The following is a 144,179-nucleotide window of genomic DNA, read 5'->3' as shown; positions in this document are numbered from 1 at the left end:
CCAAGGATAAAAAACCCTTCACTTACACCCCCGGAGGCATCGACCTGTCGGAAGTGAGGTCGCCCCGCATGCAAAGGCGGATAGAGCGCAACGCTAATTTAGCAGGCGCTGGAGATATCCCCAAACCCCAACTTCCTCCACCCCAGAACCTAGCCAACCTTCCTCCCTCAGTGCAAGTCGCCATGCGTCCTCAACCCCAGGTACAAGTCTTTCCCTCAGGACCACCGCCTCCACCACCCATGTCAAGGGGTGGAGCTCCTCCCCCACCACCGCCTTTTAACGCTCCCCCTCCACCACCACCTCCGTCCGGTCCCTTGCCCACGCAGAAGGTGATGACAGCGGATAACCAGGTCTTGGAGAGGCCGGATATGACGAAGATTATACCCGACAACCCTATGGCCATGTTGAGGAAGACAGGTGGTCCGGCGCCGAGGAAGAGCATAGTGGATGAGCTATTCTCCCAGGAAGGAAAAGCCGCACCTGTCCCCGGCACGCCACCTTCAGGGCAGAGGTCCCAACCACAATACGAGCAGCAGCAACAAAGGTAAGTAGATTACATTCTCCTTCTCAAAAGCATATCTAAAGATACAATACTAACTTTTCACCAGGTATCAACCGCCAGTAGTCGAACGGGGTGCTCCAATCTCACCTGTACCACAACAATATCAACCACCGCCACCTCAGCCGCAGCAGTACCAACAGCCTAGGCAGCAATACCAACCCCCACAACCCCAACAACAGTACCAACCACCACCGTCTCAACAGCGATCCCCAGAAGCCACGAAAGAATCGCCTAGGTACCAACCACCAGTGATAGAAAGGCAGCCAACCATACCACGGCAAAATAACGCCCAACCGGAGGTAAAGACGAGCACAGCCCACTTAGGGTCACTGTATATCCCTCCGACCAATCAACAAGCCCAAGCCCAGCCGCAAAAACGCGTGGTCTCACCTCCAAGTCCACCTGAGAGGAGTACGGATAGCCCAGGGTTACAAACACCGCCTCTTAAGGAGGCACCTAGACCTTGGCAAGCCAAAAAGCCTCAACAAGAGGAGATTCCTCCATGGGCCAAGAGGAACGAGGAAAGACCGATTACTCAGGTGATACAAAATACAAAATAATGCAATGGTATTTAATTTAATAAAATGTATGTAATTGTGTAGGAAGTACAACAGACTCAACCTCCACCCACTCAACAACAGCAACAGAGATGGCCTCAGCAACGTCAACAACAACAGCCCCCTCAACAATTTAACCAGCAACCGCAATACAATCAACAGCCTCAATACAACCAACAACCACAACAAATTCAGCAACCAGCGGGAGTACCAGTCCGCATAATAATTCGCACAAACACTGGCGGTCCTGCACCATACCAACAGCCGCCGCAACAGCAAGAACCAGAAGCGAAGACGGAAGCTGTCTATATAACACAACCGGTTGTACTGCAACATCCTGGGCCGAGAGCGCCTCCCCAGCAACAAGAGCAGCAGCAACAGTGGCAGCAACAGATAGCACCACCATACAAGGTTGATAATCAAGGAGCTAGGGTAATACCTATAGCTGTAGAGGGGACAAACCAAGGATCCCAGAGTCCCCCAACACCAGGCGGTAACAGGTAAATTAAGCTGGTTGTTGTCATTACCTACTAAACAATAAATCGTTAACTCGTAGATCCTTAAATAGACAACAAAGTTGGAGCAATAATCCTACACAGTCGAATTCGTTCAAAATCATCCAGAAGATAACTCAGACCGATGACGACGAGGAAGACGAGAATGCTCCGATCACAGAACATGGACCTAGGTATCCTCAAAACTTCCAACAACCACCTGCTGATCAAATTAGGAGAATGAAATTGAACGAGGGTGATCAGAATCTGATGAATAAGTTTAAGCAAGGTAAGAACTAAAATCCTTTACCAAACCAAAAAAAAATAGGTCATAGATGTTCTTAGCCAAAATGCTTTTATGTTTTACTATTTTAGAAATTCATTACCATGACGAAGAAAACCCGAGATACAGAGGTGGTCATATTCCTTCTAAAGTTTTTAGAATATTAGACGAGAGTGGTATATATTTTTTTGTATATTTTTGGTGGAGGGAAACCTTTTCTTTACCTTGACTTGTCTTCATTTCTTCCGATTAATATCGATATAACGCAATATCACTTTATATTTATCCACCACACTCTAACATGGCAACATTAAACTATTTCAATCATTTTTCCTTAGACCGTACTTTCAGTATTGCAGAGTTTGTCATCATTTCCCTTCATACAGATTTGCGATAACAGTGGTAGTTTTCTTGCCATATTGTGGAAACGTTTAGACAAAATTAACGTTTTCTTTCTGTTGCGACTAGCCGCAGACGACGATAACAATCAGAGAGAAGTTGATCCTAGATATCGTGGCGCAGCTATTCCATCAAAGGCGTTTAAATTGTTGCAAAATATGACAGAAGGGTCGCCTGGCCCCGATCAATGCGCTAAGCAAACCGGTACGAAACGTTTTTGTGAAGCATCGTTTTTAGTAGACAACTTGCATCAGAACTATAATAGCGTTTTGTTTTCCATTTGTCCTATAAGCGAAATTATTCTAATAACACTATTCTTCTTAATACTAACAAACTGGTTCGAAAAACGATTGAAAATCCAATGTCCTACATATTTTTTGTTTTGTTTTTTTAGTACCAAGCGGTCCGCAACCACAAAGAAAGGGACCCCAGGTTAGGACCATACCGGTACAAATAGAAAGTAAGTAGCAACGTGATCACTTGGTTGAACTTACATTAATGTTTCGTTTGTTTTAGATGATGATCCACCACAACCATATGTCCACCCTAGCGAACAAGTAGTGCCAGAACCTAAGAAGTACACTGGAAGTTCAATACCCAGTAGATCCTTCAAAATGTTGCAAGCTATGACTGCACCAGATAATTGTGGTATGTCTATCAGCAACTTCAGAGAGTACATTCCGACAAATTTTTGAACAAATATACTCAGTTTACCTTCCCATTATTTTTCAAAATTGAATAATATTGAGTGGTCGCATGATCATACCCGTCCATACATTCAGAACTAACTACTTATGACTTCTCCATTATATTCGTTCATATTTTACCCTTAAAATGTTTAATAAACGACAAACCAATCCAGCCTACCTATTTTTTATTCAATGAAATCATCTTAAAATCGAAATTGTTAATTCTGTTATAGCCAACACCGACGAGCAATACGAAGCTACCCCTTACGAGCAATGGGGCTATGACCCTAACTACCCCCCCTATCCTCCTCCCCCCTATTGGCACGACTATTACCAGTACTATTACCAAGAACCCCAAACAGGGCTTTCCAAGGACGATTCCACAGACACAAGCGCCAGAACGACTCCCAGACAAACACCAACTCCTACTCCAAGACACACTCCGGTGCCTTTTTGGAACTACATGCCACCGTACCCCTATCCCCCACCCAGGCGCGCGTCCACAACAGAAGGCGAAAGCGATGCTGAAACTGCCACTAATCCAAGATCTACCCCTCTACCTTTTTGGGGAGAAGAAGCTCAAGGATACCCTCAATATCCTCCTTACTATGACCCGTACTACTACTCTTACTATTACGCTTATCCCCCGATGTACCCACCTTATCCATACTATGGACCAAATAGTGACACAGACGATTTTGCTGGATACTCGTCCACAGATGAAATGAGTTACTATAATAGCCAAAGAAGCAGAAGAAGAAATAGTTTCAGTGGTAGTTTACGAGCAGCCACCCCAAAAATAGTCGTTACGCCAACTCTTAATGTTAAGGAGACAGTAGTAAACAAAAAAGTAGAGGTAGAAAATCCAAAACCAGAACCTGAAGTAGAAGTGGATGATACATCTGAATCCGATTCCGATACAGAAACAGAGGAGGATAATAACAGAAATAACGCAAGCAACCCTCTGAAGTCGATTAGGTCTGTGAATAATATCCTGTTGTACGCAGATGAAGATGACTCTCACTGTTCGGACGAGGAAGTAGGCATTGAAGAGTTCACTGAAGATGGAAACGAAGAAATAGATGAAGAGAATTCAGTATACATCGTCGACGATGATTCCTATCCACATCAACTTAGCGTTATTTATGAAGAAAGCGAAAGGACTGATTCCAGAATGAGATCTGCTAGTGCTATGAGCGATTCCACCACTATAGCGGAAAGAAGTGACGACGAGGACACAAGCCCAAACATCATGAATGCAAATAAACCATTCAAATTTTGCGTTAGCGTCACCGAGGAAGAAAAAGAAGAAATCAAAGCTGTGGTCAGCATCGGCGACAGAGAAATCAAAACATTCGAGGAAAACTTGAAGAAAGGGGAACCAGTTGGGATTACTATTGAAGAATATGAAGAAGATGATATTGAAGATCCAGTTGCTCAACGTCATTACCATGACGAAGAAGAAGGTAAAGAAAGTGATGAAAGTGAGGATTGGTGGGGTATTATAGGCAAAGAAGACGATCTGCCAGCACCTAAACCTATTATATTGAAAAAAGGAAATACTGCAAATGAACACGTTCCATGCCATAACTTAGAAGATATTAAACCTGTCAAATCTCCTAGAAGTGAAAGTGATACAGGAAAAACTGGCAAAGCAGATGAGAAAAAAGAAAAATTACAAACTGTTACTTCCTCGACAGAACAAGAACCTACTGCTTCCCAAAAACTTGAGGAAGAGATAAAACCAAAAAATAATTATGCCAAAGCAAAAAGTGTTTATGATAAAATTGATGAATTTGAAGAGGAAGTAAATACAGGCAAACTAATAGAAATGGAAAGTTTTGTTGCCAGATTAGAACAGATACAAAAAGAATCTGGTCTCTGGAATATCCATTTACCTAGAAAAGTTGTAGACAATAATAAATCTACAAATGGAAATCAAAAGGCTAGCAGTAAAGGAAAAGTTTCTAATATTAATCCCAAAACTGACGACCGCCCAATGAATAAAGAAGCATCTAAATCAAATAACGAAGATAAAACAACGAAAACTGCTATAAATAATTCTGCGGAAAGTAATGCAGATTTCTGGGGTACACTGAAAAGTGAAGATAATGAAGTTGTACCTAGATCTAAAAAGAATAGTTCTGCTAGCTATAACAATTATAGCTATAGTAAGAGCTGGTCTGAAGAAAGTGAAAGAAAAGAAACTGCGTCAGTGAACCAAGACACTTCATCTATAGAAGCAACTAATATAGAAACAGAAGAAGACTCTGATACTCCAGAATTAAGTAAATCAACAGAAGAAAGTTACACCAACAAAGAAGCCGAAGAAAGCGAGGATTCTTCCGAAGAGACAGATTCGTCAGAAGATGAAAGCGAAGATCACGAACAAAAGGAAAACGACTTAAACAATAATCAAGAAATAGAGGCACAAAAAAAAGCTATTCAGCAACGTATTCAGGCTTTGAAGGAAACAATCAGACAAAAACAAAGTAAACTGCAACAGCAGCAAGAGCAAGAAATGAAAGCTTCAGTCAAAGACAAAATAACAGCCATTGAGACTACTAGCCAAAACCGTAGCAAGACCACGTCCACGAAGAGCAGCCTGAAATCCTTCGAGGAATACAGTGAGGAGGAAGAAGGAGATTCAGGGGTGACGTCCGATATGAGTAGACACATATCCGACACCGAAGAATTTCCAGAACTCAAAAAACTGACGAGATACCAACGCGCGGCTACACACTCTAGGTTATTCAAATTATTACAAGACGAATGCGAAAACGAAGAAGACGAGGAGGAGGACGAGGAGGAAGAACAAAAAGAAGAAGAAACTGCTACGAATTCAAGCAGTGACAAATTTAATAATCTGACTATACGCAAGAATGGCACACCAAATACGGAACCTCCTAGAAGAGACAAGCTGAGCCTGCCGTTAAACACAAACGAAACGGACAGTTTGTGTTCCAGTGGCATAACTTCACCAGGTTCGCCGGTTAACGAGAAGCTGGTCAACGAACTGGTCCAAAGTTTACTAAAGCGCAAGAAGGGGCAAATGTTCAGGAACATGCCCAAAGAGAAATTATTCGCAGCCGCAGCTAGAATCCTTCAGGAGGACCTGGAGGGATTCGACGGCTCCTCGGAGGACTGCAGCAGCTTTTTATCGCCTCTGAGGGAGAGCACCGGGAGTTCGACGGCCGCGCAGACGCCTCAGGAGTTCAACGGGAACTACGACGAGTACAAGCAGTACTACGAGACTTGGAGCGAGGCAGAGCGGATCTACGACGAAAACTACGACATATTGCCGTCGAAAGCATTCAAACTTCTGCAAGAGCATTCGAGTCTAAGTAAGACGGGAACTATCGCGGGGCTGTTGGCGAAGTGTCCTAGGGTGTTATCGTCGAAGAACATCCATAAAAAATTACTAAAACTCCTGGAAAGCTCTGACGCCTCCTCCCCCACTCCCGAGAATCCCCTAGAATCGAATGAAGTCACGAGCGCCTCTTGAAACGAACCAACGAGAGAAATTTGCGAAAATTGTTTAATTTATCGGATCCCGGTTATCATTTGAGGTACAATTATTGGAATTGATTCACTGCTCTGAAATTGATCACGTTTTGTAGCGTTTTTTTTTGTATTTTTTTCTTTTTTTTTGGTAGGCTTTAAACCACGTTGGCTGTTATACCATCTATGGATACTATCCTTGGTTCTATAAAAACCGAATAAACCAGAAAAACTGTAATGAATTTAATAAACAATTACTTATTTGTAGTTTTTTCTTACAATGTATTTATGTATCATAGACTGTAATATACATTTTGTATAATTTCATGGTAAACTATTATCAATAATGAGCATTTCATCTGAAATGTGTTGCAAAAATATTCATAGATGTATATAATCCAGCTAATATATAAATCTGGTCTCTTTTGGAGCAAAACTCCACCTTGAAAACAATCTTCCAAATCATTATCATCAAAAGTCGTTCCTAGCGGCACGCATAATAATAATATGCCTTCCCCACTCCCATACAAGGGCCAATCTGCCGTTACAGCGGAGGGTAGACATATTATTGTTATTACAACTACCGTTTTATTTGCATTTGGCAATAAAGTCACTATCGTTGGTCCGGTTTCATTGACAACATAACCTATATCTCGCCTAGATGTCCGGTACATTAATGAGAATTAACAATGTCCTTAACGACCGCTTTGTTTTTGTTTTATAGTGACTTACTCGTTCTTAACAAATTAATTCTAAATTGTCTAATGAAAGGTGTAGTTTGCTACTCAAGAGATTTTTTTAACAACATTGGTGTGACAACTAATACAAGTTTTCTCATTAATACACGTAGGAACGTTTGAATGTCGCATGGCGTGGTTTTCTCCCTCTCTCTCCATTTTAACACAGTAACTGGTTTTTTGAGTAATTCTAGTTGTCGTTGGCGAGTGACTTTATCAAGAATGCAAATAGAACTCTTTTTGCCACCACCACAGCTCAAACATGTTATTGTCATTGTCGTGTGTAGGCTGTGCTGTTGGTCTATATACTCGACATTTACCTGTTTTCATGTATCATTTTGTTTTAAATTAGTTTCATAGGAATATATAATTTTAAATTTATTTCCAAAGGGCAACTAGAGGAAAAAATCCCTGTCTTTCTAGTCCAAACCACTATTGTGACGTCATACTTTCTGTACTATGGCCTTATATCAAATTCTGTAGCGGTTTAAAGACTTTGCAAGTTTCGTTTTAATTTTATAGGGGATGTTTCGAATTGCACAATCCAAAGTTTACCTGGTGAAACAACGCCTCAAAATATAAAAAATGTTTTTGAAAGTATAGGTCAAGAAATGCATAATGTCATAATGTCTCTACTGGAATAATTTTCTCTGTGCATTTCTCGACCCATATTTAAGTGGACTTTCTTTTATTTTGAGTTGAATCACCAGAAAAGTTCGGCTTATGCAATTCGGGACACCCTGTGTATTTCGAATACCGCCGCGAAAATAAACAAACAGTCTTTAGTGAGTTTTTATTTTTCTGAATTAATTTCTTCTCTGGTTCTTTTAGGTCCAGATCATACTGATTTCTAGAAGCCTCGAATCAACTGGGACTGTACTGAAGAACCTAGAGCCTAGTAGCCGTTTTTTTGGTATTTCGATGGATGTTTTCAATAATCAATAAAAAAAAAAATGTCCTCCGGCATGTTTCGGAGGGAGCAATGTGTGATTGTTTCGGATTTCGCTTAATGAAGACGCATTTTTTGGGTTTAGTTGATGGATTTTTTATCAAGAAATAATTTTGTAAATATATTTGTTTTTTTCTTTTGTAAAAATCGTATAACGTGTATCTATCTTTCTCATCTACTCACACACGCTGGTTAACCGCAAGGATTGTTAGTTTTGTTTTCGGGAATAATACCTTTCATCTTTGTAGATTATAATATATATATATAAAAAAATATGTATAATTTTAATGTAAATAATAAACGTTATTGTAATTTTAATGTAAAAATATGAACTTGAGATGCTGATGTCAGTTTTATGTAAGTACCTATTGTATTTTTCAATAAATGTTTTAAAAATTCGTGGTTTTTTAGTACACATATACAGTGTGTCTGCAATAAAATGGGTTCAAGGTTGTAAAACTTATATTGTTTGAGATAAGTATTTCAAAAATTATTTTTTTATTACAAAAAGATAAAAAGTAATAAACACTGCATTTCTGATTTTTATACACCCGAAATTTGAGAAAAGTTAATGTTTTTTTTAGAAAGTTTGATAAAAAATAAAAATTTAAGCATAAAAAGAATAAATTATATTTTGTTGCTGTTTAATTTGGCAAGACTGTCACAACGTTTAAAAAAAAACTGTGAATATCAAATAAAATAAGAATTCTACAGTATCTTTGTTTCGAGAGAAAATGACCAAATAAAAACAAAATATGCATACACATTGGGTAAATTAAAAAATAAAAATTATTAAATGACACACTACGATCTACATAGCATTTGAAGAGAGAGAGGAACGAAAAAATTGGTTGACAAATATTTGCATAAGTTATTTTGCAAACAAATGTGTGGTTGTTACAGAGAGAAATAATATCAATACTGAGTAATTGGGTCTGTAGAATAATTGTTTATAAACAAAGTATGTACCAATATTACATCAAAAATGCCCGGTAAGCAAAAGCATTATGTTCTAAAAAGTCAAATGTATACTCATTAATTTTTTCAGTGCCACACTAAAAAGACTTTAATTTTAGTTGTAGTTATTGTGGAATTTAGAATGGTAAGTGGAAGAATTATTTTGTAATATGAAGAAATGCGGCAAAATTTCGCTTAATACACTCACCGACTTAAAATTCGATACAAGCAAAATTCCGAGTAAATTTATTGAGCGACATATTTTTCTGTTGCCTGACCGACGATTTTTTTACAAGTTGTAGATAAAATTCTCAGCTTTTAAGTCCAGGCTTTGGGTCTTATAAATGAATTTACAACTATTTACTTGGGAAAGAAGTGTTCCTATTTCTGTTCCGTGTTAAAGCACATTGTAGAATTATTATTTGGTATTTACTTTGTTAAATATAGGTACTTTTTTAATCACAATATTCAATTTTAAGAATAAATTCAGTCATTTTAATGAAGGTTGTCTTTTAAAGTTCAGAAAAAAATGGAAACATTTATTTCTTCTGGTATTACAAGTTCTTTTTACAAGATTCAAAGGCAGAAATTTTGCATGGACTGAAATTTTAGTTGGTGATTGTAGTCATAAAATCTTTGAGTTATTTTTTGGTACGAATTAAATTATTTGTCCTATAAACAACATACTTTCTATAAAAATTGCAATTTTATCAAATAGCAAAACGAAAACTATTAAAAAAACATCAAGTCTCTGAGCTTATTCGGAAAAAAATGGCATCACATATACACATAATACAAATATATAGACATATATGTATATCGTAGTTTTATAAGTAGAGCTCCTCCTAAATATTACCCTTTTCGTATATTGAAGGTCAAATAAGTCGTTGATATCTTAATGTACGAACATCTGTTCAATATTTAATCTTATTAGTTACACAAATAAAGAGACGTTGACTTATACTTATTTGATAAAAAAATACTGCAGCATATAATTTCGTCTCTTATGCATACAAAACCAATCGGCTTCTTTCAATTTATACGAAACAAGTTGACATTTTCTGATACCGTATTACTCCAATCGAATTAGATTATAATCGGAATATTAGTTATTTTATGTTGTAGGTAATTAAATTACCTACAATTTAAGATACCTAGAGTCATTTTTCACTAATTTGTTAACTGTAAAATAAAGGTCGAGCGCGGAAATATCAGTTTTCGAAAATTGCGCATTATTATTGCAAAAAGCGATGGATAGTGATGAAATTTATGGAAAAGACGGCCAATCCAATGGCCTACATGTGTGCCAAACGCCGATTCAATAACCGTGAAATTGTTGCTCCAGTTATTTATTAATTAATTTCGTTTAAAGTTAATATAGCAGATATAGGTTCTAATTGATCCAAAGAAAGGTATCGAAGAAACATTTCGAAAAGTTGAAATTAAGTTGTCCTTTACAACTAAGAAATTAGGACGCGCACAACAGCGTTATAAATAAATTGTCCCAGGGTCAGGCAAAAGCCGCTCGGGAATTCGCTCTTTTTACTTATTTTACGGTAATTAAAAAATATATATAAATCGCCTACGCCTCTTTGTTTCCAAGATAACTTTTTTATATAATAGCTGTACTTGTTTTATCACTTGGTTGTTTAGCTTGGTCAAATTGACCAAACTAGAAGTGACAGTGATTTGAACTAACTTTAGGTTAAACAAAATACACATCTACTCCATTTTAAATTTTGACTTTTAACGTCGGTTCAATTTCAGTTTAATTAGGTTGTTGTTGTCAATCATACTATGCCCGACATACTTACAATCAACATATCTTCTTCGGATAAATCCATATCCATTATCAACGGCCAACGGCTTATTTTTATTATTTAGATTTATGATTATTATGTTTTGTTCGATTATCTTGTTCACTTACTAACCACGATAGTATTAGGCTAGGTTAGATCGGAAAGAGGAAAATGATTTTGGTCATATTTTGGTTTGTTCACTTGTTTAAAAAAACGAACTTGATCGGAACTCTACTGAAAGTAAATTAACCAAAGTGACCAAGTGTGTAAAACAAATACAGCTATTGTTAATTGTTAATTAACTATTGGTCGTATCGGACCGGGATTTTAGAGGCAATTAAAGAAATAAAATATAAATTTCTTAAACCTATGGGTAACCCACAAAATTAAAAACGTTTTTCATTCCCCGTATATAAAATTGGTGCGTTACATATACAGGGTGATCCATTAACGGTATCGAGCGGCTGTATATAGGAAACTAGACGTGCTACAATTATGGGGTAAAAAATCTATTAACAAATACGACCAAAAGAAATTGATTTAAAATATTTTCAAGTTTGTAACTTAACCGCTAGGGGGCGCAACTGCTATAGTGTTACAGAAAATTGTCGGTTTTTCGAAATTTTGCTTATTTAACCTAAGTTGAAAATACATTTTTTAGATACACTGTTAAACCCTTCACAAGTTTTGTTTGAACTTTTTTTTTGTTATTAGCACGCTATCCTGAAATTTTTAAATTGTCATAACTTCTAAATGCCTTAATCGATTTCAATAAACGATGGCTCATTTTATAGAACTATTAACAAAATTTATTTTTATGATATAGGAATAAAAATATTATTTTCCTGTGCAACGGTAGACGTTAATGAGGAAAGTTTTGTAATTGTCTCCGTTTACTAAAAAAATTAAATGCAACGATGTAGGTTTTTTATCATGGCTTGATAGACCATTCATTATGGAAAACAAATACACAAACCGGAGGTCGATATCTTTTTTCGTTTTCAAGTTATTGCTAAAATAGTGAGGTTTGCTAGAACATCCTCCTTTATTTAGTTCTCTAAATAACATCGACATAATCCAAGCCAAAATTAAATTGTAAAACTATACCAATATTGTCCTTAAAAAGAATTATTGCTTTATTTTGAATTTTTTTTTGATAATTGCAATGTTTAATTTTTTTATTAATTCCAAATATCTGAGTAGTAATAAACATTATTGTTATTTGGAGAAAAAAATATAATGTATTAATTTTCAAAAGTAAATAAAATATTTTATTAAAAATTTTAAATCTAATATTTTCTTAGCCTAAGAATATGTTTGTACTTTTTTCGAATTTTTAGGAGAGGGGCAGCTGCTAGAATGTGACGCCCTTGTACCGGACAGATATGTCCAATAGTTAATTAACAAATAACGTTATAAAAAAAACTTCTTGGTAACAAAGATACGTAGGTGATTTCTCTGTTTTCAAAAAATTACCGTAAAAATAAGCTCTATTTAAAGTAATTAGAGCGAATTCCCGAGCGGCTTTTGCCTGACCCTGAGACAATTTGTTTATAATGCTGTTTTGCACGTCCTACTTCGTTAGTTGTAAAGGGCTACTTTATTTCAACTTTTTGAAATTTCTTTTTTTCGATACGTTCCTTTAGATCAGTTAGAACCTAAATCTACGATATTATATTCTAAAATTAACGTTTAGTAACTAAACAAATTGTTGCAAAAAATTTGCAATTGAATCGGCCTTTGGCACACATGTTGGTCTTTGGATTAACCGTCTTTTCTCTAAATTTCATCAACATCCATCGCTTTTTGCAATGAAGGGTGTCCGCGTTTTTTGTAGCAGGACTTTCACAACTTGTACTAAAAGTCCTTTAAAAAAAAATATGTAAACATATATGTATAGATGCGTCGTTTTCGATTTACAGAGTGTTCAAGTTTAAAATGAGAATTGATTTTTTATTCGTAAAACGAAACCCCCTTTTTAGACTTTGTTGAATCTTGGCAACTTTGTTTGTAATAATACGTAATACTCATTTTCTCACATAATTTAATTTGTCCTATTTTCTCCAGTGGCGTCACAACAAGATACCAGCTTGATAAAAATAGAAAAAAATATGGTACAAAGTCTAAAAAGGGGTTTTCGTTTTACGAATAAACAATCAATTCTCATTTTAAACATGAACACTCTGTAAATCGAAAACGACGGATCTATACATATATGTTTACATGAACTTTTTTTTTAAATGAATTTTAGTACAAGTTGTGAAAGTCCTGCTACAAAAAACGCAGACACACTGTATAATGCGCAATTTTTGAAAACTGATGTTTCCGCGTTCAACCTTTATTTTACAGTTAACAAATTGGTGAAATATGACTTTATATACCTTAAATTGTAGATAATTTAATTGCCTACATCATAAAATGACTAATTTTGCGAAAGGTCGTCTAGATTTTCATGGAAAGTAAAAAAAGTGAAAAAGCAAGTAAATTTGCCACTTATTTGCAATTTGTCAACTTAGCGTCATTTCTTTCGAGTTACTTTTTTGATATTATTCTACGTAGGTCAGAGGCGGATTGGCTATGCGGGAACTCGGGAGGTTTCCCGATGGGCCGCGGTCATTTTGGGCCGGTCCGCGCTGTAGAAGGATGAAATATATTTTTGAAATAAAAATTATAAAACAAAATTGAAAAAAAATATGAAAAAAATTGAAAAACAAAAATTGGAAAAAATTTTGAGCAAAAAATTTGGAAAGAAATGAAAAAAGTATATATTACACACCTAGGGCAGTAAAATAAGAAATGTCGACTTCACCTTGGCCGACAATTACATGTGATCTGAGGCTTAAAAGCTCCAGGTTTTAACAAACTGTGTGAGAAATGGGTCATATATGAATCAGAAATAACTCCTCAAAAACTAAGAGATGAATTAACAAGTTTAGCACACCAGTGGAAAAAACTTGTACAAACTCCATTGGACGAGTATGAAACACGTCAATGTGATGAAAGTGAAAGTGAAGAAATAGACTAGGCGGTATCTGATTTGGTTTGGGTGAGTCGTATATCCACAGAGATTTTTGGCTGTTTGGCTTTCAAATATCACTGGAAACGAACATTTTTCTATGCGCATAAAAAAAACATGGGCTTAACTTTTAGCAGCACAATATGTTTAAAAAATTCGAAAAATGTCATATTTTTCTTCCTATTTAATAATGTATCTTTTCAAGAGTTGACTTTAGGCGAAAATGGAAGAGGAAAAAAATGTTTGTAATTAATTTTTTTACAAAACAGGACTAGTTACAAATCGAATGAATCATGATTATTATGGTAAAAATCGAAAAAATCGCAAAAATGGGGTTAAAAAACAATGCTTTTTAGGGAATTTTTTTGGGGTATTTAAATTGGGCCAAGAAAACTTCATGTTACGTAGAATTATCACACCAAATTTCATCAAAATCGGTTCGATAGATTTTGCATAATAATTTTGCAATCCAGATTTTGAAAAAAAATTTGCAAATTTTCAAAATTTTGCACAGCAAAAACCAAGGCCCTTAGATACTTGAAAATTTAATCACATATAGAAGGGCTCTCAAGCTTTCAAACTTTTTTTGAAAAATTCGAATCCGTCAATTAGGAGAGCTCTGGCGCTTGTTTAAACATTGGTCGAATTTTTGTACTTATAAACAATTAGAACTTTGTGAATATTCAATCAAATCAAATTTTTTAAAGCAGGTTTTAAAAGTTCTTGGAAAGACGCTTCTTTAAAAAAAAAAAAAGGAACGATTGATCAATTAGTTACGTAGTTATAGCCGATTCAATTTCGAGCAGGCCGAAGCGGCCGCGCTCTCTGCTTCCCCCACCACCACCACCCGTACGATTTTATTGAATTTCTCGCTTGCATAAATAACTTTAAACACGTTTTAAAGTAGGTTGCCAATGAAGAAAAGTATTGTAATCTTAGACCTGGTAAGTACTCGGAATACCAAAGGTATTTTTCGAAAAATTAGCCCGGATGTCCCAGTACATTTAGTGTAAATGACGGCTATAACTACGTAACTAATTGATCAATCGATCTGTTTTTTTTTAAAGAAGCGTCTTTCCAAGAACTTTTAAAACCTGCTTTAAAAAATTTGATTTGATTGAATATTCACAAAGTTCTAATTGTTTATAAGTACAAAAATTCGACCAATGTTTAAACAAGCGCCAGAGCTCTCCTAATTGACGGATTCGAATTTTTCAAAAAAAGTTTGAAAGCTTGAGAGCCCTTCTATATGTGATTAAATTTTCAAGTATCTAAGGGCCTTGGTTTTTGCTGTGCAAAATTTTGAAAATTTGCAATTTTTTTTTCAAAATCTGGATTGCAAAATTATTATGCAAAATCTATCGAACCGATTTTGATGAAATTTGGTGTGATGATTCTACATAACATGAAGTTTTCTTGAGCCAAGTATAAAGGTCCTACACCCAATTTAAATACACCAAAAAAATTCCCTAAAAAGTATTGTTTTTTAACCCCATTTTTGTGATTTTTTCGATTTTTACCATAATAATCATGATTCATTCGATTTGTAACTAGTCATGTTTTGTAAAAAATTTAATTACAAACATTTTTTTCCTCTTCCATTTTCGCCTAAAATCAACTCTTGAAAAGATACATAATTAAATAGGAAGAAAAATATGACATTTTTCGAATTTTTTTAACATATTGTGCCGCCAAAAGTTAAGCCCACGTTTTTTTTATGCGCATAGAAAAATTTTCATTTCTAGTGATATTTGAAAGCCAAAAAGCCAAAAATCTCCGTGGATATACGATTCACCCAAATATGGCTTTTTGAAACAGATACCGTCTGGACTAAAATCACAGAAGATGAAACTGATGAAACTCAGCAGAAATATAAAGGAAAAAATAAAAAGAAACATGAGCCATGTAAAAACTGCATCATATGTTGTTACAGGATTTTAAATAGATACAATCTATTGACAAACGTATTTCTCTTTGCATCAGTAGCATATAAATACGTATTATCTCTATCGTTTACACAAGTAGCTTGTGAGAGATCGTTTAGCACTTTGAAGTTTTTAAAAAATCGTTTGAGAAGTTCGCTGACTCAGGAAAAACTAGAGACTTTTATGTTAATGGCATTAAATGTAGACATTTTAAATAGTTTGTCATTAGATGATATAATTAATGAATTAGTTTTAAAAAGTACACTTTTAAAAAATCTCCTTTTATATTAAATTGGAATTTTTAGATTATACTTAGCTCTACAACACAATATTTTCGATTGATACAAAATATATATTTTAATGATTATTTATTTATTAAAAAGAATAATGCTTTAACTTCTTATACCTTCCAACTACCACTTATCCATTTTAAAAAAAATCTAAATTATTTTAATTTAAGATTTTAATTTTTATCTACAAACAAATTGTGAGATTAATTATTTTTAAAACAATATCAAATTATCTATGGCTAACTTTTTTCAAATATTTCAAATAAATCATTCACGAAGAGCCTATTTAAAATAAAATAAATTGTGAAACTTTCAAAAAACGGGCCGCTTGATGGATGTTTCCCGGGCCTGTTCATCTAGCCAGTCCGCCTCTGACGTAGGTACCCTTCCCCGTCATAAAATGCAATAAAATGTCTACTAATATTTTTTTTACGTTCAAATTCTAATTCGACTCGAGAACTAACGACCATTAACACCACTCTCCCACATTTCAAGTTGTTCATCGGCGCTATCATCACCAGCATCCTGGCCATCCAAACCATGCAGACCGCTATCTCCCCTGCGGCCCTAAAGGCCATGGCCAGCCTCCAAGCCCACAGGGCAAAGGCCATCGCGAACGTTCTAAGGGCGCGCGCCCACTACAAGGCCTTAATGGCCAGATCGAACCTAGGTCTTCTCGACCACCGCGTCATACGCAATTCAGACGATCAGTTTGCCGAAGACCCCGACTTTGAGATCGATGAAGAAAATTTTCCCTTTCCCGACGATGACTACGAAGAAATAAATCTACCGGACATAGATGAAAATATCGCCAGGTTCTTACCGGTTGATTTTACTCTACAGAGAGATCAGAACGGTGTGGAAGATTTAGTGGGCGGTAATGTGGACTTTGCGGGGACGGAAGGGAAAATGGATAGTCCAGGTCCGGATATACCTTGCGCGTACAGTGACTTCAGCGAAAATTCCAGTCCGGATGACTTGAATATGATTCAAGCTCCTTTACACATTGGCAATATTGATCAATTACGTGAGATAAATATGGACTATGGAACCATGTCTGATAGTCAAATTGTACAGCAAAGACGTCAGACAACACCTCTAGGATGCCAAAGGTTAGTATTTAAACGATTTACTGAGTTCGATTACCATGTTCAAATTTTATATCGTACGAAAATTCTAGGTTATACAAATTTTTTTTTGGTAATAATTTTTGAACCACTTTTGAGACTTAATTTATTCTTAATATGTGCCATAGACCATCTAAATCCCAACAACAACGGACTAAAATCCTAAGGAAAGCTTTCACTTTTTCCAGTCAGAAACATAGATATAACGTATAATGAATGAAACTACCGTTAAGATCTCCTGTCTTTGTCACTCCTTTTGCGTACTCTCTTCTTGATATGCGCAGATGAGTGTACATTATTACGTTTAAAATGAGGAAAATGTAAGCATAATTATTATGGTACTTCTCATGAAACTGGAACCAAACTTAAAGTTAATAATTTATTACTAAATCTTCTATTTATGTCACAAAAATCAATAGTAGTAACATATGTATTTTTAAGAGATTAATACGAAGGGAATACCGATTATTGATTTATTAACATTTTTAGTGGTATACAGGGTTATAACTTTTTAATTGTCCAATACTGGTATTTTTCTTATTTTAAGAGATACAGAAATGGTTAAATGAACAAAAGTGTGTAGAATTTTATGGCGATCACTGATTCGTTTATAAATTTAGAAAATTCCGTATTGTTCCGAAGATATTCGAAGGAAACCAATTTTATGCTATTTTTAGTTGGACCTATTTCAATTTTTTTTCAACATTTTAGGTACATATCTCTAAAAACGTATGCTAAGTTAACTTTTGTTTTTGTTATGGACGCCATATTGAATTTTTGTCTCATTAGAAGAAAAGGGACATTCTCTTTACAACGATGTATAATTTAAGGGGCTTTCATAAATAAATAACCAAAATATCGAATATAATAATAATTTTAATAAAAAAATCGGGTAGTCAAGTGAAACATTTGAATTTTTTCTATAAATTAATTTAATATTTCTTATACTCGGCACACATTGTTAGAGATATGTTTATTAGATAGATTTTAAACCTAAACTCGGTACGCCACTTTACCAGGGACCGCGCCATTATTCCATGGCTAGAAATTGGCCTCAATGATTTGGGATCGAGGGGGATTATCCCTCTTTATCCTGCCTCATCTCGTGTAGGCCTGGACAGCCTTCGTAGGTGGGCCCCATCCGTCGTCTACCCCGACCGCAAATGCGGCCGGTGTAGGCGCTTTGTGGGACCTCCTTTTGTCCTGGCTGGGCCCCGCCGGCTAGGGCCCTTTCTTCTGGCGCTCTTCTTGCTTCGCCGGCTCGTCTGTGTAAACCCCGGGGGTAGTGTCATGTTTATGTGTGGTATGGTTGGGTAGGGTAGTGCGGCTATGCAGCCTGGGATGCGCTTTGCTAAGGTGGCCCTTAGGCTAGCGCGGGAGGGGAGGGTTAAGGAGGGTATGGGGGGTGTGTGTGTGTGTGTGTGTGTGTGTCGTTGTCTTCGTTTCTTGATCCTGGCTGTCTCTGAAACAGAAAAGGTTAGCGGGGAGGGGGGGGGTCATTGGGGTGGTCACCCAGGGTCAAAAAGTTGGTGTCTAGGTCTTTTGTGTTTGTCGGTCACGTCGGGTACGTAGTCAACGGCTTGCCTGAGGAGGGGATTGTCATGTCTAGCGGCTACGTCAAATCGTTTCTCCGCGTTTTGTCTTATTGTCTGTGTAGCGTTTGTGTATTGTAAGTCTCGTAATATGTCAGTGTTTCTTACGTACCAGGGCGCGTCGGTGGCCGTGCGGAGGGCTATGTTTTCCACAGCCTGTAATGACTTTAAGTGGCTTTTTGCCGCGTGACCCCACGCCGTGGAGGCGTAGGTTAGCTGCGGTTGAAGTACCACCTTGATAAGCGTTCGCTTATTCCTTAAACTGAGGGTGTTTCCACCTTTGAGTAAGGGATAGAGCCTAGCCCTGGTGGTCTTCGCTCGCGCCACCGTCTCCACGATGTGCGGTTTCCACGTGAGACGCTGGTCCATCGTCACGCCCAGGTATCGTGTTTGTCGATTCCAGGAGATAGGTTCCTGGGATAGTGTCAGTCTGTCGAGGTTTTGTGGGATTTTTCGTTTGGTAAAAAGGATAGCCGAACTTTTGTTGGGATTAATTTTGACTTTCCACCTGTTGCACCAGGTTTCAAGTTGGTCTAAGGAGTTTTGGAGGAGGGAGACGGAATATCTAGGATCTACGGATTGGGATGTGATTGTCAGGTCGTCGGCGTATAGAGATACGTTAATACTGACAGTAAAAATCATTTCCTCACATCCTTTAATATCAGACTACACATTTTTGTCCTAAAATTTTGAAAAACAAGTGAAATACGACTAAAAAAGGAAATATCATAAAATCGGCTTCCTTCGAATATCTTCGGAACCATTCGGAATTTTCAAAATTTAAAAACAAATCTGAACAAATCAAAGATTCTGCGTATTTTTGCTCGTTTAACCATTTCTGTATCTCTTAAAATAAGAAAGATACATGTATCGGACAATTAAAAAGTTGTAACCCTGTATAACAAGAAGTAAATATACAGGGTGACATAAAAGTATGGGAATCCCAAAAAATCTCGTGAGATATACATTTTTCGGAAGAACCAAATATAGGGAAAGTTAGGAGTTTTCCCTGGCTATTCAATGGTGACCATGACATGACCACTGACCACTGACCACGGAAAATGGAGAGCGGAAAATTTTACTTTCAAATATGGCCTTCACCATTTCAAAAATTTACAAATGGCGGCGAAATCAATATGGTAGACGATATTTTTGAAAGTTAACCGATTGTCACTAAATTTTGTATAGGGAGGTTTTCGAGGTCGCTAATCACGAATCGGATTTAAAAAATCAAGATGGCGGATCCAATATGGCGGACGAATTTCTCGAAAATCAACCGATTTGCACCAAACGTTTATACGGGGGTTTTTGTGGTCGCTGATCACGAATCCGAGGTTGCAAAATTCAAGATGACGGATTCAAGATGGCGGACGAATCAGTCGATTTGCATTCGATGGTATACGGCCGTTTTTGGATTGCTGATCACAAATGTGGGGTCAGTGGCCCCCAAAACTCCCTAATCAAATTTGGTCCCCATTGATTAAATTTAAAAAACCCCATCCACCATCTTCAATTTTGAAAATCTGACCTTGGATTTGTGATCAGCGACTTCGACCTCCGTATACAAAATTTGGTGACAATCAGTTAACTTAGGGGGGTTCCCATTTAAAAAAAATCGTCTTGACCCCATAATGACCACGTGGTCAATGGTCAGTGGTAGTTTAAAATAAAATTCAGTACACATTTGCTATTTTTCACTGATTGAGAAAAGTTATTCGCAGTTAAACGATGTTAATAAATTTTAATTCTGATCAACCTTATGAATTTTTTTGATATACAAAAAAAGAACTTTATCTACAAAGAAAATATTTTTTTTATTCCTGTTAAGACCTATTTAATTGTTTATAAATTATTATACAGATATACATTACAGATTATTTTTTAACCAAGTTTCCCAAAATATCAAATTTCTGCTTAAAAACGTTCTGTCTGTCATCATTGTACATGCTAAATGTTGAAAAATAATGAACTATTTATGAGTTTTTTAATTACCATGCTACTGACTTCCACGAATAAAATTAACTATTATATTTCTAATCATTTCTTAGTAAAGTATATTCGCCCACTTAAAATTACAATTTTTTTACACAAGCACAATTTTTTAATGAGAATTACTTTTTTTCTTAAAATCACTAGTATGATTTTATCACCAGTTCATGTTTTGTCAATATGCTTTATAAAATACATAACAAAAACATATAATGGATGAACTTTTCTGTGGCCACAAAAAATGTGATTTTCTCAATAGCATCCTTAAAGTTTGTTTGCATGAACTTAGCCTTTAGTGGTACATTGTTTGTTGTGTATACCACAAACAAATTAACTTCTACAAATGGCTCAAAGGCTATAGTTAAAATAAGTTTTAATGAAAACTTACCCAGATCTCCTTATGAAACACTCTGTATACAGGATGTAAGTGGGGGTCAGTTTTTAGGGGTAATAGTCGAACTATAATTAGTTTTTTAAAATACACTTTAATACTTGTGTACGCTGCCACTGTAATATTTGTGTATTACAAATACATGAATTGTAGGCAATCTACAGTGCATGTGAAGGGAGATAGTTGTTGTCCCGCAATTGGAGACAGTATCAGTAAAATTGAATGTTTTTGCGACGGATGTTGAAAAAATAAACTAAAGGTCAATGGAAGCCTCTGTATAAATATACCCCCCCCCCCCACTTAAAGTTACGCCCGTATATATCCTTATAAATGAGATTACAATACTATTAACATGGATATCTTATTTTAAAGGCCTTTTGACCAAACAACTGGTCTACTGGAAAATACACCACCTAAAGCCGATCCAACCGTAGGAATGCAGGCACCTTTCCCAGCCTATGCAACTGGTCAACCACAGTTCGGTCAACAAGTACCCTTTTTCCCCTGGCAGTTTATGCCACAAGGTATTCCAGCAATGCAAATGGTACCGCAGATGAACCCCTACACAAACTTTCCCCTTCAACCAATGCCGACGCTTCAACCTGGTCCACCAATGATTTTCCTCCGTCAAGCCTCTACCCACGAGGAGGACAAAAGTAAAGCTCACGTGCCCGAAAAGTCAAGGTAACAACGATTAGTATAGAGACAGAGACATATTTATGACACCATGTTTACAGCTTAGATCTAACTGTCAGTTCCAGTAAACAGACGTCTCCAGATGTGGGTACTTCCAAGCACACTCATACTCATACACACACTCACACCCTCTTTAAAGAGCCACAAAGCAGCGATCTTATACCAAACACACATATAGTTACACCAAGTCTTAATTTACGTGTGGTTCAGAACCAGAATTCAGTGGTAGCACCACAACAGATTCCTTCAGCCACCATACAACCAGGATTTAATCCGACTCGAGGAAAATTTATTCCCGGGGGCAATGTATACAGTTCAAACCCTACTCCTAGTGGTTATGGAATGAGTCAGTCTCAAGTTTTTCAGATCAATGCTAACGGGCAGCGCCTTATTATGCCAAGTATAGGAGGATCCTATTTTACCCACTCGTCGCAAGAAATACCGAGGGGTTATGGTACTGTAGGGCCAGGTATGAGTACTGCGCAGTCTCAATTTATTCTCACCAATGCACCCAATAACAAGCAATATGTACTTATGCCTAATACAGGCACAAACTTTACCCACTCACAAGAAATGCTTCAAGATGGAAGCCCTACGATCCGCATGGAATTCGAGTATTTACCATACTCAAAATTAGATAAAAATTATGAACAGGTATAGTATATTCTATAAACGTCCAAAGATAAAATAGACCAATCGAGTATTGTAGGTTGGAACTGTACTAACAGATTCCAGAATGAGAGCACCGGAATCTCCAGAATATTTCAATCCCAGTAGACCACAAAATCTTCAACCAGTCGTTAACTATATTGAACGACAGCAAGGAAATATGAAAAAACTGGTGCAGTCAATTGAAAGTAACGAAAACTTATGTCACCATTTTGAAACTCCTTTAGACTTTAACAGTGAATTCGGATATGTTAGGTCTCCAAATCGTTATGAAGGGACAGAAAATATTCAACATGAAAACGTAAGTACAAAATAATTCTTCCTCACGGAGTCTTACATTTTTTTTACAGCTGGGTATATTTCCTTTGGAGAACATTCAAATAAACCCTCCTCCAACTTTACCGGAAAACTTTCTTCAGTTAAACTCCGAAGAACGACAAGAAGCCATGGACAGATACTTGCAGGAAGAACAGGCGAATGTTAAGAACTTTTTGGAACAGGTTGATGAAAATAACAGACGTTCATTTGATAGGTTATCAAGATTGGTAGACGTAGACCCTCCATTCGTAGCTAACCCCGGAGATTTTCCAAAGAATTCAAATATCAAAGAAAATCCAAACGATTTCCAATCAAAAATGACAGGAAATTGGCAGTATAACACGGATCCAGAAGTTGTAAATTCCCCAGTGATTGAAAACGGTCCTGGACATCAACAAATGCCAAATGATGTATCTTCTGATATAAACCCAAATTTGGGACATATAATTGAAGTGCCGGACAAACGCGAATCGGAATGGTATCAACGCCTTGTGAGATCCCTAAATAAAACGACTGACGATAAGTTAGACAACCTTCTGCTAACACAAAAAGATATTGTAAAAGAGTTAAAAAAAGATGCTAAGCACGACGAAGACTTAATGATGATTGGATACGTTGGTGAGAACATGATAAATGACTTGGAAAAGAGGAAAAACGAAACTAACAGACCTAAAAGAAGTATCGGAGGAAGACCGTACGATTTACCGTTGAACAGGTAAACCTTTTATATTTAAAGTACTTTTAGTATTTTCAATTCTACAATTTTCCTACAGGTTAATTGCAGATCCAAGAGCAGCATTAGACATTCCACGAACTCTAGATAATCTCGGTGTGGCTGTGAAAAATACATTTGAGCAAGAAAATGCACCTTTATATCACGTAAGAAATATGGTGGGATCAGCTCAGGATGCTGTACTGGCCACTATGAAAATCCCCACGAAAAATTTCCTTATTCCGTCACAGTATGACATTGTAAGCAGACAAGGGAATAATGCCATTCTAGGAGACATCAACCCCAATCTATTTTCGGACAAATATTCCCAAAACGAAGTTCATCCGGATAATATAGCTAACACATTCCAAAAGGTACAATGACTACATAAGTAAAAACAAAAAATATTGTCGACTTTTTTAGGTTGGATCTGCTGTTAGAGGTGGCATTTTGTCTAGTCAAGAGGCACTATCTCATGTGGGTCAGGTGGCTAACCATGGTAAAAGTGCTATCCACAGTACTAGGTATGCAACACCTAGGTTACTGTTAAAACAAATACCAACTGTAACAAGGCAACCGATCAGAAAGGCAGTTTTGATAACACCAAGGATTCTTGACGTTACCAATGAAGGTGAACAAATTGGAAACGTACTAGGTAAGATGACTCAAACTGATTAAACAGTTAAAAATGTGAAAGGATTTAATGTTATTCTAGATAATTCTCATGGGCAGTTTGTGAAAGTTGGACACATATTAGACGCTATTGGTGTTTCTAATCCAAACTATAACGACTTACGTTTTGAAAAAATAATAGTTGAACCTAGAAGGACAGTTTCAATGATACACACCCAAGATAAATCACAACCATCTCAGATGCTAGCAAATCTGTTGCAAAACGTGCGGGTCGAGGAATTCAAGGAAGACCAAGATACCAAGTTTCTAAGAGACACTATGAGTACTTTAAACAAATTGAAAGAGTCACTTGGGGTAGACAATTTGAAGGAATTATTCAATAAAGTAAATACAGTTTTGGGGAACATTGTTCCAAAGGAACATGTGAGAATCATTGGTAAAATAAAACTACGATCAAATTCTTTGTACAAAATTAATTTTACTTTTCCTTTTCAGAACCTGCAGCAATGCATCAAAATTCCGAAACTAATAATCCTAGTATCATAAATCGAGTAGGGCAGCAAGTAAACAATCACGTACACAGCTTTACGACAGGAAACCAAGTAGATCAAAATCAGGAAGTCGTGCAGGCGAGCATGATTCCAGAAAGTTTAACGCACCCCTTCATCGGTCATTTTCCTCGAAACGAAGCAAACGATCAACAAATTTTAAACGAAAATGAGAGAAATAAACAGTTGACACAAATTTTGGGAGCGATCAACCCGGTAATGTTCGAGAAATTTTTCAACGAATCGCTTAAGATTGAAAACAATTCTGAAATGCTTCAATCAATCGCCGACGAAGAAGTTCGTGAAAAGGAAAGTAACGGTGAAGAAGTGGGAACGAACATGCAGTTTTCCGAAGCCATGCTGAGACCCTTCATGGGTCAGGCTAGCAGCAAAGTGAAACACGATTTTTTCCACAAATATTCACCAGACGCAGCAAGAGCTGAAGACGAGTCCAGTGAACAGGAAAAATTGACTGAAAAGCCGCAATGGATGGAAGTGGATTTTAACCAAGGAAATGGATTGAAACATGAAGAATAAAAATTTAAATTACATTGTTTTTATTTTTTCTAATAAAATATATCAAGTTAAATCTGTTTTAAATTCCACATTTAACGCTTTAAAAGAGAAACCACAATGTTTTTAAAAATATGAAGCAAATTTTTTTTTTTAAACAAATGTTTTTGCACATCAAATATATCACATACACGTGGGAAATCACTGTGATTGCTTTTCATAAATAAAAAATTATTTACCTAATTTAGCTAATTTCATTATATTCTGAGCTTGCTTCATGGTAGGCATATCGATCATGCTTCCCCTGTACGTAAATGCGCCCTAGAATAATAAACACTAGATAATTAAATACCGTTCACATAAATACATTTTTGTACCTTTCCAGATTTCTGATGTTCTTCAAATGACTTCAAAAGCCCTTCGGCCCAATTCACTTGGGATTTGGTGGGTAAAAATGCTTCGTGTACAACCGGAACCTGCCCAGGGTGAATCACTTGCTTCCCTGTGTATCCCATCCTCATTCCTTCCTCGCACTGCTTTTTCAGGCCGTCTAAATCTGATAAAAAAATATTTTACTACAAAATAGAGACGGACATTTGAGAAATACCTTTGTAATTAATATACACCATATCTATCGCTTGTAAATCAAATGCCTTCGCTGTGAGCACTAACTTCTGCCTGGCATACAAAATTTCTTTCGAATCCTCAGTTCTTATCGCCCCTAAAAAAATATTTACAACACAGCGCTAGGTACAATAATATAATGGTAAAACTTACCTAAATTTGCTAGTAAATCGTCGCTACCCAGTACCAATGCAACAAGTTCAAAACTAAACCGTTTCGACAATTGTTTAGCAGTCTTACATATATCACCCAAGTTAATAAATGCTAGTGCAGATTCTATGTATATTATTAAATTTATTCTGTCCTCAGCTTTAATTAGGTGGCTTATTTCATCTGCAAACTTTACGGTTGTACATAAAGTCATTAAGGAATACAAAATTATCAATTGTTATACCCAAAGCACATGTTCGCTGCTTTCAACTTTTGGTAAAAGAACTGTATCGGGTAAAAAACTGCCACCAAGGCAAGACACCAAGTCTTCATGGCAAAGTCCGCTATCGATAGAATTCACCCTAACGCCTAAATCGAACTTAGTTGGACCCTTGGGCTTTCCTTTATCCAAGAATTCACGAATAGTTGCTCTAGCTTCCACCTACATACAAGATAATTGGATAGGATATTCAATTACATTCTTTCAATTGCTACCTTTCGATTTAATGCAACACCATCTTCACAATCTAAAGCTATGCAATCTACGTCTAAGCCCAAGGCTTTATCAATTTTTTTCCTGTCATCGCCTGGTACGTACAACAAGGCCCTTCTAGGAATATAATTACGTACTGAAATCTATAAATAATCTACTTTAATTGAAATACAGGTTAAGAATAAACTTACCTTCGACTTGGTAGGCATCTTTCCTAACAAAAACTTTAAAGGATATGTTCGAAACATTATTAAAAATGCAGCTAAACTATTGAAAACTATGTTTTGACTGCCTGGAGTGCCTGGGAGCTCGGAGTTTTGAGGTTGAAGTTGACATTTTTAATAAAAATAAAATTAGAAAATACGTGTAGGCAACACACAATTAGACAGTCCGAGTATCTATTGTAAATATGGCTGCCTATAAACGTCACGTTTTCGTACTTGGTTTAAATTGTAGAAAAGGAAAAAATAAATCTGACGCTTACTATTGGTCGATTTTGGCTTATATTTTTATTTATAACCAATGTCTTGGTAGGTCGAGACTGAATGGAATATTCGAACCTTCACCGTCTCTTTTCACAAGATAAGTATAAATGAGTTTCTCAAACATAAATATATACCTGAGAAATTATAAAGTAGATGGCACATTCGTCGTTCGATAAAAATTCAAAAACAAAACTAAACTGACACTGACATTTAAGTAGGCCACCATCTTGTTAATGGCGTAGAATAGTCTCAAGTCCAAACGGATATCGTATTTTATATCTAATTTGTAAGTAATTAATTTGTGCAATGAGGACATTAGGAAAGTGTCGATTATTTTACGCTGTATATCCGTGTTAAGTTTATAAACCGTGTAAAATCTTTACGGTGTGAATGAGTCATGTTTACAATTTTGACAATTGCATACTTATGTAAAAAATGATGCTATTTTTTCCATATGATAGCTTTTTCGTGTGAAAAAGAATGTGTTCCACATTATTTATTTAGTTCCAGGATATGCCATTGTTGGTTGGACGATAACAAACTCGATCAAGATGAATAAAGGGGACTCGCCACAGTTTAGTGATAAAGATGAGGAAATCCAATATTGGAAGAGCCTAGCAGAGGAATATCTTCAAGAGTAAGTTAGATATTTATGCTAAAAGTAATTAATTGATTAACTATCATTTGCCTTGTAGTGCTGAACGGATACAAAAAGAATCTGATGAGTTTATAACAGAATCTCAGCAACTAGATAAGGAATACGAAGCTACAATCGACCAGAACGAGAAAAAAATCAAAGAACTGACGTTAGCTAATAATAGAGCTCAAAATGAAATAGATTCACTAAGAGTAAGTCAATTATATACTGTTTGGTGTTAATTATTACGAAATGTTATTTCAGGTAAAATTGGATCAGTGCAATAAAGAGAACGTCAATTTGGAGACTGAAATATTAGAGTTAAAAAAAGAAAAAACTCAAATGGCCCAGTACATTCGTGATTTAGAACAGAAGAATGATGACTTGGAGAGATCACGCCGGATAATTGAAGAAAGTATCGCCGGAATTGAAACGGCTTTTCATTCGGCTATTGAGAGGAATGCCATCCTGGAGTCTGAGGTGGACGAAAAAGAGAGCCTGAAGGAAAAATTGCAACGGTTAGCTGATGAAACAAGAGGTTTGTTTTTTAGTATAAAATATTCGACACAAGTTTGAGTCTGTTTTTTATTTCTAGATTTGAAGCAAGAACTGCTGGTCCGGGAGAAGGAGAAAGGGCCAGACAACGAACGAATTATGAACGGATTTAAGAATCCTATAGTGGACTCGAACCGACTCAAGGAGAACGAGACACAAACAACACCGATGAAACGTAAGATCAATAAAGCTTTTAAGTCGTTTTCTGCTTTCTGTGGCAAAAACAAGAAAAACAAATAACAACATTAACTCTCTCTTTGACCCCTAGCGCTATATGACTGTCGCTATTACTATTAATTACTTAGCTTAAGTATATTTTCACTCGATTCAATTAATAAGTGCACTTATTTAGGCCGATTTTTTTACTTGTATCTTCGATCTCCCAACCGAGCATTGTTTGATTATTTGTGATACATATGAGGTTAGGGTTCTTGTATTTCGTGGCTCACCGATATTTGCCAGTGTGTAATTTTGAATATTCCGTTTTGTGATATTTTCTCGTAGTTCCTACGAAAGCCTAAGCTTGTATTAATTATATTTAGAGCATGTGTTCGTGTGTCTCTTTGTTTTGTTGCTAATTGTATTCATTTCTAATCCTAACTCAATTCGATTGGTAACAAGACTCAAAAAAAAGACTCGAAATTGCCCACATTAACAGTATTAAAGGTAATATTAACTGCAGTTTTGTTAGCGATTTTGTGATTGACATCATATCAAATGTACTTTAATTTTGTAACTTGTGTATGTTGATGTTGAATAAATTATTTTCACCAATAAAATCATTGTTTTCATTTGTTCGCAATTGAGTCTTGTTGCAAATGGCTGCATGTCTCCTGTCGTATGTTCTCTTTAGACGGGTCTATCTGTGTTGTGTGGAATTCTTACCCTTTTCCTTAACTGAGCAAATTTCAGTCGTAATATATTTTTTTCTAGACAAATCCAATTTACCTTCCCTTGACCATTTATTTTACTAATAATTGTAACGAGAATAATTTACTTTTAGTCTTTTTCATTAAACGATAAAGAATCCTTAATATTAATCTGACCCAAACAGTGTTGCTTATACGAGAGTTGACTTTTACATTTCGGGAATGAACGATCCTGGTGCTGCCATCCGAGAACCAATGCCCCTATCGAAAGGTTCAACTTTTTTCGTTATACTTACTCGGAACGTTTTGACATACAGGCACTATTCAGTGATTTGAAAAATTCATATCGGCCAAAAAATGGAATTAAGTGCACAGTGCATCGATAAGCACCATCAAAAACCGCTGTATATCGGTGGTACATGGAATTCAATCGTAGTACAACCACTGTTACCTCGAATTTTTTTCACTGACTGCGTGGTATAAAAGTACAGTGAAAATCGGTTATAACGACTTTCAAGGGACCGGTTGTTATAACCGATAGACGTAATAAGCAATTACATATATTTTATTTAAAATTTTTATAGAAAAAATTAGAAATTTACAGTACAAGTCTTTTGAGTATGTACATTAGGGTGGCCCAAAAGAAACAAATTTTTTTTTCGTATTGAAAATATGTTAGTTTATCATGTTTTAAGATCCCCCTCAAAAATTCAGCTCAAAAAAAATTTTTTTAGAGGTCGCTCAAGAATTTTTAAAATTTCCAAAATCAAAAATTTATTTTTTTTTTAACTTTTTTTTCTCGTTATTTTATCATTTTCTAGGTTGAATCAAAAATTTCGATTCTGAAAATTTCAAATCGATATTTTAATTTCTAAAGGTCACTCATAATTATTTTAACTTTCAAAGTAGTGTACCTAAAATGTTTTCGAGCGACCTAAAAATAAATATCAACGAACTAATAAATTTTTTTATTGAATTTGATGAACAAAAGAATAGAAATAAATCACGAGGCACTTAAATTTTAAAAAATTATAAATATTTGCTCACAGTGAGGTAGTAAATTTTGCCTCGAGAAATTTTTTAAGTGTCTCGTGATTTATTTCTATTCTTTTGTTCATCAAATTCAATAAAAAAATTTATTAGTTCTTTGATAGATTAGAAAATATCTTAAGAGGAAAGCGTTTTAAATTTTGATGAGTTCCTTGCTGACCAGTTTTTAGATATTTAATGTATGTTCGTAATATTCACTTTTTTATGCTGTTTACGTTATATTTATTTGAACGTGTTTTTTTTTTAGCTTTAGTGTAGTATTGCTTATATGTTGTATCTTTCGAGTTTTCTTTCATTGACTTGTGTAAATATTTTAATGTATAGACACCAATAAATGATTTGATTTGATTTGATATTTATTTTTAGATCGCTAGAAAACATTTTAGGTAAACTACTTTGAAAGTTAAAATAATTATGAGTGATCTTTAGAAATTAAAATATTGATTTGAAATTTTCAGAATCGAGATTTTTTCAACCTAGGAAATGGTAAAATAACGAGAAAAAAAATTTTTTAAAAATTCAATCTATTTTGGAAATTTTTTAAAATCTTTAGCGACCTCTAAAAACATTTTTTTTTTAACTGATTTTATGGGGGGTTCTCTTAAAACATGATAAACTAACATATTTTCACAAGAGACACGAAAAAAAATATTCGTTATTTTTGGGCCACCCTAATATACATGTATTGCTTTGTGTTCAAAAAATCTCGAGCTCTTCATTTTCAATGAATTGTTTAAAAATAGAGACTACTTTATTTTTATCCTTCCAAATTGTTGAAATGGTTGTGTGACATGCCACATTCTTTTGCTTGCTTGCATTAGTTTCTCCGTACTTTAATCTCTACATTATATGTGATTTTTCTTCTTTATTAAACACTTTTCTCTTCGACATCGTGACAGAAAACAGTAATTAATTCATATAATATAACCGTATGCGTAAATAAGTCGTAATTTGTCCCAAACGTAATAACTGGTGTCGAAAGCGTGGATGTCGGTAGGGCAGGTGGAAGAGCGGTGCATTGGTTGGACAGGTTCTATGGTAAATGTATATAAAAACGCGTCGCTAAATCCGAAATATCGTAAACGGTATCGTAGTAAACGATATTTTTAATATGGTATTTCTATAGGGTTACATCGGGGCTTCCAAATTCCGTCGTTATATCCAATATGTCGTACAAAGCGATGCCGTTATATCCAATTTTCACTGTATATGGGAGCAAAAATGTTCAAAAACTTTTTTACCCTAAATTTTATTATTTTTTTTAGTGAAATTTGAATTTTTGCAATTTTTAGATGCATTTCTTTTATAAAATGAACTGCACAGCACAACTTAGAGGAAACTTTGGGTACATCACTGACTGTTTTTTTATTCCTGCACATCAAAAATAAATTATGAGGTCAACATTTTTCGCCTAAAGAAGCGTTTATGCATTCAAAATGCATGTTTTGGAGGTACCTCAATCGAAATAGAAAAAGTACTTCAAAAATTATTACAAGCGCATGTAAAAATGTATTGCTCTTCATGAACAATATTTTGAAAAACAATAAAGTCGTAAAAGTTGATTAATTTCTTCTTCCGATCTCTATCCCCGAAATATAAAAGGCAACCCTCGTAAGATACCACATACTGTACCATCACCTTCGTGTTTTGTGTAAATTTACATCCATCTAAATCACTTTAACATCCCCATAGTGATTCTCTGCTATTGAAGAATTATGGCTTAAACTCGCATGCTTATATCAAGTCTAAATGTGTGTTTTCCTAAAAATAACTGCCTAAATAGGCTACACCTGCAGTTGATGTGATTTCAGATGATTTCCAAACTCCGATTTCGCCAGCCTCCAGGGTCATGGCCTTAAATATAGTCAGCGACCTGATCAGGAAAGTCGGAGTAAGTACCAGGCACGTTTTTATGTGTGGGCTATTGGATTTTCGGTTGATATATTTATTTTTTTAATTCCACCCTTTTATGTTGACACCTAGGCGAGTTCAAACAGTATAGTCCATTCACGATTACAAAACCTCGTTCCGTTATTCAAATTCAGTAATTATTGATGGATGAAAACTTTTATTATTGCTCAGTTGAGTCACGATTTTAATTAAATAACATTTATAAAGTTGAAAACAGATTTCAAATATGTCGATTGGCGGTGTAAGGCATGAATGGTTTATATTGTTAATATAAAAAAATTTAAAAAATATTTTTCTATACCTATCATTAAAATTTTCAGATCACATACATAGTATTTAGCTATCATTTTTAATGGTTTTTATTTTTTCTAAGTACTAAATTTTATTGAAATATATTATTTTATTGAAATATCTTAAAAAGTCCAGGTATCTTAAAAAAACTAATTAAAAGTTTTTTAAAGCTCCTATCTTAAGTCCGATTCTCACTTACGGGTTTCACCCCGGGGTTTAACCCTGCAACAAAACCCCAGGGCTTTTCAGAACACATTTGCGTGTTATGAGTCTTATAAAGAAACTCTGGGTGTTCACCCTTGAAATTAGAACATATTCTATTTTTCTGTTGTGGATGACGAGTTTTTCGTGAAAATTCACTACATTTGTGAGTTGGTAGCGTGCATTTGACAAGTGCTAAGGATTTGTTTGTTTTGTTGGCGTTACTTACGACACTACAATTTTTATGTTTATGTGTTTATAATGTAGGGATATGGTTGTTTATTGTTATTTATAGGGTGATAGTTGTAGAATAAAAATTTTAATTTCGTGGTTTACGAGTGAGAACTAATGTGGTCCTTTACCTTTTTACCTTTACCTTTTTCCCTTAAAAAGCAATAAAAATGAGTGAAACCTGTGAAACAGCAGCAAATGGAAGATTGGAGGGAAGATTTATTTGGGGGAGGGAGGCTGTTATGGCTTTAATAGAATTGTACCAAAATTAACCTATTTTATACAATCTAGAACACGTAGAGTATAGAAATAAAGTAAAAAGAGAGGCTGTAATACGGTCCATTAAAGATGAGTTATTAAACTTGCCTTCGTTCAGGCATTATTGTGCTTGCTGCCCTACAGATTACTGTAGCTAGGCAATATTACTTCGTCTGGTTCCATAACAAGTTTTTTAATATTGTTATATTTATGTTATATTTAATAAGAAAACAAACTAAACTTTCCCGCTCAGCGTCAGCAACTGTCAATGCCTACCAACATAGAACATAAAAACAACTAAAAAACCCTGCTAAAAACTCCTAAGTAAGAATCGGCCTTTAAGGAGTCAAAATTATACAGAGGTAACTTGATCCAGTTCTATTTATTTTAATTTAAGGAAACTATGAAGATATGGACCTTCATTTTCTCATACCGTATATGTTTAGTGTATCCAAAAACTGTGTATAAAAAAAAAATAAACATTTTTTTGAAAATGGAAATGATGTGGTTTTATGAAAAATATTATGGTTAAAAAAATTTTAATGTGAGAAAATATACATATTTTGTAAATTTTCTAGACGATTTCTTTTATTTCCGTCTTGAAATTTAGATGGGTAAAATTGCGATTAAAAAAAACTCAAACGAAATTGTGTAAATTAAGTTTTTATATTAAATTACAATCTAAAATTCAAAGACAACAGCAGTAGTTGTAGTGGTGCCCCTTTAGTTTCCGTAGGCCCGTAGCCGTTTAGTTTTGCATGGTTTTTGTGCATGTTGTTGCTTCTAGTTGTCGAGGTGGCTGTGTTCCGAGTGTGGACAAGTTAAGTGCACCGCGTGCCTACCCAAAAACGCAAAAAACAACACCCTCACCCACAGCTTGTCGAGGTGCGTCCACACATTTATTACAAATTACGGAAAGACGGTATACGTATAGAATTTGCATGTCTGTTTGGTTTTAGCGGTGGAGTAATTTTGCCCTACCAAAACCTGTTAGATTTCTGTTTTATGGAGAAATAATTTAACCTATAATTGGTTAACGAGGCAGTTGTTTAAATTTTTTTTACTGAATTGGGCCGAGTTGTCAAAAACAATTTTTACGAGTTACAAATTTGAAGCCATTTAACTGATTCTCCATGGTAAAAATCTGGCACGAAATGTTTTTCTAATTCATTTTGCGTGACCATGAAATTTTATGGAAAAATTCTCAAAATACAGGCTGTTACAAATTCGCTTCTCACCACAGGGATCTCGGAAACGGTAAGAGATACGAAATAGCTAAAAAGGGGGCAAAGTTGCATAATCAGGAGACCGACATTATGCCTTTAAAAAATCAAAGCTAACATAATTAGTAGTCAAAATTTTTGAAAAAAACCGAATTGTTGGAGATCCGTTTTTGTTTTATTTCAGCCTTGTTTGAGGTGATATTGAAAAAAGGAAAACACTTTCTCATGACAACTTTTTGCCCTTTATCGAATTGCATAATCAATTTTTATATGTAACGTTTCGTCTCTCCAGGACTGTCATCAACTTCATTTTTTTAAATACGACCTTGGAAATTTTATTACATTTTTTGCAAGCCTTCATGACCCCCAATACTGTACTGTCTCAGGCCCGAACCAGATTTAGACGTTTTGTCTCGAAAAATTCATCTTCGATGTATTTGTTCAAATTTATCTGAATTTTTTATTTAGGTTTCTATGTTTATTGAATTATCGTACACTCTAAGTGTCGTTAGACCTTGTGGAATCCACCTAGTTATTTAAACTATTTCCATCGCCTGGTTATACATAACTCGATGAGTTGTTGCGTCAGAATTAAAATATTACAATTTTAATTTTATTACGACAAATTATTGCTTAAAAATGCATATGAACAACCAAAATTCCAATATAATACTTTGAAAATTACAGTAAAGTTCAAAAATGTTTCCGTTTTGGCAAATGTTGAATATGAAAATAAGCGTAATATGATCGGAATTTATTATACCTGTAACCGCAACTTTGAAAGAGCATGTCAGATGTATTCGTATGAATTTATCGCTACGTCCACATCGTCGATCCTGGTTTACACTAAGAGCGATAGTAGGATTACTTGCTTTACGTAAATATTTTAAGATACGCTCGGTTTTCTCAAAAAAATTTGTGAATTTTTGATTTTTTAAATTTTGACCGTTAGCTTGGATCCACCATTTTGAATTTTGCAAATCTGATATCGGATTCGTACTCAGCGACCCCGAAAACCCCTGTATACCCAATTTGGTCGAATTTGGTACAATTTCAAAAAATTTTTCCGCCATATTGGATCCGCCATCTTGAATTTTGAAATTCTGACTTCAGATTCATAATCAGCAACCCCAAAAACCTAAGTAACCACAGTGAATCTTAAAGATTTAAAGTTATAGGCTCGATACCACGAGTATTATGACATGTTTCACTCATATCTCCAAAACCAAAGCTGAACTCATCTTGGAACTTTCTCAGTAACACTTTCTAATGGTATATAATAACTTGGCACAAAATTTTTAACGAATTACGAGTTTGCCAAAATGTGTGATTTTCAGACTGTTTTTTTGAGTCACTCTTTGGAACGAATACATTGAAGATGAATTTTTCGAGACAAAACGTCTGAACATGGTTCGGGCTGAGGCAGTACGATATTGGGTGTCATGAAGGCTTGCAAATGTAAATTACCAGGGTCGTATTGAAAAAATTAAGTTGATGATGGTTCTGGAAAGACGAAACTTTCCGTATAAAAATTAATTATGTCGTTCGATAGAGGCCAAAAAGTTGCCACAAGAAAGTGTTCTTCTTTTTTCAATATCATCTCAAACAAGGCTGAAATGTAACAAAAACGGATTTAAAAAATTTCGGGTTTTTTCAAATATTTTGAAAACTAATTATGTGCGGCAGACATGTCACCTGGATAATGTCGTGAAAAGTGGACATGTCCTGAGGACACTTCAAGATTGAAAAGTTGTATGCGCATGCGCGGAATTAATTGTTGCATTCATAATTCGCGCAAAAATTTTTGAGGTTGGTACATGTGAAATTAAAGATATTTTGCCATTTTCTTGTAATTTGTTGGTAATTATTGAACTGAATCCTGAAACTGACATTTTAAAAATATAACCTCTTTTATTATTTTTGGCAAAGTTAACGATTAGTAAATAGTAATCAGTTGATTTTTAATTTAATATTTAATACACAAATAGTTTATAAATGAAGTATGACGCCAAAATCAACAGTTTGGTTATATTTTTCTGAATTGAGTTACTATCATTATAAATGTAACTTCTCAAAAACTATTTTTAAGAATTCGAGTAGGATGGAAAAAAAAGTGTATTGGCTGTCCAGGGAAAATTAGAAAATAGTTTATAAAAAAGTCTAAAGGTAGGTAATAAGTAAAATATATCGGCACATATTCACCAGAATAAAAGTAATTGCTTTGTGTACCCTCAAGCAGTGACCTGTGAAAACATGATGTCACTCATAGGTGCCTTATTAGATTCAAGGTCAAAAGTACTTTTCCCGACATGTCCGGACATTTCATTGACATGTCCGTAACACACTTTTCTGAAAAGTGCCCATCTCTAATTTTTTATAGGCATAATGTTGGTTCCCTGATTACACGACTTTGCCCCCATTTAAGCTAGTTCGTATCTCTTACCGTTACCGAGATCACTATCGTGAAAAGTGAATTTGTAATAGTAATATCAGTTTCTTTGATTGCGTAAAGCTGCTTCAACAATTTTAATAACTCAATAGTATAAATTTGCTGTCATATCACAAAACATTTTTATTTTCTAGGGCTTAGAACGTAGGCTAGAAAAATCGAGATACGACTACAGAGATATTTCAACAAACGATCTACGGTGAGTTGAACGGTTCCAAATATTTATTTAGGTTTTACTTCTACACCTTTATGTACTTTTTCTACAATTCTGTTATTAATTTTGTACCTTGTGTGTTACAAATACAATTTTTTTAAATTGTCGTTTCATTGTTCTCAGCAAAAGCAGGCACACGCCCAAGAACAGCCCCGTGCCCAACATCCAGGGCATAACTAAATGAGACTTACTAACAACTAGACACTTCTCAGTAACAGCACTCACTTAAACATACTAACGTTGCGTGAAAGAATTATGCATTAGGCCAACTGGCTTACCACATTCAGTATTACAATAGGAAATTGTGGAAAATTACTTATTTAGTTAATAAAGTACTTTACTAGTATCGCGGAATTACATATTTCAGTTGACAGCAGAGAAATAGACTCGGAAAATTTGTACAAAATGTTTCGTCCGTTACCGGTTAGTGTTCATACTATAGGTTTAAAAGTTATGTGAATAATGTGGCTTTATTGTTTAGGTAATGGTAAAAAGTGAAATTTACGTACAAGGTGTTCGAAAAGTTTGGAACTCCCTCTATCTCAGAAAATACTGCTCAAACAAAAAATTTATTAGGACAAACCTTGACCATGACCTTGAAGGTCATTTAGAGGTCAAGTTGGAAATTTTAAATGGAATCGTATACTTTTGACCCCGGAAATGCTAAGAACGGAAAATTTTACATTCGAATGTGACCTTGAACATGACATTGGCTTTCAAGGTTATTTAGAGGTCAACCTGAAAATTTTAAATGGAACCCTATATATATATATATATATATATGGACTAAAAATGTCAAGGTCACCGTTTGATTGCGCACTTTTAACCCTAACATCTCGGTAATTTTTCCACTGATGAGAACCTTCGGAGACGGGTTGTTGGAAATGCTGTGACCATTTAAAATTTTCAGGTTGACCTCTAAATGACCTTGAAGGTCATGGTCAATGTCACATTCAAACGTAAAATTTTCCGTTCTTACCATTTCCAGGGTCAAAAGTATACGGTTCCATTTAAAATTTTTAACTTGACCTCTGAACGACCTTCAAGGTCATGGTCAAGGTCACCGTTGGATTGCAACTTTTGACCTAATAATTTTTTTTGAGCAGTATTTTCCGAGATAGAGGGGGGGTTCCAAACTTTTTGAACACTCTGTGTAATTGGCAAACATGGAGACTCATTGGGCTTTGTGGAATGTTTCTTTTATCTGAATAATTTTTTTCACACTAATAAATCCACTTTCCATAACTTTTTTGGATGTACATTTTTGGATCTGGTATGAAGCGATTAAAAATTAGTTATAAATTATTTATTTATAGAATTGGTTGTGTTTTTCACTCGTGATATCATTTACGCTGAGTACTATGAATAAGTTAATACTGTATGACATACTTTCCGATACGTTCTTTTATTGGAAGGATTCCTCTAGGTAATCTCTCTATTTTGACACGGCAAGAAACCATTTTTGCCGATTCTGTGATCATATCCATACCATTCTTTATAGTGCCCCTTAAGTAAATTATTTTATGACCATTTACAGCTATTGTGATATCGAGTAAACTGTGAATAAAACACTTATGTTGTTCTGCCGTAAGTCAGCCGAGTTCCTACAGCATAATTGTTTCCCAAGTAGTTAGAAATAAATTATTTAAAAAAAACGGTTTGTAGGTAATAATTTTGCTGTTGTTTAAAAATACGCTGGAATTATTCCTCTAATATGATGTAAATATTACTGTGAATGATGTATTTGTGATGATTTTATTTTTTTATGTCATTCCTCGATGACGTAAATCAAATAATTAGTTCAATTTTGATTCGTTCGAGCTTACTGTGTTAAGAAGCTTTGTTAACCATTAGTTTAATTGTACTTCGATTTACAGAAAAATATGTTTTATTTTTTTAAATGTGTAAATGTTGCTTCTTCCAGTCCTGACGTACCAGTGAGATTGCAGGTGGTTTCTTAGCACAGTCGGCGCCGTCTTGTATAATTTTGGCAACTAAATGAAATAATTAATCGACCTAACCTGATAATTATGTAGTACTTAGCCCTTTTTTTATTTAACTGTAGTTATTAGCGTGTACTTTGTAGAAATCTTGCGCCAGTTGTCAAACTTGTACATAGTAGATTTTTAGTGATTTTATAGTTAAAAACGGGTTTGCGTTTTTAAAATTCCTCTTCTAATAACTTGTACATAGTTTGTATTTTCTCCCCTTTCTTTTTTTTTATATATATATAGTAGGTACAAATTTTATATTTTTTAAAGCGAATTCCATAAATGAAGGCAAGAATATTTATTCATTTGTAAATTAGGAGAAATAAAGTAGTTGAAATGATTAAAATAGTTTTTATTCAAAGCAACATACCCGTAAACATGCTGTGTAAGATGTAACTGTACGATTTTCCTTCAACAGAACCGACTGAATCTGGAACGAATTTTTTTATACTATTTGTCAGTGGTAAGGGGTTTAACTTTGCTTCTACTACAACTTTTTCAGTGTCTTCGTCATTTCTCCAAGTGATATAAACAGTTCCTGTAATAGTACGCCGTCAAAGAGGGTGTAACATTAAATGGGGGTCAATTTTTTAGTAAGTACTACCCTCCCCTAAGTACTAATCTGAAGCTATTTTTTAATGAAATAAGATGTACTTTGTCTCTAGAATTTGGTTGATTATGCACACTTATCAGTGTTGCCAGTTGTTACCTATCTTTTTAAGCCAACTATATGAAACTGGTGGCAGAAAGCGAAACTGCAATGGAAAATAATTTGCAAAAACATTGTTTTTACATGACTGCGACATTTTAAAGTCAGCATATTTTATTGCTGTCAATGTGAATGAAGCATTGTAGACCGATCGTAATAACTCATTTAGAAAGGAAAAAAAAAGAAAATTGTTACCTGGACTTTTATAAGTGGAAATGGTAAAGGGGCTTATAATAAATGAAAAAAAAAAATAAATGCGTGAGGTGGAGTGAGGTGGAGGGTTAATTTGGGGGTTTGAAAAGTTGTGAAAAATTGAATCATTGGGATTTCTGGCGAAAGTTGACATCAAACAAAAAAGTATTCAATACAAAAGTTGTAGATCATGCAAAAATCTACAACTTTTGTGGAGGTCACTTTTTAAAATAACCTCAAAATTTTCGCAAAAAATGCGAAAAACAGGTTTTTTTCTGATTTTTCATTTTTTATTTCTCATTTCCGCAAAAATAATTTAATTTTGACGAAACTTTCTGTCTTAAATAACCACAAATTTTTTTAGATAAAATAATCAAGAAGTTGCCAAGATATTAATTTTTTCCGGTCTGAAACACTTTTTTTTTCAGAGGAAAATTCTACTTAGAAAAATCATCATACAGAGTTGTCATTTTTTTCGTTTTGACATACTTTTTGGTGAAATAAAAAAATCTGTAAGCACAGTTCAGAAACATGCTCAAAAATGCAAAAAAATGGAAAATAACTTGCAACAATGAATTTTTCAGTCATTGTTGATAATTTGTTTAAATTTTTAAAAAATTCAAAAACTAATTACACCATTCAATTGTACGGAAAAAATACAAAAAAAAACTCATTGTTTGACCCAAAATTTTATTTTTGTACAGTACTGCTATAAACAAGTCGAATAGTGAATAAATAAAATAAATCCGTAGGATCGATTAGTGTACTTATTTTTTTTAAATTTTGATGAATTCATAGATATACAGTGTGTCCAAGATAAGGATGGGATAGCATTAGGATCTAGGAAACGGTAAGAGATACGAGGTGGATCAGATTACACAAAAGTTGTGTATTTTATACCTAAACAATATGCCGTTTAGAAAGTTTTAAAATTCGGGGTAGCTCGGAGATATCCGAAAAAACCCGAAATTTCGTAAAATTGTTTAATTTCTCTTCTGGTTTTATTTGAAAACAAACTAAAATAAATTGCATATCAACATTTATGCAATCTGACGTTTCATCTTCGAGGGGCCATCAGGTTAATTTTTTTAGATATGTTGCTATTCTTATGACCAAATCTACAGTCATTTTTAATTCTGAATTGGATGATATTACTATTGTAATCGCTTAACGTTTTGAAAATATCTATTCGATGAAGTCATAACAGTATAAAAGTCAATACCACACAAAATATCCTTTTTAAGCAATTACAATAGTAATATCATCTAATTAAGAATTAAAAATGATTTTAGATTTTGTCATAAAAATAACAGCGAAGTATTTAAAAAAATTAACCGGATGATGGCCCCTCGAAGACGAAACGTCGGATTGCAAAAATTGTTGACGCCATTGGATAGAGCGGAAAAAGTGGCAATGTAAATATGCAATTTATTTTAAAATTTGTTTTCAAATAAAGCCAGAAAGAAAATAAAACGATTTTGCAAAATTTCGGGTTTCGCGTCAATAGCAGACTTTGCAGTTAATACTTTGTATTGCTGAAATCTCAAATCATCCAGAGATAATTTATCATTTGTATATTTGTAATTCGACTTAAATGTTTATAGCAATACTGTACAAAAATAATGTTTTGGGTCAAACAATGAGACTTTGAGAGATTTTTTTTTGTTTTTTCCATACAATTGAATGGTGTAATCAGCTTTTTTTTAATTTAAACAAATTATCAATTTATTAATTATAAACTGAAAAATTCATTGTTGCAAGTCATTTTTTATTTTTTTGCATTTTTGAGCATGTTTTTGAACTGTGATTACAAATTTTTTTATTTCACCATGTGTCAAAACGAAATAAATAATCACCGGCAGAACTCTGTACAATGATTTTCCTAAGTAACAGCAACAAAATTAAATGCCGAATGAAAACTATTATACAATATGTTGTGAAATATGATTTTGCATGAAAGCCCGTCTTTAGCAGAGATTGTGTCGTTTGATCCGTTTAATTGACCAATATTTTCGTAGCCACGTGCTTGATGGTTGTTCACAATGCACCTGAGTTATATGATATGCAGGAGGGCAGGAGACAGGCAAAAAACAAATAGTCAACATTTATTTTAGTTTTCAGTTTATCGTTTTATAAGAAGTTGTTTGTATTGTATTAGTTTTTATTTGAATCGAAAGAGAATTTTGCGTCTATGAAATTATTTATTTCAGTGTTTAGTGACGATATGGTGTGTTTGTATCTTCATTTTCATTATCCAGTTTCTTCATATTATGGAGAAAAAGTGTACAAATGGAGAGAGTTCATACGGTTAGAGTTTACTTTTGTAAGAAAACGATATCAGGATTATTCCAACCGATAAGTGCCGAATAAAGCAAGATCAAAGGTAGCCCCCATATTAATATGATTCCCATTTAAAGTTACAAGCTATATATAATCAACTATGTTAAATGCATACCTGCCACACTTGAAGAATTGAAAATCCAAAGGACTAACACATACAACGGTAGAGTATTCAATAAAAATATGGCCCTTAACAACAAACCATTTGCAAGTATTATTGCCAGACGAAACTGAAACACGAACAAACATAAAGTAAGGTACTGCAAATTTTAAAATACTTACTGTGGTAAATACTGTATAGTACATCGCAGTAGTAGGCAAAAGAAATAATAATATCGTAAAACCTAAGGTTCCGATAAACAATTGATCGGGAGTGTATTTGCAAGAATCTACTCTCTCCCTTAATGGATTTAACTTTCTGCCAATGAATAATCTCCAAAGGGATGCTAATCCTCTTATCTGCAGCAGGAATAATCTGAAAATATTAATTTTTTTTACCTAAATAAGTAGGTACCTACGTTTTAATATCTTTTACCTGGCTGCATAAACATATATGCAATAAACGTGGAACGTAGCAATAGACACTATATCAGAAAACATGGCGGTTTGGAAGGAAAAACCTAAAGCTCCTGGTAAGACGAGATATTTAAAATATGCTCTTAAAAGCGGTTCTGTCCCCTGAAGGAATACCCTCCACAGAGATATGTGGTAGAAGAAAAATTTACCCAGTGTGTTGTTAAACGAGTGGTTTAGTTTCAAACCAATTGGTGAGCCCATTAAATATAGTAAGAGTCCTTTTAAATTAGTTATGATATCCTATAACGATTTGACTATTGTTTTATAATATAAAAAACAATAAAAAATAAATCACCTCTATAATTGTTTCAATAAAATTTAAAATGCTGCTTTCATATCTCAGAAACCAGTTTAACAAAACAATGCCTATCACTAAGTCTACGATTTTTGCTACAAGCATGTTTCCTGTTTTTGGTGACAGTTTTTTCTTTCCTACAATTTCTTCCAAAAACCATCTCAAATTAAGTGCATTGTTTTCAAAGTGTAGAAATGTAGCTGAGTATTGTAGCATTGGTTTTAAAATATTCAAAACCTACAACCATACAGTAAGTTTTCACTACTGATTATTTCACTGGCTTACCTTTAAAATAACATTTAATATAAAAATTATTATCAGAGCCGTAGAAGCCAAAAAACTTTTTCTTCCATTTATTTTAAGGCCGTCAAGATTGGATTTCCTTAGTTCTTCTGCAATAAACTTAAAATGTTTTCCATAACTATCACCCTCTCTACAAATTATATCTGAATTTTTAAAACCGTGGTAATCATAAATAATGTCTATTACAGAACGGCCCCCATAATCGCCATTGTTAACCAATATTTTACAATTGGAATTAGAATTGTTTAAAAATAAAAAATGATTTTCTTTACATTTAAAGTTTTTGAAACTCTTTCCAATGTAACCTATACATTGTTTACAACTATTCAAAATTACTTCATCTGTAATATAAAATGCTTCACAGTCTTCGAATTTTCTGTAACAACCTTTAAGGTAGCCCGTTTTATTCCTTTTTAAAGTATTTGGTATAAAAACGAGAATATTTTTATTCATGTTTGTATTTATATCAACAGAAATTCTGGAAAAGTATATTATGGTTTATAATTTACATCACTTTTATGGCATTTGGCATTTGAAAAATTAATAGGTAGAACTGGTAGAAGCTAGGTTAAGTAGATAAAACATAAACAATCATGAAGTAAGCTCCAATATTCTAAACTAGGAAACAGACAAATATGGCAAAGTTTAAATAATGAAATGTAAATAACTTGGAAATATTGAATCAGTAGCTACATTCAGTCGACAGAATCGATAAATTAGGCTGAGTTCTTGTATTTATCTCAGAGTACTGACTGCCAAATTGGCCTCAATGATTTGGGATCGAGGGGGATTATCCCTTTTTATCCCGCCTCATCTCGTGTAGGCCTGGACAGCCTTCGTAGGTGGGCCCCATCCGTCGTCTACCCCGACCGCAAATGCGGCCGGTGTAGGCGCTTTGTGGGACCTCCTTTTGTCCTGGCTGGGCCCCGCCGGCTAGGGCCCTTTCTTCTGGCGCTCTTCTTGCTATCTCAGAGTAATATTAGTCTGGTCTGAGGTATTTATTATTTTGATGCCATTAATTATGATGATTATGTACAGCCAATGAAAAATTAGAATTGTTTATTTAAACAAACCAATAATGTTACATGGAGGGATGGAATCACATCACATGAAAAGAATGAATAAAAGAACACTTCCTAACTCATCGATTCTATGGTTATCTTATCTTTCAATATCTATGATGTGACCAGAATGTGACACAAACACATGAATCAACCTTTTTTTTGTTGCTTGTCAGTCCTGTCACTTTTTTAAATGTAAATAAATAAAAGCGAATTAAATCTCATGTCTGATCGTATTGTATTCTCAGATTTATGAGTCATGTTCAGTAATCACTACCACAGAAAAAATAATTATCAGTAACCCTGTACATTTAGCGATAATCATTTGTATAAACCTATAGTGTCAGTAATATATTTCCTGATATTTATAGAAGTAAACTTGCAGCATTACTACTGCAAATACTAAATAGTCACTATTATGTAGGTTAAGATATATAATAATAAAGATCTAATAAATTATAAATCATGGAAGAAAGTGGTGATTCGATACTAAGGGAAAATGAGGCTGATGTAATTGAAGCTAACAATGTAGCTGTTAGAGCAACAAGATTTAGGGTAACTATTTTAATGTTTGATTAATATTACTATTGTAGATCCTTTTTTATTATCAGTTATTATTACGTATAAACCCTTAATTTTTTTAGAATCTCCCATCTATAAACGAGAGTAATGAAGATTTGCAAGCAATTGTAACGACCAGCGAAAATTCAAATTTATTGGCTTCTGTGCGTAGAAGGGTACAAATTAGTAAGGAAAGAATACAGATAGGTTCACTCAATGTTTTGTCTGCGAAGTACGAGGTAATTTTTTATTAAACAATTTTATTTATTTCATAAACAGGAATTGACTGAAATATATAATTCAATTGTTGTGTCATTCAAGGATAAAGAGCCTTATCAGTTTAGAAATATGTTACACATGGTCTTGTATTGATAAGAAAGGTCGTTAATGCAATAAATGATTAATTTGTATTGTTTGTATTATAATAATGTTGAATTCTTTTTATGTAATTATTGTAGAGTTTGGATTACGATACATGTGAAAACCATTTACTCTTAGATGAAGAAAGAAAGAAAGGTTATAAATTTGTTGTAAGAAAGAATATATCGAGATGGTTTATATTTTTGTTAATCGGTATGATAACAGCTTTAATAGCATGTGTTATAGATATATCTATAGAAGAATTATCAAAAATAAAATATGCATCACTTAGTAAATGTATCCTTTTATATATTCCTCTTAATAACGAATATTCGATAACTGTTTTCCTTAATTTATAATACAGCTGTCGATAAATATATCACACAAGGCAAACTGTACGTGCCATATGCCTTGTGGATACTGTACAACATAACTCCTGTATTTATAGGATCTGTATTAGTCGCATATGTAGAGCCAATAGCCGCAGGTAGTGGAATTCCTCAAGTAAAATGTTACTTGAACGGAGTCAAAATTCCGCGTGTAGTCAGAATAAAAACATTGTTTGTGAAAAGCGTAGGAGTTATCTGCTCTGTAGTTGGAGGACTGGCAGGAGGAAAGGTGAGTTAAGCAGGATAGAATCTAGAGAAACACCCGATCAAGGATTATTCGATTTTAGGAAGGTCCGATGATCCACTCGGGGGCCGTAGTAGCTGCTGGAATATCTCAGGGAAAAACGAGTACCTTCAAAAAGGACTTTAATGTATTCCGATATTTTCGAGAGGATCACGAAAAGAGAGATTTTGTGTCTGGTGGTGCAGCTGCTGGAGTGTCGGCTGCTTTTGGCGCTCCAGTAGGTAAAGACAGAAAATATGATTAAATTTATCCAATAGACAGATACACGGTGGTTTTAGGTGGGGTTCTATTCAGTCTGGAAGAAGGCACGAGCTTCTGGAACCAGGGCTTGACATGGCGAACATTTTTCGCGTCTGTGATATCAACTTTTACATTAAACGTAGTGCTCTCAACTTACCACGGTGTTCCTGGGAACCTGAGTTACCCTGGCTTGTTAAATTTGGGTAAATTTGAATCGTGCAGTTATGAGATCTACGAACTACCCATATTTGTCATAATGGGGGCCGCAGGAGGACTTTTCGGGGCCCTATGGAACCACATTAACTATAAAATAACTGTTTTTAGAATGAGGTGTGGCAATTTGGCAGGATTTCAGTGGATTTTGTTATATTTTTTTCTTTAGGTATATTCGACCGAGGTGGATGAAAGTGTTAGAAGCTTGCATTGTTGCAGCAGTAACTGCCACTGTTGGGTTCCTGATGATGTTTACGATCAACGATTGCAAACCGTTAGGGGCAAATCCAACAAATTATCCTACGCAGGTAAAAAATACTACAATACTTTTTATTTATGTTTTTTAATGACTGCAGTGTGTGCGAATCAGCTCAGACACCATTCGTACTGAGAAATTTTAAATTAAAAAATCTATTAACAAAAAAGTTGATTAAAAATATTTTTAAGTTCATTACTAGACGACGCATTGGCATGGTATCCCAAAAAATCATCAATATTTCCAAATATCTTGCGTAGTGAAGATCGGAAATATCCTTTATACAGGGTGATTCAGAACATCCAAAAAAAAATTCTGAATGTACAGGGGATTCTTACAAACACAATTTTGTATAGAATAAATGAAAAAGGGCAGTTCAAAAGTGATTTAAAAATACACTTCTGCACGGCACTGGAAATTGATTTGCTGTAAAACCTGACCTGACACAATGCGACTGTCACGGCGGCAGTGATACAAACGGACAAAAACTTGAAAGAATTTCGCAAGGAAAGGAATAAATAAAATTAACATAAATGCTTCACCATAATACAAATGCTTTCTTGCTTCACCATGAATTAAAACGATATCCATCAACTCCGAATTGCTATACAAGCAAGCCATTTTTGACACTAACTACTAAAAATCTATTGTAAACACTATGGCAACGACGATTGTAAAATCGGATTTCAGTATTTGGAGTCGCCGAGGGCCACGTGGCTCTCCACGCGTGTTACGAATGATGCTAGAGATTACAGTTGTCGAGCTATGTAATGGTTGAAAGTACTACAACTTCAATAATTTTTTTCTTAGAAACTAAGGATTTTATAAAAAAATTTTTTACGATATTGACTCCATTTCTCATGCCGCATCGATTCCCAAACTTTTTTGGATAAGTTGTGAATCACCATGTAAAAGTGATTTTACAGCATGATAATATTTGGCCACATGTTGTAAAACCCACCATATTCACCAAACATGCTGAAAGTTGAGAAAAAATAGTAGACAATACTTTCAGCGACATGTTTTTTACTAATTTTTTTAAATAAAACATTAACAACAATATTAATTTTGCAAAGTTTAGGATTGTGATCAAAATTATAAAACGAATTACAGGATTTTTTAAGAATATCCAGAAATATTTTTTATGACACCGAATAGAAATTGCAGATTGGATCCTATAAGCATTCGACAGTGGGTGATTGACATAGACGATGAATTATATGCTTAATAATCGGAACTCTACCGATTTTATCGTGGCTGTATGTTTGACGATGTAAATCTGTTGATGAATGACGGCTATCCGTTGATGAATTCATGAAGTTTATTTGTAGCGATACTTGTATGGTTACCTTGTATTGAGGACTGATCAATTTAAATGAATTTTTGGGCTCATGTATATGCTCAGCTGTGTTCTGTGGTGGCTCCGTGTGTTCGTTGTCTACCTAGAGATTTGGCGACACTGCCCGCAAGTTTTTTGAGACTGTAACAGAAGCAAATGCACGCCCAAGCAATAAAATCATGAACTTTAAAGAATATTTAAAAAACTTTCTTCGGCCATATTTGTCAATAAATATTTTACTTTATCAAAATTGCAGTATGATTGGTGCCTGAAGTAAAGCCACTACGTACCCTTAATCGCACTGTATTTCAGATGTATTGTATGGACGGGCAGTACAACGCCCTGGCTAGCATATGGTTTCAAACCCCAGAAGCCTCAGTTCGCTCCTTGTTCCATGACCCCCCTGACACACACAATGCCACTTCCCTGGCTGTATTCGTAATAACGTACTTTATGCTGGCGGCATGGACGTTTGGGCTTGCGTCGTCAAACGGTTTGTTTATACCCACATTGCTGACGGGTGCTGCTTGGGGCCGACTCGTCTCAATTGGAATGTACTATGTTTTTCCCAATGTATGTAAAAACATATTTTTCTCGTTTTGAATGAACATAGGTGTATTTTTTTCTTTAGAGTTTGGTTTTCCCCGGAAAGTATGCCCTAATAGGTGCTGCTGCACAATTGGGTGGTGTTGTTCGAATGACAATCAGCTTGACCGTGATAATAATGGAAACGACAGGAAATATATCGTTTGCGCTACCCCTCATCGTTACGCTTATTGCGTCGAAATGGACTGGAGATTTCTTCAATGAGGTAAGTTTTACCCGAAACGTTTGATGTACGTATCATTGAAAATGAAGTTTTCCATTTGTGGTGTTTGCACAAAAAAAATATATATTTAAAAAAACCTTAGCCTGTTTCATAACCGTGATATTTGCATTTAAAAGAATTACAAGAAAGGTCGGAGTTCGACCTTTCTCTTGTGCCTTCGGCCCTCGGGCTTGGTTAGTAAATATAAAAAGACATCTCGTTAGTAAAAACATTTTTTTTCAAATAATTAAAATGGGAAAGAAGTGAAGAGAAAAAAAACGTTCGATGCTTTGGCATTCAAATCCGTGTCGATTTCAAAATGTCTGCTCAGTAAATATACAACTTTCCTGCGAAAGATTTAAAAAAGAATGAACAAGATGAATAAGGAAAAACCTAGTCCACTTATGTCAGTTTTATGAAACACCCAGTACATAAATTACAAAAAACATCTGGTTAGTGGTATATAAGATTTTTCATAAAAATATTAAACTTCAGTACAAAATGTAGAAATGGAAAAAAGGATACCTAAGGAAAGTTTCGTTCTGTTGGTAATTGGATCAGTTTTGTGGAACATCCAGTATAAAGATTCAAAAAGGCAACTGGTTAATAAGTATATAATTTTTAAAAATAAATAAAGACAAAGTTAAAAGTGAAAAGGGAAAAAATTGCCTATAATTCAGATGTGGGTCAATTTTGTGGATCACCCAGTACATATATATTTTCTAAAAAGCGGCTGGTCAGTAAATATACAACTTTTCTCCAAAAGATTTGCTAGCTCTGCAGTGTTCCATGTTTATTTTTCTTCCGTCGTGGATTCGCGGCGTTGCTGTATCCCGCAGTGGACATACGTTGAGACTTTCCCTTTCTTGAGCATAGCGTATGAATTCTTTTATTGAGTAGATTGTTGTTGTGCTCCAACCACTAACTTTCCTGTAATCTTCAATCTGTATTATGTTTGTTGATTTAGCATTTTGTGGAACGTGTAGTTATATTGGGTTTTAAAACGGACCCGGTGTTGGCACTGCCAACACCTGGCCTCGCCGGGTCCATGCTCCTGAGCCGAGTCAATACCAACAGGCTTCTTGAGTCGGTGTATCGTATTTATATGGTTTCGGCACGACATCTAACTTTTAGAAAAAAAGACATTTTGTATTCACAATCACAATCAAAAACTTTACACATCAATTGAATGTTTCTCGTCATATAGTACATTTATTGTAATAATGACCTAACTCTATAATTGCTTACTTTCTTTAATTTATTTTACTTTATAATGCTACCTCGTTTGCCAATACATATGTACAGGATGTTTCTGAAATAAGTGTATTCCTTGAAAAGGGTGGTAGAGGACACGAAAATGAGCAACTTTTATTAAGCAACTGATGGTATAAATACTCCGTTTTCGAGAAAATTAACCATAAATCTAAGGCGACCCTGTCCATCTTGTGCACCTGCGTCGTGTGCAGTATTACTTAGACGGCGTATAAAATGTTTTCTGATCAAGAACTAGTAGATATGGGGCTAGTGTACGAAGAATGTCACTACAATTAAAACGAAACTTGTCGTTTTGCGTATTTGCAGGTATGCGGATTATTTTTGACCATCGTTTGGAAGCATTTTTATTAGCACATAGAGACAATTTTGAACAATTTTTGTAGAGCGTGTATCGTCTATTAGTAAGTGATTCGTTTAATTTTGGTTTTACTTTTAAACGAGATTTGAATAAATTTCAGCATTTTGGAACAAAATTTAAACCGTGAAAATTGCCATCAGCGCTTTCGCAAAGCGGCGCACAGCAACTTCAAAGGTACAGCTAGCTGCCACACAAGGAACAGCTTTAAATTTGTTTAAACTTTCATGTGAATTTTTTTTCCAATTTGAAACATAATGTTTAGACCATCAGTTGCTTATTTTTGAGCCCTCTATCACCCTTATCAAGGAACGCACTTATTTCAGTAACACCCTGTATATATATTCTAAGAGGAAAACCCACTTTTGATGACAACCTATATGTAGTTTTTTATTTTTTGTCACCTTAGGGCATATACGACACCCTTATTCAACTTTCCGGGGTGCCGCTCCTACCCTGGGAGCCCCCACCTCTAGTGCACAACATATATGCGAGCGAAGTCATGTCACATCCGGTGGTCACACTTAAATGTGTTGAGAATGTCGGGCATATTGTAGAGTTACTCAAATTAACCACCTATAATGGGTTTCCGGTGGTGGATCCGCCGCTTACAGACCAGGTTTGTGTCCAATTGAAAACATTTTTTCAATAGAATAAACTGTTTTCTTGTATTTTAGACGGAAGTCACTACTTACGGTAGAATAAGGGGGCTTATACTGCGATCTCAGCTGATTGTGATCTTGCAAAAGAAAATTTTCAATGAAACCTCCGACGAGTGGGAATACATCACGGCCAGTTTGTTCAGGGACGAGTACCCACGCTATCCTACGATAGACGTAAGTAGAATCCTTTTAAGTGAACATATTTGATGTTTTTTTGTTTTATTTTTTCGATAGCAAGTTTCCATAAGCGAGGAGGAGAAGACGTTTTCTGTAGATCTAAGGCCCTTTATGAACCCTTCTCCCTATACTGTTCTGCATGTAAGTATCTCATTTATTTAATAAACTTTGTGAGTGCTGATTTTTTTTTGTTGCAGTCCGCGTCTCTTCCTAGAATGTTCAGGCTCTTCCGAGCTCTTGGATTAAGGCATCTGCCTATAGTGAATGACGCAAACGAGGTAACTATATGGGCCGATTCAGAGCTTATCCAAAAAAAAAATTACAGGGGACTGTTACAAATACAATTTTGTAAAAAAAAATCAAAAAGGGTACTTTGAAAATACACTACAAATGTTGTCTTGCTTCGCCATAAATTAAAACAATATCCATCAACTCCAAGTTGCTACACACATAAGCCATTTTTGATAGTTGAAAAACTAATGTAAACACTATCACAAGAACGTTAATACTAAAATCGAGTTTTAGTATTTGGAATCGCATGGGGCCTCTTGGAGAGCCAGAGACTACAGTAACCCAGCGATGTAAGGGTTGAAAATAGTACAACTTCAATAGTTTTTTTCTCGGAAACAATAAGGATTTAAAATTTTTTTTTTAGGAAAGTGACTTAATTTTTCATGACGTATATTTTTCCAAATTTTTTTTTGGATAATTTGTATATACACAAAGTTTTAGTTTTAGGTTTCTTTTTTATACGGGACATTTTTTCAGGTTATAGGTATGGTTACAAGGAAAGATCTGGCTCGATATCGAGTTTGGCGGCACCAAGGCCGAATCGGCGTGGAAGAATTATTAATTTCCAAAGAAATATGAATTTATCAGTATTCTCAGTAAATTATAAAGCCATTTAGAATTATTTATTTATTTTGTATATGTCTCACTCTAGGAAAGTTGTCGTGAATATTTTGAGATCACGATTTCGATCGGCAAAGATGTCGAATAACATTATTTGTGTTTTGATTTTTACAGAACTGCGTTGCGGGTTCGTAAACTGCCCGTAATTTCCTAGGTTAAGTATAGAAAGTGCATATATGTGACAGTTGAATTATTTTTAATAAAATATCTATGAGACGTTCCTTATTTTTTATTTAAAAGCTACAAAGGTACATTTTACAAAATGGGCAATGTTCACATAAATATACATATAATTAGGGATACGTAATTTTCGTATTTACGAAATATGTGCGAATAAATGCAAAATGACGGAAAAAATGCGAAATATGGGAATAAACATGAAGCGATGCTCTTCTGGCAAAATCTCAAAGAACTTGAATAAATTAGTCCTTCATATGAAATCTAATGAAACGAACGTGGCCTATCGACACAGTGGTACACTATTTTTAGTTTTTCCAAAATTCCGTTCCCGCAAGACGAGCTTATTGATGGATATAGTTACTTTCATCGACAACTCTAGCTGCAGCAGATAAAACAGACGCTACCGATGTTCTTCAGGTTTTATGGGTAACTAAGTACGTTCATCTAAGTTTTGCAAAAGCGTCAATTCAAAGTTTATGGGGATCTGTAAATAGTGTTGATGCCGAGCAATTTTTCAACGCTTACAACATTAGACCAAGAAAGGAAATATTTTGAAATTTATTAATTACTGGGTGTGATTTTATTGTTGGAAAGTCTTGGGAATGATAATCCAAGAGGCATCTCATCTCGTTGGTCATGAAAAAAGTATAGCGTCATTGTTTTTTATCAACAAATTGATTAAAAATTTAAAAACGCCCCAATATTTCTTATAAAGAATAAAGATTTCTTTTATTTTACAACTTTATTATTCTTTTGCTGCCTTGAAGATTGGTTTTTGGTTTTGGCGAAGAAATGCGAAATTTCAGATTTTTGTTTTTTCGAAATTTGATTGTTTTCTTTGCGAAAATTACGTATCCCTAATAATGACGAGTTTTTTTAATACCATAGAAACAAAATGAATACTGAAAAAAATTTTCATACAATTTTCCTTGAACCACATTTTTTTTAATAAGAAAAACAACTTTAACAAAGTTATCCAAGTAAATGCAGAGTAAAAAAATTGTGGATCAAATTTTGAATAGTTTGGAAATAAAAAAACCATACTTTCCTAAAAATTCAAATAAAGAAAATTTAATACGAAAAATGGATTTTCCTCGAACCGGCAAAATGCCATAATGGCGAGACTGGTAATAATTATCATTAAATATACACCTCAACATTAACATCAAGTGGCACTTGTACAAATAGTTTTAAAAAGACTGGTAACAACTCTATATCTGCGAGTTTCTCCTTTTATTTCCTACCTGTTTCTAATGGAGAATGTACTATTGTAAACGTATCAGTCTCAATTCTTACAATTTTTAAACATACCAAAAAATATGCATCATTTAAAAGATTATTACTTACTTATCTATTTTACATAAATGTATCATTTCCTTTCAAATATCAGTCGCTTTTTGCACAAGATTAATGATTTACAAACAATTATAAATGTGACAGATACACGACATAAGTAATAAGGATTAAAACACATTATTTAGACACATATTTTATAGTAATTTAAATTTACACAATTCTACCCTATGCATGTCATTACCGTCTTTTTGACGGCATCTCTGGCATATGGTATATACGACAGTGAGTACCAAGTCATTGCTAGTGACTGTATTATGATAAACAGCAAGGCAAGTCCGGCTTTATGAAACTGAAATAGAAACACAAGATTGGCCACTAGTTTTATACAAACTTAGTTCAAAAATACTTACCACGAGAGCCGACAGTAATGTCATGGTAAATGACACTAAAACTATTATCGTAGCTATAAGTCTGGTGGAAGCAAACATTTTCTTTATCTGATTGAATGGTCCCATGAGGAAACAAGTACTAAGTATAGATACGACGTTGCCTAGTGTGTAAAACACCGCAAAAACTGTTAATCCTCTGTTTAAGAACAAGGCAAAAGACCCAAGGAAAGATAGCAATATACCAATTATAAAACAGATTAAAAAACCTTTTATTCTGGTGGACCAACTCAGTGTTGAAGCGTCATCTAACTGAAATTAAAAACCAAGTAAAAATTGCTTTCACATAAACTTTTATTAGTTTTACCTGCGACATAATCCCACTTTCTTCATCTGGGGATTCATTTCCACTAAGTACTCTTCGCAGTTTATCCATATTTATGTAAAACTTATTTTATAAGGCCCTAGAATAAAAATTAGTCACTTAAAATTTACATATTCGTTTGAATAAAGATGAAAGAAATATTTTACTAGTGAAAATGTAACCAATATCTTTTACTCACTTTATTTAATTGACAAAACTATTTAACTATCGTATTTATAAATATATTTATACAAAATACAAATACATTTCTGAAATGTCAAATTCAACAGGTAGAGTGATTCATTTTACTTTTACTCCTCTCTGAGTCAGTCAGCTGACGCTGATCTTAATCCATCGTTGCTTAGCGACAGCCAATAGAAATCCCGGATTATTTAATTAATTCGTCACGTTCTTTAGAGCAAATGGAACTCACTCCACAGGTTATTTCGATCAACAGGTTCTAGTGTAGACGTTTTTAACAACGTGTATGCGACACTTACAACAGAGTCAGGTATATTATATTGCCTATGTTACAGGCGCATCATCGACACCATTGATGGTGATTAAACTAATTATGTTTATTGTAACTTTGCTTCAATCAATTCATTCATTATTCAATTTTAATTATTAATAGTTATTTTCTGTCTTGAATTTTAATCATTATTATGTTATTGACGTACCAACCTATAAGTATTTGAGTTTGTGGATAATTGAAAATATCAGGGTATATTGCTATATATGTATTTATTTGTTAGATGTATATAAATCCATTTATAAAATATATAAAGATATTACATAAGGCACATAGCTTTCATATTTAAAGTTCTCAGATTATTGTCTTTTACGCATGTAGGCGAAATATTGCAAAATATTATTAACAGTTCCCCAGAGAAACATTTATGGAACCAATAAATTGTTACAATATCATAAAATGTTTGGATAAATGGTAATATGACACTTGTTAACAACCACATGGCGAAAAGCAACAACCCTTTGTAAAAATAAATGTAAGTAAATAAATAAGCATTTATAAGTTAAAAAACTTAGCAAATATATATAAAAGTAACAGTAAAAAAAAACAGCCGGGCAGATACAAAATATCACCTTCAGGATCGAAATCAAAACTAAGAGATCCTGTAACTAAATTATAAAAAAATGCCATAATGAAAATTCTCATAGTGCAAATCACAGAGCAATTAAAACAGATAATAAGCACCACAGTACAATACAAAAATTTTAACAAAAACAAGTAACAATTAGTTATATTTTATAATTTCATAATACCTTTGTACTCAATTTAAACGTTTCTAATATTGAAGATTAGGAACTTTTAAAGTTTATATGTATGTACAAAGAATACATAATCTATACAAATTTACTTTCTATAAATAAACTGAGTACAAAACTTAGGGACTAGACACTTAAATCTCCTCATCTTTAAAACGCCTGTAGATGGATTGGACGTAGGTAAAGACGCATTTCCAGTCAGGCTTCCTTGTGGCCATCATATCGTCCACGTCAAGTAGAGGGAAAATATCAGCCTTTTCACTAAAAAATATAAAAAAAAATTAATATTGACCTAAAGATCTTTAATAACGCCACCAACTAGGCAACTGGTAATACAACCGGTTGCATTGTAAGTTGCCTGACGGTCGCGTTATTTTTATCGTAGTGTCAGCACTGCATCACTGCAACTTTGTTCTGTGGTAATATGTGGTGACTAATATGCGCGGTGTGTGTTTTATTCAAATTATTTATTAACAATAGTCTTTTATTTAATTTTTTATATAATACGTTTGCTGTTAATCTTTGGATGGTGTTTGTTTGTTTAATTGTACTTACTCGGCAACCTTGAAGGCTAGCTCAAAATTTTTTCTTCGGTCTTTTGGCGTGAGCGCACTGTAATCGAAAGCGTCTGGCAAGAAATGATGAATGAGGGCACAAAAGGCTAGTCCGTCTGCCCAGCTGCTGGAGAAGTTGTCTAGTTGAACGTTCTGAAAGGTAAGACGTTTTTATTATATTTCACAACATCATGTCTAGGGCCAATGTTAATGGAAAATGTAAGTACTCAGTACATGCTTAAGTAACAGCAGTTGAATGAAAAAACGTTACTTTGAAGGTAAAAGCATGCATCAGTCGGGGTATTAAAACTTGATTTAGTACTACCACCAAGAGATCCAACAATTAAATACCATGAAATAAGTAAAAGTCGACGGACTTTTACTCATTTCAAATTTGGAGAACACTAGCATCCTTTTTTCCTCGTTGCCCTTTTGTTTTAAATTTTGTTAGCGATTTTTGCGCCATCTCAGATGACGATGAGCTTCGCGAAAAGCTACACACATGGCACGAATTCAAGCTAATTACTGGTACACACCACATAAAAACAACATTAAAACAATTTTAAAAACCTACGTTCGGCACTTTGCAACGAAATACTGATAATTCAAGAGGGAATTACTTTAAAAATCAACATGTTTAGCAAATACGACAATTAACCTTGCAAATATTTAACTTTAAATTTATGTAAAACTTTTTAAGTATAAAGTCTGAGTAGAACAAAAAAGTGTTTAATAAAAGACCACGCTGTTGTCTATTTCAGACGCGTTCTGATAGTGCGTGCTGGATATTTTCATGAACTTTTTGAATAACTTTTCGAACGTAGGCTCTTTAAGAACACTCAAAGTCTCATACCTCATACTCCTTAGTCTTCATTCGACACCAAAACAAGAGCCGATCTTTGATGGTGCTAGCGGATTGGCTCACGGCCGGATCAGTGAATTTAAAGAGGGGGCCGCTGCCGAAGGTCTTTGGGGTACCGGGGGTACTGCAGACCAAGCCAAGCGATTAGTTGGAGGAAGACGACAAGCGACAAGCGGGAGGGTTGAATGTTTAGGGGAATCCAAAATACAGGGCGATTCGCTAGCCTCGTTTATAAACTTTACGAATACAACTTAAGACAAAAAAGTTTATATAAACCTCGGTCCGCAAATGCACAGTTTGTAACTCTGCATTTCAATTCATTTCTTTTGTTTTTAAGACACAGGATATAAAAAATAATCGTTTAGAATGAAATTTTGGCCATACTTTTTCAAAAAGCAATGCATTTCATAGAAATATTAATACAAATAGTTTTTGAGGGTCCCAGATAATGTCAAGGTTGTTAAGTTTTTGACCATCCGCTAGAGATCATCACTACCATCTCTCCCAGCTATATTTCATGACATAAACCTTTTTGAGGTTAAGTTTTGTACAGGCCACTGCCACTGACTGTCCTAGAGTCAACTATATAGCTTCTATTTCTTAATGTAGTAACAATTTAACATTATTATAGCTCGTTTAAATAAAAAAAAACAAAAAACTTTGAAGGTTAACCTTGATTTTCGAAGACTACTTTTATTATTCCAAAAATATGTAATCCAACTTCGTTAAACTTAACTTAACTTTCCAAGTATTCTATTATTATTATTATTATTTTTAACAAAGTACACGGAAGTATTACAAAAAAAAATTGGCAAGCATAAAAGATACGCTTTAAAGAAAAGATAATCCCTGCTACCTACGACACTGGTAATGGAAATGTGGAATTACCAACGTGGTTTTTGTAAATTTCAAATGTAGGAGTTACTGTATATGTGAAATACAAGAATATATCTTTTCAATCGTAGAAAGGGGCTAATTTAGCCCTAACTAGATTAAAATTATTAAACCTAGTGACGTCCCGGGGGGCACCTTAATCAATAATTTCGACAAAAAAAATATGTGCGTCACTGATTTTTTTAAAACTTATATATGTATTTTTTCTCATTTAAGCTACAAAAAATACAAGTTTTCTGTCTCTTGATTTTTTTCGTATCAGGCTTTGTTTTTGGAGAAAAAATAAAATAAAAATCATTTTATTGCATGTCCATGAACAACAAAATAATTTTTTTTTTAATAATTAATAACACACGTATTTTTTACAGCTAGCACTAATTTTTATAACAATTTCTAAGATTAGAATAGACTATTGATATTTGATAGTTTGGTAGTTTTAATTTTTTATTATTTTGTCTCAGGGACATGCCATACAGTGACTTATTTTTTTTTCTCCAAAAAGGAAAAAAAATCAAGTGACGAAAAAGCTGTTTCTAGTTGCTTAATGCGAAAAAAATTATAAAGGTTTTAAAAAAGTCAGTAGGCACATTATTTTTGTCAATATTGGCTGAGGTGCCCCTGGGACGCCACTGGACTTAATAATTTTAATCTAGTTAGGACTAAATTAGCCTCTTTCTATCATAAATAACTCTGCCAAATTTCAACAAAATTGGCTAAAGGATTATTAAGATTTTTACGAAAAAACAATTTAAAAAAAATTGACACTACCTTGAAAACGAAGCATTACCGAACCTATGTTTATATAAACTTTTCGTCTTAGAATTACTCAAAGAATCACCCTTTGAAGTTTGACCACATACTTAAATAACACCCTGTATATTTAAATTTGAATCGTATTAACAAAAATGTTATGATTCCATGCTTCATTACCATTACTAGAGATAGTATACTAGTAATAGTATCATGCTTCATTACCAAAACATGACCACTTTGATTTTTGCGATCCGTCATTGTTTTATATAAAATTATTGCTCATTTTTACCTGAGAAATTATCACTTAAATTTTGTAAATTTTGGAAAACGTTAGGGAATCACCCTTAGTGTTATTGTGTAGAATTTTACAGGGATTACCCCAAAAAGTGCGAATTAAATGATGGAGGACATGAAGTTAGGTTTAAAATATATACAATTTGTACAGGGTGTTTCATATTATTATGTTTATTAGTTCTCCTAACAAAACGTGTATATTTCATGTTTTGATGTGTTATTTTGTTTGTTTAATGGCACTGGACCTACGCCAACTAGTTTAAATGTTTGAACTTAGCATGCAAGTTTCCAAACATTCCAAACGTATCCAGAGCTTTTTAATATTATTTAACTGAATAAAGACAGTTCTGCAAACACCCTGTATGTTTTGGGGCTTGATAAAATAATTTTGGGAATTATGGTGACAAATTGAATAATGAGTGTTAAATAAGAAAATAATATAATTAATAATACTATCCGGATCTACATGATTCTTATTGAAGTTATTTAGATTTGTATATTTAAAAGTGTATACACGGCTGGAAAATCCACATGACCTCTTCGCCTTTACATGAGAGCGACAAAGTAGAGTAAAGAAATTCGTGCGATAGACAAGGATGGCTATAGTGAAGACGTTTCATAATCTGAATAATCACCGTCCGTTTCGGGTTAGAAGTGAGAGTGACTAATCAGATTATGAAACGTCTTCAATATAGCCATCCTTGTCTATCGCACGGATTTCTTTACTTTACTTTGTTGCACTCATGTAAAGGCAGATGGACTATGTGGATTTTCCAGTCGTGTATATTAGTGTAATGATTAATTTCATTTCACTCCAATTAATTCAGAAGTGAAATTATGGGGCATCTAACATAAAATTCGTGAAAAAAATGTTTTTTTCCATGTTGTGTTCTGTTAAAAGTTTACGTGATGATATTATACCAATTTATATTTACCTTGGAGGGGTGTTAAGGCTGTTCTGCTTGTCCAGTTGCCGAAATTTGGCGAATGGGGACAAAGGTTTCTTAGCCACTTGTTGTTGAGTCGTAACTGCAACAAAATACTTTGATTAAGAACCCAGAACCGCTCTGTGTAAGGAAACTTACCTTGTGTAGTAGTGGCAGGGCCTTCGGTAACAGTCTTTTTGGTAGTGATGACATTTTCTGCAAGAGAAACAAAAAAAGCGTCAGTTTGGCGTCGTAGAAGTTTAGCGGGGTGTTTAACACAAGAAAAGTAGTTAGAGAAACGGAAACAAATAGAAAAGACACAAGTTGCAATTTGAGAGGGAAGAAAGGTTAGTGCTGTAGGTTCAAATTTCGTGAAAAGTATTCAAGAAACCCGACCCGGTCTCTTGGTGTACTTTTTGCAAGCATACACGCTATAGCAAGTGCTTTGCTTGGAAAAAAAAACATAAACATATAAAAAAACGGAAAATGGGATTTGTACAAGGCCTGGCAGTTGAATATCTAATCAGGAAAAATATACAGTGGTTCGTTTAAGGATGTTCACATGAAACTGAAGCGGCAGGAGGTATAGTCTTTCCGATATCAATTGAACAACCAAGAGTTTGGCAGCGACCGAACCTGGTACGTTCGGTCGCTGACGCAGCAACTCGGCATTGAAATATTTGAAAAACTTGTTCCCATATTTATTGAGCCGTAGCCATAAACAGGTCTGGTCGAATTAAAAGTGGAGGTGGTAAAAATGTATACTCCCAGTAGAAGAATGCGCGCGCCGTCAAACGGAATATAACACAGCCGCACTGGACAACTGGGCAATAAATCTCAGTTGTTGACAAGTGGTAGGGACGCCTATGAAATTCATTAAATTTTATTGCTAGGTGTTTTTATACATGTTCACTTACTTCGGAAAGACTGTACCTACAAAATTGTTGAAATTACAAAAAAGTTGTGCAAGTCTGCCTTTAGTTTTCTTGCAACTTGGAACTTTATGAAAACTCCTTTATTTTGTTTCTAACTATAAACATTAGCAGCTTAAAATTTTTTAACACCTTGCATCGACTGGTACTATTAGATTGTTCCTAAATCATCTAGATTCTTATAATTATGTGACATCAAAATTTTTACGCTTTTATCAGCTTTTTATTATCTTTACAGGACCTTTGTATGGTAACATTTAAACATTTTCAGTTACATTTATTATTATTATTACTATTTGAATAAAAACTTAATTTTTGACAGTTTGGCACTGCCAATGTTATAGCGACAAAAATTGCAACCTATGAAGGATAGTAGTTTATACACCTAATACCTAAATTTAAAGGTTGCATTTTTAAAAACTACAAAAAAAAATAAGAAAAAGATTTTTATCTGTTTAAAACTTTCACAGTGAACTTCCTTAAAAGACTCTTCTTATATGTGGTAAAAATAGCTCTTATATGTCTTGCAATTAATTTTTTCGGAAATTTTATGACAATTTTTCGTAGATCGCAATAGTTTTTATGGAAGGGATGGAAATGCGAGCGAATGAGAACATTTTTGAGAAACGAAACTGCCGCCTTGTACAAACGCCAACGATTGAATCTAATAAAAATAAAAAAAATAAATATGTATGTACAAAAACATCGTGGAAATATTTTGCATTCTATCGTCGAGACAAATTTTGTCACCGGGGAAAAATACATTTGGCATCGTGGAGCTAGCGTTTGCGTGTTTAATATTATTAACAATCGCACATGGGCGTGCAGGTGGGGGTTGGTTAAGGGGTGCGCACACCAACACACTTCTCACCCTCTGTCAATGGTGTTTGTCCTCGCCCCCCAAAAGATCCGCGATTGGATTGGTGTGCGCACCTTCCACACACCAATCTCTGTCAAAACATCGCCTCAAGGTCCTCCAACGGTAACAAACACAACTTCTATTTTGCGTCAAAATCCTAACATAACAGGCATCATTCGTTCGATTAATACGATTACAAACTTAACTCTAAACACTTCCACATACATTTAAATGGAATGAAACGGCGAGCTGTGCCCACCTCGTATTAAGAACTAGATTTAAACAGGTCGTCGAAGGCTTTGTCCGGGTTGCTTTCGTCCAACATATCCGGACATATTATATCGGGGAGGGTTCTGCTGCGACACAACCCCGAGGGCTGACGGTACGCGGACATCTTCTCCGACGTTTTTATCCTGTTGATGCTCCTCTTCACCACCTTGGTCTCGGTTTTGGTGGAGTCGAGAGACTGCGGGGACTTGGTGCCACTGGTAAAGTAGGCTTCCATAGTCCTTCTCTTTTGTACCAACTCATCCCTGGTCATTCCTGCTTCGAATTGCTTCTGAGGAACAGCTAGAGTGTGGCTAGACTTGGACCTCATCACCGGTCTGTTGGTAGGCGAGGTGCTAGGCGATGTGTTGTTCTGGCTCGCCATGCAGATTTGGTGCCAGGAATCTGACTTGCTCAACGCTAGCGCTGCGGGTGAATTAGGCGCAGAGGACTTCTTGACGTTGATGACTGGGATATTGAACTTGCTAGTCACCACGCTTTGTCCCTTATCGTTAATTTCCAGAGATTCTCTAACCTTTCCGGCTACGTTGTTGTAAATCGGAGTGGCTGTGGTCGGTTTCTGTTGCATGGGCTTGACCACGCCGAAGGTTTTGCTTTCGTTACCTCCCGACCTCTGCGGGAAATGTCCCGAGGAATTGAACTTGAAGCTGCTGGGACAGACCGTTGGTTTGGGCACGTCGTTCGGGTTATATTTGGTGTAATTGTTCGGCGAAGTGTTTTGCGCTTCGGGATTGTACCTTACCGGAGAAAGGGTTTTGTGATTATTGCTGGCAGAAACCGGCTGTGCTTGAGGCTCACTCTTATATTTGAAGCTGTTATTTGGTGAAGCGGCTTTGGGTTCACTCTGCTTGTAACTGAAGCTGTTTGATGGCGACTTACTTTTACCGTTAGCCTCGGGCTTGCCCACTTTTTGCAAGCTGCTCCTCAAGTTGAACGCAGCTTCCATGTCGTGCTCCGAACGGCTCATCGGAGATTTCTGGCGTACCGTAACGGCTTGCTGGCTTACGGGCCCCGTCATTACCTTGCTGCTTATCGCAGTGTACTCGCACACGCTCTCGTTGGAAATTTGGGTCTCCAACTTCGGGGGATGAGATGCGGGTTCTGCCGTTTGCACTTGAATTTGTGGTTTTGCTTGGGGAGCAATACGAGAAGTTGATTGCGGAGTGAACTGACAAGTGGAGGTATATTCTTTTTCAGGCGCCTCAGCTTCTTGACCAGGGATGTGCTGGAAAATTTGTTGCGATTGCTGTACGTTCGCTTGGAGTGTGTAACTGGGTGCTTTTGAGTCTTGTTTTTGTGTTTGTTTAGCATGTGGTTGTGGATCAACTACAGGTTTGTCATATTTTATGCTATAGTTTAGAGGTTCGAATTCTTGAGTGGGGTTGTACGGTTGGAAAGCTCGATTTTGTTGCTGCTGATCGTATCTAACGCTGTAGTTGGTAGGTTGGTGATTTTGTGCTTGTGGTTTGTTTTGCGTGTATGTTTGAGTATTGTACTGTGTTTGAGTTTGATAGTTTTGAGGTGGTGTGTACTGTTGTGTAGGTGTTTGCTTATGCACCTGTTGGTAGTGTTGAGTTGGTGCGGAAGCTTTTGTGGTGGGCTGATAATTTTGTGTGGTTTTTGGAACAAACGGTTGCGTATATTGCGGTTGCTTTTGTGTAGTTTGGTAAGAAGGTGCTGTGTTTTGTGCAGGTTTATATGACTGTGTCATGTTCTTTGGGACCGAGTAATTGGGTACATAGTATGGTTTCTCCTGTGGAACCTGGTACCTCACGGTGGATTGACTAGTATAATCTACCGGTTTGTTTCCTATGTTATCGTACTGGCCACTTAGCTTCCTTACTGTGCTACTCTTTTGATCTGCGCTCTTTACTAAGTAAGGTGCGGTTAGTTTTTCCGGAGGTGAGGGTTGAGGTATGAAGGGTTTATTCATTTCTTTACTGAGCTTCCTCGGCTTGATGAAATGATTCTCTTGTGGTGGGGGTGCTTCGAATTTCTTGGCCGCCATGCTTAGCACCCTCCCACCGTGATCGGTGGCATTAGTTACCCATGGCTTCGAGGTGACCACCGGGGAGGAAGTCGTAGAGCTGGCTTGGGAGTTGATCAGAGGTTTAGGGCTGTACAGATACAGCGGTGGATCGTTCTTGTTCTCCTTAATTTCTATTTTTAATATGTCTTGGTCCGTTGCGAGAGGCAACGATTCGGGTTTTTGCGCTATATTCCTCGATATCGGCTTGAACGCGGACTGAGGCGCATGCGAGAACTTGTTCACTGGGGCGGGCTGGGGAACTAATTTGTAGTTTCTGTCGGGTTCGGTTTTTAACGTCAGCGAACCCGTAACGACGCCTTCGTTTTCATTCTGCAGTTTTTCCTGTGACTGTCGTTGTTTCTCTTCGAACATTTGTTGTAAATTTCTAGCACTCCTTCGGCTGATTTTCGGACCGTACGGGGTACTTCCCGCGGTGACCGCGTCGTCCGCGGTCTTCCAAAAGTTCCTCGCGGAGTTATTCGACCCTCCGGAGGTTGCCTTCTCGAAGGTATTTTTAATGTTGCCGAATTTATTCCCCCAAACGGTGGTTTTGTTTGCCGACCAGAGGGACCCGGACTGGGGAGTATTCTGGTTGTTCTTGTTTATGAACGCCAGGAATTTCTGATCGGAATCAGTTTTAGGCTCAAACACTGGCATGGCGGATTTCTTTACTGGATCACCTACTCTTATGGGACCTCTAAGAGCGTAGTAGTTGTTCTTTCTTTGTTGGATCTCGTCCTCGGTCTCCGAATCGTCTTCTTCGTCCTCGTAAACGTTCAAAGAATTCGGTATGTCGACTGTATTCGCCCTTTTCATTTTAAGTTTCTTGGACGGGGTGTTGAATCTCCTGCATCTTTCCTCGTATGTTTTACTGGAGTCCACTGTTTCAACGGGTTGGGTGTAAATCGGGTTTTCTAGCAACGGAGATGGTGGAGGAGTCTCACTGACTTCCTCTTTAGGAGCTGTTACGGTGCTGGTGTCGTCTTCAGTTTCGGACTCCTGTGCGCTTTCTGAGGTGCCTTTTTTCCTCGCTGCCGCTTGCTGGACGGCTTTGTGGACGCTTTTGATGCTGACTTCCTCCGCAGAAGTATTTTGAGAAAGAGGCGAAGGTTTGAGCGGTTCGTTGTCAACCGAACTCTTAGAAGAAGTTTTAGTTACGGCATAAACAGGTTTTTTCTCTTTAGGACTTTCGTACTGTCCTGATTCTTCGTTGAAGATGAGTTCGAAGCTTTCCGTTGGGTCTGTAGGAGTTTGCACTGAGGAAGAGGTATTTGAAATGTTACTGTTCGAGCTGCTGAACGGCTTCGCCGTTGCGTTCTTCACCGGCACTTTGTTGCCGAACTTGTTGAAGGACGAGGAGTTGCTCGTGACGCTGCCCTCCGAGTTCTGCTTCTGCAACACCGTGACCTTAGTTTGGCTTTGTGAGGGGGTTATGTCTCTCAAGGAGATCTCTTCCATCAAACGCCTAGCGTCCGCTAGTTCTTCGCTGCTCACGCCGACGGTGTGCCTGTTTTGACGCTGCTTTCTCTTGTTGAATCGCCCTGGGCCGCTCGATTGGCGGCGCTCTAGCTTAGGCGTGGTGGAGGACAAGCCTGCCTGCAATTTCGTGACCAACTGTAAGAGGGAGCAACGTCTCTCGGGAGTTATGTCGGTTGCGTCGCTACGCAAGCTAGCTGATAGTTTGTCCAAAGCGTTTTGGACCTCGGCGATCAGACCGCTGCGTTGGTCCTCGCCGGATTCGGTGCCCGAGTCGGGAGGTTGCTCGTTCTCTGGAGCTTCAAGTAAGCCTTGAAGGAGAGGAAGGAGAAGTGACTCACCGTCTATCTGTCCGCCTGTTTGCTCCTGGCTAGCCTTGTCGACCAGGTCTGTACAAGCTGAAACCAGGAAAGGGGTTACATCTTTTGCGATTCAGTGAATGTTGCGACACAGGGGGGAGTTAAAATAGCACACCTTAGCGGAAGATCCTACTACAGTTAGATCTACAGATATATGACGTTTCTGTGCGTTTCCTAAGGTTCGCAGGAAAACCAATATCGCTGCCAATTCGACATTTACATTTACATTTTACTAATCTGTATTAAAAACGTAGGTTAACTTTGGTTTGTGAACGTACTGAGAAGGAAACGTCATATTTCCTTAACACTTCTTCAAAAAGTTTAGATGAAAGTCAGCAATGGTGATCGCCAGATTTTGCGACAAAAGAGAAGATCACTCGAAGAAATTAATAAACTTGAATTACCTACGCAGAGTAACATAATTACGTGTTAAAAATGAAGGATAGTTTTCTTCCACATTTAAGAATATTTTTTTATAAACATTTACTGTTGAGGAGGCTTAATTTTTTAATTACAGTGTTAAAGATAAAAATAATACAGCGTGATTCACAACTTATTAAAAAAAATTGGGGATAGATGTGTCATAAAAAATGGAGTCAATATCGTAAACATTTTTTTTTATAAAATCCTTAGTATAGTTTCCGAGAAAAAAATTATTGAAGTTGTAGTATTTTCAACCGTTACATCGCTGGGCTACTGTAATCTCTAGCGTCATTTATCCACGTGGCCCCAGGCGATTTCGATTATAGTATTATCATTGTTGCGATAGTGTTTACATTAGTTTTTCAAGTGTCAAAAATGGCTTCCGTGTATAGAAATTCGGAGTTGATGGATATCGTTTTAGTTTATGGCGAAGCATGACAACATTTGTATTGGTTCGTAGAACGTGTTTACACGTCGGTGGACAAACAGTTGTAACAGTTGTTGTAACATCAGGTATGGCAAATTTTAATAATTACCAAAAATTGATTTTATTAAATAGCAGTTGAATTTGTTGATATAAAATAGGTGTTATAAAATTTTATTTATTTCTTTCCTTGGGAAAGAAATTTTTTTAATTTTTTATCCGTTCTTTTTTTATTATAGATTGCCGCCGTGCCAGTCGCTGAATGCATGTTTTGCCTTGCGTACGGCAAATGTTAGGTTTTACAGTGAACCAGTTGCCAGTGCCGTGCAGATGTGTGTTTTTAAATCATTTTCGAATTACCCTCTTTGAATTTGTTTACAAAATTGTATTTGTAAGAGTCCCCTGTACAATCAAAAATTTTTTTTAGATAAAGTTCCAAATCACCCTGTATATCTTCTGAAGAAATAAGAGTATTGAAAAGAAATTTTTCCTGCACAATATGTGTTTATAAAGTTGTGTATAGTGTGAAAAATTAAGTCTTATCTTAAAACAGTGAGATAGATATGAAGTTACATTTTGCTCAAAAATTATGCACCCTAGGAATAAATGTTTGTTTTGTCTTATGCAAGTCTTATTTTAAACAAAAATGGTACACTGACTTTTTTGCATGGTTTTTACTATTTTGGTACAAATTATCAATTTGTGAGGCTATATATAATTCAGATAATCATAGTAATGAAGGCGTCTAGGATTTTAAAAGGAGGTTACTTCCCAACGACTTAGGACAATATTATCCTATAACACCCGTGGTACCTCAATGTCCTACTAGTCTGATTTTAAATGTTTACTGGTAGTTGTTTGATGTTTATTATACATTGAAGTTAATAAATATTACTTATGTAAAGCTGCGAGTAAACAAGTTACGACAAGTCCCAAAATTGGGAGAGTAAATTCTAAAAACTCGTCGTGTCTTTTTACTCATCAACAATTAATTCAAAGCGTGACTAGCTAAATACTAATATTTTGACTACTATCACCCCGTACAACAAAATATTTATAAATGTAGACGAAGATTACCTCTAAGCTTCTTCATTTTTAACATCATTATGTTACGTTGCGTCGCGTAGAAATAAAGATAATAATTAAAAATTTAAGCAATTTGAATTATGAAAACTAAAAGTTAATCCATCAACAAGGGTACCGATGTTTATATCTCGTTAGATTCTAAAGGAAGGAACAATGTATGCAAGTTTTGTCATCTTCTCCTTCACCGAGCTTTGGCCGGAAGAGCAAAAACACTCTGTGCAGTTAATGCGTTATTATCGGAGAGGTGAGAGTGTAAAAAGGCCACTTGTGACGACAAACCGTCCAAAGTCCGACTGGATCATGCAATTTTTTGTCGTAAGCACCTCAAATCGCCTTTTCAGTGGTGTCCGTCTAAAATTATCTAACAGCATTAGTTTCTAAATATCAAACTGGTACGGTAAAGGTGTCATATACGGACGAATCTTACCTTCTTGTTCCGCCATGACCTGTCGGAGTCTGGCTCTGATTAAGCGGCGCTCCTCGTAGTCGGTGCTCTGTTCAAGCTGGAAAACGTAGATAATTATTTAGTGATTACTCAATGAACCGTTTTTGGTGACTTGAATAATGGTCGTCTGATTTAAAAGCGCAGTATTGTTTTGCAAGCTGGAAAAGGAATTGGGCTTCAACGTACCAAAAGACGTAGAGTCTGTTCGTCCCAAACAGTCTCTAATTCTTCTTCTGTTATAGGACGTTGGAAAACTCTTGTTTTTGTGATAGGTTTCCCACCCTCCTGAAACAAACAAACATATCCTTCAGTTCGAAAATTAAACCTAATCAGGTAAAGGATGAGATCATCAAATGAAATGAGTATGTGATAGCAATTGGCAGCAATTCAGTTGTTGGCGAGACTGAAAAGGTTCAGAATAATAAATTTGTATAGTTTGAACCTCCTAGTATGAAATTTTGTAGAAAGTTAACTACGATCAAGTCCAAAAACGCGTTGTACAAAAGAAAATCATAGTTTCACTCCTTAAAAAATAAAGATATCTACCATCTGAACTTTTTTCCTCCATTTACTTGTTTGTGTATCGAAATATCGGCAAACGGCATACTGAGTTGCATTTACCTCGTTTTTTGTGTATAATTAGTTGTATTTTGCCCAAAGTAAGTAAAATTTGCTTCTTTAAACCTTTTAAACACGTTATAGAGGGTGCTTAAGTTAAAATGTCACTAATTTTAAGGGAAAATAGAAAAAAATGAATAGGTATAATACGAATTGGCGATGTAAAAATTTTTAAAATACATATTTGGGCTGAAAAAAAATTTTCAAATCATTATTTAAACCTTTTTTCGGTCCGCTACTGACCTACTGTAATCGGTCACTAACTAGCTGTTACTGCGTTTTTAATCTGTAGTGAACGACAAAACGTTAACGTTTTCACTATGTTTTATAATTTAATGAGTTTTTAATATTATATTCAATTAATTATTCTGTTTGTAGTACGTAGTGACTTATTGCTTTTCGAGGAGTAGTATGGTATCTACCTATTTAAAATGCCAGTGCGACCATAACACTTTGTTAATAAAGTTGGGATCCGCTACAATTTCATTCTGAAACCAAGTGCAAATACAAGACAATTAGGGAAATCAGCTGTTTCGCTTCAACGTTGGAACGCTTTGCAGAAATAGAAAAACGCATCTAGATGTTGTTACCTCATATCACGTGTTGAGCTTATACATAATTTGTGTAGGTAAATATTTCAATTTATAAAGAATTTTCTTGCCTTTTAGTCCTTAAATTAGTTTTGTATAACTTAAAAAGTTAGCGAGTTATAAAATAAGCCGCTTAGAGTTAGTTTTTGTAACGGTTTGAATTTTAAAACACTATTTACATGTTTTTTAGTATAGTAGTATTTAGTTTTTTCAAGAAATTTCATTCATTTGCTCGCCATTGATTGAACTAAGTTAACACTTTTTGTTCCAGTTTCAAGTGACACCACCAATCATTCCTTGATTAAACAAAAACAATTGTTTCTCAAAGTTTCAAGTTCTTAAAAGCTTAAGAGGAAAGAAAAATATATATTTGTATATGAGACTATAAATTTCCAAAGTGTAGTGATCGCTGGGCGCAGGGGTGGTCCGATCGGATTGAGTTTGGTGTTGTTTTATAGGTTGGACCTTTCTACGTCAAATAGATGTGGTTCAGGTATCCACGATTAAAGAGGAATTTTTACATTTTTACCAATTTTGATAAGACTGTCCATGTTTAAGTGTCCTGTAAGTGAAAAAAGCGTTTGCTAATTGAGATTTTGTATTCAAATCTAATTTCTAAATGCATTGACAAATGACGATTTCTATAGAAACTGTTTTTAAGTCAATAGTTTGCATATTTGTATTTATATATTGTCTACAAGGACACAATGTTGTTCAGTAATAAAACAAAGGATACTTTAAATTTATGAATCCAGAAAAATCGAGGAAAGCTGGAGGTTATGCCTCTATATCGACAGGTTTGTTGAAATCGGTGTAAGTTGCCAAGATTCTATATTGATTAACAGTTTTTTTTAAACATATTTTCGAGTTTGTTTTCAATTTGTCGTTTTAAAAGTGTCCAAGCGTTGACACGTAGAACAAGTGTGTTTATAATCCTACTATAAATGGTGTCTGTTTATTTTTAATCAAATATAATATTAGTAGACACAGACGTTCCTTGTGATCCTTATGCGCATCAGAATGCCAATATTATTTTCAATCGGATGATTTAACTGGTCGCGGTTCGTCGAAAGCACGCGGAACAGCATTTTTAGAGTATTTTTACCGGCTGGGCAATGTGCCTGTTGCTAATTACCGCTAAAAATACTCCGGAACATCGCTTTCAACTCTCACGCTTATATGGCTACTATAGAAAAATTCGCGTAAGGACTAGTTTTCCGGAAATGCCAAAAAATTTAGAAAGAAGAATAAACTCTTTAGCAAAATCCTTTTCAGTATTTTTATATCAGGCTTTGACTTTGGTTTACTGTGCTCGCTTTCTAAATCATATCAAATAGGCGCTGGAAAAACAGAACGTTGTGTATAAAATTCCACATAAACATAAATTGTTTCCTTACAAGGTGAATTTGGTTCAAGATCTTCATGAAAATGACTGCACAAAGAATATAGTTTTGTCGCAAATATTTGGGCCATACTTCTTTGATGGTTCTTTAACCGGTGAGCGGTATAGGTAACGATTTTTTGAGAGATCAGTTACAAGAGTATTTGGAAGAATTAGTAGTTAATGAGTATTATTTTCCAACAAGACAGTGCACATCCAAATAGACATAAATTATTTGAATGCTACATTTGAAGACGGCCGGATGATTGGTACAAAAGGACCCATACATTGGCCGCCACGATCCCCAGATATTAATCCATGGGATTTTGTTCTCTGAAGTTTCGTAAAAAACGAAGTTTATCTAACACCGCCAAATAACATTGATCAGTTGAAAGACAAAATTAGTACCACAGCAAACAATATTCCACATAACGTTAAATTAATTGCAGTTAGAAGTGCAATTATGAAGATGCGAATTATAAATCGGAAGAAATAGTCAACAGTTTGAACAGTACTTTAAATTTCACTATTCATTTTACATTTTTTGTGTGCATTTAATGTTGTATTGTACAATTGTTTGGTTATTAATATTACATTTTGTTACATACATATTTTTCCTATACCTTAACTGTCTTAGATTTCCTTCAAGTTTATTAAACTTTCTTTTGTTAGGAAAAATTCTGTTAGGATAACGTTGTCGATATAAATGTAAAGTCGCTACACTGTTTTTTTCTACATTCATAATAAACCTTACTGTATATCAACTAATTCATTAAAATCGTTCATTTTGCTATAAATTGGAAGGTAACAGCAATTACAAACAAACCGATGTGATAGATAGCGGTATTCAAAATTGTTTTTCCAGCGCCTTCTGTTTGGTCATTTTAGATGAAAGAAGCGTGGAGTGCTATTAAATTAGATTGTGGAAATTGGAAATAGGGGTGAAAATGCACCCCTTTCAGTTTTTTAAATGTAGTTCGAAAATGAAGCAAAATTTCGCTATAGTTCATAGGAAAATTTTTTTTGAGAATTGAATTTCCCATGGAAATAGCTTATTTAAAAAATTTAAAAGGAAAATTTTATGCAAAAAAATCGTTAAATGACAGTTTTATTTTTTCGAGGGACATAACTTTTTTTAAAGAGTGACATTTTTCGATAAAGTCAAAATCAAAAGAGTTCCTCCTCTTGTCAACTCCATCCGTGGACACACTGTATATACATTATTAATAAACTTTATTGTACTTAAATTCTCAAGTTTTTATTAAATTATTTTATTAAAAAAGTAAAAAAAACAAAAAACCGTATTTTTTGCTTTCTTTAAAATTGTTTATTAACGATTTTTGGCATAAAATTTTCCATTTACATTTTTTAAATAAGCCATTTCGATGAGAAATTCAATTCTTTACAAAATTTTTCCTATGAACTATACCGAAATTTTGCTTCGTTTTCGTGCTATATTTAAAAAACTACAAAAGTGCATTTTCACCCCTATCTTCAATTTCAACCCTCTAATTTAACAGCACCCCGCGGTTTTTTCATTTTTAATGACTCTTCGAACAAGTCATGTGATGAAAATCCTTGAACGTGTTATTTTCTTCCTTTTTTGCAAAAAATGAGAATTAAAACGTATAACGAAAATCGAAAAATTGGCTAAGTTTGAGCGGTTTTAACCCTGTTTTTTTGGATATAATCAATAGCCTATAAAGTCAAAGGCTGAGAGTTTCCTCGTTTTTTCTCAAAAAATTTCGTTATGCAAAAGTATACAAATTTCATATAGTTAGAAAGAGAGTAAAAAAATAAAAACATGCAAAAAAATATACAAATAACAAGTAAATAGGTAAATCGTGAAATCAATATTATACATATGTCATCTTATAAGTAGTTGCATATCATAATATACATTAATTTTAAAAAATACCTCATATCTCGTCAGATACCGAACCATTTTTGGTCCTTCGACCAGCTACAACTCAAGTTTTCTTCATTTTTCTGAAATACAGCTGCTGTCAGTAGAGCCACAGTACGAAACTACCTCTAAATCATGCCATCGCGGAAGAGACTCACAAAGACAGCCGTGCAAAACGCCTCGATCTAGCCGACAGTGCAATTTTGTTTCCCAAGCCGCCTTGACGGGACGCATGCAGCGCACTGCATCATTTTCTTCGCGACGCCCGACGAAGAAACAGATGCGCGTCGGCGTCGCCCACGCGCCTAGCTTCTCCTTTTCCCTTCGGCCGGAGGACAAGGACGCGCGTTGTGCTTTGCGCGCATGCTCGTATTGCGAGGCGCACCGCGACGCGACTCGCCTATTTTGGCGAGGGCGCGCCGAGTGACACGCGGCGTTCAGATGTTCCGCCGGCCAAGGCGACGGGATTTTCGCGCGCGAGTGCAAAGCTCCGCGATATTTCGGGTAATTCTGGCGTTATGCAACCGGTATTTACTACGGTTTGACGAGGGGGGCGAGTTGGGATGCCGGGGCAGATATTGGGCCGGAAAATGGGAAATAATCGTAAAGAGATAGCTGCCCCAGTATGAATGAATACAAAACAGTTGATGTTAGAAGTGACGCGTGATTTAAATTATAAAACAAATAATTGTACCTGCTCAAATATGGACAGCCTGGTCACATATGGTCACTTTTCTATAGAGTGGAACTAAAATGATTAGAATTCTACGAAACAAAATTAACAAATACAATAATCGTTATGAACATTGGTCCTGACACATTTTGTTTTTGATAGGTAGGGTTAGTGATTTAATAATGCGAAATACTACTTTTCTCCGAAGCAAAAAAATGGTAAAAATAAAAAAAACTGAATAAACTCGATATATGAGCACTTGAAAAAATTGTTATTAAAATATTTTTCCTGATACACCTATTTTGCTGGAATAAACAAAAAACCAATGAGTATGAAAATAACATATTTTAGAAAAATGTATACATTCGGGATGCATTTAAATCTCAAATTAGTAGAGCTTGAGCACAAATTATTAAAAGGTAAATAGTACAAGAGGCAATCCTTTTAAAACATTTGACTTTTTAAAAACTCTTTCTCTGGGCCTTATTAAACCAACGCGGTATAATAAGGTCCTCTTGTAAACTTGCAGTTTTTCGCAACTTATCTTCACAATGATTCTTTAAAAACATCTTTAAATTATTAGAAAAAAAGAAATATAAAAGTTTTATTACACATTTCTCTTAATAATCAACATAGGCCTTTTAACCCCTGGGGAGGTGAAAAGGCTACTCAAAAAGTTTAGCTAAGTACTCTCTAAAGCAAACTAGGGCAACCAAACTTCTCTTTAAAAAATGAAAACTTCTCTTCCGACAACAAACAAAAAAAATGAGACTACTTTTTATTGATTCAAAAAAATAATTCGTTTTTTTATAAAAACAATAAATAAGACTTATCATCAAATTATTTTAGCGCGTAATTTTAAATATGGGCCTTATTAACTTCTGGGCCTTATTTGCCTCGGCTACCATATTATTTACATTATAACTAGAACTTTGTGTGTCATAGATTTTTCCAATAGTCCACTTCCGTTTTTTTCTAATTTTTCTCAAAAAAAAACAGTTTTCCCGGACTCTTAATTGTTCCAGACGTAGAAATTGATGAGAATACGTAATTTTTATCAAGTTGCAAAAAAATAGTAGTAGGAAGCTATGCAAATCATTTTTATATCTAATAATTTTATTCACCGATAACATGATCACTTGAATAATACTTATTTTTCTTTAAAAAATAATTTGATGTTTTGACACTTTTAGCAATAATTAACACGATCTAATATTTGTCATTTGTCTTGAAAACGGCGCATTCTAGTAACATGCACTAAGGAAACATTTTTAGAACGCCTTTAATAGTGGATCAAAGAAAAAAATTACCACGACTATCTCTGGAACTACGTTCCTGTATACAACAAACCTGTGACTTCCATATTATACATTTGTGGACAATAAAAAATTAAAGTCAAATTTTAATGAAATCACTTCAGCCTTTTTTTGTAATATAGTAAAAATATATTTTTTTCTGAAACTTTAACATTGTTTTAACATTTTATTTACACCCTGTATGTATCTGACATAGAATGGACTACATTTTATGGGTAGCTTTCTTAGCTAAAAATAAATTGATTAGTTCAACTTATTTTAGTATAATCTTGCCCATTTTGTGGGTAATTTGTGCTTTTTGGTTTAATTTTTCTATATTTGAATATTTTTACACAAAATATCGGTCATAAAAGTCGTTAACGTTTCGAAAATCCACTGTTTTCGTCTTCTGGACTTTTTTTGACTTTTCGCTTTAATAGCCTTGACAGTTTTTTGTTTATTTTTGCCTGTTTTTGTAAATTCTAAAAGATGGAGTAAGTAATAATAGAATAAACATGATAGGATATCTCTAGTTATGGAAACAGACAAAAACAAATTTAGACTAACAACATACCCAAAAAATAAAGAGAAAATCGAAAACTATGTATCAAATAAATAACCTCGGACAAAAATTTTTTACTATAAGGTTTTGGAGTAACTTTATAATAATATTTTTTTAATGCAAAGGTTGCTACGAACACAGAACAGAATGAAATTGTCTGTTATTATTTTTTTTGCTGGTAAAAATTTTGGGAAATGCAAGTGCTCTTTGACTTAATTTACTGTAAAAAAAAGTCCGTAATTTCTGAATACTTTCTTTTACTAAAAAAATATAAACAATAATGTGATTCAGTATACACATACCTGTATACTATGTATAAAGACGTTTAAAATAAATATTAATAAACAAAGTAATAAGTATTAAACAGTAAAAAAAACTAGCGAAAACCAGAAGACTCAATTTATGTACGAATCTTCATACTGATTACATGTAACATACCATTTGCTATAGTAAATAAAAAACATTTTATTCCTACTGGAATAAATGAAAAAACCTCGAGTGAAAATTACCATGTCGGACCAGCTTGAAAGTAAATTATTTACTTATGCAATTATTACATCAGTAGATGTCAAACGTTCTCTTCAGATTAATATATTTTANAATTGTCTGTTATTATTTTTTTTGCTGGTAAAAATTTTGGGAAATGCAAGTGCTCTTTGACTTAATTTACTGTAAAAAAAAGTCCGTAATTTCTGAATATTTTCTTTTACTAAAAATATATAAACAATAATGTGATTCAGTATACACATACCTGTATACTATGTATAAAGACGTTTAAAATAAATATTAATAAACAAAGTAAACAGTAAAAAAACTGGCGAAAACCAGAAGACTCAATTTATGTACGAATCTTCATACTGATTACATGTAACATACCATTTGCTATAGTAAATAATAAAACATTTTATTCCTACTGGAATAAATGAAAAAACCTCGAGTGAATATTACCATGTCGGACCAGCTTGAAAGTAAATTATTTACTTATGCAATTATTACATCAGTAGATGTCAAACGTTCTCTTCAGATTAATATATTTTATCACCGCCTTGAATAAGTTTCGCTGAAACAAGGGTAGGCACATACCTTATGATGCGATCTATAACGAATCCCATCCAGATTGTGGAATCGATGCCAACGATGGGTATAACAATTTACGTGTTTCACAAAGATACAATGGCACAAATCTTATAATCATTATTCACTTTATTTTATGCGCCTTTGATGCGTGGCCAATTATGATAGCTCTAGTCATTATTATAATCTAAAAATTAAAATTTATTATTTTTGCCGGGTTTGTAACTAAATGAAATATTTCTCGCGATTTTATTTCCAACAGATACTTTTGTAATTTTACACTATGAAATGTAGGTAATATCCATATACTTAATTTGTACGTATCTCAGGTCTAATAAAATTTATATGTCAAATTGTGAGGCTAACTACGTAGTTATCAAGGAATTATCTATATGACCATATTAAGAATAAGAATATACTGTGCTCATATAAAACTTATCCATAAAAAATAGCTATATTACGAACAGTTGCGTAATATTAAGTTTCTCACTAACGAATTCCCTACATGTTACTAATACAGGGTGGCCAAATGAAAACGAAACAGAGCCATTTTCAGGGACTGCGTCAAGATTGTAGAAAAACGCTCGGTCTCATCGATTTTAGGTTAAAGGGGGACATTCTTTGCTGGTATTTTTGATTCCGCCACTTTCACTCCCAAGCAAGGGTAAGCATCACCCAAAATATTTAAATGACATTGGGGGTTGAGTAATATTTCTTTTGAAAGCTCTTACAATTCTCATTACAACAGACTTTAAATTTTATAATTCCGCCCAATACTTATTAAGAATTTTAATTTTAAAATTGAAACTTATGTACAAACAATTAGTAACGGTAAAAATGTCTAAATTTAGTATTTCTTGCCTTACATTGGTTTTTGGCGATTTGCTATCACTTTCGTAAAAAAAAAACACAATTGTAAAAAACAGAAATGTATGCTATACACACACAATAACGTAAAATTAATGGATTCCAAATTATTTTCTAGTATTATTTGGAAGCGTTGGTTAGTAGTTTATTTAATTGTGTTTTTGAAAATTAAACACTATGGTTTATTCCATTGCGGAAAGGGTAGACATCATTTCGCTTTACTTTATGAACAATAAATGTGCGAATAGAACAGCTCAGCTATTTAATGAACAACATCAAGATTGACATGTCAGGAGGAAGTATGTTCTAGAGTTAGTAAAAAAATTTCAAGAGACAGGGAACGAAGCCAATAAAAAACGAGAAATTGAACAACCTATATTAATGAAGCTGGTGAAGTTGCAGTTTTGTGGACAAGTTCATCTTGATCCTACATTAAGTACGAGGCAGCTGGTATCTGTGTCTGGGATCAATCGAACTAGCATACAAAGCATTTTGAAGAAGAATAAATTCCATCCATACAAAATACATTTAGTCCAGGAACTTCATGAGGATGATTATGACCGCCATTTGCAATTTTGCGAAATAATGAGTGAGCGAGCTGGTGGGTCCTTTTTTTCTACATGGTAATTTGACTGGCCAAATATATTTGCAATTACTGGAAGACGCTATTGACCTTGCCTTGACTGATATTATTGAAAATGTTCCAGAGTATGATGAAGATCATTAGATTTTTCAACAGGACGGTGCTTTTCCGCATTATGCGTTAATTGTCCGTCAGTATTTGGACCAACGTTTTCTACCGAATTGGATTGGGAAAAGAGGCAGCATTGAGTGGCCTCCACGATCACCGGATTTATCGTCCCTTGATTTCTTTTTGTGGGGATACCTAAAAAGTAAAATCCATAAAACACAGCCAGCGTCGCTGGAAGATTAAGAATCGTCGACGAATGCCGTCGAATCACTCCGGAAATGCTTCGGAATGTGCGCGAATGTTTCGAACAAAATCTTTATTCTTGTATGGAAGCAGGCGGTCATAAGTTTGAACATTTAATCAACTAAGTAGTAAGTATAATCAACTAAACATAATTTATATTTTAAAATGTAAATTTTTTTCAAAGTATTGGGCAGAATTATAAAATTTAAAGTCTGTTCTAAAGAGAATTGTAAGAGCTTTCAAAAGAAATATTACTCAATCTCTAATGCCATTTAAATATTTTTGGGTGATGCTTACCCTTGCTTGGGGGGTGAAAGTGGCGGAGTCAAAAATACCAGCAAAGAATGTCTCCCTTTAATCAAAAATCGAAGGGTCTGAGTGTTTTTCTACAGTCTTGAAGCAGTTCCTGAAAATGGCTCTGATTCGTTTTCATTTGGCCACCCTATATATAAAATCGTTTCTCCTTGTTCTGCAAAATATATTTTGTAAAATTATTTGTGAAACTTTATGGTTTACGAGAATATATTGCATGTTGTAGGCGTTCCAAAATATTCAGCTACAAGGTCATTGCCATTTACCATTCTGACAACAGTTTAGGGTTCAACTGATACGTTTGTCAGTTGCCCATTTTTCGTTAATTTACTTGACATGTCTTTGTTGAGCCAATCTTAAAATAAATAGGAACCACTAAAAAATTACAAAACTGAAAATATAAATTTATTATTGAATTATAAATTAACTACTTGGATTTTAAGGATATACATATTGTTGTTTCGTGTACTCTAAAAATAACAACACAAACCGAAATCTATCAGGTGTTCGATCCAAATTTGTTTCTGACTTTTAATAATTAAACGCAACCTTCTGATAATCTTTTTTGTGGAAAGCAAAAAATGAGACGGCCGCCTCCCGTTAACAGATTTGTTTGTTTTTCAGACAGCAATTCCAGTACAGCATCGCGTTAACCTTGAATTCAAGTGGGTTCTATTTTTACCCCCAAATTTTCAGTTCGAAGCTGAAGTAGCATTGAGCAATCCATATCTCTAGGATTTATATTTGTATGTACGTTTAAAAGACGCGTCTGCCTTGCCAATGGAAATAAAAAAGTAATTTATTTCATCGTAAATCATTTCCTTGGGTCAGATGGAGAGTTTGTGTACCTTTTCTGAAAGCTGGCAGTGGTTCTTTGTCAACGGAAATATTTTTTGTTACAGGGACGCAATGTTATTTTTAAAAATATAAAAAATACTAAATACTAAAGTCATAGTTAGTATAGTAATACCACTAGATATGTGGAAATACCAAGATGAAGTTAAAAATGCAGGTATCTATCTGCAGTGTAGATTTTTCTTTCAAAATTGGTTCGTTCTAAATACCGCTGGGTTAATTTCAAACATTTTTTCTTATATGAACCTAGGTACGAATCGTTTTTGTTTAGAAGTTAACAAGGATTTAAAAAAATATAATTTCATATTGAAATGAAAAAATGAAAATTTGATAAAAAATGATGGGTGCTATACAATAATAATAATTATTAATAATTAACCCAGCTACCATCTATTAAAGTTTGCCATAGAGTTTGCAGAACACCCTGTATATTGTAAAAATATTTATTAAAGCATATTTTACCACAACATTACCTTGACATGCGCAGCAAAAGTTCTTTGCTACGCTTATGATTTTTTCACCTTTATTGCAGTAAATTAGTTAGCCTTACAATTAGTTCTGTTGCAGACGTGTTAAAGTGTTGTTCTCGGTATTCATCTTGGCTGTGAATAATTACAAAACAAATTACAGTGAATGAATTTGCTATCAAACCTTGTAAACCGTCTTAAACTTCTTGTTTATCGGCAGTTGTTAGCTGCAAATCGTTAGTGATATTTAAAGACATAAAAACTTGTAACTATTTTTAACAGTATTTGTTTGTATTTCAAGATTGTACCACTTTCTTCCTTTATTTATGTGTCGCAACTTTAATTAAAGTAATCATTGTTCAAATAAAATTTATTATGTGTAATAATTTGAGATAGGTATATCTTTTTTTCAGTACTCCAAGACAACTTCTATAATATTTGTGAACATTGACAAATTTTTAACAATAATGTGATAGCAAAATTTCGTAGAAAGTCTATGAAATTTTTAAGAATTTATTGGTAGTAAAGTTAAATATAACACTTAAAATTTAAAAAAAAATGTTGGTGGTGACACAAATTGTAGTTGTATTTTGTGTGAATTATTGTAAATAATTGTGTAATTTTTTAATATAATTAATAATTACTGTACAAGGTGATTAATTAAAAATGGTAGTTGTGCTACCATTGTGTTTTTTTATTATTGTGTTCGTATTAATCTGCAAAATGTTCATATTTCACAGGCTTTTTCGATACAAATAGTGGTTTATTTTAATTGTGACCAATACTCTCTAATTTTTTGCTTGAAACTCAAATTTTCGAAGGATAAAAGAGTTAAGACAGCTATTTTTATTTTATTAAAAAGCACAAGCGTGCAAATTTTCAAGACAATCCATCCAGAGGTACCCGAAATATTACAAAATATCGAAAATAATTATTTGACTAACATTCTATAGACTGGAAAGGAGAAATATTCGAATAAGACATATTTAGTTCAATTGTCGTAATTTAACATCATCAATCTTTCCTTAAGGTGTGCACCATTACCATCACCCTGTATAATTTAAAAAATCTGTTTTTACGTATAATGCGAAAATAAAAATATATATATGCAAGAGATATGTTTACAATCTCAGTTATCAGTTATATAATTCAGTCTCGATGAAACGCAAAAAATATTTCAATTTTTTTTTTAGAATGATACATTTTACTTGACCAAAATGTTACTGCAGAAATTTTGAATAAAATGCATGTATTTTTATGGAAGTGACTAAATAAACATTCGATAATTTGCATTGTTTTGAAATTGATATCAAATTTATTGTATGAGAGAAAAAAATAGTATCCATTTCCGTCTTGAGAACTCGTGAACAATTTTTCATCTTTTTGGGGAGATATACTATTATTTTCTTGGTAAAATATATTATATTATTCCAAACGATGTTCAATTGTTTTTCGTTTTCATATTTTGAAAACCTTCAATGTTCAATTATTTCATTTAAACATGTTACAGTAAACTGCAATAATAGGCGAATTTAATCGTGCTCCATATTTGGGAACAACTTCTTTAAGTTCACATTAATTAAATTCGTTGGCGAGTATTTTTTTTTTCGATTCCCGAATTGCGCCGCGAATTCCCTAAAAGTACTTTTCCCGTGACTTGCGGTTTTCGGACCATTAAGCGAGCTGTGTTCAACTTTAAATATAAGCCCGTCCGTCGAAATTGACGTCCATAGTGGTGTTATTTTAGACACAAAATCAGCCGTAATTGTTTTGGCATGATATGCGCATTTACTCTAAAATAGCAGCCGTATTTTTAGGGAATTTTTTAACTTAGAGCGTCAGCGGGGCTGCACAAAATCGACGTGGCCAATCCATATTTGTTAAGAATACGTTTTTGTATATCACCAAAAATGGAAATTTACATTGCGCAAAAGCAAAAAGAGATAAAAATGGAAAAATAAGTTATTAACCAAATATATCTCACTTTCAGTACCAAAATGCTTTCTTAACAGTGGCGAGCCGTTAAAGACATTTTTTGTGATTAATTTTTCACAATAATCAAACACGAATATAAGCATATTTGAACAGAAAAACAGGTAGCTAAGAACATATTAAGCAGTTTTTTTGCTGTTTTTTTTTGTTGATAGGTATTTTGAGAAAACAGACGATTTCTGAAATGTCACTTTATTTAAAATCGACATGGTCAATCCATATTTGTTAAGAATACTTTTTTGTATATCACCAAAAATGGAAATTTACATTGCGCAAAAACAAAAAAGGATAAAAATAGATAGAAAAAGAAATGTTTAACCAAATATATGTCAGTACCAAAATGCTTTCTTAAAAGTGGCAAGCCGTTCTTTGTGATTAATTTTTCGCAATAATCAAACAGGAATATAAGCATATTTTCACATATAAAAAGAGGTGGCTAAGAACATCTTAAACAGTTTTCTTTGCTGTTTTTTTTTTTTTTGATTGATTTGATGATTTCTGAAACGTCACTTTATTTACTGTAATAATAGACGCGTCACTATTGCAGTAAATAGACTAAAAAAATCTATGAATTGACGTCCGCTATTTTATTGTTGAAATGTGCAGAGAAAGGCAGTAGAAAAGGTGTCTCATGTCGTGAGTCAATTTTTTTCATTAGCAACATTGTTTTTTTTAGAACAATTTTTTTTTTCATGGTAGATTTCATAATAATACATTGAAATCTATAATTTTTTTTTAATTTCAATTTTGAAACCTGGAATTTTTTTTTACTTTTTAGCCTTAGTTGCAAAATGAAATATACGACGCACGAGCGTGATATAGTGATATATTATTCGTATTCGTATATTTACATATTCGGAAAGCTTTTGAAGAGCTTTAAGTTAAAAAAAATCGTTAATACTACAATGCGTACCTACTTGCTGCATATGACTGAGATAACCAATTTCTAAAAAAAAAGGGATCTTAATTTTATACTGTAGTTATTAGTTTTGCACAGTTTAGTATTTGGCGGTATTCTGATCTAATTAAACTTCACAATTTTGTTAAATTTGTGATTTAATTAAATATTTTTTAGATTTAGATCAACTAAATCGTTAGCTATATTCACTGGGATGTGTTAACTAAGAATGAGGGCAAAAATCATAAAATAATGTTTAATTTAGTTTGAAACTTAAAATACATGAAATTTAATTAACTAAAATAACATCAAACTCAAGTCTCGCGTATGCGATAACTGAGGCAAAAATATAAAATTCGCTTTTTCCATGAGCTAAGTATGTATTTTAACAAAAAATATATAGCAAAAACAAATACAGGTTTAAAGCGTTCCTAGCAGCCAGTGTTTTAGGTAAAAAATAAGTCTATAGTTATGTTTGGCTATTCCAAATTTCCCTTAGGTATGCCAAGTTTCATAAAAAAATATCTTAAAATATGACGGAGTTGTAAAAAATTGTAAAACAAATGTTTTTGAAGGTTTATTTAGCTTTTCTAGCATGTTGGTACTGAAGTATATTAGGTCAACTGCTTTGTAGCGGTCTGAGGAAGCACCGAGTTAGACTTTGTGCATTTAACTATGACTCACCTTGTACAGGGCGCAATATACAGGGTGTTAATTAAGTACATGTACCAAGTTTAAGGAGTGAAACTTTGATTTTAAGAGAAAAAGTGGGTATCAACATGTGCGTTGAAATTAAAAAAAAATATATGATTTTTTAATGTATTTTCTGGATGATAAGCGTTACATACTTAATTCTAATTTTGCACACCCCAATGGATTTTTAAAGGGTACATGTTACAGGAATTAAATTATTTTTAATTCAACCAAGAGTGTAGATATGGGAAAATTTGTGTAAAATCTAAACAATGGCGTCGGAATTTGAAGGAGTTTCCGGATCTCAACTGCCAAAGAAAGTTTTACACACACCTTATATGGTAATAGTATGCAATCGTTTATAACAGCTTCTTACAAGCACTAAAGGTTTTTTCCGATTTACAATAAGTGTCGTTTACAATAAGTCGTTTTTCCAAAAACTACATAGACTATTATAAGGCTAATCCACACAAAAAAAAAAATTGTCATGAAAATTCACGCAGTTGTTCCTAAAACTACGAAAGGCACCAATTGTGTAAAAGTTGGAGGTTTACATTGTGAAATTATTACTAAAAAATTGTAGCGTTTCTAACATTTTCAACCAATATTGTACCTGTCATCATTTTAGACAATTGTGTGAATTTACAAGTCATTGTTTTCTGTGCGTAGGCCAAACAATGCACGTTCTCCTTGGACATAAAATTTCCACTCTTGCAAAAACAACAAATAGTCCTGTCCTAGTTAAAATCTGCATGTCCTGCCCTTACATAACTAGATTTGTTTATTTTTTCGACAGTGGCAGGTTCGAGCTCAGAAATAGATTGATTCGAGTGTTCGGTTATATTTAGGTTTGTGTAAACATGGCCACAAGTATTCATTTTGTCTAAAAGTAACCCGAAAATAGCACGGTTCGGAGTTAACGCTCCTGGCTTTCTTTTGCGCCGATTTTACGACCTTTCAAGAACGTTGAAGAGAATTTACAACGTCTTAGTTTGTTTTGAAAATGAATCGTAAACTCATTTGTTTCCCAAATGACAACAAATTGTAAAATAACAAAGGACTAAATCCCGAGCCGAGATTTCAAGGTTACAAAACATTTGAAGAACACGAAGGACATTTCCTTCAAAACGCTGTATTTTGTGAACTTACTTTTTAAGTCAACATGTGTCGGTTCTGATTGAGCTATAATTGCTGTAAATAACGACGTAAAACAAACACGGGTGCATTGGATCACTTGAAAACGATGAAGCAACGTAGAATTTCAAGCGCCCTGCCAAATCAAATCAAGAGGCGATACGAGAAACAAAACAAACAAACAAAACAAAACAAACTCACTCGTATACAAAGTCGAGAGGAACAACAAACAAAACACTGTAACGGGACCACCACACAAGCACAGGCGACTTGGACTTGTCAACTTTTGAGACTAATTCGTTCATTTATTCCCGAACAATGTCATCATGGCCAACTTTGTTCCCTCTCCTTTGCCGTCTCTTTTTTTAGAAACGTCCAAATACGCGGAAAGGAAAGCGTTTTTGGAGATCAACGACTCGTCCTTTCAAGGAAGAATGAATGCCGTTCAGACAGCCTGTCTGTCATTGTTTACGTCACAGACAGACGTAAATATATAACATGGAAATGGGTGCAATGTCTTGTAATGTCTTTGTCAATTAAGGTAGTTTTTTACAACATTTCCAAAAAATTATTCGTCTAACAGGGAATCCAGCAACTAGGAAGTTTAAACTCTTGAAAAATTTTGTATACAAATCTGTACAAAGTTAGGAAATTGCGACCATCTCATAAAAAAAGTTAACTATGTAACTATATGTACTGGGAGGTTCAAATTGGTCGGTTTTTAAGGGTTACCACGAATCTGTCATAGATAGAACAAATCTGAGCTCTTTTTTCGAGAAAATAACAATGGCGCAAACCCTTTTACGATATCTTAAAACGGTTTGAACATTCTATAGGCACTTTTAAGATACATTCGATGGCATAAAAATAAATGTGATAATATTTTTAGTTTTTGTGATGGGACCACAACTTGTGATTTTTATGGAACACCCTGTATTTTATTTCAAAAACCGGATTAAAGAGGATTAAAAATTTGACGTTTAACATTGTTAGAAGTGGGTTAACAAAAATGAAAAATGGTTCTTTACTCGAATGAGGACAAAGCAAGGGTTAGACTCGTTTATCAGATTTGCTCTGTCTATAACAGATTCGTAGTAACCCTTGAAAACCGACCAATTCGAACCACCCAGTACTTGGTCAATGCTGGTGTTTTATAGATTATAGACAAGAAATGGTACTTTTCGTAAGAAAATGGTAGAACAAGTAGATCCATCCAAGTAACGAAGCGTAACGCTAAAGTAGAGTAAATTCCTTTAATTTTTCGCATTGAAATATCACAGAGAACATAAACATCAGAAAATGCACATTCTCTGTGTTGCGCAGCAAATTTTAGAGAAGATAATCGGATTCATGCATGTGTTAATAGTTTCTTAAACGCATTCTACGGGGCGTGATTATATTTATAGTACTGTACGCGATTTTCTGTATATTCAACAAGCGTGCAAATTTCAGAAGACGTAAGATATAAACATACGAGGAAAAAATATGCTAGTTTATTCCTTATTTTGAATGTATTGCCAGTTGTCTTATACCCTAAAGAAAACTTATATAACTGGTGGAGTAAAGAGGTATTGTTTCCAAGTTGCTTAGATGTTCTAAAACACTGTATAAAAAATTGGGCATAAATTTCTTTTTTCAATTTATTTGAATTAACCTTAATTAACCTTTACAATACAGTAAAAATAGACAAGTATGTCCATACTCCAACATACGTTTTATTCTACTTACATGTAAGGATTTTTTTATGGTTTCATCGATACGAAAGTGACATATTTCTCTCGTAAGCGAAAAATTCCATTTTTGTCTCTTAAGGAGGTGTATCAAGTTTACTCAAATGCACAGATGTACTTGAAATTTATATAGCGTATTACCCAGTGCTCCCTCTGTGCGTCATATTTTTTTGAAATTTTTTTTGAATCTAGATTTTGAGATATTGTTGTTGAAAGTTGTTCATTTTAACATAGGTTTATATGGCGAAGATGGACGGTGCGGCTCTTTTTTTGCCCATAACTGAGAAAAAAATGTAGAAATTGTGAAACAAAACTTTTCCATAGATAGTACACAGTATTATCTTATTTTTGATGTAAAACTAATGTAAGTTTTGAACATAGTACAGCTGTATTAATTAGAAACAGAAACCAATAATTGCATTTCTGTCTGACTTGAGGATTAATGTGGCAACGTCGCAATCAGCTGACAGCAAGGAGGGAATACATTTGAAAGACTTGATAAAAACGAAATTGATTTCAAACATATACATTTTTCCTAAATCCCATGTACATTGTTATCAACAATAAATTATCCACAACAGATGATTTTTTGTAATGTTTTTAAAAAACTAGATTAATTAAAAAAGACTAGGAAGCTGTGATATATTTATTGGAATAAAAAATACAGTTGATAAATCCTTTTAATATATTTAATGGTTTATAAAAACATCGTAATCATTACCCAGCAATATTTAGGGTTACATAAAGTTTTCTTTACTTGATTAATATAATTAGTAATACTTGAGATAAAAGCATTTGTACGGAATAACAAAGGAACATAAATATTTCTCAGCAAACTTTATATCTAAAAAATTAGTTATAGTTGCAAAACTTTTGTAACATTACTAAAATAGAGATGAAAAACACGAACAGTGAGTAATAATGTAATTTCTATCACAGAACCTTCAAAATTGCATCCAACATTTTCTTTGACTTGGACGAGAGATGGGCGCGAGTGTCATTTCATTTCTTTAGAACTAAATTAACATAATTCTCGTTGTTTTACCAGTTCACATGATTTACGGATTTTAAATAAAGGATACAAATCTTCGCGAGGATAATACGATATATTTGCTATATATAATAATTATATTGTACATAGTTTACACACAATACATTTTTGAACGCGTACGCATCTTTACCCGAATTTGACGCGCAATATCTCCGATGTCCGAGGTCTGTAGGTTCGCAGTGTGTACAACTGCCAGTCAATTATTAGCGCTGTTGCCACATCTAAACAGTCTTTATGCGTTCATTAAATATAATTTAAAACTACTTAAATATGATATTTTTATGTTGTTAATTAGTCAATATGTATGCTATGTGCATATGAGTAGATATATTTCTTTGCTATATAGATAATGTTTATCGCAAATAATTTTAATAGAATCTAATTTTTTCAAATTGGCAGCGGGTTTTAGTCCCATAAGAAAAGCACTCTGCGCTCCCTCTGCGCTCCTCACTTCCCCCGGACCCCGATATACCTCCTTAAAACAAAAACGAAAATGTCAAATTTGATTTTCTTAGTTAAAACAATAAACTAAGTAAATTTGCAAGTTTATTATCAATTTCAATTTAAATTTAATAGAACATATTTCTACGTACCCAGAAATGTTTAAAAAAATATAATGAAGTAATAACATTTTACCTAACAAATCTTATTGTCTATGTGATAGTGACAATTCTGAATAGAATAATAATAATTAATATTAAAAAATTATATTTGAGTAGGAAAAATATTTTTTTAAATATTGGCATTCTTAAGTGTGACCATATTGGGTCAACCTACCTTACTACCAATACCGACATTACCACCAAAAATTTCGATTTGAACTGACTTCCAATAAACTTATGTTATTTCCGACTGTGTAAAATCCTCATTTTTATACCGGCATTACAATAGTCCATTGTTTACGACCGTATTTATTGCAACGTGCTTAAAAATTCGCAGCGAAGTATTTCCAATTCCTAAAAATACCTTTCCTAAATATTTTAAAGCGTATTTTTAGCCACTGAAGTGAGTAACTTCTAATGTTGTCCAACTGTGCCAAATATTAAACGTAAATTAGAACGAAGTTCTTTGTGAGAATGTAGCAGTCGGGTTTGAGTGCTCTTTGACCCCTGCCTGCTGTTCCGACGAGGGTCTTTTGTTTTGAATCTGATTTTTGTTTTCGTCTTGTATTTTAAGGGAAAATTCTACAATATTTGTTTTGTATGGAGAATTCTTCTTTAAACTGAAGCAATTAAGACTCGTTTAAATTTTTTCTATATTCTGGTGAAGGTGCCAATGTTACAAAAATAATGTATTGTCTTTGTATTTTACATGTATTTTCAATCAGCATTATCTCTTTTGTAAACGATCGAATTTAATGGGGAGATGCATAATTCAGTTATAATTAATTTGTTTTTAGTTAATAAATAAATATATGAAATGTTAAAAATTGCAGCTTGCTGTTATTAAATTAATTAGAGCGTTCAAAATTAAAAAACAAGATTTTTTCATCCAATGCAATTTCAATTAGTAGTTATATCTTTTGTAAACAAATTTGCGAAATGTTTGAGAGAGCGTATTCGACAGAAAAGTAATGTTTAGGGATAGAATGTCGCATGCCAATAGCATTTTTCTTGCAGTGAACAGTGCATCTTCAACATAGGCCAGGAAATATAGAGTTGGACGCGACTTTTTGTTTCGGCAAGCTGAATTTATCATTATAGATGCTAAATATTATGTACAATAACATATTAGTTTCCACAGTCATAAAAATGGGGGGAAGATTGTTTATAGGGTGGTTAATTGTATAATTTGTACGTAAATTCACGTTTTTCGCTTATCACTTTTTCCGTTCATTTCTACGAGAAAGCAGTAAAGTACTTTTTTTTCGTCTTCGAAAGACCTACAAAACTAGCCTTCAAGCATAAAAAAATATTAATTTGATCAAAAGTTATAAACAGAAGAAGTTTATTTTTGACTTTTGAATTAAACTTTTATAAACCGTGTTATTATTACCAGAACGTTTTGGCATCGCATCCTAGTCTTTAAAAGTTTTGTCTTAATCGAGGTCTTAATAGGTAATATAAGGTCTCTAGATTAATCAAATACTTAAACCGATTGTTGTTATTTGCACCAAAATGGCGGTTTGACATCTGTCAGTTTGTACTGTTCGTATAAAAAACTACCAAAAGTTAATTGTTGTATTATTTTAGATCAAGATATTGGATTATTAGGTAATAAACTGTTCAAAATATGGGAAAAATAATTAAATAGCACGAAAATATATTAAAAATTCAAACTTATTCTTCTAAGTTGGCAACAAGGATTTTGTCTCAAATTGATGGTCGATTGGGATACTTTATAATGTCTACAGACTAAAGGCTGCTACACACACTCACGCAAATCGGCCAAGTTGACTTGTACAAGCCCTGTCGGCCGACTTGCACGAAAGCCAATCAATAGAGGTTTTGTTTGTGATAAAAATACTAGTAGCAAACGGACTGTGTCATCATATAAAAGACAGTTTGTAGATATATGTTTCCTATTCAAATTTACCATTAATTAATTTTTTATAAACATTTTTATACAAAAAAACGCTTTTTTTTTAGTTGGCTTATAAAACCTAAACTAACGAAGCAATCTGAATGCTATACAGAGACAGTTTGTAGAGGATCGAAATACGAATAAAACGAGAGGTCGATCGATCCACTCGGATAATTAGAAACAAAGAAAACCCGGAAAAATCGGAAAATTTAGCGTTTTTTTTCTTAAATTCATTACTTCGCCATTTTTTAAGTTATTGTAGAACTGACACCGTGCACAAAAGTAGTGAATTATATGTACTTTAAGTATGCACAGAGCAGACGCTGTCGGACCAATTAGTTTTGGCATAATTGCAATTTGAATTTGTTGGTGCACTATTTTGCAACATTTCTGGATGCGTTGAAGGTGGTCTAATTTTAGTTTTTCAGTCTGATTTTAAAAGTAGAAGTATAATACTTCAAAACGTAAATTCTAATTTTCCGATAAAGTGATGCGAAATAAGTGAAAAATTCGTCCAAACATGCTCAAAAACGGTCGAGCGCAAACGTTTGATGTCAAAATTTCACGTAAATGTAAAAAATGCAGGATTAAAACAAGGAATGTCCACAGGATTCACATCATTGTGGTTATGAAATCGCTAAAGTACTTCATTTAATGATTTCTCCGAGAAAAAAAAATGTTTTTCAAATTTGAAAACGGCATTTTGAAGGGTGAGAGTTCTACTTTTAGATGACATGACTCGTTTTCAGAAAATAATTTTTTTCGCGATGTAATATAAGGTTAAATATAGCAAAAAACCGCGTTTTTCGCACTTTTAGGTTAGGATATCTCGGAAGCGTGACGTGATCGAGAAATTGTGAGGTATAATTCGGATTCTATGCAAAAAATTACTTCGGAAATGACCCTCAGCTGTTCTAGAATAAAACCTTGCAAAACTGTGATTATTTAACAGTTTACTAGTTTTTATTTTGGTTAATTATTTATTACTAGCTTTTTACTAGATACTGCTGGTGTAATTCGATGCTACTTGGGGCTTTGTCTTTTGATTTAGTTACGAATAATAGCGTACTTTCTATAAACTTACATTGGCCTTAAAAGTACCAAGAACCTTTTTCCATTTTTGCGAGAGATTTTTTAATTTTGACGTCGCTATAATCAATCTTTATTAATAGACGAATTTCTCCTCCACCACATTATAATGTCCCGATTTAACCCGGTCTATTTTGGGCAGAGCCCGTCTATCTATACGCCGTAGTAAACTGTTGAGATGAAGCTTATCCGCGCTGCTAACAAAAATCAAGGAAATATCGCCTATTGCTAATAAACTTAGAAACGACGCAAATCCAATTCGAGATTCAATCACACAAACCGAAATGCGCAAATATAAATAAATAAATCCAGCGACCGTCACGACCTGCAAACAAAAGAAAAGAGCAAGATGCCAAGATGCGTTTTATACAAATAAATATTTTGAAACAATGAAACGGTAAACCAGCTGCTAGAAAACTGTAACAATAATTTTCTGTAGGTGCATTAAAAAAGATTATTTCTGGTTTAGAAAATTCAAAAAGAAACGTCTGTTAAATTGGACAACGGTATTGGATTTTGGTTCTAAAAAATATATTTATCTGTAGCCACCGGAATCGTGAATGAACTACACTATATTTTATTTTCTTGGCAGATTCGTAAAATTTTTTTTCATTGTCTCAAGTTTCTCAACCCGCGTAATTTTAAGTTTCCTATTTTTGATAGACTGCAGTGCAAAACAGAAATAAACGTCAGGTGGAAAATTTCCAAGACAATTCGACTCTCAAAAACGTCGCTCGTCACTTCGTTGCAATTTTTTTATAGTCCAACGTATAACTTGTGGTTAAGTAATTGGAAAGGATTGGACAAAAGCTATTTATTTTTTCGGAACTTCGAACTATTCGCTTTTAAAAATAAACCGGGACAAGCTTATTGTTTGAAAAAAGGGTGAGTACGTAAAATGAAATATGTGTGAATAAAATGTGTCGTAAATTTTATATCGGTTTAAATATAAATTTATTTCAAATGACACAAGGGTTTTTTATTAAACATAAACAGTAGTTTATTATTTATATTTTGACAATTTGTGATTTTTGCCAAGAGTTGCAAGCTTTGTTTCCATATATGGGACATTGACCTTACCAAAAAATTGTAAGTAACTAAAAGTATTTGTTTAGCGCGCCTCAGATATACGAAATTCAAAATATATTTCAGTTATTGCGCCAAAACGGCAAAAATGGTATACATAACTAATTTCGATTTGTTTTAATGAAATCTTTTGGAATTATTTCAAAATTTATTCTAACCAGCACAGTATTAAAGAATAATTGTTAAACATACTTAAGCATTATAAATTATACTTTGCCTTTTATGGTATGGTCGACATATAAATCGAAAGTCGAAATAAGAACGACTCTACGGAAATAGAAATTATTCTGGTTGATTTCTGCATCCAAAAACAATTTCAGCAGTTCAAAAATCAAGCAGGCATTTTCCTTTTTTGGAGATTTCGCAACGCAGCTATTTTTATCGGAAAGGTTCGTATACATACATAGCGGAAAGACAGCCTCTTACCTCGACAGAAATTTAAGGGTAGTAATCCAAAATGGGGTGTCCCACCGGGCGGCAGAGTGTTAGAAATTGGTGTTCACTTCACAGAATTATAAGGAACACAGCCACCGTCGCGGCGCGGATGCCTCGCAGCGTCTCCGTTGACGTCACCACGTCCAAAATTAGTGGAGTTTATTAGTCGGTGGAGTGGCAACCTTGCGTGGTTCGACGGGATTTCGGTCGAGGGAGAGGACGACGGACCGTCGATTTTCGAAAAAACGAGGGAGTTCGCCTTATACGGGATTGCGGACGTCACGGAATTTTCCATAAAAAAAAAGCAATCGCGCGGTTCAGATTTGGGGCCGCTCGACTTCGCCGTCTTCATAGAAGACGTTTTTTGAGATTTCAAACTATTATACCACTTTCAATGGAAAGCGGCAGGTGGAGGGGGTGAAAAGTTACGAAAAAACAAATCTTTTACCTTAAACAAAATTATTAACATTAACAGTTTACAGAAAAGTATACATCGTATTTTTTAAACTTTTCGCGTTATGTATTATGTTATCAAAATATGCTTATTATGCGATATTTGAACGAAATTTGAAATGTTAATACATACAGTATGGCACAGAGTTAAAGAAGCACCTATCTACAATTTTTTTGGGATAATGAATTTTTAATTATTTTTAACTCTTGATATATTTTTTTGGAACAAGGGTTTATTTCATCATTTTGAAAATTAAAAAACAAATAAAATGTTGACTAATGTGTTTTTCTTAAATGTGCAGTTCCGAATGAAGCACTAATTTTTAATTTTAATGGTTTGAACTAATTATAATTAGAATAACAAAAGAAAACATACAAATAATGATATAAACAATACATACACTAAAATTTAGTCATAAAATTTGATTCTTTAATTTCGAGTTATAATTTATAATTTCCAGTTACCTACTGACACTGCTGCTATATGTATAATACAAATGTTTTCCATAGTAAACTGATTAAATTTGAATAATAACAGGCTATGAATTACCAACCGAATCGTCGTAGTTTGTTCAACAGGTACATCTAGAAGACCATTATAATAAATATAAAAATAAACTTTCCAAGTGTTTTGCTTCCCAAAGCCGTAGATATTACATCACAAGGAGAATAGTATTTTTTTAAATGTGTACCTACCCATATAGACCAGGCGGGATCTGTTTTGGTGTAGATGTTTTATATAGGATCGCTAATTTTTACTTCAATGGCTCCAAAATGATATAACAAAACATAATTACACTATGCGCGCGCTTCAAAACGTGTGCTAAACTTATTATTAAAGAAAAAGTGAAAAAATTGGAAAAAATTCCATTTTTTTCTTTTTTTTTTTCAACACAGTTCAAAAACTATTCATTTTAGAGAAAAATTGAAAAGGAAAAAGAAATTCGTAATTAAATTTTACACATGATATATCTATTTTCAAATAAAAAAATACAACATAATTATTGCAAATATAGCAAAAACAAAAAAAAAGTGAAAAAAATTACAATATTTTTGCGATTTTTTTAAAAGTACTTACATATATTACAGGTTCCTACCTGAGATCCTTCTTCATACTTGGCCAAAAAAATATTTTTGATATGATAAAACATCACACCAATTTTCGCTAAAATCGGTCGGATAGTTTTCGAGTAATAATTTTGCAATTCAGATTTTTGAAAAAAAAAGAAATTTTTGCAAATTTAACTGAGCCTAAAATAAAGACTTCTAGATATTTGAAAATTTTATCACATAAAACAGGGCATTCAAATTTAAAAATACGTCCAAAAAAATTTGAAATTCGTTAATTAGGAGAGCCGTGGTAATTGTTTAAAGATATGCGTAATGTTTCGCTTATAAACAAATAGAATAACTTTATAAATTCATTATAATTATTTTTTTTTAATTATGCTTTTAAAGTACTCAGAAAGACGCTGTACAAGATCAAAAATCGATCTAGTAAAATGTTGGGAAATTCTTCATGGCAATGTGCACTACGGGGTGGCCTATTATTTGGCGCATGTGACGTCACTACTAAAAAAGTCTATTATTTTTATAATTGTTAGGATTCGATATTTAAAATTAGTGTAGACTTGAAAACCAGTACTAAGGTATTTGAGAAAAATAACGAATCTTAAGCCTCAAAGGTCACACTAGTGCGAATTCGCACCACCGCTTTTTTTTACCAGCTGGTATTTCTCAGGAAGCAGCTGCTGAGCCGTACCACAGTTGGCTCCAGTCTATTATTGTCGGACAAACTAGAGTCTGAAAAGTCCGATCGGTGCGAATTCGCACTAGTGTGACTTTAGTGTAGGTAAAAGTGTGGCTGAATTTATATCATATAATCTAGAAATAAATTGAATTGAAATGCAAATTTCCGATTTTTTTCACCTCATTTATTGTTAATAATAATTTTTCAAATATTTTTTTTCATTAATAGGTTAATGTGTAATTACACATGTGTTTGTCAATAATTATTGATAATATTGTTTAAATTAATATTTTTATACAAAAGAGTGCAAAATAAACATCAATTTACAGAATAGAAACAAAAAATCATAACTTAAAAAAATTCATATACCGATTTCAGATACCGGAAAAAATCTATATTATTTTATCAATATGGGGTATTTCTTTCTTAAAAATATAGACTGATTCAAAATAATTTTCTACTTATTTTCTAACCATTATTTATAAAAAAAATACGAATTTAAAGTCATTTTTCGAAATTTTGTTTCTTTCAGTCATATTTTTTATTAACAAATTCATTTTTTTTCAAAACTAATTACATCATTCGATTTCTCGGAAAATTTTACCCCAGTTTTGATATAAAAACGTTATTTTCGTTAACAAATAAAGAAGACATAAAGGTTCAAAGTTGGGAAAATCCCAATTCGCACTAGTGTGACCTTTAAGGTGGCTCACCCCAAGTATGACCTTTGAGGGTTAAGAACTGGACGGAGACTATTTTACACATCACGACCTATCATCATGTATTAATATAATAATGTAGAAGTATATATTATAAACATCTGTCGCTTTGATTTTGTGTCTATTTTTATGTTGAAACTTTTGTTTTCCTGTGAATTACATTACATTTAACAAATTGTATATTGGGATGTGTTTTATTAAATTCATTATTACGCTTGGTCACAGATACTTTTATATTTTAACCCCACTTAGAGAAATTAAACACATTATTTATTTTTTATGCCATGATCATTTGTTGTGTTATACAAATATGGTGTTCCTATTACAAAAAGTCTACTATTTTTAGTCGTTTTCAAAAAAATTAAGTCGGATTTACATACGTACATTTTTTATATTATAATTTAACAATTCCAAGAAAACAATTTTCATAACACTTGAAAGACATAACATAGAATAGTTAAAATAGTGCCAAAGATGGTTAAACACGTTGATTTGATTTTAAACATAAATAGTGGCATTGTTTTTTTCCATTTTGGGGTACCTCACGGAACTAACTTTGGACTTCTTGAATTGTATACATTTATAATCGATGTTGACTAAACATTTTCCTGTGCATTATTTACATGCTTAATATCGAGCACTCACCGTCACTGTTGTCGTAATCTTCGTCGACCTCCTAACTGTGCTAGTCGGAGAAACGGAGGTCGTCTTCGAGGAGGTCCTGGACTCCATTCCAGAAAGGATGACTTGAGAGCCGATGAACTTGTTAAGCAATCCCCTTGCTTCGATATCCTCTTCCGTGTCGCCTTCCTGGTAATCCTCGGTCTTCATCCTGCTGATCACGTCCTTGACTCCGGACACCCTGTTCTTATTGGTCAGGAAAGTGTCGCCACCTACCGTCCTGGTGGTAGACGTTCTGACAGTTACTGTGCTGTCGCATTCGCGATTTGCTGCAAACGAAAGGACTCTTATGCCTTCATCCTGCTCTCTTAGCAAATGTTGCTATTTTACTAAATGTTACTGCTCAAAATTTTTATTAAGTTTTTTATACTCTAACATTTTTTATTTTTTTGTAAAAGTGAATATGTTTTACCAGGTGATGTCTCTCTGCTTTCGTCAGTGCCACTGCCAGAGTCCTTGAAGCTGGAAGTACGCAAAATCAAGCCTGCCTTGGGATAGGTTGTTTGCCTTTCACTCTTCAAGGTCTCCACTATAAAAAATATATTAAAAAATCATATAATATACAGGGTGTCCCCACGGTGACGAGACATTACACATATTTCAGCGACTACTTCGATTTTAATGTTGCAAATTTGGCTTATTCGAGTATTATTTATTGTTAAAGGATGGAAAACGTTAACATTTATTCAAATGCTGACATTCTAACAAAAGTGCAATAATATAGAGGGTGTTCCATTTAAAATAACGAAGATAACTTCCGGCATAACCGGAAGCGTTATGTGGACGCCATTATTTTAATTGAGCATTTAATTTAATTGGGCATGCCCGAAAACAATATTGTCCAAATTTTCAAAATTAAAATCGAAGTAGTCTGAAATATGTCTAATGTCTCGTCACCGTGGAATACCCTGTATATAATATAAATAGTTAGAAGGCCGCTTAAATTTAGGAATGAAGGCATAAGATGGCGACAGTCCCATAAAATCCCTGTCACCGTTGTTCATAGTATAACTAAAAGTGACAAAGATCTAAGAAAAGATGTAACTACATTTTATATTACAAGTTTAAGTTGTAATATAACTATTTTTATACTTTGATAATTGTAAATCGGGAATAATAAATAAACCACTTTCCAGATTTACAATCCTTTTATCTACTCGTAAATAACGCAAACCCACATAATTTTAAACCAGACAGCGAATTTTACTTTTCCGAGATTTTTGACGGGCTCATCCCGAATTCGAATTCATAATTGCTCCATCAGTTTCGCAATATCCTAACCTAAAAGTACGAAAAACATGGTTTTATGCTATGTTGGAGGTTATGATACATCACGAAGTAAATTTTCCAAAAAAACTCGTTTTAGCGTTTCAATGTTATACCTTTCGTCTTCAAAATCCATTTTGCATCGTTCGAATTCTTGTTCCTGCTCTAAGAAATCGTCTGCTCAAATTGTAATACGTATGGCGGGTGGAAAAAATAAATGCCATTCTGACTTCAATTTTGATATAAGCGATTCCGAAAGTCTGAACGACAGTGAGAATTTTGGGTATTTGTAATTTGATTCTTCTCTTTTTTTGAGTCTTCACCTGATGCTACTCAATTTTCGGATATCGAGAAGAACGCCCAACTAAAAAAATTCAGTAAACTGTTTCTGGGAGAGAAAGATATTCGAACATTTCAAAATAGGTTTACAAGAAGAAGAAAAGTAGTACTTCTAGATGCCATAGTGTGCCACAGTGTGTCGTAACCTCAAATATAGCGGAGAACCGTGTTTTTCGCATTTATAGGTTAGCTCCTTCTCATACCCAATGTGATGGAGCAATTCTTGGTTGGATTTGGATCAAACGCGTCGAAAACATTCGCGAAAGTATAATCTGGTTTTTGGTTTAGAAGGTCAGAAACATTTTGTTGGCCTGTGTAATTAAATGTAACAGCGACAACTGCATTGAACTTTTGCTTGAAATATAAAAGCCAAACTCTGCTAAGCTAACCTTGGTTTTTCATCAATTTTTTATCCGATTGTTTATTACATGTAAATACGAAAAGTTTCAAACCAAGCCACCGTAATGTAATTCATATAAAATAAAAACAATTACTTTTTTTGGAGTGGGTTAATTTTTCGTTGATATAAACCCCATAAAATACGCCTTTTGCTGTTAGATAATAGGTAATTCATATTTCAAAGTTTCCGCATTTAAGAAATAGTTCTCGACCCAGCCGCTTGGAGCATATGTTTAGTTGTTGACATTGAGATTCTAGTCTATAGTATTCTGTTATCTGCGGCACGAATACATCTATTATCGCCACTGTATTTATACAGGGTGTTAAGAAGTTTGACTGCCTTAAGATAGACGATAGAATACATTAAAATAAACAAAAAATCCTTATGTATAAAAGTTCTATTAATTAAGGAATATTTAACTAACTACGTGCCTAGAATACCATAAAATATAATGTTTATCACTTTTTAACTTCTATATGCTTAATTCTAAAAAGTAATTAGCGTTGTAATAAGTTTAAAATTCGATAAAATTCATATCGAGCAATGTGACAACGGCGCGGCGGTTTATTAACATGAGGTACTAAGGTGTCCAGGAACTACCAATACGCAATTCAGTTGGTATCTGGATTCGACCGTGTCGGAGTGATTTTTGCGTACCACTATTTCCTTTTCTTGAGGTGTTTTCCAGCGAGTGCGCGAAAACTGGATTCGAATTTTGCTTTTTGGTAAGTACCTAATTTATTTTTAATACGTATGATTATTTGCACGACGTAAATCTTTAGGTACTTTAATCACATATTTTTCAAATAGGTAATTTGATTAAAAAGTTAAGTTCCTGTTTTAAGAGATTCATAATTACTAAAATGCGAGCCAAAATTTAAGCACAACACTATCTTCGCACTACAAAATCGATACATTTTATTTTATTTATTTAAAAACTGGAAAACAATTAATTGTCTTGAAGTTTACTAAATATTTAACAATAATAGTTGTTTACATTTTTTCCGTAGGACAAGTGTGCCGCGTGTACACGTGGTGTGAATCAGCAGATTAAGCGCTGTTGTCACGTTGTGATGAAACTCTCCAATATTAATACTCGCTGTATTTTGAAATCCTTTAAGCTTACGGCCCTGTAATATGCAACGGTCATTCATGCTGAAGTAATAGCAGTCAAGCTTCTTACACCTTGTATACTCACTGTAGGCTTTTATAGGAGATTCGCCATCTAGCAATTTAAAACCTAAGTTTGTTTTAACACTTACCCGCATTTTCGATAAACTTCTGAGATAGGGCCTTGACAGAATTTTTACGCGCCACTTTTGTAGTTTTCGTGGTTGTGGTTGTGGTTGTGTCGTCTGTGCCGGTAATTTCCTAAAATATGGAATAAAAAAACAACATTTAATGATCGCTTGAATGATACACGCCACTGGAATCTATTTACAATATTCATGAATAGCGTTTTGCGTCTCTAGTAACTTGAGAGATCTTTTAACCGTCTATTTATATCTTTAACTTGCCTTTTTCTTGTTAGTAAGGGTTCGCAGAGACGGCGTGTCTTTGTACCCGAATTTCTGCGTCGTCGTTACGCTGGTTACTCCTTTGTTATCGACAGTGTCATCGTCGGTGCCTAGATCTCGAGGGTCGGTCGAATATTTCGTCACGCTCACTTGTCCAACCGGTTCGCCACCATTCTTCGAGTAGTATTCGCTGGTTATCACCGTTCCTTGAACTACAACAAAAAAAAAAGTATTTTCATTACACCTCTCTGAAAACGCCATGTTTCCATGGCCGTTTAGAAGAGGAAGAGGAAGTTTTTCATCTGCTATGCTCAGAGAAACTTTTCCCGTGCGCTAACTTTAAACGTCTTGGTAACAATTAATTAATTAAACAAATTAATTAATTATTTCCCACGCTTTATTGTATTCTGCATCGTTAAATTACTTCATTCCAGTCTAAATATTTTAAGAAAATTTTAAAATATCTAGTTATTAGTTTTTACGTTTTAGGTTGCCTTAATATTTGGTGTTGCCGGTGCACGTCGCCGTGATGAACTGTACCAATTAAGTTTGAATGACAGCTCCTCTCACGAAAATTCGACACGCGCGCACGGGAAAAGCCTATAGTACAGTCATTGAAGCTTTTCACCTCCAAATTCTTTGAAACTGAACCGTTTGACTTGAAATTTGGCAGATAGTTAGAGAAATGGTCAATGAACATTAGAGACATAGCGCCGATTGACGCTTCCACCCTATTGGGGGTTGACACCATTTTTTTAATAATGTACGGTAAAAGTTGAAAACGTATTTTTCATTATTAAAAAAAAATTGCCTTATTCATATAATAACTCTGAAACTATGAAAGAGACGTAAAAAATGATAGACAACAAAAATGTAGCTTTTTTTCAACAAATAATTTGTTTTTTTTTATTCCTATAGCATAAAAAATAAAGGAGATGTCGCCGCTTGAAATATTCATTTTAGTGAAAAAACGACCTGTCTCGAGCTCTTTGATCCTTTCCCTTTAAAAACGAAGGACTTATATGCAAACGATCTTACGGCTCTTGAAATTATCTTTAAAATGCTTTTTTGTAGGATACTATAGCTTCAAAATTAACCGAGTTATGGTAAAAAAAAACAATGACATTTTTTCGGAGCAAAATAGGCTTTCTCATTTTTATATATTATATAATACCTATATTATACAGATAAAATAAGTAAAACAATTTAGTGTGATTATTTATATGCAGCGTAATTTTTTTATGATTGATTATATTTAAAAATCGATTATAATAAAAATATTTTACATTAATATTGGTAAAAGGGTAGTTTATAAGAGTTGAAAATGGCAAAAGTAAAGTATATTCTTTCATAAACAATATAAGGGAATTTTTATTTTAAATTATTGCACAATTATAGCATTTAAAACGTAATTTTTTATAATTTTTTTAGTACAGGGGTGTTTTATAAGGGTTGAAAAGTGTTATGAGATACAAATTCTTTCATAAGCAATAAGAGAATTTTTATTTTAAATAATTGCACCGTTGAAGCATTCCAAGCTTTTAAAAAGTAATTTTTTATCATTTTTGTCCATATAGGGGTGGTTTTTAGGGGTTGAAAGGAAAAAATTCTTTTATTAGCTATAAGGTAACTTTTATTTTAAATAATTGCACGATTTAATCATTCCAAATCTTTAAAAAGTAATTTTTTATCATTATTTTTTGCATAGGGGTAGTTTTTGAGGGTTAAATAAAGGATCGAAAAGATCAAATATATCATAATACATGTTCGGGAACATGGAACATTATTTAATCTTTGTGCTTGAACAAGATTTTTATCAATAAAATGCTTAAAACTTAATTTTTTCAATTTTTTTCACTTAGGGGTAGTTTTTACCCCTAAAAAACAAAAAGCGTCAATCGGGCTTATGTCACTTTTGTACTTGAGCCTAAGATGAGCCTTATTTTAAATTTTCATGCAAATCCATGCAGTTTCAAAGTATTCGTAGGTTACAGCTCATTTTCAGCTTCAACGACTGTACTACTAGCTTCTAACCTTGTAACGAAATATACTATTTCCTCACCTTTTGTTGTGCTAGTTTTGTTTTGCGCCCTCAGCGCCTTCAGTCCGAACAGTGGCGTGCCGTTCTCGTCGGTTGGACCGACGCCATAGCTGGATGTTATCAAATCGGTCGGCTTTCGTTCTTTAGGAGGACTAGATCTGGTGGTTTCTTTCCTAGTTGTGGTCGTAGTGCTTGTAACTTTCTTGGTTGTAGGCACGGATGTTTCGGAAGTCTTCCTCAGGTTTCTTTGCCTCACCCACTCGGGTTTGTCGTCGTCGACGGGTTTTGAAACTGGGGCGGTCTTCTTCAGCTGTGTAAAAGTTTTCTTGGTATCTGTTTTCGTCGTAGTTTTTCTATCGGGGCTAGTTCTTGTCGGTTTGGAGGCTTTGTCTGGACTTCTTTCGCGCTGCGGCTTAGTGTCAGGGCTTTGGCTTCTTCTGGTGACTTTGCTTGCATATTCTGAGGAGGTACGTCTTTCACTGTATGCATAAGAGCTTTGGTACTCCGTGGAACTTCTTGTTTCTTCTTGTCTGTTGGTGATGTCAGTATGTTGGTAGAGTTTGTTGTCGACAACTTTTCGTTCCGGGCTTGTTTTCTTGGTGAATTTGGACTGATACTCTGTGACTCTTTTTGTGTCACTTTTTGGAGTACCGTCGTAGGGAGATTGGGGTTTTACCTTAGTTGGACTGCTCTCCCTGCTTATATCGCGAACGGTACTGATTCTCTTCCCCACGTAAGTTGATAGCTTATTTTCAGAGATGAGTTTTTTAACTAAACGGATTTGCGCTCTGATCTTCCTTCGCAGGTCATATCCCACAACTTTTTCCAACTGAAACCAAAACCAAAACAGTGAATAAAATTATTATTGTAAAATGAAAATACTCACCAGTTCTTCCAGAATCTCTAAATCAAATATTTCTTCTACCTCTTCTTCGGTGATACGTTTTTCCAAAGTAATAGCGCTCCTTCTGCGTTCAGTGGACGTAGTGGTGGTTGTGCTTGTTGTAGTGAGAGCTCTACCAGAGTCGGTTCTCTTCAAGGTAACTCCAAATTTACTAGTCTTCAGATCATCACTATCGTGTGGTTGGACTGGATGACTGGTAGGTGTAATGGGCCTCGTAAGGTTTTCTCTATGGGGACTATTAGGTCTCAAACTTCTGTCTAGAGGCAACATATAGTGAGGAACGTCACTGTAATCAGGCGTCGATTCACGTTCTCTAGGTCTGTAAGTGATACTTTCAGGGGATTTTGATCTGGAACGGTCTTTTTCAGGAGACGTACGTATTTTTTCTAGGACCAGCTTTGTAGACTTCAAATCATCACTTCTAGAGGTTGTGTAGATTTTATGAGAGGTCGTAGTGGTTTTTTCTTCTTCTTCTTCATCTGAGTAGCTCAGTCGCTTACGCGGTGCAGTATCTCTAGTAGGAGACCTAGTGTCTTTATCATCAGGTTTTTGCGGTTTCCTTCCTTCGAAGACTGAAGGTCTGCTGAGGATATCGCGTTGCTTGGTGGTTGTTTCCTTCTCTTTACTTATATTTTCAAACAGCGCTTTGGCCTTTCTGATAGTTTCTGTGCTCCTCAGTCTGCCAGTAGGACTGAGAACAGGTTTTGGTTCTTCCTGTGAGGGTCTTCTTCCAGATTTTGGCGTTGTGTCTGTATATTTGGGCGAACTATCTCTTCTTGAATACTTTGAGTCTATTGTTTCACTTTTATTAATGCTACTATACTGATTCGAAGGTCTTCTTGGAGGAGTTTTATCTTCCTGTCGTGGAGATTGACTCCTTCTTGTAGGAGAATATCTTTCTGGCGAATAAGATGGCTTACGTGTGTACGTTGTTTCCTGCCTATCTATTTGAACAAACTCTGAAGGCACGAATCTAGTGGGTGATTTCCTTTCAGGGGATTTCCTTTCGGGAGACTTTCTTTCGGGGGACATCCTTTCAGGTGACTTTCTAGAGGGTTCCTCTTTTGGTTTTAAATCGATTTTGGACAAACTGACAGGTTTCTTTAATTCAGTATTAGTTAATCTATCAGCAGTTGATATGAACTTGGAAACTTTTTCAGAAACGCTTAATAAGCAATCATCTTCTTTTATGTTCTCGTCTACGTCGGGTCTGGGCACTTGAGTAGGCCTTTTTGGCTGACTTATTTCTTTTGCTGAGTTCATATACTGCGAAACCTTCTCGGAAACTTTTCGAGTATGCTCGGAGTCAGTGGCGTCCTCGAAGTAGTACTGACACTTTGGACTTTTAGGTCTATCTGGCAACTGTTGAGGGGTGATCAACTTTTCGGCCGTCGTTATGAATTTGCTAACCTTATCCGATACACTTAGGAGGCATTCGTCTTCTTCCAAGTCCTCTGTTACCTCTAAACTAGGGCGAGTGATTTTTGGCGCTGGTCCAGTCGATTTCAAAGGTTCCTTGGTCAGCTTGCCGGCAGTGTCTAAGAATTTGCTTATCTTTTTGTTAACGCTTAGTAGGCTTTCGTCTGTTTCTTCTACTTTGTCGACTTCCGTTATCTTCTTGGTATCCTTGACTTCAGTGATTCTTGTGAACTCTGTAGTGTCTTCGCTCTCCATTATAGGTATGTCTGATAATTTTTTAGGCTTTCTTCGTAAGCTTCCATCCTCTGGTTCAACAACTTCATCAGGATATCTGGGGATTCCACAATCTTCATCAGAAGATAAAGGTACGGGACAAAGTCTGTCAGGGGTCGGTTCTCTTGACGATTTAGATCTTTGCAGGTCAACTATGAATTCCCGGTCTTCTGTGCCTTTATTGTTAATAATAACAGTTTTAGTTGTAATGCATTTCTCCGATCTTTTGCCAGGTTTCCCATCTGTAGGAACTTTTTCTGGAGAATACTCTCTCACGGGTGTTTTACGTGTTGTTTTGTCAGTGACGGTTCTTGTGACTTTCGTGTCTATTTTCTCTGTTGTTTTGTCTCTTCTTCGCTTAATGGTTAAGTCTTCCAAACTATCTACAACAGATTCTTCCTCCGTTTCCGAAGAAATGTCACCATTCTGAAGAGTGTCGGCCTTAGGAGTCTTTGATTTAGGTTGAGACACTTCACTAGTACGGGTGGTGGTAGTTTTTGTCGTTACAGTTCTCGTGGTGGGTTTTGAAGTCACAGGTTTTGCTTTTGGTGTCACCGTGATCGTAGTTGTGACAATATGTTTTTTTGGTGTTACTTCTTCTGGTTTTGTTGATTTTGGTTTGGGTGAAGGACTCGCAACGTTTATAGTTCTCCTGATGGTTGTTGTACTAGTTGTTACTGTAGGTCTAGTTGTTCTGACTCTACTAGTTTGATCAGTAACGTTAATGTCTTTCTTAGCAGTAGTAATATACCGGGATGTAGTCGTTGTAGTCTTGGGTTTTTGATCATCAGGTTTAGTCGATGTTGGTCTTCTAGATGGAGACATGTAACTGGGTACTGTTGATTTTGGACCGGTTGGTGCTCGAGAACCGATGGAAGGATATTTAGGAGAATCTTTTGGTTTCACTTTTCTGGTTATATCTCCATTTACAGTTATGTTTGCAACTACAGTTTTTTTGTTGATGGTGTCATCAATTCTATGAGTTCTGATGTGTACCTTTGAGTCTTCAATTTGATCGTACATTCTTTCAATGTCTTGTAGAGTAATTCTTTCTGAAGGCCTTTGTGGCTTTCTTGTGGGACTTGCTTTTGGTTTGGGTCTGGAATATTCATCTGTATACTCAGTTTGACCTATAAATTTAGTCTTTTCCACTCTGTGTATCTCTTGTTTTTTAGTAGGAGTTTTCGGTGTTTCCTTTTTGACAGTTTTTGTAATAGTAGTAGTAAATTTACTTGGCTTCTTTTCAAGTGGAGTTTCAGATACTGGTTTCTTTAATGGAGATTTTTCACGGGGCATATCTTTTTTGGTTGTTGTTGTAACTGTCGTATGAGTACGTTCGGTGCTAATAAAGTCTGTGGTTCCAGGCTTCTTAGGTGTGTCCTTTTTAGGCTGAGTTCTAGGCTGATCTTTCTTAACGGTTTTGCTTCTGGTAACCTCGTTTTCTAATATTTCTTGTTCGATCAACTCTTTAGTGCTCTTCTTGGTTATGTCAGTCCTCTCCACCTCATCCTCACGGCATAACGGTGATATAAACTTTTTTATAACAAGAGGCTCTTCAACTGGTATTGTATTTTCCAAATATGTTACATTCGTCTCTGTAACAGTTTCTTCGATTTCGTCTTCCTCCGTGGAACTATCTGAAGATGCGGTACTGTGATCTCTAGGTTTCTTTGGTTTTAGTTTTTTGCCGGGATATTGCGGTTGTAGTTTTTCTGGTGATTTATTTCTTATAATTGAGACTCTATCCGGGTATGTGTCAGCAGGTTCCTTTTTGGTTGGCTTCATTTCTGAGACAAGTTCTTTTCCTTTAGGTTTTTGAGAAGTAAATTCAGACACTATTGGTTTTTCTTTCTCTGGCGATTTCCTTTCTGGGTATGGGACTTTTGTCACCTTCTGGGGTGACTTTTTAGTCTGTGAAGGGAACTCTTCAACCGATGGTTTAGATTTCTGAGGCGCTACCTTGTCCGGATAGGCCTCCAATGGTTCCTTTTGTGGAGATTTTCTAACTTGTGACGGTAATTTATCAATTGGTTGGGTTTCGAATGGTTCTCCTTTTCCAGGTCTTGTTCTTTCTGGATAAGGCTCTAAAGGTTCTTTTTCTGGAGATTTTCTGATATGAGATGGGAATTCTGATATATTCGGACCTTCCTTTGTAGGGCGTTTTCTATCTGGGTATGGTTCTAATAAATCTTTCTTTGGCGATTCTCTTATCTGTGAAGGAAATTCACATATTCCAGGGCCCTCTTTAATAGGCTTTTGTTTTTCAAGATAAGGCTCCAAAGGTTGATTTTCTGGAGATTTGCTAATTTGAGAAGGAAATTCTGATACTTTTGGACCTTCCTTTACAGGGCTCTTTCTCTCTGGATATGGTTCCAGAGGTTCCTTCTCTGGGGATTTTCTAATCTGTGATGGAAATTCTGAGACATTGGGCCCTTCCTTCGTAGGACTTACTTTTTCTGGATATGGCTCTAAAAGTTCTTTTTCTGGAGATCTTCTTACTTGGGAGGGGAATTCGCAAACTATTGGGCCTTCTTTGGTTGGCTTAACTTTTTCATGATAAGGTTCCATAGGCTCTTTTTCTGGAGATTTTCTAATCTGTGATGGGAATTCTGAGACTTTGGGACTATCTTTTGTAGGACTTACTTTTTCTGGATATGATTCCAAATGCCCCCTTACTGGCGAACTTCTTATCTGAGAAGGAAATTCGCAAATTGTTGGACCTTCTTTATTGGGTATAATTTTTTCTGGATAAGGCTCCAAAGGTTCTCTTTCTGGACTTTTTCTAATTTGGGATGGAAATTCTGATGTTTTTGGACCTTCTTTTGTACGGATGTTTCTTTCTGGATACGGTTCTAATGGTTCTCTTTCAGGAGACTTCTTAATTTGTGAGGGAAATTCTGATACTTTAGAAGCATCTTTAGTTGGGCTCCTTCTTTCTGGATAAGGCTCCAAAGGTTCTTTTTGCGGAGACTTACGAGTTTGAGATGGAAACTCTGATACCTTAGGAGCATCTTTAGTTGGGCTCCTTCTTTCTGGATAAGGCTCTAAAGGTTCTTTTTGCGGAGACTTACGAGTTTGAGATGGAAACTCTGATACCTTAGGAGCATCTTTAGTTGGGCTCCTTCTTTCTGAATAAGGCTCTAAAAGTTCTTTTTGCGGAGACTTACGAGTTTGGGATGGAAACTCTGATACCTTAGGAGCATCTTTAGTAGGGCTTTTTCTTTCTGGATAAGGCTCTAAAGGTTCTTTTTGAGGGGATTTACGCACTTGTGACGGAAATTCAGGCACAGTAGGTGCTGACTTAGTTGGCGATGTTTTTTCAGGATATTTTTCCAATGGTTCTCTCTGAGGAGATTTCCTGACTTGTGATGGGAACTCTGGAACACTTGGAGCAGTTTTAGTAGGGCTTTTCTTCTCGGGGTACTTCTCTAAAGGTTCCTTAACAGGTGACTTCCTAGTCTGCGAGGGAAATTCTTGTACATTTGGTTTGTCTTTCGTAGGACTTTTCTTTTCTGGAGTCGCTTTTGTGGATGGTTTTTCTGGAGACTGAATGGTTCTCTTGGGTGTATCAGTGACAGGTGATCCAACACTATCTTTAGTAAATGGTCTTTTTATAGACGGTTTCTCCAAGCTCCCTCTTCTCTTTTCGTTTGTTTCAGTTATACCAAGAATTTGTCGGCACCTTTCTTCGTAGGTATCGGTCCTTTTCAAAGGTCTCTCATCGGGCGAGAAGTAGCGCGGTTGTTTTTCCGAAGGTTCTTTAGTTGGTGATTTTAAACTGCTCCTTCTTGGTGTTTCTTTTGTTGGTGACTTGGTAAAAGGTGATGTGGGCGATCTATCAGTAACTTTCTTTGTTTTCTTAGTTGTTATTTCTAGACTGGTTGGTCTAGTGTCTTTTTCTGTGATATCCTGTTGATTTATAAAGTTTTTGGTGGTTACAGTTGTGTCGTCTAGATCTGTGACCATATCGTGTACATTTCTGATAAATTCTATGTCGCTTGCTACAGTCGACGTAGGAGAAGGAGACCTTGACCTCGGTTTGACTTTACGTCGAGTGATGGTACTGGTATCTATATCATCAGTTGTTGTAGATCCGTTAGTGACAACTTTTTGTTTGCGTGTGATTGTGTCTGTATTATGAGTGTCTGTTTTAGTTTTCCTTGTAACAGTAACATTATCATCATTTGTTTTTTTCGCGGTAATTGTCGATTTGACCAAGCGTTCAGGCGATGGTATTTTTTTAACGGGAGTTTTTTCTGGGCTAGTTCTATTAGACTTGTAAGTAATGGTTTCAGAGCTAGAAAATCTGTCTGTTGACTTTCTTGGGCTGGTGCTTCTGTCTCGAGGTTGACGGTCGGGAGATGACCTTGTGGGATACCTATTTTTCTCAGGGCTGGTACTGCCTCTTAACGAATTAGTGCTTGTTCTGAGACTTCTAGTACCATCTCTAGTAGGTGTCGAACATTTGCTTGGGGTTCTTTCTGGGGTAACAGCTCTCAGAGAACGCGCGAAAGCATCATGAGTGGGACTCACCTCCACGCTAATCTTTTTGTTTGTAAAGTCTGTTCTGTATGTGGTTTCATACTGTCCATCAGTTGGTTTCCTTGGCTGATCTATTTCCGATTTGCCTGGTTTGATAGGCTGACGTCGCTCAGGTTGCTCATAACTTTGAGGTTGCTCTTTTGGTTTTGAAGGAGATTGTTCGTAAGGCTGGGGTTGTTCACTTTGAGGTCTAACAGGACTGGGCTCAGTTGGTCTTATAGCTTTCTTTCCCGGACTTGGCTCACGTGGCTTACTTTCCACAGTTTTCCTGGTGTCTATTTCGTGTTGACGTTCGGTGCTTATAAACTGGTCATCAATCTTCTTGTTGTGGTCTCTGGTGTCGTGTACTTCCTTGCGTACAGTAGTTGTGGTTGTAGTGTGTGTAACATTTTCAACTGGTTCTTGTTTTATTATTGTTGTCCTCGTGATGGTTTTTGTGTCCTTATTATCTATGGGCACTACAAGAGGTTCTTGTTTTACAGTAGTAGTAGTTCTGGTGATAGTTCTGGTACTGCCTTTGTCGTCTATAGGTACCACGTCCACTATCACCCGTTCATTGCGGATGTCTTTATTCTGGACATCTACGTCATCAGAAATATGTTTCGTCACGTGAATATTAACATTCCTTTCAACTTGTTGATTTACAATCTTTTGGTTTCTTATATCTTGATCGTTTACGTCCCTTACCACGTTTATTCTTCTTTCGATTTGTTCATTAACAAAACTTTGGCTTACGTTGTCTTTGTTATTGTAATTTTCTGTCACCAACTGCACCTTTCTGTCGACAAAATCGTCGTTTCTGTTTTGATTCCTCACCACTTTATTATCAAAATGTTGCTGCACATCGATATTTCTATGTTCGTCAACAAAATTTTGCTGTTTGATATCTACATTATCGCGATGTTCTCTGACTACATTTACTTTTCTTTCGCTATGAACCTTTTGACTGGTATTTGTGTGATGTGACTGGTCTCTCACTATATTGACTCTAGTATCAACGAATTCATCAGTAAACTTCTGATTTCTATTTGTAGATGCAATATCATCGTTTTGACCTTTTATTACTTGAACCGTGTACTCTGGGATGGGCCTAGAATCTGTGATGTATTCCATAGCTTTGGAATTATCTCTAATTTGTCTCTGATCACTTGTCTTCGAACTTTGAACTTGAGACGTTTTCGACGAAGAAGTTTGCTGATTAGAACTACTAACAGTAGATTCAAATTTGTTTGTGGTCGAAGACTGAGAAGTGTTTCCTCCTCTGGTTTCGTATCTCGTTGTGGTAACAGTTGTGCCATCTGGCAAAGTCTTCGTTTCACGCGTGACCTTAGTCTTTCCTTCTACATAACCTGGATGGTTCTTCAGTTCGCTCGGTATGTTGTCAGTATAAACCTTCGTGGTAACAGTTTTTGCTGTTTGCTCAACGTTTGAAGGTAAGGGTTGGTAAGTATCACCACTGGTAGACCTTTGTTCAGTGACGACTCTAGAAGAAGATGAAGTTTTCGAGGAAGTGGATCTGAAATTGCTGTTATCATCACCACCAACAGCTTCTTGTTTGATAACTGTGTTCGACTGAGCGCCGACTGATTTGATGAAGTTTTTATCGTCGCCATCCTGGTAAACGCTGGCTAATTGTTCGTTTTTAGCCGCGTAGTCTACTTTGCCGCCTTCTATTTTGTCACTACCTGAGGTAGTGGCCAATCTTTTCGTCACGTGTGATTTTCCGTCAGCGCTTCTTTCGTTGGAGGTAACGACTTGCCATCCTTGGTCATTATGCTTGTCTAGAGGATAAGGAGTGTTGTTGAATCATATAAATTTGACATGGAACATTATTTACCTGTGATTTTATAGCTTACGTCTCTGGTGGGTGATTCGGAGTCCCTGATCTCCTTGCTTTTCAAGCTGAGGAAGCTGTGGTCTGCCAAAGAATCTGCATGGGTGGGTTTGTTGCACGGTTTGCCTTCAGAGGTCGTGGAGCTGGTGTGTATTTCTGTGCTGACTTCGCCGTTATTGTAAAATTCTCGTAAACGTTGTTCCCTTAGTTTGTACATGTGCGAACGTATCTCTTTCTTCTTTCCGAAATCTTCTGTCTCTTGCCACTGAAATTGAGAAGTCGTTGGAATCAAGTCATTGGAGTTAAATATTTGAACATATATCCTTACCATTTTACGTAAAACATCTTCGTCTTGGATCGAAGACACGTCTCTAGTTGTTTCGGCCGACATGGCCCTTTATTTTTATCTAGAAATGATAAAACAATGTATTAGTAATTATTGAATATTTGACAACTTAATATGATCGTTGTGTTCGTATTAAGATTTTAATTTTACGCCTATCTCTTGAATTGTTATACGGAAATAAATATGCGGCGTGGTTAAGACCATGTCAAATAAAAGTATGTGTATTGCATTGCTATTTGTATAAGTTAACTCATCGACTGTTGACTCATTGTATCGAAGGTGGTTTTTTAATATCTTGAACTTATGGATAATGCCTACATACTGTGGGCTATTATATAATTCTTTGCATATTGTTCCACTTGTTTATTTTGTTAAAAAAAATTCATACGTGGGAATATAGTAGTAGGCAGTGGCGGCGCGTGAACATTGATTGAATGTGTTCTGCTTAGGGTTGTTACATTTGTTGAATCGAATTGCGGGATATTAAGTGCCCGGAGTCTCTAAATGGCGCCGCAGGCGAAAAATTTTAAAATTTTCAAGGTCACGCATTTTCCTGGCACTTCTGAATTTCAAGGAACAATGAATTTATAAAAAAAATACAGATTTTCACAAGAATGATTTTTGAAATTGATACCTTTTTGAAATATCCATTTACGAATTACCTACTGATGGTATAATAAATTGGAATAAACTAAATATATTTTATTAAATTATTGAATATTGTTTATAAAAAAAAATCGTTTGTGAAATTTACCAACGATTCAACGAATTTTAATTTTCCTCGGCGTGTTATGATTTTTTCTTTATCTTTTTTATATATATGTACATTATATTATATTCCGGGAGTTATACGTGCAAATCCGAAATCCGGGACCATACAGCTAATTCCCGGTACAATCACAGAAAATCCCGGTCATACCAATGTGGCTAGATGTTCTTTTAAAATGTCGTCAAGATCTACACTAAAATTTATGAGTCCACGAAACACATCAGGGTTGTCCGAATTTTCTGTCTCGTCGTGTCCGAGAAGTGCTAATTCGAAAGCTCCGCAAAATTTTATGCAATCTATGATTTTAAATAATACATGACGATTTTTCATTACCTGTTCATTGTGTTTCCGTATATTATCCCAATATGCAGAATCTAACTGACTTCTTGTGTTTATTTTACCTAAAGACTTAATGACTTAAATCTTTCACATTGTATATTGTCCATGCTTTATCCCCACCGAAAAGTAAGCACGGAAAACAAAACAGTGAATATTTTAAATCACACCCGCACACCCACTCTGCTTTTGTGTATACATTATTGTTTTTTTATAACTTTTACTTCTTTTATTTTTAGTTTATCCTCATAAGGCAGAGAACCAAATAAAGTTTTTTTTAAACGAAACGCTATTTATTTTAATAACTATAATATCCGTAGACGCCTAAACGAAAATATTCACACGTGCCGCTCGCAGAATTAAACCACCACATACCACGTACGAAATATTACTGCCTTTCCTGCAGACTGCAGCGCAGTGGCTGTCACTATTGCAGCCGCAAAAGCCCCTATCTCCGTGTACTGGGTCACGTGCCTGATCAGCCAATAAAAACAAAGGACGCATATAATTGTTCGCTGTCCACACATTGTGTATATGAGGTTGCATATATTAAGGAGCGTAGCTCGCGTCGCCGTCGTAATAAATAATATAAGCTCCTAGATTTATTTTAGCGCGAGTACATTTGGATTCTTTAAATATTTTGTTGATATTTAATATGATTAAATACATAAAATTTTATGTGTTCTGCAGCTCCGCAGCTCTTATGGTAAAACCGCCACTGGTAGTAGGCCACTTGACGAAAAATATGCGTCGATAAACAAAAGAATTTAATTACACTTATATGTTTACCGTGCTTTATAGTTTTACTTGACAATGTCTAAAAAATCATTTATTTAAATTACCCGCAATTAGATATTATAACAATTAGGTATTAACTGATTTTTTTTTGAAAAAATCAATACGTCTTTTGCTGTTTCTGTACTTAATGGTTCTTAATAGCCTATCGATTAATAATATTTCGCCCCCTCCGCCACACGTCTTTGACTTCTAGGCTAATCGTTGAGTAGTAGATATTATACAGGGTGTTTTCTAATAATACGGCACACATTAAAGGGGTGATTTGAGTTATTTTAAGAATATTTTGTTGATATTGGGAAAGTCGTTTTGTTTAAAGAGCGATAAAAGCTTTTAGACAATAACAGTATGTTCAAAATATTACATATAAAGCTCTATAACAACTGTTGAAAATGACTACCACCAGCAGAATTCAATTTTTGCCTCACTAACTACCAAACTCTTTCAATATCACCAGGGTTGTTTCTTATTAAATTACACCATGAAATCCCCTTTATTTTTCACTGGAGTAGTGCAAAGTGATGACTTCAAATGGCACCATAGGAAAAAATCCATGGGACATAAGTCCGTGATTTGAGCAGGCCATAAATGAGGTCCACCTCGACCAATCCAGCGATCTTGATATGTTGCCGTTAAAAACTCACGAACAACTAAAATGCCATGTTGTATCATCTATAAAATTAAACCTTCTACATTATAGTCAGTACACATGTAAAAATATGTACACTGAAGTTCAAAAAAAATATATCAGAAAATTTCCAAAACTAATACCATGCTTGAAAAGTAGTTGGATACCGTCCGAAAAAGTCCAGAATTCTAACGAAAAAAGAAACTGAGAGATTTTTACAAGAAGCACCTGATAATAGATTTCTGCTAGAAAAGGTAATTCAAATTAATATAATTCGATCGATTTAACTAATTTTGGACAACTTTTCAGGTCATTTTAATAATTGGTATTTCTGGAGCCTTGAGAAGAGATGAGCTGCTAAAGATGACGATCGATGATATACACCGTGTCCACATAGTGCGCGTAAGTCCAATATCTAGGTTAATACAAAATATAACTTAATTTTTCTTTCTACGGAGTTGCCTACTTTCCCGAGCTGCACAAAATGAAAATATATTTACATATACAGGGTATGTTTCGTCACTTCTAGTAGTCGACATAATTATGATTGTAGGACAGCTAGAAATTATTTTTTTTCCGGAACTGTAGAGTGAAGATGGCTCTTTTAAAAAAACGTATCAAAAGTTGACCTGCGATAAACCTGATAATTTAAAATTTGAAAAATCTCGACTTTTTCAAATAGAACACCCTGTATTTTGTGATCTCATTACATGCCTTTCTGTAGACCCTACAATTTTTTAATAGCTTTCTCTATACCTAAGTTGCGTAGTTTTTGCAAAAAAAAAAAACATTTTTATGTAAATTACCGGATTTGCGCCCGTACCTTTGTAGGGAAAAATATTGTAAGGGTATTTGTTTTAAGTTAGCTCGCGACTATGAGTATTCCTTTTCAAAATTCTATTCATCCAAATTTTTTAATCTCCAATTTCACTAATAACTTTCCTAACTACGGTAACAGTGGTTAATTTTCAATATGATACGGATGAAACTTCTTCTTCAACATTTTATTTGTCAAGCTTTTGAAAACTCCAAGTTTACTACTAATTTCCTGGCACTAATATTTGGATTTTCAACAGCAGACGCCACAACTTTAAACTAAATATTATCGTTGTTACTTTCATGTATCCTGGTAGTTTTCTCATAATTCACATTTGCTGTTCATTCAAACCTTTCCTTCACATTTTCAAAACAGTGGGAATCTCTGTAAATTTGGATTATTTGCTTTGTAAATACGTGCTGCTGGCAAACATTTCCCATATTTTGCTAATTCTCTTAATTACTTGTAGCGATTTTATGGTTTTTTGATTTTATTTACAAATAAATGGTAACTTTCCATAAAGACTTATTTATTAAACTCAAATATCTAAATTTTTCAGCTACTAATTTTTATTTTAAATAGCGTAGCTAAACAACAAATAAATTCAATAAGAATAAATACCCTTACAATATTTTTCCCGACAAAGGAACGGGCGCAAATCCGGTATTTTACATAAAAATGTTTTTTTTTGCAAAAACTACGCAACTTAGGTATAGGGAAAGCTATAGAGTCGAGATTTTTCAAATTTTAAATTATCAGGTGTGGCATGATTTTTTTTGCCCCCTGTATATCGCAGGGCAACTTTTGATCCGTTTTTTGAAAGAGCCATCTTCACTCTACAGTTCCTGAAAAAAAATAATTTCTATCTGTCATACAATCATAATTATGTCAACTACTAGAAGTGACGAAACATAAGAAAAAAAAATGAAAAGTCGATCTCGAAAACTATCCTTATTTTAATAGGGATCATAACACAAAGCCCCGTTAATTTCTAACGTAGAATTCGATAATGCCATAAAAAATATAGGTTTTCATTAAAAAAAATTAAGTTGGTACCTGCCCAAGAAAAACTGAACACCCTGTATATGCAAATATATTTTAATTTTGTGCAGCTCGGGAAAGTTGGCAACTCTGTAGAAAAAAAAATTAAGATATCTTTTGTTAACCTAGATATTGGTTTTACGCGCACTAGGTGGACACCATATACTTATTATCTATATACTGGTAGCCGGCTATAGGCCCCCGTGTACGAAATTGTCCGGAGAGAAGGAGATACTTTTCTGTCTCTCCCGAGGAATTAGAATCCAATGCGCATGCCCTGTACACAAAATCATGAACGAGTGGAGAGAGCAAGACGGCTGTGGTCCTTACTACGGATTGTCCACTGCTTAGATTGTGACATTTTTACTTATTGTATCTAGCGAAATTGTCACATTCTCGCATCGGCATCTGCTTCTAACGCATGCGCACCATTCCCTGTTTACTTGGCAAGGACAGAGCGATGTGGCTTTCCTTCCGGTCAAGATCCAAACAAAACTCATAGTATATAGATAGTATGTATATGGTGGACACGGTGTAGAAGACACAGATTCAGTTATTATTATAAGAATTTCCGATTCCAAAACTCATACTCGAAGATGTTTTATGATTTTAAGTCCACACCAGATGAAGATATACCGCAAACACTGTGCTTTTGTCCGGTAGTTACTACACGTCGAAGATTTTTTGTGAAGTATGTCAGGGAAAAATGTGTTAACCACGTGGTTGGCGTCAACAAAATAAGGAATGTGTCAAAAGAAATAGCAGCTTAACTCAACTTGCCTCATCCAGAAACTTACACAAGGCACTGCTTTAGACGTTCTTCACCACTCTGTTAGCCGATGCAGGGGCCGTTATTACCACCATTAATCGACATGGGGGGGTTTTAGTACGGTAACGGAGACATATATAGAAGATTCTATACAAAATAAAATTTCAATCGCAAAAAAATTGTTACCATCTTCAGCAAAGCCTATGGGAACTTGCCAATAATACAACGTGCGCAGTAAACTTAAACAACTAAAGCAGTAGCCTCATTGAATACCCAGAACTAAAAGCTACGATAACTGACAGCACTGGATCTGGCATAAATTTAACTCACTGCAATATCGGCAGTTTCAATTTATATGTAGTGCAAAGTAAATTGTAATCGTCCTGTTTATAATAGTTACTTTTTTTTTCTTGAAATATATTACTTAAAATGTATAATGTTTAATTAATAAAATCATAAATAAGTTTCGAAAAAATGACAAATTATTTTGACATTTGTATTATGGTCTAGAACGATAAAAGTATTTTGCAGCTGGGTGACAAAAGAGACTTACTTTGGCAACTGAAAATTTAACGAAAATGTCGACTTTAGGTGACAGTTTTCGAAAAATATTTTTATTTGGCTACATTATTAATTTTTAAAATATCCTTATCGTTTATGTCTAAAAACTTGTATCGTCTTGTATTTTCGTTTTCCGAATATCACCAAAGGACAAAATATTCTAAAAATAACCCAATGAATAACCCCTTGAATTTTTGCCTTAGCAAACACCCTGCATATTATTATTTATTGTTTGTTTATTTATTAACGCGAGCAAAGCCCTTTGATCTTTCCGCTGCGATTCGAATTTATACCTATTATTAACTATATCACGGGCTAATTTCATCGATGATGTCACGCGCATAGCGTGTAGGTGCACTCTCAGCAGTAATAGAGAGATTTATGGCGAAGGTGACAAGCCGAGCCGCCGTTTTCAATCAAAATAATCAAATAAACCATCTCAAGGTTCTCCGTTATTGGCTTAAATCGCTTAAATTGTTACTGGCGCTGTTTGGATTTGTTCGACACCACTCTGGTATTTTTAGGACAACTATTACGGATCGAAGGTGGAAAATTAATATCCAGTCCCTGAGAACTGAAATTGTGTGTCTATTAGAGCGGTATTTTCCATGCAACACGTGTATAGCTGCATTTTATTACGTGGGTAGTTGAGAAAAACCAATAAAATTGTAGAATGTTGCACTGATAGCATGTAATCTGCGAAATAAACTAGTGGAAAAAATTAAGGGATCAAAAAAAAAATCTAAATTTTCGGAGATTTTTCAAATGCCTGTATCTTTGATAAAAATGGTCGTATTGGAGTAAAAAAAAGCAATTTGAAGCTTGAAGTTTCTAATTTTTGGATCTTGCAAAAAAAAAATTTCAAGTAACACGTATCGCGCAATCTTAATGAATATCATGAAAAAAAATTTTTCCAAATTTTTTTCGATCTTATTTTTGGTGTACGGACTTGAAAAAAATTTTTCCAACTGAACCACCTTATGGATTAGATAGGCTGTTCATTTAGCTTCAATTTTTTTTTTTTTGTCTCGATACGACCATTTCATGCTGAGCTATCGGACTTTGAATGAAAATGGATCATTTTCTCTTTGTTCATCGATATTTTTATTAAAGATACAGCTATTTGAAAAATCGCCGAAAATTTAGATTTTTTTTTGATCCCTTAATTTTTTCCACTAGTATAGTAACAGCTATTAAGTAAATGACATAATTTACAAAATTCTTCAATTGAGTCTTGTGCCATTTGTAAAGGAAATGTTTTTTTTTTGTGGAAATATACCCCGACGACATCCATTTATGTATGCATATGTAATATTTATGGCTATATTAACTCATGACTTATCATTTTTACGATCTTTAGTCGTCGTTTAAACAAAATATTATTATGGCATAAATATGTGAAGGCCAAAATACAAAAATTATGAGAGCGACTCTAATTTCCGTCCAAACATCACCAGTTACCGCTCTTAGACTTACCACCAGTCAAAACTTTTTAATATCTACCAAACATTCGGTTTTACATTTGAAAAAAAAATAAGGTGAGGTCATTCGTGTGATATACCGGTGGCAGAGCGTAGCCTATTTGCCCAAAGATGGTGCTGACCGAATATGGGCTTAATCCGCAGATGGCCGTGGCCAACTGCGATGATGATTGCGCAATCATCGTTGTATATGTTTGAAATTCATCGAATGATGAAAGTAAACCGAGATCATATGGTCGACATAGTTTAACATGGCTAGGTTGGAACGTCAGACCAAAATCGTCTGTACCAGCGAAAGTGCGAGACCTTTTTAGTAACGAATAACAATAGTTCTATTTTTTCTGTAGCCACTCTTATTCATATGTTTCGTAAGGTATAATAGAAAGCAAGTACCTAGCTAAACTAAGCTAAATATTGGTCATTATATAATAATAAGTATTCCAAAATAAAATGGCCAGGTCATTAATGAACACAACCATAAAAGGGCCAAAAATATAGCCTCGAGAATCTCTGAAAATAGTAAAGACAATGTTAAATTTAATTTATGTTAAAAATATTTCTCCATTCTTCCATGAAATGTATTAATTTAATAATAAAAAGAAGCAAATATATTGTGAGAATTATTATTTTGTTCATTTAATTTGGAGTTAAAAGTAAAACGATTTAATTAAATTGACCTCTACCTAAAAGTTGCTTCGTTTAATGGCTAGATACGTCAAAGTTAACAAAGTTTTTCTAAATAACTCTAAAGGTTGGTGTTAAAACGAAATTCGCAGTTTTATGCGAAAAAAGACGAGCACAAATTAAAAAAAATCATTATTTTTAATTTTTTATGACTCGATAAATCACAGTTCCTCAAAAAATTCGACCCATGTATCCTTATACAGTACGCGACTAAAGTATGGAATAAATTCAGTAAAAACGAAATAAATTTTTTTTGGGAAAACAGGTCGATTTTTAATTTAAAAAATACATATTTTAGCATAAAAGGCGATTTTCAACCGTCATTTGTTTTCGAGTAATGACGTCATCGACATTTTTTTTAAATAGCAACCCCCTATTTTTGTTCTTGATTCTGAAAGATCATTTCATTGTCGATCCGACAGTATTAAAATGTTGCCATCTTACATTGGAAAGTTTTCGAGTAAATAATGATTGAAAACCCAAGTCAATTAAAATATAGCAAAAATATTATCAAATTTACTTTTTCGAAATACAATTGTTTTCCTAGGAGGTGGATCGGCAGACGAGGACCGATGGAATGGCCCGCGAGATCCCCAGATCTTACACCCCTGGACTATTTCTTATGGGGCTACTTAAAGTCTAAAGTGTACGTTAATAGACCACATAGTTTAGAAGAACTCCAAAATTGTATTATAGATTAAATACACAGAGTTACCCCAGAAATAATTCATAATGTGCAAGAAGAATCTCTACACAGACTTGCGTATTGTCAAGAAGTCGGTGGGTGGCAATTCCAACACTTAATTTTTGTAGAAAACTTAATGAATTGTATTTGCTTGACATAGAAATTGTTATTTTTTTAATGAATAAAATTTACGTTTTCTAACATTTAATCGTCATTTACTCGAAAACTTTCCTATGTAAGATGGCAACATTTTAATACTGTCGGATCGACAATGAAATGATCTTTCAGAATAAAGAAAAAAAATAGGGGGTTGCTATTAAAAAAAATGTCGATAAATTACTCGAAAACAAATGGCGGTTGAAAATCGCTTTTTAATAGAGACAGACCAGAATCATTATCAATAGAAAGTATGGCCAAAAAGAGCAAATTTCCATTCAGGGGGGTTGAAAAACATCATCCGCAAGCCCTTAGGTGATCCTTCAAGTGTTCTGCTTCCACCTCTCCATATTAAAGGTGGTCTCATGAAATAATTCGTTAAAGCTTTGGACAAAGATGTCGACTGTTTTGGGTATTTGGGAGAGAAGTTCCCGGATATAAATGATGTTAAACTGAAAGAAGGTATTTTCGATAGTCCTCAAACCCGTACCGTGTTCAGAGACGAAAAATTTGTCACAAAAATGAATGACACTGAAAGAATAGCATCGCTAAGTTTCAAGAAAATCACTCGGAATTTCTTGGGGAATCAGAAGAGTGAGAATTACCAGAATTTAGTTGAGGAATTGTTGGAAAACTTCAAAGAGTTGCCTGATGAACTTGAAAAATTTACTAAACACTTATCTTGACTACTTTCCGGAGAACTTGGAAGACTACATCGAAGAACGGGGTGATTACCTTCACCATGATATCAAGGAAATGGAGCGTCGATATTAAGGAAGCTGAGATATTAATGTGATGACAGATTTCTGTTGGAGAGTTAAAAGGAAAAACGAGCCGAAATCACAGAAAAGAGAAATAGGCATAGATCGTTTGAAGATAAAAGAGTTCGTGCAAAATGAAAAAGGAGTAAAAGATAGACTATTTCTAGTTTTTACTTATTTAATTTATTTGTGAATCATCACCAACTTTTTTTCTATGCACATATGATTTTATTATAACCAAAAATTTAATAAACTTTATAATGAAAATTAAATAATTCTTTTCATCAAAATCTTTGGAATTCATTTTCTATAAGTTTTTACTTATTTCATTTATTTGTGAATCATCACCAACTTTTTTTCTATGCACATATGATTTTATTATAACCAAAAATTTAATAAACTTTATAATGAAAATTAAATAAATCTTTTCATCAAAATCTTTGGAAATCATTTTCATTCACTTAAATCATACGATCAGTTGTTTGGAGAAAAAGTAGCTTTTTGCCACCTTCGCACCCTCTAGTAACTGAATAAAGTACCTTTGAATAGAAGGAAATTTAGTTAAACCTACTTATTTTTAATTATATATTCAGTTGTATCATTTTAGCAGGTTCATTTAAAAACACCCTATATTTAACCTTGTTTAATAATCTTTTAGTGCTGTCTACAAGTTGGCTACTTGTCTTATTAGTGAATGATATCAAACATCAAAATTTTTGACATATTCCACATCATTTTCGACCTCACTTCTAAATCTCCAATTCTACTTCAAACAATGACAAGAAAACGCAAAAGGTGCTCCAAAAAACCCACCCCCTTTATAAAGAAGAAATCGAAAACATCTTTGGCTGGAGTGAACCAACAGAAGTACCCCCTGAGGAGATACGAGCCATACCACGAAAAATTCCTCACCTACAGCCAGATACGAGATTTCCTAGTAAGACTCCAGAAGAGTTGTCCTAATATCATGCAGGTATCTACCATAGGCCTGTCTACTAAGGGACGCCCTATTTACATGGCCGTCATCTCTGAGGGTGATTCTACAAGCAAGCCCAAGTCAGGCACCATGATAGTGGCGGGCGCCAACGGCACTGAGTGGTTCACCGTTTCCAGTGCCCTCTACATGATCGAGCAGTTGGTGAAGGGCAGGAACCTCGTGAAGATCATGGACTACTTCATAATCCCCTGTTCCAACCCGGACGCCTACGAGTGCAGTTTGGAAAATAAAGGCAAGGAAATAAACGCAATGGACCTTTCCAGGAATTTCCCGTTCAGTTTGGGCATATATGACTTGAGCGGAATCAGCAACGAAGTATTCTTCAAAGCCATAAGGGAGTGGAAGGAAAATTACAGGTTTGACTGTCCAGAACGTTTGGCTGTGATAAAGGCTGTTTTGTCGTATCAAGTGGCCATCAAACTCTTTATATCCTTGGAAGGCGACGGAACCAAAATCACTTATCCTTTTGGATTTTGTAATATCGAGATTAGCGACGTGGAGGACCTGAAGAAGGTGGCCAAAGCTGGCAAAAGTGGTATAAAATGTCGCTGTTTTGCGGTTGGATCGATGTATAACCTAGATGGGATGCGTTTTGGTTCAATGGTGGATTATATCAAAATGTGTCAGGGCTCTATCAAGTTCACGTACACTATCCATGTCAATGAGAAGGAAAAGAACTTGAATCCGTGTAAAATCCTCTGTTACGGGCAAGATGTTATGAACTGCGTCAGGTTTATGGCGAAAAACATATACATGCTGTACGATAAAACTGAAATAAATTCCTGTGATGATTTTTTTGCTTTCATTGTGATTTGTATTTGGAGATACATGGTGTTTATTAAGTACTTGTTCAAAATTTAAAGGGTGGATCTTTGACTAGGATAAAAAAATATATTTGGTATTTTGCTCATATTTTTGTTCAGTAACATGGCACTTTGACGAAATTCGGGAAACTGGGTGTATTGATGATGAGAAACTCAAATATTTCCTTAGTTTTTTGTTTAGTGTTAGAGGGCGCCACATGCAGTGTTGTACGTGGATCTAAATAAGCATAACTTTTTTGTGTCGCACTGAATGTCATTTTTGACTAAACATACCATAGACCTAGTAAACTATGGACTGGCCCTAGAAAGAGAGGTTAATCGTGTTGATGTGTGTAAGTCAGATGAAGCTAGTTGAGGCAAATACCGGTAAAATAAATGATGGTACACGGGTATACCGGTACAAAATGCTGTAAACAAACTTTGAAGTAAATGTCATGTATTGACATTATTGATTCATTTTCTTGAATTTTTGTGTGATTTAGTTAGTGTATGTGAAAGATTCGTAAAAACTAAATATGGTGCAATCGTGTTCTGAGATAAATTGCGTAAAGAGACGTTTAAGTGGAGAAAAAATTAAATTTCATAGGTAGGAAAGAAGTTATGACGGTACCAACATGTTTATACCTTTTGCAACTTTCTGGAAAGACTGACCAAGTAGAGTCGCCTCTGATGACAACATATTAGATTAAATTATTTCCGCCATCCTCAAAATAAAATGTCATTTTAACATCAAACCGAATATAAAGAACTTTGACTGAAATGTGCTTATAATGTGCTCCAGCAAAAATTCTCTTCAAATAATATGTTGAACGAAGAAAGCATCGACATAGTTTCAATTTATGCAGTTCTGCAAAGCAAAAAAATATGAAATATTTGAAACAACTACGTCAGAAGAGCTTGCAGTATTGTTAACCGATCGAGTTTGGAATATTATAGCTAAAACAATTAAAATATTGTACTGTAATTCGGACAGTAATATAATAAACCCTTTTACATACCTACACTACTGGAAAAAATGAAAATTTTTTCTCTTTTAGTCTCTATATTATTTTTATAAAGTCTTTGAATACGGCCCAACAGAAAAAAAAGGGCAAGGAATCGAGTATAGCTAGCTGATTGGTTGAATTAAATGTAGCAGGTTGCAGTCGAAATTCTGTGAACGTAGCTTAAGCCCTTACTAGCTCCATCTCTCTTGCACACGTCTGAGCGATTGCCGTTTATATAGGTAAAATAACAGTTGGGCGAGTCCAGTAGTTTATAAGGTCTATGAAACATACCCATTCTCCAATCAATTTTATGTACAAAAGTACTCTTCAAGTGAAAAATTGTGTCTTTTATTGATTGTATTGCGATGTAACAGACTTAGATCATTTAAAGACCAAACTACTAAATAAAATATCCTGTTTCTTAGATACTGTTCATTTTGGACTGGACTTTCGTAAACTAGTGACTTAAGTGTCCCCTTAGAAAATAATCCAAAGGAATCAAATCTGGTGATCTGAGAGGCCAGACTTGCGGTTCCGCTCTTCCTATCCAACGGTTTTGTCCAGAAATTGACGAGCAACCAAACTAAAGTGTAGCAATGCTCCATCGTGGATTCACCACATCCTGTTTCTGATTTTTAAATCAACTTCTTCTAAATGTCCAGGAAGCTCGTGCTTCAAAAACCTTCGGTACTCCTCAGTAAGTCTTTGCGGAAGGATGCAAGGTCCAATCACCTTGATCACCGATAATTCCAATCCAAATATTTAGAAAAAATTGTACTTGAAAATTATTTGGATTATCTTCAGCCCAGATATGGTTATTGTGAAAGTTAATGATGGCATTTCGAGAAAACGAGGCTTCATCTTGGCTTAGGAGAAGCGGGGTTCTTAATAATCTATTACGCAACCAAATGCATAAAGCTACTCTAAGGGAAAAATCTCTAGGTAAAGAGCCTGCACGCGTTGCATGTGATAAGAATAAAGTTGTTGAGACCTTAAAAATTTCCACACAATTGTGTGTGTAATATTCAATTCACGAGCAATTTTCGAGCTAACTCTCATGACTGATTCTGCTGTCATGGAAATCATGGCTTACTATACGTGTACGTGCTGTTTTTTTGTGTACTGCCATTGCAGAGGAAAGAGTTTTTTAAGTTTTACTCGAAAATCAGGCTTTTTTCGAAAAACATAAAAGAGTAGTGATTTGTAGAAAATTGAAAGACGAATTCGAATCATGGCTTTTACCGTAAAGCAGTGGCGTACTATTTTATTTAGAAAATATGCCACCGATACCCTATATCTCCGACACTGGAGAATCTAAATTTTGCGAAATACGAAGAATACGAGGTTTTATTTTTGGTCACCATTTGTGAATCACCCTGTATAAATAAATTACTGTCTACATATTAAATACGAAAAACCGCAAAATTTCATCAAAGATTAACTAAAAAGATTAATTTTCTGGGAAAATAATAAAAGTTTTGTTACCTTGGTTTGCGGAAACTTGTATAGAAACACGTATACACAAATTTAATTTTCCTATAGGTGTCCAGTAAAACATTATAATCATTTTACTACAATTTTAATAACCACTATTAAAAAAATGCTGCATACACATACTAGCGTTACTATAATCTCAAAATTTATCACAATTTAAATATTTTTCATCCTGTTTTATGTAACCTAATATTTATTGAAGCCGATTTTACCGTATTACATTATATTTGAACAAAACAAAAAACAAAAAAGTTTCCTTCGAGCCGGATTTGAACCAGCGACCTATGGATGTCTACAAGTTAGTTTCCGCTACAGTCCACCGCTCTACCAACTGAGCTATCGAAGGTTGTAGATTAAATTTCGGTATTTGTATAAAAGTAAACTCGTTGCTAATTAAGTATTCGTGATTTATTTAGTTTTTGTATACCTAATGAATTTTTAACTACCATTATTCACGTAGCCGAATCGCCTTGACCTAGACATTTGAATAATGGTGGTTTTCATTAACGCTTCTGTGAAACGCTAGTATTTACAGTCATAAATAAAAATTACGTCAGTTTCGATTTAAACCTGATTTTTTACGTGCAGAATGTTTAAATGCGGCTGAGTTTTACACCGTTCATGTCTATTATTATAATGATGATTGTTATTAATCCGAAGGAATTGAAATAACAGCAGCTGGCGTAATTTTAGCGAAGAGGAAGTGTGATTATGTAAATTTTGAACTTCTATTTGATTTCTGATGCAAAAGGATGTGACTGATATTTGTCGCTTTTTATGTTCTTACCATAATAAATATGTAAACATTTCATTTTAAACCGTTTGCGAAGTTGTACAGGGTGTGACTGAAATACTTGACCAAATAATGGTGCATTTTATGTCATAAATTAATAAAAAAAGGTTTCATAAGTACACTAGTCACCAAAATTAAGGGATATTAAAAAATTACAAATCTTTGGGTGATTTTCAAAGAGGGGAAATGGTCGTACAGGGAATAAAGAAAATAGAAAATTGAAGCTTCAAGTTTCTAGTTTTCGGATTTGGAATTTAAAATTTTTTAGCGTCAGCAGTTTTTGAGTACCTAATCATAAGAAAACCAACGAAAAAATCCAAATTGTTGCTTGTCTTTAAAAAGTATCTGAAATAAATTCTTTTGTAAGTTTACCGTAAAGGTCTGTTAAAACTGTTACAAAACAAAATTGTATTTTTTTTATTATTATTTTATTACAATAATTGACGTTTTTTGATGAAGAAAATATGGTTTATTGCTAAAATAACCATTTTCAACTTAAAAAAATTAATAATAAAGTGAGAAATTACTTATATTGATTTTCAAAATTTTTTTTTATCAAAAACTAATAATTACGACTTGTAGAGAATACTTTGTAGTTTTCAAAACCCTACTTGGATTTTCTGCATGATCATTATTTCCCGATTGCCAAAGTCAAATATTACTTTTTTGCTTTGATCGACAATAACTCGGCGACAAATCATCATACGGGCTCCGGAACCGCTCAAATTGAAATTATCTAAAAGAGCTTTACAGTAAAATTACCAAAAAAAAATTTTTGAAGTCCGTAGACCTTTTTAAAGGCAAGCAGAATTTTGACAATTTTTTTTTCGTTGGTTTTCTTATGATTACTCCAAAACCGCTGACGCTAAAAAAATTTAATCTCCAGATCCGAAAACTAGAAACTTGAAGCTTCGATTTCCTTTTCTTTTATTCTCTCTACGACCATTTCCCTCCAAGTTACAGCTCTTTGAAAATCACCCATTAATTTGGGATTTTTTTAATATCTCTTAATTTTTGCTACGCTTTATATTTGAGATAATGGATCAAAATCAATGAAAAAATACGGCTCTTCTCGAGTTGCAATAAACAATTGAGGAAAACCGTGTAAATAATCTTTTATTTTATTCATGGATGACGTGATTACTTAGATTATTATTTAATGGACAATAATTTTAATTATTAAATTATTTCCAAAGTAACTTAACGTCGCAACACTTAGTAATACCAATAATCTAAACATATTTTGACATTTTGCCTTTTATTTAGTTTACCCATGCAACTACTAGTGTTATTTAAAAAACAGTGTCGTGCACAAAGTTTAAAGACAATCAAAACAAATTGATCGCTGGTTATTTTCATATAATTTTAAAACATCACTTATTTAATTAATTTGTGGTAAAATCAAGCGTTAATGTTTGGACCAGCATTTCAGTTGTATCCTGTATATACGAGGTCTTGTTAAAAAAAATACGCGCTAATGGACATATTTAGTGATAAGCGATTGGCAGCATTGCTTTGCACATATGTAACTTCCTCTGTAATCGCATGTTCTTGGATTATTGATATCTCATTTGGTTTTGGTTATTCGATTTTTGAAATGTGCGATTTTCTGAAAAACTGGGCAAAACTTCACGGAAACGTTTCAACTTTTGAAACAAGCTTACAGAGATATTGCTCTGGGTCGTACGTAATGTTACGAATGGTTTTCACAATTTAAAAGTGGTCGTTAGTCAGTTGAAGATGATCCTCGACTAGGAAGGCCTGAAAAACTGAACATGCACCGAGTTGCAGCGAAATTTTTTCCTCGTTTGATGACCGAACAACAGAAAGAAAAGCGTGTGGACGTTTGTCGGCAACTTCTGAAAAATCCAATGACGATGAAACATTCAATCAAAGGATCATAATGGGAGGCAAAAGCTGGGTTTGCGGCAACGACATTGAGATAAAAGTTCAATCGTCAGAATGGATCTCCACACCGCAAGAAAGCACGTCCGTTTTGATCCAATATCAAAGTGTAACACTTGTTTATTTTTAAAGTATTGTCATAATCAATATATATTTTATTTTGTAATGAAAACTGTCGTGGTTGCATTGAATCAAACTTCAGCTGTTCACACGAAATACGCCAGCCAAGTGTTTACTTGCCCTTGAGATAATGTAATTTATGAGCATATAATGTAGTCCGAAATGCCGAAACTAAGAGAGGGTGGCAGTGGTGTCTGGCCAGCAGCGCCCGAATAAGGTTGATTTTTATATGTATGTGCTAGCTTGAATACATTTGTTGCCATACTCGTTTATGTTTATGAAAATGGCTGTGGTTCCTTCGAAGTGTACCTTTTAAGTTCTACAGGAACCGATATTGTATGAAATTAATAACAAATTAAAAAAATAAAGTTCGGTTATTTTCTGAACAGACCTTATATAATTCTAAAAATCAATGTAGTTATGCAACTACAAACTTGACAACATATAAAAATGATCTGCAATGGAAGGATAAAATAGTATTTGATAAAATTTTAAGAACGAGATAGCTTTTTCATTTTAATAGGGGATATTGTTGAGAAGTAACTATAGCTATATAGGTAGGCATTTTCGATGGCCTTTAGCTACGAGCAGAGACAAAAACGAACATTAAACAAATCGTCACTTTTTCTATGGTATGCACGGTGCATATCAAACAGAAACAATGTTTTCGTTTGAGTCACGTTTACCCACAACAATGAATTTAAGGTAATTCTCGATATCGATAAATTAAATTGATGACAATGACCTTCTGAAATTTTAAATACCTTTGTCGTATTCGACGCACAGATAAGCCTGTTTTGATTCATGCTGCCAATACCAATAATCATAATTGTTTGTGTTATTTAAGTTTTCCAGAAAATTGTTAATTCTTTACATTTCAAGAACGTAATTTCTTTTTATCATCCCTATATACTTCGCGAATAGCATATTGTGGACTTATTAATTTAAAAACATTCATCCACTATACTATGCATGATTTGTTCTAAGAAACTATTAACAAGTATTTGTTTTTCTAAGTGTTATAATAAAATCTCAAACGAGGAAAACGTAGGTGAAGCATGTAATCTACCTATTAATTATTATATAATACCGGTGTGTGTTTGTGTATGTGTAGGTATATATAAAAAGTGACATTTAATGAACTATTTGTAATTCGTAATTACAGTAAATGAGATAATCATAGGCATAATCTCGTTCGTTAGAAAAATTATCCTCAGGTTTGTGAAATAATTTATTCAAATTGCAGTCGTCTCAGGTCTGATTAATGCAAATTGAAAATTATGGATCTAAATGTGATTGATTGGGGTTTGTTGTTTGTTGGACTCGAACAACAAATACATGCAAAAATATTAGCGCAGATGTAGTTTGCTGATTGATAATATGCCGCTTCCTCTCCCGCATAAATCTTCAAAGCGAATTAAAATGAGATATAAAAATTTTATTGTTACTTGTTTGTGTTCTAAAAATGTATTGCTCTCTTTTTTGATATTTTCAGTTTACAGTTTACTTTTTCTGAATTAAAACTGGCTGTTCTAAAAAGTCTAAACTATAACTGTCATTTTCTGAAATTCAAAATACAGTTTCTTTAATAAAATAAACCAATCAGAAACACAATAATTGAAGTACATCTGAAAAAAGTGCAGTTTTTAGCTACTATTCGACATCTTCCTATCTTTTTTTGAATAACCTCAAACTTTACCTTTTTAATCTGAGAGGTCTTCCCTCGATTTTTGCTCTGCAAAGTTTGTCACTTGATGCACCTTTCAAAATACGTTTGCTGTTGTTTTGTTTTCATCTGGTCATTTCTCATATGCTTCATGAGGCAGTGATTCTTGCAACTGTTGTTATTCGATTTCTGCCCAATATTACTTGTTCACCTTCGTCTTCAGAGTATTGCGCAATTTTTATTGAACTTTTAAATAAAGTTTCAATGAAATTTTCGCCCACTGCGACAACTGTACTGCATTCTCTCCCATTTGGATGTCATAATTGTCTTTGCAGTTTGCTGTTTATCAGAATTTATTAAGACACACACACATGATAGTTTAATATCTATACTTTTTTTCTTAAAACTACACGATATTGCATTCGCTGCTGTTTCCAGTTGTACACAGATGCAATAAAGACAAATGAAATTTAAAAATGAGATGTTCTAGTTTCAAATTAGATTGCTTTTCCACAACGATATTTTTCGTTGTTCTTACAAAATACCCGTCCTATTTTACTCTTTTAAATGCTTTCTTGAAGAAAAGTCAATATTTCATATTAGGGATTTTTTGAGAAATAATATATTTACGCCACTGGATTCAGGACCCCCAAAACTGGCCAATACCGATATTTTCTAAATTTTTTTTTGAATAATAACGATTTTGTAGCTAAATCAAACTTTCACAAGTCCCTACTTTTTTTTTCATTAATTTATTGTTAATATCAAGTTGTCCATAGAGCAAAAACAAAAAATGAGGTAGTTAGCTAATTGTCAAAAGTGACAAATTCGTGTGTAGTAAAGTTTATCTAAATCTTAATATCCCTAGAAGAAAGGTGCCTGGCAAAAAATAAAGTAAAAGCTTTTAAACCAAAATTTGTCCATACTTTGGAATTGGGAGCTGAAGAAAGACGTTTGGAGTTTTATTATTGGCTAGAGCTAGAGAGAGAATATTTAAATAATGCTGAACTTTTAAGTGAAATTTTATTTAGTGATGAGGCCACATTTACTACAAATTGGGTAATTTCTTTCCAAAATTGTCGTCATTGGTCAGCTGAGAATCCAGAATTCATTATAAACGCAAAAAAGGCAGTATTACAAAAAGTAATTACGAATGTACGTACAAGAATTGAGAAGTGCATCGAAGTAAATGATGAATTCATAGAAGTGACAGGAACATAATTATTTAACTTTTGTTGGTTTCAGTTTCATTATTTTATTTTTAAATTTGTTAACTAACATTATTAATAACTAGTGTTTAATTAATTTAATTTTGATTGTGTTTTGTTTCATGGACAACTTGATATCAATAAATCAATGAAAAAAAAGTTATGACTTGTGAATTTTTGATTTGGCTACAAAATCGTTATTATTTAAAATTTTTTGATAAACATTGGTATTGCCCCATTTTGGGGATCCTGAATTCAATGGCGTAAATATACTTTTTCTCAAAAAATCCCTAATATGAAATATTAGCATTTTACTCCTACAAACGGACGTAGTACGCTTTGGATTTTGTGGGATCATGCTCATTTTCCTTCACAAAGCACATTTCATCAATCTCCACGTCTTAAAAAAAATAAATATTATACTGGGTGGCTTAAAAACAAACGGATCGCACTGTATGTAATTTTCTAACTACTTTATGAGGGCTTTATGATTACATTGCTCATAGTTTCACTTGCTCACCTTAGTTTTCTACATATTGCACAATTTTATTAAAATTTTCTGCCCACATTTACAACTTTTCCGCCTTCTCTTCTCTTAAACTACCATCGTTGTATGTAGTTGATCCTTAAGCTCGATCCAGATTTTTAATTGTTACATTTATTTCTTGTCAACCTCTATCATAACCGCCTATTTCACAATTATGAGTGTTAACATAGATTTCTGCATATTTCCAAGATTGAATCCACGCGCTGCAAAACCGCAAAAGGCGATGATGTCTCCTTGTTTCGAAACAAACCACATCGACTTTACGATATTTTTACGACCACTTAGCCAGCGAACCTAGCCGGTGAACAGCGTACTGCTTTTAATAAATCGCCGTTTAATTTTTCATATTCACCAAACCTGTATCTGGACACCTACAAAGTGACTCAGGTCCCTAATGCATTCAGAGTTGTGCTTCTGATAATTGGAAGGTAAATAAAACTGGCTGTAGTACAACATAATGTATGTAGATGTAAGTTTTAATGGTTTTTCGATAAAATATCAAAAAAAAAACAAAAATGATTGAAACGTATTGGAACATATGTAGAAGGAGATATTTTTTCTAATCGTTCTCCATTAATTTTTACTGATTTCTTTTCTCTTTCTATATGTGCTACCATATTTACCATATTTTTCCCTCTAACGCTATTTGTAGTTATTTATTTATTTACTTACGTCGTACAGATACTACTGTACTTTAGACACTTTCAAAATAATATATTTTCTCAAAATTGATCAAGCGCTTGAAAAAATAACATTTTTTCTAGGCTCTCTACATTAGTTGATTGGTTAACTCTTCTTTTTAGATACAATGCCATCAAATTTTCTTTGTGAGATTTTTTGTTCCGATTCGGTAATCAATTTGATTGAAAGAATTTAAAAATAGTAGAAATCTTTCAGCAAGTGCTGTATTTCCCTGAAATTTTGGTACAGTCATGTTTGTTTGCCCTCCCTGACAACGCTTCTGTTTAAAATTGGCCTTAGAATTTGAGCAATTTGTTGCTACATTGCTTTAGGAATTCACTTTATGGCGTCATATAACGTTATGGTAATGCAGTTTTTTATTAATTTACTTTATGAATTGTCTGTTAAAACCTGTTTTTATTTCAACACTATTTGACAAAAATCTGTAAAATGTCCACGTGAATTTGCCAATAACCTCTACAAATCGAAAAAAATTCAATTAAATTACTTATAAACTGTGTTTAATGATATAAATCTCAGTTTCGAGCCTTCGGGCCGCTATTTTATTGACATTACCACCGAATGCGTTTTTTTGCACTTTCCACGTCGAAAATATTTCAAGAGAACCCGCCGCATTTCTAAAAAATAATGTTAGTGGCGTTACCTTTGCTGATGGGGGACGTCTAACGAAACCAACAACACAAATAACACAACAAACGTTCAAAAAATCAAGTGGTCTGTGCACTTTCGCACCAGGTGAGAGTATTTCACGCGAACGCCGGTGGTCGACTGGATGGTCTCGGCCGACCATGAAGGTGGGCCGCTTCTATGGGCACCCCGGCTGGACCAGACACCTCCACAACGGTCCCCGCTCTTCTTGCAGCAGCTTTTTCAGCGGTCAGCAAGTTGCTATCGCCTACAGGGCGACTCGGCAAAAATGCCAAGATGAGCTGGTATGGTCCATTTCACATTACTTTGTCTGCGACGTAGTAGGAAAATTGCGTTTTCTATAATAAAATCAAATGATGTGTCAACTATAGGGATGGACCACAATAACTTCTTTTGGTATTATGTCAAACTGACTGGCACTCTGTGTAAATAAATCCATTAAAACTTCTTTACGTCATAGTTAAATAACAAACCTCAATATGTTCAATATAAAGGTATCAAGTCAAGTATTTAGTTGGCATCTTCTGCTATACCTCAAGGGTCCAATTTAGGCCCTCTACGCTTTATTATATTTATAAATGATTTATGTGACGGTATGAAGTGTGTCAGGCTACAAGTTTGGTGACGATTTGCTGACGATCTCAAGATCTTAATAATTAAATTAAAATTTAAAATAAATGTTACCAAGTTTAATATAATTACATTTTAAACGCAAAATCTCTCTCTTGAATATTATTACACTTTTAATGACTAAACTTTCAAGAGCTAGGGAAATTAAATATTTAGTAATTTTTAACAGTAAGCTTAATTAATGTTATGGTTAATGCAGCCTTAAAACTTCTTGGTTTTATTATAACAAACTGTATACAATTAGAACTGTTGAAATTTTAAAAACTTTCTGCTTCTCCCTAGTGCAGACAAAGATCGGAAATACGGAGTTATTATTAGATGAAGTTCAGCGAAAGTTTATGAAATATGTTATTTCAAAAATTGAGTATCTTTATCCTGAACCTAGTTATCCCAACAATTTATTACTGTTGTTGAGATTAAATATGCAGTCATTGGAAAAACGAAGGATAATTGTAACAATGTTTCATGTTTCGTATATAAATTGGTAAATTAAACGATTGGCTGCCCTAAGTTACTGTCTAAGATTGGTTTTAAAATCCCAAGACTAGAATCGAGTCTAACGAATTATAATTTCCCTCCGACTTAAAAGACAAAACACTTTAAGTCGAGCTAATGTGCTTATAAAATCCCCTGTATACTTTATGATGTTCTTTTTACTCGTATAATTATTAATATGATTGTTTAATTTTAAGTATACCGGGTGTCCCAGAATATGTGGGCAATTTATCGGATTTATACAGACATTAAAATAACATGAAAAATTCCTATAAAAATTTTCCCTATAGGGCCCCCCTACGGGGATACAAACCCCTAAAGGACGTTCCTGAATATCATTTTTTTATCTTTTAAAGTACCTTGTGTAATTTAATTACGTTTTATTACGATGGACAACAGATAAACTCCTTAAAAATTGACCCATGAAAACAATTTGACTTATTTGGTTTGCCAGGGACGGACTGCTGTAGCACAATAATGTCAATTTTTTGACACCCTTTACGATAAAGGCACAAAAATAATATTTTTAGATAGCTTGAACCTTAAACTAAAAATAGGCACTTTTGGTTGATATCGATAAAATGAACTGTTTTCGAGAAAAAACTATTTTTGGTCAATACGATTTTTATTGCATAATTTTGTATGTCGGTTCAACATGAGCTCCTTCTAATATTATGTATTCCCTAGCGTATTGAAGATTGTTGGATCCTCTGTTGTCCATTGTATTAAAAAATAATTAAATTACACAACGTATTTTAGAAGTAAGTAGGTAAGTACGTAAGCAAGTAAATAATTAAGTAAACAAACAAACAAGCAAGCAAACAAGTAAACAAACGAACAAGCATGGAAACAAGCAAACAAATAAACAAAACAAATACACAAACCAACCAAGTAAACAAACAAATAAATAAAAACAATAAAACCTTCCCAAACATTGAAACAAAAGCTGGCCTGGGAACGCCACAGTACAAGATTTTCTCAGAATGTTCCACAGTGCTTGGCAATTAATTCCAGAACACCTTGTATAAAAATACTTTAATGACTATCGACTTTAATCTTTTCAAAATGTCATTCATTTATCCTTCGCTGTTTTGTCTTCATAGCAAGTATTTTATGAATATTCATGCTGTTATTGAACGACTCGGTTGATTAAATAATCGCTTTCTAAGATTGTCTTTTCAATTAACAGTTCTGAAAAATAAAGTTTACAACTTCTTTATATGTTATCTAACTTCAAAAGTCAATCAGTCGATAGGTTAAGGAGGAAATTTTATGTTTTTATGTAAGATGTCTTAAAAATACGTGTACAATGTAAAACTAGATTTTGATCAAAATCTATCGAATTAGACCAACCTAGGTACGTACAAAACCCTTTTAATATGGTACCAGGAAACAATATTCTTTTGTATAACATTAAAACTGTTTGAGCTATAGACTTTAATAGTAGTTTTAAAATTTTTACGGTCCGTGCTTATATTTCCCATGATTTTTCCGGTTGTTAACTTGCCATTGTTGTTCTCGGTCAAGGCTTTGTAGGGGTGAACTCGCAGTCAGAACGCCTAGGCTCGCCTTGATGTTCATTTCTGTTCTTCTTTCCAAACGTTGCTCTTCACTGTCGGCATCTACACTGGTGGAACATCCCGTATTTCAGTGCGTTTAAGACTAAATTTTTATTTATTTTTCACTCGAAATCCATAGCACATACCAAAATTTCACAAGAGGCAGAAAAACTTTAAACTTGAATTTTTTATTGTAACATAGTTGAACTTATAGAAGTTGTTATTTTTTACATAATATACGTTCTAGTAATTCAAACAAGGCTGAAATGAAACAAAAACTGATTTCCAAAATTTCGGTTTTTTTCAAATATTTCGAAAACTAATCATGTTAGCCTTGTTTTTTTTGGGAGCATAATGTTGGTCCCCTGATTGCGCAACTTTGTCCCATTTAAGCTACTTCGTATCTCTTACCGTTTCCGAGATCCCTGTAGTGAGAAGCGAATTTGAATAATTGATTATGTCAGCCATTTACATTTTATGTCGTTCTTCATATTTTCATATTTGAAAGGTTAACATTACTCCTTCCATATGTTTTTAGTTGTTTGTTTTTCACCCTCTTCTTAGTTTGATTCTATTTCTTTTTTTATGGGTGTTCTTTATATACAGTGCTTTCGAAAAGTAACGAATAAATTAATTATTTTTTAAATTGAGAAATTTTCGAAAAAATCCCCTGGCACGTCGATTTTGTTTTTAAAAAAGGCACTTTTTGACATACGACCCATATTTGTGGCGTCTCCGTTGTTTGAGATATGACGTCATCGACAATTTTTTTAAATAGCAACCCCCAATTTTGACCATGCCATTTGAAAGAGCGTGTCATTCTACATACACAGATCATGAAAAATTATGGTGTTACATAACAAAAATTTCAAGAAAATAATGTTTGAAGATTTTAAAATTTAATTTTCACAATACTGAAAATGATAATGATTATGTAAAAATCGACTAAATGGTGCACCTCCCCATTATGCAACACCTGTCCGTGCTTATTTAGATGAGCTGTTCCCGAATCGTTGGATAGGGAGAAGGGGGCCGATTGAGTGGCCAGCCAGATCGCCTGATTTGACACCCCTAGATTATTTCTTGTGGGGATACTTAAAAAGCAAAGTATACGTTACTAGACCGGTTAATTTAGAAGATTTAAAAGCAAGAATTCGTCACGAGATACATCGTATACCTCCTGAAGTTATTGATAATGTCCAAAAAGAATTTATTAATCGTCTTGGCTACTGTCAGGCAGCCAACGGTGCACAATTTGAACATTTAATTTAGTCGATTTTTACATAATCATTATCATTTTCAGTATTGTGAAAATTAAATTTTAAAATCTTCAAACATTATTTTCTTGAAATTTTTGTTATGTAACACCATAATTTTTCATGATCTGTGTATGTAGAATGACACGCTCTTTCAAATGGCATGGTCAAAATTGGGGGTTGCTATTTAAAAAAAATGCCGATGACGTCATATCTCGAACAACGATGACGTCACAAATATGGGTCGTATGTCAAAAAGTGCCTTTTTTAAAAACAAAATCGACGTGCCAGGGCATTTTTTCGAAAACTTCTCAATTTAAAAAATAATGAATTTATTCGTTACTTTTCGAAAGCACTGTATGTATACAGGAAGTGAGACTTTGTTTCTTTTTTTTCATTGATGGATGTAATTATTTCTTACATATGTACATGTATTTGCATAAATGTCATAACTGTAACATTGCTTCCTGATAGGGAATGGTGTCACATAAAACATGCTACGGTGTTACAAAGTCTGCAGATATAGTTAAATTTTATTTGATTTAATTAGCCCTATAACTATAAATATTGCATAACAAAAACTAAAATAGAGTTTAAAAATATTTCACTAAAAAAATAAAAATTTACACGGTTATATCAAATATAAAAACGGAATTCTAGAAGACCCTGTATTTCATTTTACTCGAAATAGTACCATATTGCATTCAAATAAATGTGGACGAAATGTTTGGAAGCACTGGATGCTACCAATTAAATGGAACATTTCAAAGGACAACCATTGTAAAGAAAAAAACTAGGCTTATAACACTGTTTCGTTTGTAACCGTACTGTGCTTTTACTTTTCCCGTCTCACTTTTTGCGCATAGGCAAATACTTTAGTGATTCCTCGTTTAAGCCTGAATCAAACATTTCATTTCCATCTTTGTATAATTGACATACTATTCGTTTCTAACTTTTTGCGTTCACTGTATTCCTAGTCGCCATAAAATCTTCCTTATAAAGACTCGTCTACACGTCACCCGCAGCCAGAAACCGCTTTTGTTTATTGTCTATGTGTGTGATTGCTGATTTCCATTTCGCTTTGATTTAAGTGAAAACAATAATTATCCATTACGTTCATATTTCATGTGCACAAGCGCGCCTAATATGGCAACGCCTGGCAACTGGCGCGTGTTTATAGACAGTAAACAAGGAAAATGTGCCTTTACGGCACTATAATTGAACAATGTTGTTTTTGACTTATGAAGTATGAGCACTATGGAATATTTTCCTCAAAAGGCCATGTTTAAACGCTTGCATAACATTGAATAACTATTCTGTAATCCTCTAAATGAGAAAACAGTCTAGAAATACATTTAATACAAATACGCAACAAAATACACAATAATTTAAATTTGTTTTGACGTAGCTATTGGTCCTTACTGTTATGGATGCTTTAGATAAGAAAAAATACGTCGAAATGTTGGTGTGATCACTGATAAAAAGTCAAACTTGTAATTAGTTTAAATATACTTTGATTTATTTCCATAGTAATATGAGTTAGTTTAAGGTATATTATAACAATAAGTGAGAGTAATTTTTTGTTCAACCCCCGGCCAAGGGTGGAAAAAGATAAAACAAAGGGCTTTTTCAAGATAACTCAAAAAGGGTAAGAGCTAGAAAAAAAAGTTTTCATGAAAGTTGTAAAGCAGACAATTCTACATAAAAATGGTCTCTTAACTTTTTCTTGTACTATTACAATTAACAGAGTTAGGGAGGCTAGAAGTTAAGGGAAGATTTCAGAAATTTAAAAAAAATCATAACAAACAGAAAAATTATTGAATTTTGTAATTTTTTTTTCAATCTGCTCTAAAATATGTAACTTTTCTTTTCAGAGAAATAGATATATTTTCTAATTTTTAATAAGAAAGTTATAACAAAAAATCAAATTTTTAATCGTTAATTTTAATGATTTAACAAAATTAAATTTCTGAAATCTTCCCTTAACTTCTAGCCTCCCTAACTCTGTTAATTTTAATAGTACAAGAAAAAGCTAAGAGACCATTTTTATGTAGAATTGTCTGCTTTACAACTTTCAGCTCTTTTTCTTTTCTAGCTCTTACCCTTTTTGAGTTATCTTGAAAAAGCCCTTTGTTTTATCTTTTTCCACCCTTGGCCGGGGATTGAACAAAAAATTACTCTCACTTATTGTTATAATATACCTTAAACTAACTCATATCAAAAATTCAGCCAAGTTGACAAAATTTCGATTTAAAGGCTTAGTTAATTGGACTATTGTTAAAAGCGGTGGTGGAATAAAAAGCTATATCTTTGATGTTTCACAATAAATTCCTTGTCTTGAATTAAAAGTATTTGCCAATAATAAAAAATAAAATTGATTTCGTGGTGACTAAGGAGGTGAATATTTTAAAATTTTAATTAGTGCTAGTTCTATAAATAGATCTCAGATTCTTTACTGAGATATATGTGTTGCTCGTAGAGAAATATTTACATTTGAATAAAATAAAACTTAAAATTCTAATGGGGAAATCCCACAGTGGCAATAGGTTTCGAAAGTAGGTATTGAACCTATGTATGTTTTCAGCCACGAAAATTGAATAATTCCAAATATTTCGAATTTTCACCCCCAAGAACGACGGTGACAACATTTTTAACAGTAAGGCGATGTTTCGCATTGTATTAGCTACATCCTGTCCTAATTTGGTTAGTGCAACTCTCTTGGTTTCGACAATTCAATACCTATGTATGTTTTCAGCCACGAAAATTGAATAATACCAAATATTTCGAATTTTCACCACCAAGAACGGCGGCGGCGCTTCTTGAAATTACTTTGTCACATTCTCCATAAATAACAAACAAATTAAAATAATCCTCATTAGTATAATTTAAACGATCCCCAAGTATTTAAATTTTCGGCAAAAACTATTATATAAACACCAATAATTTGACAACTAACTCGACAAATGTCTAGTTATTTTAATTGTTTTTGGAGTGTTTCTGGTCATGGCCAATTTAATAATAGGTTTGATACGAGATAAATGACATAAAGTTCCAACACGATGGGGCACCTCCTTATTTTGCAATTGCAGTTTCGACAATTTCTTGACTTAACTTTCCCTAATAAATGAATTAGACGCAGAAGTCCTATTGAGTGGCCACCAAGGTCACCGGATTTAACCCCTTTAGATTTCCTCTTATGGGGTTATTTGAAATCTAAAGTTTATGTGAATAGACCAAATAATCTTGATGACTTGAAACATAAAATAGGTACGCCAGGAAATAATACTTATTCCAGCAGAGGTAATTGAAAACGTTCAACGGGAAACAATCCTTCGACTACAAAAATGTATTGAAGTAAACGGACAAAACATTGAACATTTATTATAAAGCAACTGTTATTTAAATAATGTTTTATAATTAAACATTATTTTTTCCATTTATCACATTTCAAACGTCATTATTACGAAAACCGCTGATTTTAGAGATGTGGTATGTTAGGTATACAAAAAGTGTTCAGAATTTACCGTACAATTAAAAAATGGCATAATATACAGGGTGTTCCACTAAAAAAGTAATGATGACTGCATATGTTCTTCTTGAGATACCCTGTATACAATTTCCTTATGTCAAAAAATCCGCATCCAAAAATACTAATCGACGCGTCCGAGCGTTTTTCCATAAAATAATTACCTGAATATTAAATGAATTTGTTCCTTTACACTTTTAGTGGCGATTCCTGGTGGGATACCCTGTATAGCTCTATTCGAGGTCCTAGAGTCGGCAATCCTTAATTTCATTTTTTAATTCCCAAATTTCTTCCTTAAATCATGCTCTATAAATTGATATAGGTCTCACGCATTATTGTCAAAGTATGATTTAATTGTCAATTGTCATATACAATATTGAGTAATACTCCAAATTATTAATACTTTCGAGTTAACACGTATTTTGGGAAAGGTCATCCCAGACTTTGTGATGTCCTTCTTGCCTTAAAAGTCTATTGAATGTTGTTTGAATCATCCTGCGTTTCTAAACGTATCTTATTGTAATATTAGGAAATCGTTTTAGAACACCTAAAATTACATATCGATTCACAATCCTCATATGTCATTGAACAATTTTTTTTATAATTCCTCGCGTTGTAGTCGTTGAACTATTCCAACAACCATATGGCTCCAGATCGGACCTTGATCCACTATTACCGTTACGCAAGGCTCGCCAGAACCATAAACGGCTATTAATTGGGACCTTATTGCATTAATCAATTAATTAATATTAGCCATCACACTCTCGAACCGATACGCATAAGCTTGTAGTGGGTGGCGATTTAAATGTTCTCAACGTATTTGTCCTTTTTTTCCTTCTAACCTGTCCCTGTTCCACTCACGTCAATCTCCAGCTAATGACGTTTCGTTTCTCCTTTGATGACATCTTGTCAAAACAAAAGATCGGGCTCGATTAGTTGTCCGACACCAACGTTGTTTTTTTGGAACGATTTGTATTTGGAGCAGGTGTCAACAGACAATTAATTTTATTGGTGATTTGTTTTTCTAGGCTTGATATACGGGGTGTTATACTTTTCTTTGTTGCAATAGCAACTGATCACTGCAGAAAATTCAATGAAAACACGGTGGATACTTTAACAGTAGTCTTTCTAGATGAAATAAACTGATTTTTATTACATTTTTCAAAATAATTCTTTTAGATATTTCAATAAATTTGCTATAAAATTTATATATACTCAGAACTAATTTGGTGATTCAGAACTAATTTAAAGAAAAACATTTTGCATGTACATGAGACTCTAAGAAATACAATTTTGTAAAAAAAAAACGCAAAAAGGGCAGTTCGAAAATGATTTAAAAAGACATTTCACGGCACTAGAAACTAGTCCACTGTAAAACCCGACCTTGCGCAAGGCAAAGCATGCAGTCGGCGATTATAATAAAGTATAATAAAAAATTAACGGACAAAAATTCAAAGAATTTCCTCCTAGGGAAAGAAACAAATAAAATTTTATAACACCTATTTTATATCAAATTCAACTGCTTTCGCCGCTATTGTTATTAGTAATTAATAAAATTAATTTGTGTAGTGGACATATTTGAGCCCGCCTCACTCAGTTTCTACGAACTAACACAAATGTTGCCTTGCTTCACCATAACTTAAAACGATATCCATCAACTCCGAGTTGCTACTCATATAACAAGTAAGCCATTTTTGAAAAGAAAAACTAATGTAAACACTATCGGAAAAACGTTAATACTAACATCTAAAAAGATTTTTTCCCATATTTTTTTTTGGCGATATTTTATGTGCAGATTAACTTTATCCGCGGGATGTGGAGATCAAGAAGAATGCACTAGGTGTGACGAATGCAGGGATTTTAATAGTGGGGGTAATTTTAATAGTAGTAGATTTAGACAGATAATGAGCTCCGGTGCTAGTCTGGTAACGTTGTCACTGCGCATCTCGCAACTCGTGGTCAAAATAAATATGATCAAGCTGTAACGTTACCTTTTTGAGTGGAAAAATAGGCGTACTCGTTACATGTTGTTAAAATGCACCGTTTTATACAAAAATGGATTCAATTTTCTTCAGTTACTGAGATTTAGGTATTTGGATATATCCTAAACTAATTAAACCTTGTCTTTGTGCTGAAATTGTTTTAAACTTTTTCCGATTTAGATCAATAGACATAAGGTCTCTTTTAACTAATAATCTATGGGGAAACAACTACTCTGCGAACTATATGCCCCATCTAACATTAAATTACACCCCGTATATAGTAAACAGCTAAGGTCTTTCGTCATCTGTATCACCAGACATATGTTAGTTTCAAACTTACTAGTCCTCATCAGGATACTATAGGCGAAATGACTGACAAAGGATTTAGCTATTGGGATGTCTATCTACTGATATGTTTTGACCATGTGTGAGATATAGCCTACAAAGTCTCTGTTGTATCTTAATTGTCATTTCTATTCAATATCTACCGACATAAATAATTACTTTCATAGTACCAGCGGATTAGTTGGTTGCTCTTTGACAGTAGGTACAAAGCAATGCTTTGAATAGAGATGAGTTACTCTAAATATTAAAAAGTATTTATTATAGCTGCAAATTTGCAAAAATGTCGAACTTAACTAGACTAGTTATCAAAAACTCAGTTGTCTGTAACTGACGTCAGCAGTAGAAAATTGGTATCTGTTTTTCTCGGGAACAGTGCCTAAATAGAATGCGGTGCAATAAAACATTGTTTTTTCCCGAAATTGCTACCAACAAAGAAAATATGATAAGAAATAAGATTGTTTCAGATATTCTTATTGGAATTTATGTTTTAAGTAAGAAATAAGCCTACCTTCATATTCGGCTATCCCAAATAAATACATTTCTATGTCAAATTACATTGTAATATCTTAAAAAGTGAGGGGTGGGCATAATTTTCTTTTATTATTTTATAGACCTGTAATTTTTTAGGTTATCGAAATTATACTGAGATGACTTAATTTAGATCTGTCTATTTTCATCCAAGAAAATTACCTCTGAAGTACTCATCTTTCGAATAACTTAGAGATAAAACAAAAATGTTCTTTGATGTATCAGGTTTGTCATATTGTCCTTAGGAATTCATATTTCTTCAAATTCTTGTTGATAGATACTATTTTTAATAACTTTTTCTTTATCTTTCATTTTCCAAAATGAAAATGGCTTTTTTGATTAAATTGATAAATTCAAAGGTAATTTTTTCAAACATGAGACCTAAAAGCATCATTTACAAGATGCTTTGGCATTTATGTCCATGCAGCAAAAGTTCAGGCTGTCAAAATCTCATTCGTAAAAGGTACACAGGCTCCGACCTATGTATTTTGAGCTGCTGTCTAGTGAACATGACATTTTTTATTTTGTGTACCTGTGGTTTTTAGTGTACCAGTACCATTCAGTACCATCATCTTCTGAAGGTAATCGGGATGAATTTTATTGAAATGACAACTATGTAGATGTACCGAATTTACATAAAGTTTTGGAAGTAACACTTATTTCTAATAAATTTTACTTGTGAAAATAGAGAGTTGCCGACAAAGTTAATTTCGCACATTCAGCAGTATATAATAGACTTGATGGTGTCATTTTTTTTATCTAAACCCTTTTTATTTACAGGTATTATAACAAAGATAAATTTAAATTGTCATAATGTTTATAGACCTAGCCTTTAGCCCCTACGAAGTAGTACACATTTTGAAGAATAAGCAACCACTTTTGGAAGAACTAAAAATTATTTTCATCATCTCTTCCGAAGAATACAGGATGAATTTAATCAAGATTATAATTGTCAGAATAGGGCTCTTAGATTAAACTAGTTAAGGTTTTTATTTGTTAAACGAACGAATAAAAAATTATAGAATATTGTAGAATACTAGAAACGTGTTTGTTTGTTTAATTATTAATTCATATTTTTTTCGTCTCTATCTTAGAAACATGGTGGATAAAAACTAAATGCGTTTTTTTCTTGGTAACAATTATTTATTGACTTGGAACAAGAGGACCCTTATTTAAGGTTCTTTAAGGGCCTTTATTGTGGAATTTATAATTTTTTTAAGAATTGGAATAAAAAGGAGTTTTAGGATTCGATTTAATATTTTTATTTCGTAAATACAGCTAGTTTTATATATATATATATATACTGTCCCTGTTCCACTCACGTCAATCTCCAGCTAATGACGTTTCGTTTCTCCTTTGATGACATCTTGTCAAAACAAAAGATCGGGCTCGATTAGTTGNATATATATATATATATATATGTAAGAGCACCTAAATTGAAAAAAATACTGCACTGAAAACAAACTTATGGTAT

The 144,179-nt window shown here is 34.3% G+C and overlaps 8 protein-coding genes and 1 non-coding gene across 14 annotated transcripts in view; 4 read left to right on the top strand and 5 right to left on the bottom strand.

Moving 5' to 3' along the window:
- LOC108910700 (putative mediator of RNA polymerase II transcription subunit 26) overlaps positions 1-8,569 on the top strand; it is a 70,783-nt gene extending 62,214 nt beyond the window's left edge. Inside the window, exons 3-11 of one of the 2 annotated variants that reach the window (XM_018715399.1) lie at positions 1-544; positions 609-1,101; positions 1,165-1,619; positions 1,676-1,902; positions 2,365-2,499; positions 2,690-2,755; positions 2,812-2,943; positions 3,218-6,553; positions 8,054-8,569. The exon at positions 1-544 is cut by the window's left edge and continues 52 nt beyond it. In XM_018715399.1, coding sequence (XP_018570915.1) covers positions 1-544; positions 609-1,101; positions 1,165-1,619; positions 1,676-1,902; positions 2,365-2,499; positions 2,690-2,755; positions 2,812-2,943; positions 3,218-6,489 — 5,324 coding nt within the window. In that variant the 3' untranslated portion in view covers positions 6,490-6,553; positions 8,054-8,569. The remainder of the gene's footprint in view (positions 545-608; positions 1,102-1,164; positions 1,620-1,675; positions 1,903-2,364; positions 2,500-2,689; positions 2,756-2,811; positions 2,944-3,217; positions 6,554-8,053) is intronic. The other variant, XM_018715400.1, reaches the window with a different exon arrangement.
- A 16,871-nt stretch (positions 8,570-25,440) lies between these two features.
- Positions 25,441-26,905, bottom strand: LOC108910696 (citramalyl-CoA lyase, mitochondrial). Its single transcript, XM_018715394.1, has 7 exons — positions 26,805-26,905; positions 26,616-26,756; positions 26,365-26,562; positions 26,124-26,310; positions 25,954-26,067; positions 25,724-25,902; positions 25,441-25,667 (listed from the first exon to the last, which is right to left on the bottom strand). The coding sequence occupies exons 1-7, from the start codon at positions 26,859-26,861 to the stop codon at positions 25,578-25,580; spliced, it is 966 nt and encodes a 321-aa protein (XP_018570910.1). The 5' UTR covers positions 26,862-26,905; the 3' UTR covers positions 25,441-25,577.
- Positions 26,906-27,295: 390 nt separating this feature from the next.
- Positions 27,296-37,592, top strand: LOC108910681 (nuclear distribution protein nudE-like 1-B). 2 transcript variants are annotated; one of them, XR_001964464.1, is made up of 9 exons: positions 27,296-27,384; positions 27,603-27,735; positions 27,794-27,947; positions 28,000-28,273; positions 28,331-28,465; positions 32,021-32,100; positions 33,889-33,986; positions 36,908-36,972; positions 37,111-37,144. XR_001964464.1 is itself a non-coding variant. In XM_018715374.1 (8 exons), the coding sequence occupies exons 2-8, from the start codon at positions 27,650-27,652 to the stop codon at positions 37,169-37,171; spliced, it is 855 nt and encodes a 284-aa protein (XP_018570890.1). In that variant the 5' UTR covers positions 27,296-27,384; positions 27,603-27,649; the 3' UTR covers positions 37,172-37,592. The 2 variants fall into 2 exon arrangements, 1 of the variants encoding a protein (XP_018570890.1); XM_018715374.1 differs by lacking the exon at positions 33,889-33,986 and having other exon boundaries at positions 37,111-37,592.
- A 1,721-nt stretch (positions 37,593-39,313) lies between these two features.
- On the bottom strand, positions 39,314-43,932 carry LOC108910677 (phosphatidylinositol N-acetylglucosaminyltransferase subunit Q). Of its 2 annotated transcripts, XM_018715368.1 has the most exons (7): positions 43,580-43,697; positions 43,376-43,523; positions 43,091-43,327; positions 42,755-43,035; positions 42,502-42,694; positions 42,335-42,449; positions 39,314-39,516 (listed from the first exon to the last, which is right to left on the bottom strand). In XM_018715368.1, the coding sequence occupies exons 1-7, from the start codon at positions 43,600-43,602 to the stop codon at positions 39,335-39,337; spliced, it is 1,179 nt and encodes a 392-aa protein (XP_018570884.1). In that variant the 5' UTR covers positions 43,603-43,697; the 3' UTR covers positions 39,314-39,334. The 2 variants fall into 2 exon arrangements, with proteins under 2 accessions (XP_018570884.1, XP_018570883.1); XM_018715367.1 differs by having other exon boundaries at positions 43,376-43,932.
- A 720-nt stretch (positions 43,933-44,652) lies between these two features.
- Positions 44,653-52,465, top strand: LOC108910704 (H(+)/Cl(-) exchange transporter 7). The gene is made up of 14 exons (XM_018715407.1): positions 44,653-45,009; positions 45,099-45,254; positions 45,474-45,672; positions 45,740-45,993; positions 46,052-46,229; positions 46,287-46,578; positions 46,631-46,769; positions 48,369-48,629; positions 48,688-48,867; positions 50,904-51,113; positions 51,172-51,330; positions 51,391-51,474; positions 51,531-51,611; positions 52,102-52,465. Exons 1-14 carry the CDS (start codon positions 44,920-44,922, stop codon positions 52,201-52,203), a joined length of 2,385 nt encoding a protein of 794 aa, XP_018570923.1. The 5' UTR covers positions 44,653-44,919; the 3' UTR covers positions 52,204-52,465.
- Positions 52,466-53,469: 1,004 nt separating this feature from the next.
- LOC108910683 (vesicle transport protein SFT2A) lies at positions 53,470-54,771 on the bottom strand. Its single transcript, XM_018715376.1, has 4 exons — positions 54,671-54,771; positions 54,475-54,571; positions 54,132-54,419; positions 53,470-54,070 (listed from the first exon to the last, which is right to left on the bottom strand). The coding sequence occupies exons 2-4, from the start codon at positions 54,541-54,543 to the stop codon at positions 53,942-53,944; spliced, it is 486 nt and encodes a 161-aa protein (XP_018570892.1). The 5' UTR covers positions 54,544-54,571; positions 54,671-54,771; the 3' UTR covers positions 53,470-53,941.
- Positions 54,772-55,196: 425 nt separating this feature from the next.
- LOC108910698 (titin) lies at positions 55,197-132,574 on the bottom strand. 3 transcript variants are annotated; one of them, XM_018715396.1, is made up of 17 exons: positions 132,380-132,573; positions 110,994-111,072; positions 110,669-110,930; positions 102,580-110,612; positions 101,715-102,522; positions 99,653-99,864; positions 99,398-99,506; positions 96,543-96,659; positions 96,095-96,399; positions 68,549-68,647; positions 68,345-68,420; positions 65,967-66,023; positions 60,201-60,257; positions 60,051-60,144; positions 57,166-57,298; positions 56,314-56,465; positions 55,197-56,019 (listed from the first exon to the last, which is right to left on the bottom strand). In XM_018715396.1, the coding sequence occupies exons 2-17, from the start codon at positions 111,054-111,056 to the stop codon at positions 55,893-55,895; spliced, it is 10,704 nt and encodes a 3,567-aa protein (XP_018570912.1). In that variant the 5' UTR covers positions 111,057-111,072; positions 132,380-132,573; the 3' UTR covers positions 55,197-55,892. The 3 variants fall into 3 exon arrangements, with proteins under 3 accessions (XP_018570912.1, XP_018570913.1, XP_018570914.1); XM_018715397.1 differs by lacking the exon at positions 65,967-66,023; XM_018715398.1 differs by lacking the exons at positions 55,197-56,019; positions 57,166-57,298 and having other exon boundaries at positions 56,363-56,465; positions 132,380-132,574.
- On the top strand, positions 121,270-122,352 carry LOC108910673 (carboxypeptidase A1-like). The gene has a single exon (XM_018715364.1). It carries the CDS (start codon positions 121,270-121,272, stop codon positions 122,350-122,352), a length of 1,083 nt encoding a protein of 360 aa, XP_018570880.1.
- Trnay-gua lies at positions 125,050-125,141 on the bottom strand. The gene is given in 2 exon segments: positions 125,050-125,085; positions 125,105-125,141. It is a non-coding gene; the product is annotated as a tRNA-Tyr (tRNA).
- Positions 132,575-144,179: the final 11,605 nt, after the last annotated feature.

Source organism: Anoplophora glabripennis, unplaced genomic scaffold (assembly GCF_000390285.2).
Source record: "Anoplophora glabripennis isolate ALB-LARVAE unplaced genomic scaffold, Agla_2.0 scaffold280, whole genome shotgun sequence".
NCBI classification, from domain to species: Eukaryota; Metazoa; Arthropoda; class Insecta; order Coleoptera; family Cerambycidae; genus Anoplophora; species Anoplophora glabripennis.
This window is presented reverse-complemented; position numbering and strand designations above follow the sequence as displayed.

Excerpts from the sequence above, each read along its gene's own strand:
- LOC108910696 (XM_018715394.1), bottom strand. The coding sequence starts at position 26,861 with ATGTTTCGAACATATCCTTTAAAGTTTTTGTTAGGAAAGATGCCTACC. Across the intron at positions 26,563-26,615 it reads GTGTTGCATTAAATCGAAAG|GTGGAAGCTAGAGCAACTAT; the intron begins GTAGCAATTGAA and ends TCTTGTATGTAG. Across the intron at positions 25,903-25,953 it reads GGTGTATATTAATTACAAAG|ATTTAGACGGCCTGAAAAAG; the intron begins GTATTTCTCAAA and ends TTTTTTTATCAG.
- LOC108910681 (XM_018715374.1), top strand. The coding sequence starts at position 27,650 with ATGAATAAAGGGGACTCGCCACAGTTTAGTGATAAAGATGAGGAAATC. Across the intron at positions 27,948-27,999 it reads ATGAAATAGATTCACTAAGA|GTAAAATTGGATCAGTGCAA; the intron begins GTAAGTCAATTA and ends ATGTTATTTCAG. Across the intron at positions 36,973-37,110 it reads ATTTCAACAAACGATCTACG|CAAAAGCAGGCACACGCCCA; the intron begins GTGAGTTGAACG and ends CATTGTTCTCAG.
- LOC108910677 (XM_018715367.1), bottom strand. The coding sequence starts at position 43,846 with ATGAATAAAAATATTCTCGTTTTTATACCAAATACTTTAAAAAGGAAT. Across the intron at positions 43,036-43,090 it reads TTATTGAAACAATTATAGAG|GATATCATAACTAATTTAAA; the intron begins GTGATTTATTTT and ends AAATCGTTATAG. Across the intron at positions 42,450-42,501 it reads ACTATACAGTATTTACCACA|TTTCGTCTGGCAATAATACT; the intron begins GTAAGTATTTTA and ends TTCGTGTTTCAG.
- LOC108910704 (XM_018715407.1), top strand. The coding sequence starts at position 44,920 with ATGGAAGAAAGTGGTGATTCGATACTAAGGGAAAATGAGGCTGATGTA. Across the intron at positions 51,331-51,390 it reads CACGCTATCCTACGATAGAC|CAAGTTTCCATAAGCGAGGA; the intron begins GTAAGTAGAATC and ends TTTTTTCGATAG. Across the intron at positions 51,475-51,530 it reads CTCCCTATACTGTTCTGCAT|TCCGCGTCTCTTCCTAGAAT; the intron begins GTAAGTATCTCA and ends TTTTTGTTGCAG.
- LOC108910683 (XM_018715376.1), bottom strand. The coding sequence starts at position 54,543 with ATGGATAAACTGCGAAGAGTACTTAGTGGAAATGAATCCCCAGATGAA. Across the intron at positions 54,420-54,474 it reads AAAGTGGGATTATGTCGCAG|TTAGATGACGCTTCAACACT; the intron begins GTAAAACTAATA and ends TTTTAATTTCAG. Across the intron at positions 54,071-54,131 it reads CATTACTGTCGGCTCTCGTG|TTTCATAAAGCCGGACTTGC; the intron begins GTAAGTATTTTT and ends TTTCTATTTCAG.
- LOC108910698 (XM_018715396.1), bottom strand. The coding sequence starts at position 111,056 with ATGTCGGCCGAAACAACTAGAGACGTGTCTTCGATCCAAGACGAAGAT. Across the intron at positions 102,523-102,579 it reads TAGAGATTCTGGAAGAACTG|TTGGAAAAAGTTGTGGGATA; the intron begins GTGAGTATTTTC and ends TTTTGGTTTCAG. Across the intron at positions 66,024-68,344 it reads GGTCATGGCGGAACAAGAAG|CTTGTACAGACCTGGTCGAC; the intron begins GTAAGATTCGTC and ends TCCTGGTTTCAG.
- LOC108910673 (XM_018715364.1), top strand. The coding sequence starts at position 121,270 with ATGACAAGAAAACGCAAAAGGTGCTCCAAAAAACCCACCCCCTTTATA.